At 42.7% G+C, this 144,179-nt stretch overlaps 2 protein-coding genes, 1 non-coding gene and 1 pseudogene across 5 annotated transcripts; 3 read left to right on the forward strand and 1 right to left on the reverse strand.

Moving 5' to 3' along the window:
* The first annotated feature begins 592 nt into the window (after window positions 1–592).
* SNX31 (sorting nexin 31) lies at window positions 593–77,462 on the forward strand. The gene is made up of 12 exons (XM_070477320.1): window positions 593–693; window positions 12,427–12,491; window positions 27,702–27,812; window positions 32,640–32,730; window positions 34,560–34,647; window positions 37,713–37,782; window positions 51,791–51,883; window positions 55,905–56,108; window positions 63,882–63,995; window positions 67,456–67,533; window positions 73,462–73,518; window positions 76,389–77,462. Exons 1-12 carry the CDS (start codon window positions 636–638, stop codon window positions 76,479–76,481), a joined length of 1,122 nt encoding a protein of 373 aa, XP_070333421.1. The 5' UTR covers window positions 593–635; the 3' UTR covers window positions 76,482–77,462.
* A 9,917-nt stretch (window positions 77,463–87,379) lies between these two features.
* On the forward strand, window positions 87,380–119,928 carry ANKRD46 (ankyrin repeat domain 46). Of its 3 annotated transcripts, none has more exons than XM_070477321.1 (6): window positions 87,381–87,487; window positions 100,036–100,161; window positions 107,173–107,268; window positions 109,817–110,154; window positions 111,337–111,522; window positions 117,895–119,928. In XM_070477321.1, exons 2-6 carry the CDS (start codon window positions 100,159–100,161, stop codon window positions 118,109–118,111), a joined length of 840 nt encoding a protein of 279 aa, XP_070333422.1. In that variant the 5' UTR covers window positions 87,381–87,487; window positions 100,036–100,158; the 3' UTR covers window positions 118,112–119,928. The 3 variants fall into 3 exon arrangements, with proteins under 3 accessions (XP_070333424.1, XP_070333422.1, XP_070333423.1); XM_070477322.1 differs by having other exon boundaries at window positions 87,384–87,487; window positions 111,337–111,495; XM_070477323.1 differs by lacking the exon at window positions 100,036–100,161 and having other exon boundaries at window positions 87,380–87,487.
* LOC139038484 (histone-lysine N-methyltransferase SETMAR-like) lies at window positions 88,528–89,561 on the reverse strand (annotated as a pseudogene).
* A 15,160-nt stretch (window positions 119,929–135,088) lies between the features above and the next one.
* TRNAC-GCA (transfer RNA cysteine (anticodon GCA)) lies at window positions 135,089–135,160 on the forward strand. The gene has a single exon. It is a non-coding gene; the product is annotated as a tRNA-Cys (tRNA).
* Window positions 135,161–144,179: the final 9,019 nt, after the last annotated feature.

Genomic DNA, 144,179 nt, shown 5'->3' on the forward strand with positions numbered 1-144,179 from the left:
TACTTAGCATGCACATTCCTAAAAAGTTACTAGCAAAATGTTTTACCTTCTCTTCCCTTTGTACGAAGTCTTCCCTTAAAACTAGAATGTATTTTACACTTACCATCCACCTCAGTTCGGACTAGCTGCGTTGTCAGAGACACTAAATTAGACTGCACAACTCTGAATATCTGCTGTTCTGTTCAAATTGGGTTGGTGTGGGGAGGGGGAATTAAATTCCTAACTCTAACCATTGATGTCACGAATACTATTAGGGAATGAATTAAAGGAATATTGTATGATGTGACTGATGTGTTGTGTAAAAACAAACGAAAGATTAAAATATACCCCAAATCTACCAAACTCAGACTGGAGTTGTCAGTCTGAGATACGTCTAACAGTGTTCTAGGAACCTGTACTAAAATAAAATCCTCTTTAAGAAAATCAAGGTATCACTTTTCCCTCCTTTTGACCATCAGGAAGTGTTAATTTTAAATAAAGTGCTGGAGAGAGACTTGCCCCAAGCGGAGGCTTTGGTGTCTCATCAACCTTGAATGGTAGGCGCTTTGCCTTAACCTTGTGTTTTCTGGATATTTCAGCTGAAGCGCGTGTTTGGAAATTGCCTGCCACCCTTTCCACCAAAGTACTATCTTGCAATGACCACATCTATGGCTGATGAGAGAAGGGACCAGTTAGAACAATATTTGCAAAATGGTATGTATTTGGATTTTTTAAAACAGATCTGTGGAAATGTGAAGGTTTATATCTGTCCTTAATGGCTCCTAGTATATTTACAGAATTGTGTAACCATCACCATCATCTAATCTGAAAGCATTTTTACCACCCCCAAAGAAATTTTATACCTATTATCAGCCACTTCCTATTTCTCCCCCTTACCAGTCCTTGTCTTTATACACTAATTTATGCCTTTATAAATTTGCTGCTCTGGATATTTCATGCAAATGGAATCATACAATATGTGGTCTTTGTATCTGGCATAAGAATGCTTTGTTTAGAGTCACCTCTCCCCCAGGTGCTCTGTGTTGGTTTTGATTGTAGAAATCAAAGGAATGTCATTTGGATTAAGACTGAACAAAAGGATAAAGTGATCTGCTTTTATGTGAAAGCTTTCAGGAGATATCAGAAATGTTTACTGGCAGTGCTGGAGATGGCAGTTTCATCTCTGGCCTCCCTAGGAGCAGAGCTGAGGCACCAGGGATGCTTAGAGGTCTGCTCTGGACCCATGGGGCTAGTGATACAGAGTCTTGGTGTATTTCTGGGCTTCTGAAAAGTCCTATATGCACAGCAAGATGAGCTCTCATAAGAGAGGGCGGTGGGGAGAAATAGAATCATTGGCGTTCAAACAGTTAAAGGTTTAAAAGGGGGAAATGGTATAGACATAAAATGTTTGAAAAATAAAACCTGGCCAAAGAGTTTAAAATGAAAGACACGTTCCCTTCCACCTCAGATTCCCATGCCTTTAAAAGAAAATACTATTATTAATACAAGAGGCTTGTGTATTTCTCAGAAACCATCCTGTGTATTCTAGTGTGTGTGTACATCTTTGTTGGTTAAAGACAAATCGAAGCTTACTCTGTACATTTTTCTGTATCTGAGTTTTGTTTTGAATTAATTAATTAACTTATTTGGGCTGCTCTGGGTCTTCATTGCTGCACGTGGGCTTTCTTTAGTGGGGGCTACTGTGCGCTGCGGTGCATGGGCTTCTCACCCCAAGTGGGTCTCTTGTTGCAGAGCACAGGCTCTAGAACACGTGGGCTCAGGAGCTGTGGCTCTTGGGCTCAGTAGTTGTGGCCCAAGGGCCCAGTCGCTCCACGGCAGGTGGAATGCCCCCAGCCAGGGCCCGAACCCATGTCCCCTGTATTGGCAGGCAGATTTCTATTGGCTGTGCCACCAGGGATGTCCTGAATCTGAGTTTTTAGAACTTTTTAGTCTGAAAGAATTTCTGACTTACAGAGATGTTGCAAAATTAATGCAAAAATTTCTGTATATTCTACCCAGATTTGTCAGATGTTAACACTTTACATTTGCTTTATCCCTCTCTTTCCCAAGTCTGTGTTTGTGTTATGAATGTATGCGTAATATATATTGTATATAATTTTTGAGACCCTTGTTTTGCATATATAAATCACCTTATCATTAAGTACATCTATGTGTATTTCCTGAGATCAAGGACTTTCTCTTCAGTAACTACAGTGTAGTTATAAAAACTGGGCAATTAACACTGATATAGTAATGCTGTCTAGTATAGAGACTTTATTTAAACATCGCCAACTACCCCACTAAAGTCCTTCACTACAAAAGAAAAAAACCTTTCTCTTCTGTATGTTGATTTTGCGCCTCTTAAAACATTAATCTTACAGATCTTTCTTATTGTTGTTCAGTTGCTCAGTAGTGTCCGACTCTTTGTGACCCCATGGACTGCAGCACACCATGCTTCCCTGTCCATCACCATCTCCCAGAGCTTGCTCAAACTCATGTGAATTGAGTTGGTGATGCCATCCAACCATCTTGTCCTCTGTTGTCTCCTTCTCCTCCTGCCTTCAATCTTTCCCAGCATCAGGGTCTTTTTTAATGAGTCAGCTCTTCACATCAGGTAGCCAAAATATTGGAGCTTCATCTTCAGCATCAGTCCTTCCAATGAATAAACAGGACTGATTTCCTTTAAGATTGACTGGTTTGATCTCCTTGTAGTCCAAGGGACTCTCAAGAGTCTTCTCCAACACTGCAGTTCGAAAGCATAAATTCTTCAACACAGCCTTCTTTATGGTCCAGCTCTCACATCCATACATGACTACTGGAAAAACCATAGCTTTGACTAGATGAATCTTTATTGGCAAAGTAATGTCTCTGCTTTCTAATATGCTGCCTAGGTTTCTCAGAGCTTTTCTTCTGAGGAGCAAGCATCTTTTAATTTCATGGCTGCAGTCACAATCTGCAGTGATTTTGGAGCCCAAGAAAATAAAGTCTGTCACTGTTTTCATTGTTTCCCCATCTATTTACCTTGAAGTGATGGGACTGTATGCCTTGATCTTAGTTTTCTGAATGTTAAGTTTTAAGCCAACTTTTTCACTCTCCTCTTTCACCTTCATCAAGAGGCTCTTTAGTTCCTCTTCACTTTCTGCCATAAGGGTGATGTCATCTGAATATCTGAGGTTATTGATATTTCTCCCAGAAATCTTGATTTTAGTTTGTGCTTCATTCAGCCTGGCATTTCATATGATGTACTCTGAATACAAGTTAAACAAGTTAAACAGGCAGGGTGACAATATACAGCCTTGATGTACTCCTTTCCCAATTTGGAACCAGTCTGTTGTTCCATGTCCAGTTCTTACTGTTGCTTCTTGACCTGCATACAAGTTTCTCAGAAGGCAGGTAAGGTGGTCTGGTATTCCCATCTCTTTAAGAATTTTCTACAGTTTGTTATGATACACTAAAGACTTTAGCGTAGTCAATGAAACAGAAATAGGTGTTTTCCTGGAACTCTCTTGCTTTTTCTATGATCCAATGGATGTTGGCAATTTGATCTCTGGTTCCTCTGCCTTTTCTAAATCCAGCTGTACATCTGGAAGTTCTTGATTCACATGCTGTTGAAACTTCACTCAGAGAATTTTGAGCATTACTTTGCTAGCGTGTGAGATGAGTGCAACTGTGTGGTAGTTTGAACATTCTTTGGCTTTGCCTTTCTTTGGAATTGGAATGGAAATTGACCTTTTCCAGTCCTGTGGCCACTGCTGAGTTTTCCAAATTTGCTGGCATATTGAGTGCAGCTCTTTCACAACATCATCTTTCAGGATTTGAAATAGCTCAACTGGAATTCCATCACCTCCACTAGCTTTGTTCGTAGTGATACTCCCTAAGGCCCACTTGACTTCGAATTCGAGGATGTCTGGCTCTAGGTCAGTGATCACACCATCGTGATTATATGGGTGATGATGATCTTTTTTTGTATAGTTCTTCTGTGTATTCTTTTTTTGTCAAAGGCTTTCTCTGCATCTATTGAGATAATCATATGGTTTTTATCTTTCAATTTGTTAATGTGGTGTATTACATTGATTGATTTGCAGATATTAAAGAATCCTTGCATTCCTGGGATAAAGCCCACTTGGTCATAGTGTATGATTTTTTTTGATATGTTGTTGGATTCTGTTTGCTAGAATTTTGTTAAGAATTTTTGCATCTATGTTCATCAGTGATATTGGCCTGTAGTTTTCTTTTTTTGTGGCATCTTTGTCTGGTTTTGGAATTAGGGTGATGATGGCCTCATAGAATGAGTTTGGATGTTTACTTTCTTCTGCAATTTTCTGGAAGAGTTTGAGTAAGATAGGTGTTAGCTCTTCTCTAAATTTTTGGTAGAATTCAGCTGTGAAGCCGTCTGGTCCTGGGCTTTTGTTTCCTGGAAGACTTCTGATTACATTTTCGATTTCCTTGCTTGTGATGGGTTTGTTAAGATCTTCTATTTCTTCCTGGTTCAGTTTTGTAAAGTTATACTTTTCTAAGAATTTGTCCATTTCTTCCAAGTTGTCCATTTTATTGGCATAGAGCTGCTGGTAGTAATCTCTTATGATCCTTTGTATTTCAGTGTTGTCTGTTGTAATCTCTCCATTTGCATTTCTAAATTTGTTAATTTGGTTCTTCTCCCTTTGTTTCTTAATGAGTCTTGCTAATGGTTTGTCAATTTTGTTGGTCCATTTTTTCAAAAAACCAGCTTTTAGCTTTGTTGATTTTTGCTATGGTCTCTTTTGTTTCTTTTGCATTTATTTCAGCCCTAATTTTTAAGATTTCTTTCCTTCTACTAACCCTGGGGTTCTTCATTTCTTCCTTCTCTAGTTGCTTTAGGTGTAGAGTTAGGTTATTTATTTGACTTTTTTCTTGTTTCTTAAGGTAAGCCTGTAATGCTATGAACCTTCCCCTTAGCACTGCTTTTACAGTGTCCCATAGATTTGGGGTTGTTGTGTTTTCATTTTCATTCATTTCTATGCATATTTTGATTTCTTTTTTGATTTCTTCTATGATTTGTTGGTTATTCAGAAGCGTGTTATTTAGCCTCCATATGTTTGAATTTTTAATAGTTTTTTTTTCCTGTAATTGAGATCTAATCTTACTGCACTGTGTTCAGAAAAGATGACTGGAATGATTTCATTTTTTTTTGAATTTACCAAGACTAGATTTATGGCCCAGGATGTGATCTATTCTGGAGAAGGTTCTGTGTGCACTTGAGAAAAAGGTGAAGTTGATTGTTTTGGGGTGAAATGTCCTATAGATATCAATTAGGTCTAACTGGTCCATTGTGTCATTTAAAGTTTGTGTTTCCTTGTTAATTTTCTGTTTAGTTGATCTATCGATAGTTGTGAGTGGGGTATTAAAGTCTCCCACTATTATTGTGTTGCTATTAATTTCCTCTTTCATACTTGTTAATGTTTGCCTTACATATTGCGGTGCTCCTATGTTGGGTGCATATATATTTATAATTGTTATATCTTCTTCTTGGATTGATCCTTTGATCATTATGTAGTGTCCTTCTTTGTCTCTTTTTACAGCCTTTATTTGAAAGTCTATTTTATCTGATATGAGTATTGCGACTCCTGCTTTCTTTTGGTCTCCGTTTGCGTGGAATATTTTTTCCAGCCCTTCACTTTTAGTCTGTATGTGTCCCTTGTTTTGAGGTGGGTCTCTTGTAGACAGCATATATAGCGGTCTTGTTTTTGTATCTATTCAGCCAGTCTTTGTCTTTTGGTTGGGGCATTCAACCCATTTACATTTAAGGTAATTATTGATAGGTATGGTCCCGTTGCCATTTACTTTGTTGTTTTGGGTAGGCGTTTATACCACCTTTCTGTGTTTCCTGTCTAGAGAAGATCCTTTAGCATTTGTTGAAGAGCTGGTTTGGTGGTGCTGAATTCTCTCAGCTTTTGCTTGTCTGTAAAGCTTTTGAATTCTCCTTCATATCTGAAAGAGATCCTTGCTGGGTACAGTTATCTAGGTTGTAGGTTATTCTCTTTCATTACTTTAAGTATGTCCTGCCATTCCCTTCTGGCCTGGAGGGTTTCTATTGATAGATCAGCTGTTATCCTTATGGGAATCCCTTTGTGTGTTATTTGTTGTTTCTCCCTTGCTGCTTTTAATATTTGTTCTTTGTGTTTGATCTTGTTAATTTGATTAATATGTGTCTTGGGGTGTTTTGCCTTGGGTTTATCCTGCTTGGGACTCTCTGGGCTTCTTGGACTTGGGTGGCTATTTCCTTCCCCATTTTAGGGAAGTTTTCAGCTATTATCTCCTCAAGTATTTTCTCATGGCATTTCTTTTTGTCTTCTTCTTCTGGGACTCCTATGATTCAAATGTTGGGGCATTTCACATTGTCCCAGAGGTCCCTGAGGTTGTCCTCATTTCTTTTGATTCTTTTTTCTTTTTTCCTCTCTGCTTCATTTATTTCCATCATTTTATCTTCTACCTCACTTATCCTATCTTCTGTCTCCGTTGTTCTACTCTTGGTTCCCTCCAGAGTGTTTTTGATCTCATTTATTGCATTATTCATTTTTAATTGACTCTTTTTTATTTCTTCTAGGTCTTTATTAAACATTTCTTGCATCTTCTCAATCTTTGTCTCCAGGCTATTTATCTGTAACTCCATTTTGTTTTCAAGATTTTGGATCATTTTTAGTATCATTATTCTAAATTCTTTTTCAGGTAGATTCCCTATCTCCTCCTCTTTTGTTTGACTTGGTGGGCATTTTTCATGTTCCTTTACCTGTTGGGTATTTCTCTGCCTTTTCATCTTGTTTAGATTGCTGTGTCTGGAGTGGGCTTTCTGTATTCTGGAGGTCTGTGGTTCCTTTTTATTGTGGAGGTTTCACCCAGTGGGTGGGGTTGGACGATTGGCTTGTCAAGGTTTCCTGGTTAGGGAAGCTTGTGTCGGTGTTCTGGTGTGTGGAACTGGATTTCTTCTCTCTGGAGTGCAATGGAGTGCCCAGTAATGAGTTTTGAGATGGGTCTATGTGTTAGGTGTGACTATGGCAGCCTGTAAGTTGACTCTCAGGGCTATGTTCCTGCGTTGCTGGAGAATTTGCGTGGTATGTCTTGCTCTGAAACTTACTGGCTCTTGGGTGGTGGTTGGTTTCAGTGTAGGTATGGAGGCTTTTGAATGGTCTCATTACTTAATGTTCCATGTAGTCAGTTTTCTGGTGTTCTCAGGTTTTGGGCTTAAGTCTCCTGCCTCTGGATTTCAGTTTTATTCTTCCAGTAGTCTCAAGACTTCTCCAACTATACAGCACTGATAATAAAACTTCTAGGTTAATGGTGAAAAGATTCTCCACCGTGAGGGACACCCAGAGAGGTTCACAGAGTTCCATGAAAAAGAGGAGAGGGAGGAGGGAGATAGAGATGAGCAGGAGGAGAAAAAGGGGGACTCAAGAGGAGAGAGACAGATCTATGCAGTTGTCTGTTCCCAGAGTGTTCTCTGTAGCCCAGACACCCACAAAGATTCACAGAATTGGACTGGGAAGAGAAGGGGAAAGGAGGAAATAGAGGTGTTCTGAGGTAGAAAACGGATAGTCAAAATTGGGAGAGAGTAATCAACAGCCTCCTGAGTAAAAATGGGAACTGAGTACTGGCTTCTTAAATGACCAAAGTTTGTATCACATACTGAAAAACAAAGATTAAAAATCTAGAGTAGAGGTTAGACTCTTAAAAATACAATGTTAAAAACAAGAACAAAAACACAAAAAATTTTAGAAATATATATGAAGTTCAGTTTAAAAATAGGGCTTCTTTTTTTTTGTGCAAGGTTATAGTGTAATGAAAATGAAACTTAAGGAGTAACAGAGGAGTAATAGGGGACTTTAAAAGAAAATAAGAGAAAAAGAAAAAAACAAGAAAAAAAATTTTTTTCCTAATTAAAAAAATCATAAAAATATATGAAAATGAAAGTTAAGGAGTAATGGGGAGTAATAGGGAATTTTAAAAGAAAATAAAAGAGAAAAAATAAAAAAGAAAAGAAAAAATTTTTCTAATTAAAAAAAAAGTAAAAATATATCTAGGAATTTCTCTGGAGCTGTTGCGGTCAGTGTGGGTTCAGTTCAGTTTCAGATAGCTCCTTGTTCCAGCTTACGCTTCTCGATATCTGTAGGCCCCTTCTGGTGTAGTCAGTGTTACCTACAGGGATTTTAATCTGTTGCACAGGTCCCTTCTGAAGCAGTTCCCTTTGTTTATTTGGCTTCTGTTTGCCGGTCTCTTCAGTGCCTAATTTCCACCCTGACACAGGCGGGCGGAGTTGGTCTCTTGTTCAGGTTCGCTAGTTCCGTCGCGCTGCGGGGAGGGAGGGGCGCTGTTTTCCCTGTCTACGCTGCTCAGGCTCCCGGCTGCTCTATATGAAGCGGGCCCTGCGTTGCGTGACGTTCCCGTTTTCGGGTACTCCATAAAAGCGCGGACTCGATAGCGCTTGCGTTTTGTGCCTTCCCCAGTCCGAGCAGCTCAGGCAGCCAGGAGCTTGACGGGCGCACTCTCCCTGGGTGCAGTGCGCTTTCTCCCCTCCGCGGCCCCAGCCTTAGTTTCCGCCCATGCCGGTCGGGTGCAAGCGCCCTGTGTTTAGCCGCGACCCTCCCGGCGGATGTCGACCATCCAGAATCTCAGGAAGTCTTTGGTTAGAAACTGGAGGCCTGTTTGCAGTTTGGTAGGGGATGCCGCCTTTGGGGCCGAGTTTGCCCTTTCCCCTCCCCCCTGCCTCCTGCCTCCGTCCGGCGGAGCTGGGCCGGTCCCCAGATGGCTAGCTCCTCTGGACTTGCTCAGACCCTTTGTTCTGCGAACGGCCGGCAGTGTGTTCGGGACGGTTAATTTTCTCTCTCTTTTGCTGTCCCACAGTTTAAGTTGGTATCTCACAAAAGCTCCCTCCGATTGCCCTCAGGGCACTCAAGGCCCAGCCCTTACCCTAAACAATGCCGCCCGCTCCTCTGTTACGCCCCCACTTGCTGGTGGCGGATGCGGGCGTCTGGGGTACTTTTCTGCTGGGAGTTGCTTTTAAGCACGTAATCTGTGGGGTTTATTTATTTATTTATTTATTTATTTATTTATTTATTTTCCTCCCAGTTAGGTTGCCCTCCGAGATTCGAAAACTTCCCCCAGACCCGCCAGTGCGAGGGTTTCCTGGTGTTTGGAAACTCCCTCTATTAAGACTCCCTTCCCTGGACGGGTCTCCATCCCTAGCTCTTTTGTCTCTCTTTTTATCTTTTGTATTTTGTCCTACCTCCTTTCGAAGACAATGGGCTGCTTTTCTGGGCGCCTGATGTCCTCAGCTAGTGATCAGAAGTTGTTTTGTGAAGTTTGCTCTGCGCTGAATTGTTCTTTCAATGAATTTGGGGGAGAAAGTGGTCTCCCCATCCTATTCCTCCTCCATCTTGGCTCAATTTTCTCTTCTGTGTATTCTTGCCACCTCTTCTTAATATCTTCTGCTTCTGTTAGGTCCATACCATTTTTGTCCTTTATTGTGCCCATCTATGCATGAAATGTTCCCTTGGTATCTCTAATTTTCTTGAAGAGATCTCTAGTCTTTCCCCTTTTATTGTTTTCCTCTATTTCTTTGCATTGATCTCTGAGGAAGGCTTTCTTATCTCTCCTTGCTATTCTTTGGAACTCTGCATTCAGATGGGTATATCTTTCCTTTTCTCTTTTGCCTTTCACGTCTCTCCTTTTCTCAGACAAACTGAGAAGGCCTATTTGTAAGGCCTCCTCAGACAACCATTTTGCCTTTTTGTATTTCTTTTTCTTGGAGGTAGTTTTGATCACAGCCTCCTGTACCTGTTATGAACCTCTGTCCATAGTTCTTCAGGCACTCTGTCTATCAGATCTAGTCCCTTGAATCTATTTCTCACTTCCACTGCATAATTGTAAGGGATTTGATTTAGGTCACACCTGAATGGTTTAGTGGTTTTCCCTACTTTCTTCAGTTTAAGTCTGAATTTGGCAATAAGGAGTTCATGATCTGAGCCACAGTCAGCTACCAGTCTTGTTTTTGCTGACGGTATAGAGCTTATCCATCTTTGGCTAAAAAGAATATAATCAATCTAATTTCAGTATTGACCATCTGGTGATGTCCATGTGTAGAGTCTTCTTTTGTGTTGTTGCAAGAAGGTGTTTGCTATGACCAGTGCATTCTCTTGGCAAAACTCTTTTAGCCTTTGCTGTGCTTCATTTTGTACTCCAAGGCCAAACTTGCCTGTTACTCCAGGTATCTCTTGACTTTTGCATTCTAGTCCCCTATGATAAAAAGGACATCTTGTTTTGGTGTTAGCTCTAGGTGGTCGTGTAGGTCTTCACAGAACCATTCAACTTCAGCTTCTTTGACATTAGTGATTGGGGCATAGACTTGAATTACTTAGAATTGAATGGTTTGCCTTGGAAACAAACAGAGATCATTCTGTTGTTTTTGAGATTGCCTCCAAGTACCGCCTTTTTTTAGTTGACTATGAGGACTACTCCATTTCTTCTAAGAGATTCGTGCTCCCAGTAGTAGATATAATGGTCATCTGAAGCAATTATAGATTTACCTCATTATTTTTCAGAGTTGCACGTATTTTTTTTAAAACATAGCCAATAGAAATTCTAGAAGTCATCTATTTTCCATTCATCTTTTGTAATGGAGAATGTACCTCTTTTTAGACATATTAAATAAATTTTTTCAAGTTCAAAATGTAATATCTTTTGAAATTTCATTCTTTCTTGGTTTGCTTTCTCAGATCTTCATGAAATACTCCTTTAACAACTGGCCTTTTCACAAATGATTACTGTGCTTAAGGGGTCACTTCTCTAGACCTTGCCTTTATCCATAATCAGGATGCCCCGTGCATCCCCTAGGAAGGTAGAGGAAGGAGATGCTACAGTGCAGTGTAGCATTGTGACTGTGAGCACAGGCTCTGCTCAGACCTAGAGCCAAGCCCCTGGTTTGCACCTCACTGGCTGTGTGACTTGGGGAAAGAGACTTGCCTTCTCTGAGCTTCAGTGTCTTTATCTGTAAAATGGAAATGCACTTTACTTCAGCATTTGTTGTGAAGATTAAGTGAGCTAAAACATGCAAAATGCTTTGCATAGGACTCGGTACTTAACGGTTGTACAGTAAATACTAATTTATTGAACACGTCTTCAACAGCATTCCCCAGCCCAAGGATCCATGGTACTGATAGTCGTGATTAATTTGCATACATGCCACATATAGGCTTCCCAGGTGACACTAGTGGTAAAGGACCTGCTTGCCAATGCAGGAGACATATGCCACGTGGGTTCGATCCCTGGGTCAGAAAGATCCTCTGGAAAAGGGATTGACAACCTACTCCAGTATTCTTGCCTAGAGACTCCCATAACAGTGGAGCCTGGTAGGCTACAGTTGATAGGGTCACAGAGTCAAACATGACTGAAGTGACTTAGCACACATGCCACATATATTCCAGAAAGTAAGACAAGAGCTTGCACCACCCCCCCCCACCCCGTGCTGAAATTACCTCTTTAAAAGAGAGGGGAAAAGTTTTTGCTCTTACAGAGACTCTCTGTCTTAGTTATTTTATTTTGAAAAACCTGGCATCATTTGGGAAACACAACCCAAAATGACCTCAGTCAGTGCTAGTTTGGAATGCTGGTAGAAATGATTTGACAAGATCAGTAAAAGAGCAATGAAAAGAAAGACATTTAATATAGATTTAGAAGGTGGATAAGTTCAGCTCAAGTGCAGAGTGTGGGAGAGGACTCGTGGGGAGGAAGATAAGAACTGAGAAAACTGTAGGGAAGCCCCACGTGTGACTGTGGTCACACATGGAAGCCCCCACGTGTGACTGTGGGGCCCTCGGGGGGCAAGTCCCGGCCCCATGTACTCTGGCCACAGCTCTGGGTGTTGGTATCTGGAGCTTTACATCTAAGGGGGTAAATGTCTTATAAGTACAGAAGAACAAAACTTTAAATCTCTGATAGCCTTATTATTGCTTTTTTTTCTTTTTTTTGGATAACCTCTTGAGAGCGCCCATTGTGAAAAGAAGTCCTCTCCATCCTTGTTTCTTGGCTGATTTAAAATTTTCAAATGACCAAGCATCTCGCTAAAGTGGGAGTCTAGATCCACAGTTTTCGATCTTATTGTTTCTTCGTATCAACTTCATCATCTTTCTAGTAGGGGCAGCAAGATGGCTATTGAGTGATGAATGTGCATGAATGAAAAAGGACTCCTGGAAAGAATCGCCTGGGATTGGTGTGATGGGTTCATGTTGTCAGTCCAGGCTGCCTGGAGGAGAAAGGCTTTGTAGGTTTTCATGGATTTGAGAAGTCAAAGTCTCCGTTGCCTTTAAGGAGGCAGCGGTGTACTGTCAAGGCCTGGAGGGCTCCCTGGAGGACAGAGCAGTTTAACAGAACAGTCAACCAAGCCCCATGCTAACCTGGCTTGCTGTCCCTGTTTTTCAGTAACCGTGGACCCAAACATGTTGAGAAGTGATGTCTTCGTTGATTTTTTAAAACTGGTGCAGCTGGTAAGCTTACTTTTCTTGACTAAGGTCATGATTTCACTACAGAACATGTCTCCATGGGTGTGTTTCTGACCATCAGCCCTATGGAGCCTGGATTCAGATAAAAACATTCATTTGGAGGACACAGGAAGATGGTTCCTATTAATATTTTCTTCTTTTGGAGGCTTAGATTCTAGATGGAACATTAAGTGCATCACTTGGCCTTTTGCCCATTTTAATTAAGTTGATACCTTTTATCTGTTGCATAAGCACTGACATCTCAAAACTAGCCATGGAAAAGAGAACACATTATTATTAAGGGCCCCCATGACAACTCTGGGACCCTGCTTCTGTAACTGGGACTTCCAAGTTTGCTACAGTGGAGACCTCAGGACAGCAGTAATAGCCTTGCCAGATTATATTTGTGTATTCTGTGCTTAGAACTTTACTGTAAATGAATTATGGAGAAAATTCAATCTCCACAGAAGGACAGACAGCAACTCCCTTTCCTTTGTTGGTCTAAAGAACCATTGTCCACTTGCCCCCAGAGGCTGGAGCTTGGCCAAATACATTTGTTTAGCGCAGGATCCATTCGGGTGGTACACCGGGAACATCTTTATGCCTCCTTGTACATTCTTGACTGAATGGAAGAGCTTTGAAAGGACTGAAGTTGTCCAATGATATGATATTACTGAACTGGTTCCTTGGTTCAGGGAGGAGTGATACCTTGATCAGACGTAAAAAACGGGAGCAAAGTGCATTTATTCAGTGGTTCAAGTGTGTTGATAAACTTACTGGTCCACCCAGCTGAGAAATGCCGCTGGAGCCTCCCATTGTATGACTGCCCGTATTTTCATGTATACTTAATGTTAGGTGTGTGTGTGTGTGTGTGTGTGTGTGTGTGTGTGTGTGCGTGCGCGCACGCGTGAGCGTGAGCGTGTATATGCACATGCATGTGTATTTTCCTTTTATTTGAAAAGTTTGTTGTTGCGGTGGTGATGGTGGTAACATTCAAATAGCCCAAAATGGTACAAGATAAAAGTAACCTCAAAGTGGTGGAGAATCTGCCTGCCAATGCAGGAGACGCAAGAGACATGGGTTCAATCCCTGGATTGGGAAGATCTCCTGGAGGAGGAAATGGCAACGCACTCCTGGAAAATTCCATGGACAGAGGAGCCTGGTGGACTACAGTCCAGGGGTCGCGAAGAGTTGGATGCAACTGAACACACACCCATGCAACCTCACTCCCACCATAGATCTCCAGGCTCCCTCCTCAGAGACACTTGCTTACAGTTTAACACGTGTCCCCTGTATGCATTTTTGTGCAGATACAAGCCTTCACGCATATGCATATCCTTTTCTGTCTCATGAATAAGCACTTACTCTATCCACTTTCTGAACCTTGTTTTTCAAAATTTGCATCTTGCAAATCACTCTGTGTGAATGCACAGAGGTACAATCAGCCTTGGTTCTGTCATCTTTGCGTGCACTGTGGTTTTTGTTTTCAATGCTTCCTAAAAGTCATTCACAGGGTGGCAGAGTTTTGGAGCTTTGTTTTGGGTGCCTTTGTTTTGGGTGTTTTAGTGCTCTTAGTATTTTTTTATCTGAATAACTGCGCGGAAGCCTTTTGCCCCACTTTGCAGCGTCTCTTTTTTGCTGCATTTTGCAGCATCTATTCTTTCTTCTTGTGATGGAGTTTTCACTTTTGCAGTGGCTTTATTTTTCTCTTCTGTTGCTTCCGTGAATTTGGCTAGCTTCCTTATATGCTTTTGTTTGCTTATCTCCTTGTTGAGGTCTTTATTTGTTCTTTGAGGTCTGAGTTCAGAGAAGTCTTGTTTTGGTTAACACAGCCATCATGTTCATTTCCTTAGTTTCATCATTTTGCCTTTTTTTCTTTTTTAATTGAGATCTTTCCAGACCAGGGAGCAAACCCGTGTCTCCTGCATTGGAGTCTTTACCACTCAGCCACCAGGGAAGCCCAGTGGCATCATTTTGGGGGCATATATTTTTCACCCACATTTGGTCACATTTCTTTCCTCCTTTCCTGAGGGATTTTTGCCTCTGGCTCTTCCCAAGAGACCCTCAATTTTGGAAGAGTTTATGTTCCCGGAGCCAGTTGTTTGCTGACCCACAATGCTGGGAGTTGCCAGAGCTGAGTTGGTGGAACCCGTCTGCTGGATCTTGCCTCTCATTTCTGGACGCTTTCTCACTAACACTGTGCCCCAGGGTGGAGTGGCGTGTCTGCCGTGAAGCCCAAACCACACAGTTCCTCTTCTCAAGATCATGTCTTCCACCCTCCTGCTGACGAATCGGCCCCAGGACTGACTTAGTAGTTGGGAGTGCAGGCTCAGTGTGAGATGTCCAAGATTCACAGTTTGGCGGCTGCCCTACTTTCAGCTTGCATGGCTTGAAGCCATTTACCTAGTCTCTTTATTTCTTGGTCTTCCCGTCTCTAGAATGAGTGGAGTAGCTCTTCTCTCAGGGTTGTTGGGAGGATGAAGTGAGCCAGTGCTCCTAAGGCACATAAATGTCCCCTGGCCAATGTTGACACCTATGAGGTCCTCCTGCCATTACCAACACCAATCCTTTTGCCTCTTCCCCACCTGCTGAGAGATTGCTTTGGGCAAAGACGGCAGGCCTGCGCATCTCCCCCCAGACACCTGGTGGCATCAGATGGGCCCAGACCTGTGCTCCCAGACCCCCTGGTGCCTCCTGATGAACTGCGTGAGACAGCGTCAACGTGGCTTGAGTCCTGCCTGCTGCCCCTTTGTCCCTCTGCTTCCATCCTCCCCGCACGGGTCCAATGTTCACCAGACTTGGCAGCTCCTCTGCAAACCCAGCGTTTCAGGCCTGGGACCATTTTAAATTTCTTCAAAGAGGATTTTCCTTCCACTTGTTTTCTGTTTGCCTCCGAAACAAAATGAGAACAATTCCTGAAGATGTTTATAAAAGAGGTTACAGTATGATTTTGAAAAGAATACTGAGTTTAAGTCAGGAAGGTGGTTCTTTGTTCATCAGGCCCCTGCCCTGCCTGCCATCTTTTGCTGTTTAGTCCCTAGGTCGCATCTGACTCCGTCGCATCTGACTCTTTGTGAACCTATGGTCTGTAGCCTGCCAGGCTCCTCTGTCCGTGGGATTCTCCAGGCAAGAATACTAGAGTGGGTTGCCATGCCCTCCTCCAGGGGGGTCTTTCCAACTCAGGGATCAAACTCAACGTCTCTTAAGTCTCCTGCATTGGGAGGCAGGTTCTTGACCGCTAGCGCCACCTGGGAAGCCCCGTGACTGTTTATAGTGGAATAAATATGGGTTGAATGGTTGCTGGGACTTGATAATGCTCTAGAAGACAGGGAGACACCAGGAAATCACACCCAGTCCAGATTGTGCAGTTTCCAGTCTTGTTGTGAAGACAGAAAAGTCACCGTGTAAGACCATAGGTGTAATGAGCCCCGTGACACAGGAATGAGACCGTGATACAGGGATCCAGGAGAGGACTAGGGATATGTCGAGATCTCCATCCTCGCAGCCCTGATGAAGCATCTGTGGGCCCAACCACGTCTAGCGGCTCCTTGCCCACTTTCCCTGGGTGCAGTACAAACAGTATTATTTTCTCCGTGTGGCTTGGTGAGAAGAGGGATGGGAGACACTGCCACAGAGTGAATGAGTGTCTGAGGGACATGACAGAGGGCACCTTGGTTAATGACCTGAAGAAGGACCTCTAAGTTAGCGTCGGGTGATTTCTGGGGTAAGCAGGAAGGTAAGATTATACTCTAGCTTTTTCTTCCCATTCAGGGGAAAACTAGCAAATCATGTTAATAACCGGTGGTCTGGGAGACTCAGGACTGATATTGGTAAAAGGGAAGCAGTAGCCACACTTATTACTGGATGTGAGCAGCTCATCCCCTGACCACCTTCCAGGGCCAGAGTTATTGCTCAGCAGTGAACAGATGTGGTTGGTGCAGGGGAGACTTGACCAGCCGAGCCTGCAGTGAGATGGCTCATGGAGGACTGGTGAGTGCCGGGAGGACTGGGATGAGCACAGGGGATGTGTGGGTCTGCCAGACCATCAGAGGAGCCCATGGAGCAAGGGTTGGGAAGTTTCCCCACCTCAATATTACACAGACATCCCCCCCTGCCGAATATTTTCACAGCCTTTAATAAGTGCTTGGCCTGCCGTTTCCCAGGTTATTACCCAATAGTCACACACTTGCAGGCCTGGCTCTCCAGGACTCAGCAGGTACATGCACACCTTCCTGTCTCTGGACAAGGACACAGCGTGTTAAAAATGTGAATGCGTGTGACCGTGTAGGAGCCTTCTGAGGAGCCTCCACCAAGGGCGAGCTGCAGTCATCAGAGGGGGCAGCCTCTGCAGGATATTCGATCTGGGCTGGACCTGACACTTTCTGTGCAGTATCTCATTCACCCTGGTGACCTGTTGAGGGTGGTGCTGTTAGTATCTCTTTTTCAGTTAAGTAATTTGTCCAAGGATACACATCTTAGTAAGTGGAAGCCCGGGGAGCCTGGATCCGCTGATGTCATGAAGTATTTCTAGAGCGGTGGCAGCCCCCTCCAGCCCCATCCCTCACCAGGTCCCCCTTGTTTTGTATCCAGACCCCTCCCGCCCACCCAATTACCCTGCTCCCTGCCTTTGGCCTGCAATTGCCTCTGAGATGAAGGGGTTTTTGAAAGGCAAAACCAGTCTTTAGACTAAGGCCTGTATGTTCCTGGTTCTTAATCTGTATAGCGTGAACAGCATGTTTGAGAAGAAAGAGACTAAGAAGTTATTTGTTGTGGCTATTGTGTACTTGGGGAGTTAGGGGCCATGTATATATTTGGGGAGCGTTGCCCACCACGGGTCTAGGGGCTCTGGGAAGTGACTCTCTCCCCATTTCCTCTTAAGAACGTTTCCTGTTTCCCTTGTAGTGAAATGATTAGGACTGATTAGTAAGTGTGATGGAAATTTAGAGGCTGGCACATCCAAATGTGAATTTTCTGGATAATAAAGATCAGGGTAAGTGCTATGGCTACCAGAGATTCTTTGGCCTCAGAGGAGAATATCAGTAAAGCCCACTGATGGAGCTTCTTTGACATATTAAACAATTTCTCAGAGTATTAAATTTGATTTGAAAAAGTGTTAAAATTAAAACATTTTAAATGTTTTAAAATGTGTTAAGGCAGCCCATGTGTGTTCAGTCACTAAGGTGTGTCCAACTCTTTGAGACCCTGTGTATGGACTGTAGCCTGCCAGGCTTCATGGGATTTCCCAGGCAAGAATATTGGAATGGGTTGCCATTCTCTTCTCCAAAGGCAGCCCATGGTAACAGAGGATTTATAGGTTTCTTAAAGATAAATGCATTTGGTTTACTAGTGTGAATTGTATGTTTTAATTCCTGGTCCCCCCTAAATCAAAATAAGAGCTTAGTTAAGTTTTGTATTTGTACAATCTGAACCCACCATGTTGGCTTTTTTCCTCTAATTGCATTATTATGGCTTTTATATTTTATAAATTATATATATATATATATGTGTGTGTGTATATATATATATATATATATATACACACAAGTAAAATTCAAATATCACAAATAGAGCCAAATTCCTCCTTGATCACAACTCCCAACATAGAATGTTTCATCTGTTGTACATTTGCTTTTATCTCATTAAAGTTTTTCAAAGCTATCATTTCTCCTCTTCACCATATTGTTCTAAAATTTTTCATTTTTTTAAACCAAATAAAATGTGCTGATAATTTTAAAAGTAAAATAGTGTTAAAAAGTATTATAATATAACCATCTCCTGCTTTCCAGAAGCAATGGCTTTCAAATCTTTTAGCTTTTTGTTCAGATATTTAAATATCTGGAGATTAATATTATCCATCTCTTTGTCCTGTTCTCCAGTTTGTAGATATTATCCATTGACTCCCTGGATGAGGGATGAGGGGTTTCCCTGGGGCTCAGATAGTAAAGGATCTGCCCGCAATGAGGGAGACCTGGGTTCAATCCCTGGTTCAGGAACATCCCCTGGAGAAGGGCATGACAACCCACACCAGTATTCTTGCCTGGAGAATCCCATGGACAGAGGAGCCTGGCAAGCCACAGTCCATAGGGTTGTAAAGAGTTGGACACAGCTGAACGACTTTTATACACACACACACACACACACACACACACACATGAGGGATGTGGATTCAGCTTTCTTGTATCACCTTCTTTCATTCCTTTCTTCTCCCCAGTTTTATCTCACCATTAAAAACATTAAGTCCTTAGTATTTTGATCTTTATAACAGGTAAATATTTCTTACTACTGAACAAATAATGTTTATGATTATGATTACCTTAACTTTCATGAACAACTTTTGTTTTCCTTGGAGTTAAAAATGACATCATTTAAAAATGACATCATTGAAAAGGAAAAAAAAAAAAGATGCTTAGTTGTTTTTAAACATATGATTGGAGGGTTGCAACTTTGAGCCCCACCCGCTGGCCTCTGGGTTTGGGAGAGGGGTTGGGGACTGAGCTAATCATTGGTCCTGCCTACATGCTGAAACCTCCATAGAAATCCCTGAACTGTGGGGTTCAGCGAGCTTCTGCGTGGTCGAACATGTAGAGGTAGGAACGTGTAGAGAAGCCTCATCGCTTCTATTTAGCTCTTCCTGAGTTGTATCCTTAGTAATAAATGGGTTATAGTAAGAAAAGAGCTTTCCTGAGTTCTATGAGCTATGCTAGGAAATCATCAAACTCCAGTAAGGGGTCATGGGAATCCCAGATTTATAGCGAGTTGATATGGGAGGCCTGGACTTGCAGTTGGCTTCTGAAGTGGGGGAGGGGCCGTCCTGTGGGACTGGCTCCTTAATCTGTGTGGTCTGTGCTAACTCCAGGTAATTAGTGTCAGAAGTGTTGATGTGAATGGAGTAGAGAAAAACAGTGCTTTTCCTTTTAGTTTTCCATGAACAGTGTAAGGGCATTAGAGAATTTTAAGCCAGAGGAGTACATTTTCGGCTTTGCACGAAAAGAAGCATTCTCTGGCTGCTGTATGGAGAGTGGCTTGCGAGGGGGACAAGAATGGAAGCAAGGTAACCAGTGGGGAGGCCATCACAGGGGTCAAGGAGGGGGGGACGTATCAGGTGGGGCTCAAGGGCAGGTGGTGAGGATGAAAAGAAGCAGATGGATTGAAGAGATTGTCTAAGATGTGAATATATAGGACTCGGCACTTGATTGGATGTGAGTGTGGAAAACATCTTCCTGAATCTTTTCTGGGCCCCTTTATTTCTTACCTGTTGCCACTAAGTCAAATCAAAGGTATGTAATGACCTCCTCATTCCTGTGCTAACAAGAATGAACCAACAAAGCTGCCACTTGAATGTTTGCAGTGGGTGCCCTCCCAGAGCTGCCATCCTTACTTTAGAGCTGAAGGGATGCAGAGCACAGAGGGGAATGGCCTGTCCAGATTTCCGCAGGGCCCCGCGCAGTAAGGGCGGAACTAGGCTTGGAGCCAGGCAGTCTGTTCTGTGGATCACGCATTTCTTAACCCCACAGTCTAGCCCAGTCCCTTGGTACCTGGTGTATGAATGACCGCCCCCCACTTCTCTCAAGTCTCCCACGTCCTTCAGTCTCTCCTCTAGTTCATTTTCACTTACAATGCCAGCCACATCTTTCCCTAACTCCATTTCCACCCTTCCATGTCCCCGATCCAGAACCACCGTGACCTGCTTTTGCCTTTTTAATAAAACCCTCAAGTGTCTGATTTTAGGGCTTTCTATGATCTGACCCACTCTACCAATGCAATCTACTTCCTCACTTTTCTTTTGCAGAAGGCTTTAATATGGGCATGCATCTGTATCATTTTAACTGTTTTTATAACAGATACATTGGTCTGCAGTATAGTTTGAGTCGAGAGTTGCACTGAAGTAACAAATTAATGGTAGGTTTTCCCTTAAATCATATCAAAAGGCAATGGCATCTTTCCATTCATTTTGAGAGTGGTTTTCCTCTGAGGTAAGAGATGTTTGTGAGCCTAGGCCAAATACCTTTAAGAACCCAAGACCTAAGCAGAGGTGTGAACCTGGAAAGGGACAATTTGCAGCAGTTGCTCTGGAGAAGCGCCTGACCCTTGACCACTCAGCTAAACATGGGGTCTCGGGGGCCCTACTGTTATCAGTTATCATAACTGCCAGTTATCATAACTGCAGGGGGACTTGGGAAATCAGTCAGAATTCCCCGGGGAAGTTCGAAGTGAAGACACTATGGCTGAGGTTGTACGCGGGGAGCTCAGAGCATATGCTGGGGAGGAGGGAGTCCAGTAGCCCTGACCTGCTGAGGAAGGGCTTGGAGTGATTCTCAAAGGTTCCCAGGAGGTGGGATGTCTCAGCGCTGGACGCTTAAAGGGAAAACCTGGCAGATGGCTGGGTCAGCATGTGCTGACATGGAGGCCAGTATGGACAGAGGGAAGCCACAGGACTGTTTGAAAAGTGACCAACATGGTGATTGATAAGTGTGCAAATTCACTCAGGCGGATGGACGCTTGTTGTATGTGGAGGGTCAGCAAAACATGGTACTTATGCTGGTATTACGGTGGTAACGTGAAGGTCATACCATTTATCCAAGTCAGGTGAAGTGAAACTTGCTCAGTCGTGTCTGACTCTTCTGTGACTGCATGGACCATACCGTCCATGGAATACTCCAGGCCAGAATACTGAAGTGGGTAGCCTTTCCCTTCTCCAGTGGATCTTCCTGACCCAGGAATCAAACCAGGGTCTCCTGTATTATAGGCAGATTCTTCACCAGCTGAGCTACCAGGGAAGCCCAATTTATCCAAACTTAGACACTAAAAAAAAAAAAAAAAAAAAAAATCTTATGATGATCTTTTATTTTTCAATTTTTACTTATTGTGTATTTTTGGCTGCACTGGGTCTTCGTTGCTGTACATGGGCTTTCGCTAGTTGTGACGAGTGGGGGCTTCTCTCTAGTTGCAGTGTGTGGGCTTCTCATTGCAGCGGTTTCTCCTGTTGCAGAGCCTGGGATCTACGCACGCGGGCTTCAGTAGTTGAGGCTCTCTGGCTCTAGGGCACGGGCTCAGTAGCTGTGCTGCATGGGCTTGCCGTGTGGCATGTGGCATCTTCCCAGACTGGGGATCGAATCCACGTCCCCTGCACTGGCAGGCGGATTCTTAACCACTGGACCACCAGGGAAGTCCCCTTAGACACTTAGAAAGGAGCGCTCTAATTGTTAGGCCTGTATTTGTCTGCTGGGGGTGCTGTAACTGGTAGCTCAAAGAACTGAAATTCCAAAAACTGTGAGAAATAAATTTCTTCTTTGTGCATGTGTGCAGAGAGCAAGCTCTCTGGTGTCTCTTCTTACAGGAACATTAATCCCATCATGAGGACAGGACCTCACTTGACCCTTGTCACTTCCTAAAGGCCCCATCTGTAACACCATCACACTAGAGGTTAGGGCTCCGACATATGAATGGGGGCGTGGGGCACTGGGGACACGGACATGCACTCCAGAGCAATGCAGGAGCAACCTTCCTGGGCCAGCCAGGAGAGAAGTCTGCCCCATTTGAGTTCAGGCCCTGGATCATGCAGAGCTGACCTTGAGTCCTGCCTCCGCTACCAACTGGCAGTATGTCCTGGGGGGAGTCACTTAACCTTTGCAAACTTTTACTTCATCTGAAAAAGGGGGCTTTAAAATTTTTTTATTTTATTGCAGTATAGTTGATTTACAGTGTTGTATTCATTTCTGTTGCATAACAAAGTTCCCGTCTTTGCATGAAATGTTCCCTTGGTATTTCTAATTTTCTTGAAGAGATCTTTAGTCTTTCCCATTCTATTGTTTTCCTCTATTTCTTTGTATTGATCACTGAGGAAGGCTTTCTTATCTCTCCTTGCTATTCTTTGGAACTCTGCATTCAAATGGGTATATCTTTCCTTTCCTCCTTTGCCTTCGGCTTCTCTTCTTTTCCCAGCTATTTGTAAGGCCTTCTCAGACAACCATTTTACCTTTTTGCATTTCTTTTTATTGGAGATGGTCTTAATCACTGCCTCCTGTTCAGTGTCATGAACCTCTATCCATAGTTCTTCAGGCACTCTGTCTATCAGATCTAATCCCTTGAATCAATTTGTCATTTCCACTGTGTAATTGTAAGGGATCTGATTTAGGTCGTACCTGAGGGTCTAGTGGTTTTCCCTACTTTCTTCAATATAAGTCTGAATTTGGCAATAAGGAGTTCATGATCTGAGCCACAGTTAGCTCCCAGTCTTGTTTTTGCTGACTGAATAGAGCTTCTCCATCTTTGGCTAAAAAGAATATAATCAATCTGATTTCAGTATTGACCACCTGGTGATGTCCATGTGTAGAGTCATCTCTTGTATTGTTGGAAGAGGGTGTTTGCTATGACCAGTACATTCTCTTGGCAAAACTCTGTTAGCCTTTGCCCTGCTTCATTCTGTACTCCAAGGCCAAACTTGCCTGTTACTCCAGGTATCTCTTGACTTCCTACTTTTGCATTCCAGTCCCCTTTGATGAAAAGGACATCTTTTGGGGGTGTTAGTTCTAGAAGGTCATGTAGGTCTTCATAGAACCATTAAACTTCAGCTTCTTCTGCATTACTGGTTGGGGCATAGACTTGGATTACTGTAATGTTGAATGGTTTGCCTTGGAAATGAACAGAGATCATTCTGTCGTTTTTGAGATTGCATCCAAGTACTGCATTTTGGATTCTTATTGACTATGAGGGCTACTCCATTTTTTCTAAGGGATTCTTGCCCACAGTAGTAGATATAATGGTCATCTGAATTAAATTCACCCATTGCAGTCCATTTTAGTTAACTGATTCCTAAAATGTCGATGTTCACTCTTGCCATCTCCTGTTTGGTCACTTCTAATTTACGTTGATTCATGGACCTAACATTCCAGGTTCCTATGCAATATTGCTTTTACAGCATCGGACTTTACTTCCATCACCAGTCACATCCACACCTTGGTGCTATTTTCTCTTGGGCTCCATCTCTTCATTCTTTCTGGAGTTATTTCTCCACTGATCTCCAGTAGCATATTGGGCACCTACCGACCTGGGGAGTTCATCTTTCAGTGTCATATCTTTTTGTCTTTTCATACTGTTCATGGGGTTCTCAAGGCAAAAAGGGGAACATTTCATGCAAAGATGGACACAGTAAAGGACAGAAATGGTATGGACCTAATGGAAGTAGAAGATATTAAGAAGAGGTGGCAAGAATACACAGAAGAACTATCTCCATGAAAAAAGATCTTCATGACCCAGATAACCACTATGGTGTGATCACTCACCTAGAGCCTCACCTAGAATGCGAAATCAAGTGGGCCTTAGGAAGCATCAGTATGAACAAAGCTAGTGGAGGTATTGGAATTCCAGTTGAGCTATTTCAAATCCTAAAAGATGATGCTGTGAAAGTGCTGCACTCAATATGCCAGCATATTTGGAAAATACAGCAGTGGCCACAGGACTGGGAAAGGTCAGTTTTCATTCCAATCCCAAAGAAAGGCAATGCCAAAAAATGTTCAGGCTACCACACAATTGCACTCATCTAACACGCTAGTAAAGCAATGCTCAAAATTCTCTAAGCCAGATTTCAACAATATGTGAACTGTGAACTTCCAGATGTTCAAGCTGGATTTAGAAAAGCCAGAGGAACCAGAGATCAAGTTGCCAACATCTGTTGGATCATTAAAAAAGCAAGAGAATTCAAGAAAAACATCTACTTCTGCTTTATTGACTATGCCAAAGCCTTTGACTCTGTGGATCTCAACAAACTGTGGAAAATTCTTCAAGAGATGGGAATACCAGACCACCTTACCTGCCTCTTGAGAAATCTGTATGCAGATCAAAAGGCAACAGTTAGAACCAGATATGGAACAGCAGACTGGTTCCAAATTGGGAAAGGAGTCCATCAAGGCTGTGCATTGTCATCCTACTTATTTAACTTATGTGCAGAGTACATCATGCGAAATGCTGGGCTGGATGAAGTACAAGCTGGAATCAAGATTGCCAAGAGAAATATCAATAACCTCAGATATGCAGATGACACCACCCTTATGGCTGAAAGTGAAGAGGAACTGCAGAGCCTCTTGATGAAAGTGAAAGAGAGTGAAAAAGCTGGCTTAAAACCCAACATTCAGAAAACTAAGATCAAGGCATCTGGTCCCATCACTTCAAGGCAAATAGGTGGGGAAACAATGGGAACAGTGACAGACTTTATTCTCTTAGTCTTCAAAACCACTGCAGATGGTGACTGCAGCTGTGAAAAAAAAGATGCTTGCTCCTTGGAAGAAAAGTTATGACCAACCTAGACAGCCTATTAAAAAGCAGACACATTACTTTCTCAACCAAGGTCCATCTAGTGAAAGCTATGGTTTTTCCAGTAGTCATGTATGGATATGAGAGTTGGACTATAAAGAAAGCTGAGCACCAAAGAATTGATGCTTTTGAACTGTGTTGTTGGAAAAGACTCTTGAGAGTCCCTTGGACTTCAAGGAGATCCAACCAGTCCATCCTAAAGGGAATCAGTCCTGAATATTCACTGGAAGGACTGATGCTGAGGCTGAAACTCCAATTCTTTGGCCACCTGATTCGAAGAACTGACTCAGTGGAAAAGACCCTGATGCTGGGAAAGATTGACGGTGGGTGGAGAAGGGGACAACAGAGGATGAGATGGTTGGATGGCATCACCGACTCGATGGACATGAGTTTGAGCAAGCTCCTGGAGTTGGTGATGGACAGGGTAGCCTGCAGTGCTGCAGTCCATGGGGTCACAAAGAGTTGGACACGACTGAATGACTAAAATAGACTATATAGTAAAGTGACTCAGTTATACACACACACACACACACACACACACACACACACACATATATCTTTTTCATATTCTTCTCCCTTATGGTTTATCACAGAACAACACTGAGTGTAGTTCCTTGTGCTGCGCAGTGGGACCTTGTTGTTTATCCATTCTCCATATACTGCTGGTCCCAAACTCCTGATCCTTCCTTCCCTACCTTCTCCCTTGGCAACCACCTGTCTGTGAGTCTGTTTCTGTTTCACAGATATGTTCATTTGTGTTGTATTTTAGATTCCACATATAAGCGATATCACATAGTATTTGTCTTTCTCTGTCTGATTTATGTCTCTTTTTATCATCTCTAGGTCCTTCTATGTCGCTGCAAATGGCATTATTTATTTCTTTTTATGACTGAGTAGTATTCCATTGTATATATGTGCCATATCCTTATCCATTCATCTGTTTATGAACATTTAATTTACTTCCATGTCTTGGCTATTGTAGGTAGTGCTGCAGTGAATATAAGGGTATAAGTATCTTGAAAAAGGGGGCTTAATAAGTGTATATTCCTCATGGAATTGTATGAAAATTGCATTAACTACTATATGTGAAGCAGCACAGAGCACAGTTGTTGATATTGTCATCTAACAATAGGTTTATATGTAATAAATACACATATTATATTTACTCATAAATGAGATGCTATCTCTGCATGTTGACTGTATATATAACATATTCACAAACATATACTGTTTTGTGGACCAACCCTTTAAAATTGGAAAACAGCAGCCTTTATCTTCTAAAGTACTCAGGTTCAGAATCGTAGCCATTTAGTAATTGTAAGTAGGTGGGCTCAGGGTGGGGGTGGTTAAAATTTAACCATTATTCAAGGCTTTCCCTTGGATAATAAAATTAGGAAAAATAAGCCTGTCACTAAGGTGATGGGCCTTTTGAGCTGGCTGGCAGTGTGACTGGGCTTCCCTGGTGGCTCAGCTGGTGAAGAACCCACCTGCCCGTGCAGGAGACCTAAGAGACGGGTTCAATCCCTGGGTGGGGAAGATCCCCTGGAGAAGGAAATGACAACCCACTCCAGTATTCTTACCTGGGAAATCCCATGGACAGAGGGGCCTGGCAGGCTACGGTACTTGGGGTCACAAGATTCCCCTGTTCCCTACAAAGCCTGGTGCCTAATCCGCTGTGTCTGTGAACTGCAGGGGGTGGTCAGGAGGATGAAGGAAGGGAAGGGGCTGCCTGGTGAGGGGAAGGGGTCTCACTGGTCAGCTGACCTGAGCCCCAACCCCATGATCCCCAATAATCTGCTGATCAGTCATTTGGATCTTCCTTTCCCCAAACTGATTCCAGGGAGGAGGTGACCTGGCTGGAAATTTTCTGGTCACTAAAAAGAGGTACCTCCTCTCCCCTTCCCCCTCCCATCTCCATCCCCACCCACTGTGTTGCTAACTACTAGTATCCCGGCTCATATAGTAGGCTCAGAACACAGAAGATGATTTGAGTGGCTCTTTTCTTAGTTCTCCCACGGATGTCACATCACTAGTGCCATCCTAAATGCCTAGGAGCGAAGTGAACACATTGCACGCAATGGCTGCATGAGTCCATTGTGGAACCTGGGATGAGAAGGGCTGTGACCAGGATCAGCCTCCCAGAGAGGAAGCAGTTCTGTGAACTGACAGGAACCCATTCAGGAGGTGCTGAGAACAGCCACCCCCAGACGCAGCTCCGCTGGGAGTCCCACGTGGTCAGCCACTGACCCTTGTCCCTCCCCTGCCTGGGGTCCCTCTCGCTGAGTGCCAACCTCAGCCTCACACTTCCCCCAGCTCTGATGGGCTTCCCATGTCACTGGCATGTCTCTGACCTTCTAGAACACTCTATCCAAGAGGTTCACAGGTCCCTGGATTCCCAGTTGCCTCTGGCACACACAGGTCCCTTGAAGAAGGCTGGAATGCGAGTGCGCAGACAAGGCTGCACTCAGCGGGCCCTCAGCTGGTGCATTCAACCAGATGGAGACTTGCTTCCCCACATGGGCCTCATGGTTTGCAACTTCAGAGTTTTGTTTAGCAGGAGCATAAATTACCGCCTATCACAAACTTGTAGGGATGCCTGGAAATATTCAAAATGAGAGTTAAAATCTGGGATGACCAAGAGTCACTTGTATGATTTTTATCAAAAGTTTTTTTCTAAAACAGATGCCTTGTTTATCTGGAAATTATTCAAGTCGCATGTCATTGCTTTGCCTGAACTCCTCTCCAACCGCTCCTCACTCCCACCTCACCCCCTTAAACCGACCCCCTAAGTCTCTGCACTCGGCTTTCATGTGCTTTGGACACTGTGTGCCCCGAGGGCCTGGATAGGGAGACGACTGCCCCCCACAGAAGGGTGCTGAAGCTAATTGTGCTTCCTTCTGCTTACAGGACACATTCAGCATCACCACCAAGAAAGCATCTCTGGATATATTTCTGCCCGATGGAAGGAATATTAAAGTCGAAATTCTAACATCAGATACTGCCGAAAGAGTCCTAGAGGTAAATTCAATCTAAGTTCCAGCCCCAGACCTGAATTTAGGAATCATTCTGTTTGAAGGCAGGGACTAGGATACGGTTACCTTCTGGAAGCTTCCTACCTGTCATTTTGTTCTGGATGACTCATCTGTAGAGATAAGAGACTGATGGAGAAATAATCTGAGTGACTGATGGAGGAGTCTCAGCTACAGCCAATCTCCGGGGTCTCTTCGGTTTTCCCCACCGCCTGTGGGCTGGTGTTGGTTCCCTGGAACTCAGCCAGGGATGTGCCTCCTGCAAAAACTCAAGGTCCTTTATTATGGGATGTCCATGGTTGGGAGCAGGATGGAGGATGGAGCCCAGATGAATCTATCCAGGGGGACTGATGTCAGGTTCTGGCAGAGAATGACAGGTTGTTAAAGCCAGAAAGGTGCTCCCTTCTCTGACACAGGGAAACCCCTGAAACCAGTGCCCAACGCTTCTAATTATGGGTCCACAAGGCCTATCCTGTGTTCCAGTCAGTTCTCTAAGGACCCAGAGGATGGGACCCAGAAAGCCTTCTTCCTTCTCCAGATGCAGCCGTAACCAGCCTGGCCCCTGTGGCCTCTCCTCCCTCGACTGGGCTGTGGAGAGGGCTCGCGGGCTGGCTCCCAGGTCCCTCTGCTATGGAGGGTTTTAGTTTGTCAACTTAAATAGGAAGGTAAAATCAGGCATCTCAAAATGGTCAAGAAGATGCATGTAAAGGGGAATAGCAGAGGAATTGGCAATTGGGGACATGCAAACTGGAGAGGTTGCTGGCGTGTCTGCTGAGGGCTTGGAAGAGACTGTATTTCCAGGCTGGGAAGGTAAAGAGGGGAGAGTTCAGTTAAAGTCTGCTGAAACCAAGACAAACAGAGACCGGATTTGAAAATTCCCTGAGCAGACAAAACCAGTCCAGTCACACAAACAAAGCTCCATTCCACTTATTTCATGAGACCAGCCTGACCTGGGTCATATCTTGTTTGGGTCTCTGGAAACCATGAGCAAAATTTCCCAAGGTTGATGTGAGGCAACCCTGGACCAGCTCCCTAGCATTAAAAAAAAAAAAAAAAAAAAATTCCAATATAATCAGTTTTCTGTGAATTGGGCATTTATGAGAAATCAGCCTCTTAGTCCTAAGGATTTGTCTTCTTGAGGGCACACTTGGGGGTTTTCCATTTTATCCTCCAGTTGCATTTTAGATTGCAATGCTTTCACAAATTCTAACCTTCCAGAGAAATATTCAATGGAGAATAAGAAGCTAGGAACAGGAGGGGGTCAGAAAGCTTCTAGGACCTTTCCAAAGATGGGAAATCCCTGTGCTGGGGTCCTGGTATGGGCTGGCTTCTGAGCTGGTGACCAGAAGTGCTCCTTGCTGGGCTCCCATCCCTTGAGCCTGCCTCACCCTGAGACCCTGGGCACTTCCTGTTGCATCCTGGCTCCCCTTCCCAGCCTGGAGATTTGAGCTCACCTGCCCCTTTTGTTTGCACCCCAGATTAGGAAGTACCCCTTCTCTAGATTTTGCTCTGCTCAAGAATGATAATTTTATAACTTTCTTCCTAACTGAAGTCACCACATACAGCCTTTTCTTGGCTGCCGTATTGTGACCCATTTGCATGGTATCAGCAGCCACCTAGCTGCTGAAGCCATTCTTTGAGAAGTTACTACGCTTCCTCCTCTTCCTTCTTTTTCACCCCCCAAATCCTACTTCCACTACATCCCAAGTCTCTCTCCTATTCATTCACCCTCCCTGTTTCCTCCTCTCCATCCCCATGCCCTTGTAGCCCCCCAAACTAGTTTCCCTGCTTCCAGCCTTGCTAATCTGTACTGATTTCTAGAATGATCTTTCTAAAATGCATCAAGGGCTCTTGAAGGGTTTTATACTGAGAGACCCCAAAACACAAATCACAGTTCCCTAAATTGCCCTCCCAGGACTAACAAAGTGGGAGACAGTCAAATAACAGAAGAAGACAGTAATAGTTAGTGTAGGGACCACAAACTCAGAGACTTTGGGGGCCAGGCACATAAGACAGGGATGCAGCTGCAGGGCGTAAGCTAATTGGGAAATGGTTGGACCTGTACAGACCTGGAGAGCAGCCGCCCTGCCTGAAGACAGCATTATTGACATGTTTTTCACGTACTGGGCTCACTGGCCAAATTAGGCATAACTGTAGCTGAAGTTGGCTGCTGCTGGGAATATGGGGTCTCTTATCTTCTGGGGTTAGGACAAGTCCCAGGTTCAAATTACAGAGCTGCTCCATCCTAGCTGTTTGAGTCTGGGTAAGTTATTTAATTTTTTGAGTTGATGTCTAAGTAATTATAGGAATAGCTCGTGATCTGTCAGAAGTAGTGGTTATTGTTCTTCATCAATATTGGTATTGGTATTGATATTAGAGGGAGTGCTGAATAAATATTGAGTAGGGCAGTAAGTCTGGAGGGCTTCCCTTGTAGCTCAGATGGTAGAGTCTGGCTGCAATGCTAGAGACCCGGGTTCAATTCCTGGGTCGGGAAGATCCCCTGGAGAAGGAAATGGCTACCCACTCCAGTATTCTTGCCTGGAAAACCCCACGGACACAGGAACCTAGCGGGCTACAGTCCATGAGGTTGCCAGAGTCGGACACGACTGAGCGGCCAAGCACACACACAGGGCAGGGAGTTTACGGTTCCATGGTGCCGCCTGTTTGGGCCAGTTTCCCTTTGTAACTAATAGCAGAAGTTGAAGGAGGTACTTCACCCTCAGAAAAATGAGCTTCCCCTCTTCCAGCACATTGGCACGTGAGAAAGTCAAACCCACGGCATGGACATCCTTGGCACTGGCAGTAAAACAAAGTAAAGGAGTTCCCCAAAAGGTAAATTGAACACTCATGCTGTGTTGTGCTCAGTCACCCGGTCATACCCAACTCTTTGCGACCCCATGGACAGTAGCCAGCCAGGCTCCTCTGGCCATGGCGATTCTCCAGGTAAGAATACTGGAGTGGTTTGCCACGCCCTACTCCAGGGGATCTTCCCAACCCAGGGATCGAACCCAGGTCTCCTACATTGCAAGCAGATTCTTTACCGTCTGAACCACCAGGGAAGTCCAAAAACAAACACTTGGCCAGGCACTGGTGTGCATTCTCTTCCAGGGAAATTCAATAGCTGAAATAAAATGTAATTTGCATTTTGTAAGTAAAAAGTATTGTCCATATCTTTTCAAGCATACTTGTTACCACTCTCACTTCACCACTCTCATCACTTCTCCAGCTATCCTACTGGGTTCTTTTAAGGACCAGCAGCAAAGTAAAATCTCTCTTGTATTTTGTATGCATCTGTGCTAATGTAGTTGTACTAGTGGTATTTGAGTTTTGAAGCATCATTAACCTTTGCTAAGAAGGAAATACTATTGTGTCTCTTTTTGTGCTGATTTCTCCTCTGAAAGAAAGTGTTTGTATCTATGTCTTTATAAATTGTAGAAAGTATCTCTGTTCTCTTTCTTCTCACTCCACTATCTTCCTTGGCGTGTAAACTTGGTGTTTTCACTGAATGAGTCAGAGAAGAGAGGAATCTAATTTGAGTGGATATGGGTCATATTTACTTTAGGAAAGGATGACTTTGCAATCTATTACTACCTGTGCACACTCAGTCCCACACAGAGAGGTGCCCTGTGGTTTGGTTTGGACTCTTGTTTGCTTATTTTTGCAAGGGCCTAGGGAAGAGAGTAAGGTAGAAGAAAGGAAAATGAGGATAAACATTGAGTAAAAGCTGTGAAAAGTTCCCAAGCTCATCTTTATTTTCAGAGCTATATTAAGAACACCCACTCATACCATCCACCTCTTTAGCTTGTCTCTTAAGGCAATTTACAGCCCTCAGACAGGAAAAGTACCCCTTTGAGCCTCGCACTTATACAACTGCCACCTTGAGAACTTGGAGCTCTGGTTAAAAGGTCAGCTCATGAACAGAGCTGTACAGGTGAACCCTGATATGTTGCAGAGGTGGTCCAGTGAATTCAGACTAGGTGTGCAAAGAAATCACCCAGGAACCCCACCTTAAAGAGGGGTGGGCTGGCTAAATGGAGAGGGAAAGGGCCAATGGAACAGGAGCTTCCTGCTAAGGGAGGGTGAATGGACGTGAAATGTTACAAGGTTACAGCCTTATGCGGCTGCTGCTGCTGAGTCACTTCAGTGGTGACCATTGGATAAAAATGAAATCATCTGTGTTGAAATGAAAACTGTTTGAGGTAAAGGTCAAAGAGAAATATGAAATGAAGGCAGCCTGTGCCTTCATTTACTTTAGGAAAGGACGACTTTGCAATCTGTTACAACTTGTGCACACTCAGCCCCACACACAGAGGTGCTGAGGTTTCACTGAGCAAAAATCACATGAACTAGACTTGACCATCACAGCAGACAGCAGAGAGAAGAAGACTTGGGATATCACAAGTGGACATTATCCTGTATACTTTTATATGCCAGCCAAGTGGTGGGGAACATCCCCTTTCCCAGGATCTGGTAATCCAGCCCCTGGGGCAGGCAAGTTGGACCAATGATCATGGCGAACGGCTACTGCCCCCAGGGGACAATGAAGAGCAAAACCATCTGGGAAGACACTCCCACATGTGAAATGGGACAAACCAGTCTCAGCTGGGACCAGTTCATGTCCATTGCAGGGGGACCAATTTTTATTTTCTTTACTGTATTTTTTTTTTAATTTCTAAATTTTCTAAAATGAATTTGTACCATTTTTAGATTCGGGAAAGAGTTCTCTTAGTGTCCACTGCCCCCTTAAAGCTCTTTTTTATTGGCATTTACAGGTGGCCACTCCTAACTTTTCCCTTTTTCTTGTCTTTGGTTAAAGGCGGTGTCACACAACATTGGACTGTGTCAGGAGCTGCTGGACTGCTTCGGCCTATTTCTCATTCAGTTTTGCAAAGAGGGCAGGCTGTCTGGTAAGAAGGACAGAAGGAGGTGCAGGCAGCCTGAGTTGGTGGGCTGGTATGGGCAGACGCTCAGCCAGGAGATGATGGATTGCAGCTGAGGGGCCGGTTACACTCCCCGCAAGGAGAGCTCCCCAGTGTGTGTCCCTATTATGGCTCTTGGCTCCTGGACAGGACATTTGGTGGCGGGGGGACACGGGGTGAGGGTTGTGCATTTAGGCTTGCCTGGTGGCTCAGACGGTAAAGACTCTGCCTCCAATGCAGGAGACCTGGGTTCGATTCCTGGGTCGGGAAGATCCCCTGGAGAAGGCAATGGCAACCCACTCCAGTATTCTTGCGTGGAGAATCCCATGGACAGAGGAGTCTGATGGGCTCCAGTCCATGGGGTCGCAGAGAGTTGGACATGACTAAGGGACTAACATTTTCGCTTTCACTGTGCCTTTGAGCTGGGGGTGCGCTGGGGGTGAGCAGCTCCGGAGAGGTAGTGCAGTCAGGAGCAAGACATCAGTTCATTCCAGTAACTACACTTCCTCTGGTGGCTCTTGAGCCCCAGTCCATCTGTCTAGGTCCACCTTCATCTCTGCCCTGGCTGCTGGCCACCGGCCATGCCGCAGCCCCCCCTTGCGCTGGAGTGCTGGACTCTGGGCATCAGCAGATCCCATCAGACCATCATGTCTCCTTGTTACGGAATATTTGCTTTAAAGTGTGGATGGTATAACTCAGTTCTTAGATTCTTTTAAAAAATATACTTGCAGTGAGATAATGACCGATGACATTATGTTTCATATCAGTCAGTTCAGTCAATTCAGGTGCTCAGTCTTGTCAGACTCATTGTGACCCCATGGACTGCAGCACACCAGGCTTCCCTGTCCATCAACAACTCCCAGAGTTTACTCAAACTCATGTCCATCGCGTCGGTGATGCCATCCAACCCTCTCATCCTCTGTCATCCCCTCCTCCCATCTTCAATCTTTCCTAGCATCAGGGTCTTTTCCCATACGTTTTGCTTTTCTCTGCAGTGCGTTTTTAGATATTACAAGTTTTTGTTGTTGTTGTGAAACAGTATGTTACCTCTGAGTAGTTTACATATGTTCTCAGGTGCTTTGGGGAGGTGATTTGGAGGTGGAAGTTAGGAAAATCTCTTAACTTGGCCACCAGGAACTGTGGTTTGCTGGTAAAGGCATTGGATCTCTCTGGACCTCAGTTTTTTCATCGATATCACAGTGAAAATGTCCCCTACTCAAACACTGGTCCCTTTTTTTTTTTTAATGCCTGTGAAGTTTAAAAAAAATTTTTTTTTTATTAGCTGCACTGAATCTTTGTTGCTGCACAGACTTTCCTTTAGTTGCAGTGAGTGCAGGCTATCCTGTAGTTGTGATGCATGGACTCCCATTGCGGCGGCTTCTCTTGTTGCCGAGCACAGGCTCCAGGGCTTGGGGCTCAGTAGCTGTGGCGGGAGGGCTCAATGGTTGCGGTTCCCAGGCTCTCGAGCACAGGCTCAATAGTTGTAGCACACAGGCTTAGTTGCTTTGCTTGCAGCATGTGGGATCTTCCTGGACCTGGATTAGAACCTGTGTGTCCTGCACTGGCAGGCAGATTCTCAACCACTGAGCCCCCAGGGAAGCCCAAGGCACGGGTCTTTCATGAGGATCAAAGGCTACTCATTTTTTGAATGAACTTTAGAAAGTTAAAAATGCCATACAAACGCAAGAGAATATTATATGTGATTTTATTCCTTCCAATATTAATGCTCTATTTTATTACTTTAAAGCCCTGTATGTGGACATTGCATGTAAATATGTATGTATTTCAACCAGTAAGATTCTTTCTTCTTTCTCTAGTCGTGAAAAAATTGGCAGACTTTGAACTCCCATATGTTAGCCTTCGAAGTTCTGAAGTGGAAAACTGCAAGGTTGGACTCAGGAAGTGGTGAGTAAGCATTTATTATGACAGAAAGTGCTTCAGGATATCTCAGCTTTGCTAACAAGAACTTGTCTGAATCTCACCACATCCGGCTTTCAGTCTAACAGCTGGACAGAGCGCAGAGGCTTGGGGAAGGTCAAGAGGAAAGCTTTGAAGGAGGGTGGTGGGAGGAAATGAACAAGAACATTTGTCCTAAAGAATAGAATGTTGAGGATGACTTTCACTGAGCTCAGATTAAAAACTTGAGGGATATTATCATAAAGATGGCAACCATGAAGATAAGGCTGGGGGTAGGGGGACTGGGGATTGAAGCAGGTAATGGCAAGGAATTGCAGGGTTTGCTTTGGAATATATGACTATTTAATTGAAGGACTTTATTGATGATTACAAGCAAGTCTGATTTATCTGTTGAACTGTGATATTTTCTAAAGGCAAAGAGTGGACTTAGCCAACTTGCAGTGAATTTGAACTCTGTATATTTGGCTTACCTTCCTAATGGATTCCAATTATACATGCTTATTTACCAGAGCTAGACATATTTTCCTAGATTGACAAGATGAAATTTAAGGGGAAAAATCTGCTGTATTTTTTCAGAAAACACTTTTATTTCCCCCAGACACAAGGCACCCTATGCAGAACAAGCGAACAAAATAATGAGAAGCAGGATACTCTCCTTTGGCATGGGGGCGGGATTTGTCTCTATTTCCCAGTGTATATTGCTGTGGCTATATTGGATAGCTTCTTTGGTTTACTCTCTCCTGGCCCAGTTATTCTGTAATCTGAACACAGAGGCTCTGAAGAAAGGCATTTGAAATCAAGGAATAGTAATAATCTTGACCTTGTGGTGCCTTGTTAGAGTTCCAGGCTGTGGCTTCAAATTTTGGAAAAGGATTCCCAGCAAGGCTAGAAGTTCATGTACTGCTATTCGAAAGTATGCTGAGAAATAGTTGAAATATGTGGCAGAGAGCCCCGAGAAGGCAAAAAGGATGCAGTTTTGTCTGAGATTTTAGAGAGTAAAAGGTGGCTAAGCACAGTTGTTCCTGAGATCTGAATATGTGTGTCTCAGGGTTTAGTTCAATAACTCTAGCCAAGTTATTGAAGCTTTCTAATCCTCAATTTCTTTATCTGTAAACTAAGAATATTAATGATAGAATCTGTCTCAGGATTATAGTCAGAGTTAAATGAAGTAATCCTATGTGCTCAATAAATTTTGGTCATGTTTTTTTATTGTTATAGTGATAATAATCATGATGAAAATCGTAATTAAAAAACAAACCCTCTGGATTAGACTGTTTTGTCCACAAACTCCCTAAGAGATGAGGATTCTGTCCCTCATCTTAAGCTTGAATTGGAAATTGGGCTTTGCCTGTGTCTACATTAAATAGGTAAATTCTAGATCGTAAGTACAAGATAAAATGTCTACCCCATCACCAGCCTGCATTTCAGATCCAGGCAGATTGCCTTTGCTCATGCGGACCGAGAGGAAAGGAGGTCCTACTTCAGCTCTTAGAGCTGAGGACGAGTTTACTGGAAGGGGAGAGTCTAGGGGCAGGATCCTGTAGGTCCTGGTCCTCTGTCCTGAGGGAGCCCTCACTAGGTGGGAGCAGAGAGGCTAGGTCAACTACCACTAGCTGTGGAATCCCCAGCAGGTGAGGCATGGCGGTGAGACCAGGTCGAGTTTTAGGGATTTTTCTGTCAATTCCCTGATGCTCCTTGCCAAAGATGGTATAGTTCCTTCCAGACCAGAGGGTGGCCTGCCCTGGCCTCTCAGAGCTCCGGTCTGGGGTGAGTCGGGACTGTTCATCTCTGGTGTAACAGTTGTTATCTCTGCCACACAAGGTGCCTGGGGTGCAGGGGTGAAATAGCTCAATGGAATACACGTAGGAACGCTTCAGTTGTTTCTCCCCAGCCGCTAGAATGAAGTTGATCTTCAAGCATCTGTATTTTCATCCTTTTCCTGGTCAATTACAATCCCATCATCTCCTCCGCCTCCCCTGCTGAGCTCCGTGATTCTGCTCACTCTGCCTTCAGACTGGTGATAGACCAACCCTAGCGTACCCTCTCCTGATGGTTTCAGTCCGGTCTTGGCTGGCTACTGCGCTCACATAGTACCTGTAACTTCACTTCACCCTGGCAATCCTGGATCTGCTAGACAAACACGAAGTCCTGCTATTTGCAAGTCCCTTCACCAAGGTCCAGAGGGGCAAGGGGTCTGAGTAGGACCCAGCCCCTGGACTCAGGGATCTTCATACCTTGTGTAATATCAGCTTGTTCAGAGCAGAGATCAGGGTAAATTCAGGGAGCTGAGGAAGCCCAGGGGATAGGTTGCTAACACAGCCTTGGGGAGTAGAGACCAGAGGAGGAGACAGGAGGGTGAGGCTTGTGGGAGAGGCCGATAAGTCCAGGAAGGAGGCAGGTGAGGGGAGTGGTCTTTTGAATGGAGGGAGAAGAGAGAAGACAAGGCTGGAATGTATAGAGTGGGGGCCAGGGGAGAGGTCAGAGATAGAACTGGAAATGGAAGTGGGATCTCCAACGAAGGGCCTTGGGAGTCAACAGGATAAATGCTCTAACCCCTGGGACTATGAGCATATGAAAGGTTCCTTGGGAAAGACTATTCCAGTTCGAATGTGGAGCATGGGACGGAGGGACACAACTGAGGCGGAATGTCTGGTGAGGAGTTCACCGGAGCAGCTCAGGCAAGAGATGAGGTGGCCTGGGCACAGCATGGTGATGTGGATGTGGGTACAGGGCAGATGGCTATGCTGGGAATTGCAAGTGGGGAGGGGGCATGAAGACTTGGGGCTTGATGTGAATGGCATGTGGACCATTTTCTTAAAGCCTTGTTTTTTGCATCTCTACTATTGGAGGGCACTAAATAGTCTTACAATATAAAGACAATGGGAAACAGAAAAGGTCAGTCACTTGAAGACTAGGCAAGCAGAGGACTGTGGCTGTGCTGGAAAAGGGGCCTTGGTTCAAGGCATCAAGGGCCACCAGTTGAGAGAGCATGCCCACCCAGGTATGCCCGTCAACTGTGTCATAAATTAACTGAACACTCCTGAATCATGCAGGTACCTGGACCCATCCCTTGACGCCAGGCTGATGGACTGCAGAGCAGCTGTAGATCTGATCTACATGCAGGTGAGGGGCACCAAGGGCTATCAGGACACCGGATATTATAGGCCTTTTGGGTTTGAAACAGAGAGCGTGTGTGTGGCAGTTCAGAATTCTATGGTGACACCTAGAAGAGGCAAATTCTTGTAAACTGAAACTAGAACAGAGGTTACCAGGGGCTGAGGGGTGGGGAGGAGTTATTGTTTAATGGAGATAGATGTTTTGCTCAGGATAATGAAAAAGCTTTAGGTATAAAAAGAGATGATAGTATATAACACTGCTAGTGTTTTTAGTGCCAGTGAATTGTACACCTCTAGATGGTTAAAATGTTATGCATATTTTAATTGCAATAAATAAACAAATATTTTAAGAGAAGTAGAGTTTGAGGGAAAAGAATTCTACCTCCATTCTAACCATCTCTCCACACTGGCAGCTGACACTCCATCATCTAGGCTAATTTAATAGCCAGGAAAGGACATCCCTGCTAATCTAAAGTCACAGAGAAACTGAAAGTGAAAGTCACTCAGTCGTGTCTGACTCTTTGCGACCCATGGACTGTAGCCCATCGGGCTCCTCTGTCTATGGAATTCTCCAGGCAAGAATAATGGAGTGGGTAGCCATTCTCTTCTCCATGGGATCTTCCCAACTCAAGGATCAAACCCAGGTCTCCTACATTGCAGGTGGATTCTTTACTATTTGAACCACTGGGGAAGCCGATTTAAAGTCACACATGGTCCCTAAATCTCACTTTAGCACAATCTTTCTTTCCTAAGCCAACAAGTAGCGTACCTGTCGCCAGGGCCCTCTTCATAGGCAAGTGGCCTGTGAGGCTGCACTACCCCTTCCCTCCGCGCTCAGAAGGGTCCCAGGCTTGTCCACTCTCTGCTGTCACATCTTGAAATTCTTAAAGTTTTATAAAAGGACCCCACATTTTCATTTTGTACTAAGTCCTGCAAATGATGTAGTTGGTCTTGCCTTACCCCTCCCCTCAACCCACAGAAAAGCACATTTAGAGACTGGCCTCCTTTCTTTTACCAACTCATGTGGTGAAGGTTCTGCTCATATGTCTGGAGGTCAGCAGATGCTGCCCCTGTGATGTATTGCCGGCCACCCCCCACCTCAGCCCCCTCACCTCAGCTCCCACCTCAGCCCCCTACCTCAGCTCCCCCCACGTCAGCCCCCTCACCTCAGCCCCCTCACCTCAGCTCCCACCTCAGCTCCCTTCACCTCAGGCCCCCCAACGTCAGCCCCCTCACCTCAGCTCCCACCTCAGCCCCCCACCTCAGCTCCCCCTACGTCAGCCCCCTCACCTCAGCCCCCTCACCTCAGCTCCCACCTCAGCTCCCTTCACCTCAGCCCCCCCAACGTCAGCCCCCTCACCTCAGCCCCCTACCTCAGCCCCCCACCTCAGCCCCCTCACCTCAGACCCCCCACCTCAGCTCCCACCTCAGCCCCCCACCTCAGCTCTCTTCACCTCAGCCCCCCCAACGTCAGCCCCCTCACCTCAGCCCCCTCAACTCAGCCCCCTACCTCAGTTCCCCTCATGTCAGCCCCCTCATCTCAGCCCCCTCACCTCCGCCCCCTCACCTCAGCTCCCACCTCTGCCCCCCACCTCAGCTCCCTCACCTCAGCTCCCACCTCAGCCCCATACGTCAGCTCCCTTCACCTCAGCCCCTCCAACGTCAGCCCCCTCACCTCAGCCCCCTCAACTCAGCCCCCTACCTCAGCTCCCCACACGTCAGCCCCCTCACCTCAGCCCCCTCACCTCAGCCCCCACCTCAGCCCCCTACCTCAGCTCCCTTCACCTCAGCCCCCCCAACGTCAGCCCCCTCACCTCAGCCCCCTACCTCAGCTCCCCTCATGTCAGCCCCCCCACCTCAGCCCCCTCACCTCAGCTCCCACCTCAGCCCCCTACCTCAGCTCCCTTCACCTCAGCCCCCCCAACGTCAGCCCCCTCACCTCAGCCCCCTCACCTCAGCTCCCACCTCAGCCCGCCACCTCAGCTCCCCCCACGTCAGCCCCCTCACCTCAGCCCCCTCACCTCAGCCCCCTACCTCAGCTCCCTTCACCTCAGCCCCCCCAACGTCAGCCCCCTCACCTCAGCCCCCTCAACTCAGCCCCCTACCTCAGCTCCCCTCATGTCAGCCCCCTCACCTCAGCCCCCTCACCTCAGCTCCCACCTCAGCCCCCCACCTCAGCTCCCCACACGTCAGCCCACTCAACTGAGCCCCCACCTCAGCCCCGTACGTCAGCTCCCTTCACCTCAGCCCCCCCAACGTCAGCCCCCTCACCTCAGCCCCCTCAACTCAGCCCCCTACCTCAGCTCCCCTCATGTCAGCCCCCTCATGTCAGCCCCCTCACCTCAGCTCTCACCTCAGCCCCCCACCTCAGCTCCCCCCACGTCAGCCCCCTCATCTCAGCCCCCTCACCTCAGCTCCCACCTCAGCCCCGTACGTCAGCTCCCTTCACCTCAGCCCCCCCAACGTCAGCCCCCTCACCTCAGCCCCCTCAACTCAGCCCCCTACCTCAGCTCCCCTCATGTCAGCCCCCCCACCTCAGCCCCCTACCTCAGCTCCCTTCACCTCAGCCCCCCCAACGTCAGCCCCCTCACCTCAGCCCCCTCACCTCAGCTCCCACCTCAGCCCCCCACCTCAGCTCCCCCCACGTCAGCCCCCTCACCTCAGCCCCCTCAACTCAGCCCCCTACCTCAGCTCCCCTCATGTCAGCCCCCCCACCTCAGCCCCCTACCTCAGCTCCCTTCACCTCAGCCCCCCCAACGTCAGCCCCCTCACCTCAGCCCCCTCACCTCAGCTCCCACCTCAGCCCCCCACCTCAGCTCCCCCCACGTCAGCCCCCTCACCTCAGCCCCCTCACCTCAGCTCCAACCTCAGCCCCCTACCTCAGCTCCCTTCACCTCAGCCCCCTCACCTCAGCCCCCTCAACTCAGCCCCCTCACCTCAGCTCCCCCCACGTCAGCCCCCTCACCTCAGCCCCCTCACCTCAGCTCCCACCTCAGCCCCCCACCTCAGCTCCCCACACGTCAGCCCCCTCACCTCAGCCCCCTCACCTCAGCTCCCACCTCAGCCCCCTACCTCAGCTCCCTTCACCTCAGCCCCCCCCAACGTCAGCCCCCTCACCTCAGCCCCCTCACCTCAGCTCCCACCTCAGCCCCCCACCTCAGCTCCCCCCACGTCAGCCCCCTCACCTCAGCCTCCTCACCTCAGCCCCCTACCTCAGCCCCCCACGTCAGCCCCCTCACCTCAGCCCCCTCACCTCAGCTCCCACCTCAGCCCCCTACCTCAGCTCCCTTCACCTCAGCCCCCCCAACGTCAGCCCCCTCACCTCAGCCCCCTCACCTCAGCTCCCACCTCAGCCCCCCACCTCAGCTCCCCCCACGTCAGCCCCCTCACCTCAGCCCCCTCAACTCAGCCCCCTACCTCAGCTCCCCTCATGTCAGCCCCCCCACCTCAGCCCCCTACCTCAGCTCCCTTCACCTCAGCCCCCCCAACGTCAGCCCCCTCACCTCAGCCCCCTCACCTCAGCTCCCACCTCAGCCCCCCACCTCAGCTCCCCCCACGTCAGCCCCCTCACCTCAGCCCCCTCACCTCAGCTCCAACCTCAGCCCCCTACCTCAGCTCCCTTCACCTCAGCCCCCTCACCTCAGCCCCCTCAACTCAGCCCCCTCACCTCAGCTCCCCCCACGTCAGCCCCCTCACCTCAGCCCCCTCACCTCAGCTCCCACCTCAGCCCCCCACCTCAGCTCCCCCCACGTCAGCCCCCTCACCTCAGCCCCCTCACCTCAGCTCCCACCTCAGCCCCCTACCTCAGCTCCCTTCACCTCAGCCCCCCCAACGTCAGCCCCCTCACCTCAGCCCCCTCACCTCAGCTCCCACCTCAGCCCCCCACCTCAGCTCCCCCCACGTCAGCCCCCTCACCTCAGCCTCCTCACCTCAGCCCCCTACCTCAGCCCCCCACGTCAGCCCCCTCACCTCAGCCCCCTCACCTCAGCTCCCACCTCAGCCCCCTACCTCAGCTCCCTTCACCTCAGCCCCCCCAACGTCAGCCCCCTCACCTCAGCCCCCTCACCTCAGCTCCCACCTCAGCCCCCCACCTCAGCTCCCCCCACGTCAGCCCCCTCACCTCAGCCCCCTCACCTCAGCCCCCTACCTCAGCCCCCCACGTCAGCCCCCTCACCTCAGCCCCCCCACCTCAGCTCCCACCTCAGCCCCCTACCTCAGCTCCCTTCACCTCAGCCCCCCCAACGTCAGCCCCCTCACCTCAGCCCCCTACCTCAGCTCCCCTCATGTCAGCCCCCTCACCTCAGCCCCCTCACCTCAGCTCCCACTTCTTCCCCAGCTCCCTGCCACTGTTCACCCTCACGGGGTAGCATCTTTGGAGGCCCATCCTTTCCCAGGCCTGACTTGACAGTTCTGGAGGGAAGTTTGGAAGCTTCTTTTAAGGACTTCCTTGAAATTACCCAACAGTTTGTTCTCAAGCCCAGAACAGTGGGTCGAATTCCTGGCCTATTCAAATGCTCCCAAGGTTTCCCACTCCCTCAGAATAAATCCCACATCCTGATGTAAATACTTGTTTTATTTTCTCCTTAGCATTCCTACCATTTCACTATATAAAAATTTTGAGTTACTCTGTCTCTCCCTGCTAGAATGATTTCTCCATGAAATTGGGGATTTACTGCTATTATCTCCAGAAACTAGAACTATTCCTGAGGTGACTTAGCTTTAAGCCTTTTGGGGGATCCTACATTGTACCAAGTGTTTGAAATACATTGTTTCATTTAAGCTTCATAGTAACTCTGTCAGGCAGTTGGTGCTATCTACATTTTTAAAATAAAATTTATTTATTTGTTTTAATTGGAGGTTAATTACCTTACAGTATTGTGATGGTTTTTGTCATACATCAGCGTGAATCGGCCATAGGTATATATGTGTCCCCTCCATCCTGGCCCTCTTTGTTTTTAAGAAGAAGAAATAAAGTTTGCTGACAAAGAATTGAGTAGGCTTAGATATGGAAGATTAGGAAAAGGGATTTAAAAACACATTTGCAGGTGGTTCTTATGTAGCGTGGTTCTAAACTGCTGTAGTCTGTAGCTTTTCATAAGTTAAGGCAGAATTGAAGAGAGGGAGAAGTTTCAGATGTTACTTTAAAAAAACAAACAGGTATAACTCTTTTTTTAACTTGATTTATTTAGTCTTGGCTGTGCTGAGTCTTCACTGCTGTGTGCAGGCTTTCTCTTAATTGCAGCGAGCAGGGCTCCTCTAGTTGCAGAGCTCGGGCTTATTGCAGTGGCTTCTCTTGTCGCAGAGCATGGGCTCTAGGCGCCAGGGCTTCAGGAGTTACAGCTCGCGGGCTCAGCAGTTTCAGATCGCAGGCTCTAGAGCGTGGGCTCAGTAGTTGTGATGCACGGGCTTAGCTGCCTCTCGGCATTTGGAATCTTCCCGGATCAGAGACCGAATCCATGTCCCCTGCATTGGTAGGCGGATTGTTAACCACTGGACCACTAGGGAAGTCCCAGACATTGCTTTTAAAGAGCTTTGCTAGGAGACAAGGAGGGCTTCCCAGGCGGGTAGAGAACCCGCCTGCCAGTGCAGGAGACATAAGAGACGAGGGTTCGATCCCTGGGCCAGGAAGGTCCCCTGGAGGAGGGAATGGCAGCCCTCTCCAGTGTTCTTGCCTGGAGAATCCGTGGACGGAAGAGCCCGAAGGGTTACACAGTCCATGGGGTCGCAAAAAGTCAGACACAACTGAGTGACTGACACTTTCACTTTCTTTCAAGAGACAAGAAAACATTAATAGAACCTCCTGCAGTAGTTTGGTTATAGCAAAAAAAGGTAAAAGGATGGATTTTGATGCTCAGGTTTACTAAAGAACATCAGTTCAGTTCAGTTCAGTCGCTCAGTCATGTCCGACTCTTTGAATCCCCATGAACCACAGCACACCAGGCCTCCCTGTCCATCACCAACTCCCCGGAGTCCACCCAAACCCATGTCCATTGAGTCGGTGATGCCATCCAACCATCTCATCCTCTGTCGTCCCCTTCTCCTCCTGCCCTCAATCTTTCCTAGCACCAGGGTCTTTTCAAATGAGACAGCTCTTCGCATCAGGTGGCCAAAGTATTGGAGTTTCAGCTTCTGCATCAGTCCTTCCAGTGAACACCCAGGACTGACCTCCTTTAAGAGGAAAAACACGTACTTCGTTAGGTGACTTTTGGTCTTGTTTTCAGCAATTCCATTGCTTTAATTAGATTATTTTTAGCAAGTCTTCATTTTTGGAGTGGTTTGTTATGCAGCAACTGATAAATAGCCGTTCCCTTTAGTTGGATTAGGTGTGTTGTTGATAGATGTGTTGAGTCTAATTGTCATTTAAAATCACTTCAGAAAGTATGATTCTGGATGGAAAGGGAGTTATTGCTTATGCAGAGAGGCAAAGACAGAGTGCAGGGTTCCCTTTTGTGCCGGGAAAGCAAATGTTCGTCTTTGAAGACATGGCCACAGTTCCATGTTTCACATTTTCTTGCAAAGGGACAACCAAGTGCTTTATGTTCACACAGAGAGGAAACTGCTCTGTTTTATAAGATTAAGCAAAAGGACTGCCTAGCACAGGCTGAGCAGTGCCTCTGTAGGCGAGAGAAATCGCCAGATGCCTCAGAAGAAATGAAAGCAATTACCAGCCGGGAGGGATACGCTGCATAGTATTGCTTCGTGGTCTGTGTCGTGATTTATTTGGCAGTTTTTTTTCTTAGTGTCACACAATATCATGGCATCATAAAATCAGTGGAGTTTTCAGTTTGACAAAATAGAGCCTCATTTGTGTAGAGATCTCCCCCAGTAGACCACCGGCCCCACGCAGGGACCTTGGCTTTTTCGGCACAGGGCAGAGAAGCTGGGTGTCTGACTGAGCGGTCACAGCGGACCCAGCAGCCAGAATGTCAATGGAGGAGTCACAACCTTCACACCCTTTTCTCCTTAGGTGACTTTTTAAGAGACCAAGACCATCTAGTAAACGATTTCCATGAAACTCTAAGAAGGCAAATCAAAATATCACTTCTTAAATGTTTAATGTTCACTATTGTGCTTTTATGGCTAGAATATAGTTTTCAGCTCACTTCACGTCCTGCTTTGATCCATGCATAATCATGTTCAAAGTACTTTTACCCCTGTTACATGAGTTGGAATGTAATTCACCACGTTAAATGTTTCCCTGAGGCTCAGCACCATGGTATCCTTGCTGTTACAATACCTTGTTAGTTGTGTCTGGTGTATTTGCCAGTGCATCCTTGGTTGACAGTGCATCACCTAATTCTAATATTGTTTCTGTGGGATGGTTTCCAGGGATACAGAGTAACAAGAATTAGCAACTACTAGCATCATATGTTTATTGATCTTCATTAAAGAGTTGTAAACCAGGGAGAAACTGATGGTGTTTCCCCCTCTTGCGGCTTGGGAAAATATGGTTTCTGAATGGTAGTTTTAAAAATGCCTTCTGTCCCCTGCTGTGTCAGTGGCTGTCTCCTTTGGATGACCTTAGACTGGTCACTTCTTCCTTCTGCAACTGGAACTGCAATGTCTCCCTGTGAAACTGAACTAACAATCTCTAAGTGTTCTTCCAGCTTTAACAGACTGATATTCAAACCTTAGCTCTTTGCCTGGAAAAGTTTGCAAGAAACTATATAGCTGATGTCATAACAACCTCTGCCTTTATCATTTCTCAAGTTCGAGTGAAGCTCCTGAGAAATGGACAGGGGGCCCAAGGCCAGCAGGAGGGATGGAACCACAACTGCTGCCTCCTTTGGGAAGTCCTCTCTGTCCCCTCCCTCTCTGCCCCCTTGGCATTTTGTTCTGCCCTCCATCGTGGCAGTCCCACCCAGTGTTGTGAATGCGGGTTCACGTCTGTATCTCGCTAATTAGACTCTGAATGGCCAAGGGCACAGACTGTGTCCTGGGCGCTTAGGAGATATGAGTGAGCGAGAAGCAATCATCCTTTTAAAAAGTCAATGGAAGAAGTCTGGGGAGTTCCTCTGATAAATCACGGTGCCATCCTAATTAACCGTTAGGAAATACTCTCAATTTTTTAAAGCTAGTGTGTCTAGTGATGTCCCAGGAGCCAACACCACAAGGTGTTTCCTTCCTTCTTCTTTTCAAAAATTTGAATGACATTAAACAAAGTGGGGGCTTCCCTTGTAGCTCAGTTGGTAAAGAATCTGCCTGTAATGCAGGAGACCTGGGTTCAATTCCTGAGTCAGGAAGATCCCCTGGAGAAGGAAATGGCAACCCACTCCGGTATTCTTGCCTGGTGAATCCCATGGACAGAGGAGCCAGGCAGGCTACAGTCCATGGGGTCGCAAGAGCCGGATATGACTTAGCAACTAAACCACAAACAAAGTGGAAGATTGCCTATAAAAATAGAAGTTTCTGGATTTTCTAAAAAATACCGAAGGCTCTGTCCGGTTTGGGCCTACATTTCAGCAGGGCCCCTGCTGGCCTGGTTACAATTTGTGCAAATTAGAAAAAGGTGCCCCTTCCCCCAGGCAGGTCAAGCCGTGCATGCGGGCGTGTGGTATGGTGAGGGGAGTGTGGGCTGACCACTGCCCCCCTAATCCCCCCGTGGCCTGGTGCCCTTGTACTGCCCCAACGTGCTCCCTAGCCTTAATCTGTTCTGCCTCAACCACCCGGAGCCAAGTGGCTGCTGCCTTGTTTAAAAAGGCACATGCTCTCCATGTCTCACTACTGTAGACTGCAGAGAGCACTAGAGTGTGTGTGATTGAAGCTCATGAAAACCGTGACTTATGTGATTTCATGCAATTTTATAAATTAGGTTCCACATGAGTCTCAGTCAGCCAGTCTTCGGGGAACCATATAACTGAGTAAAGACATTTATCTAAACTTAACTCTCACTGTCTGGAGTGAGGCACTGTATATAATATATTTGAGTGATGACTTGTGAAATCATAATCAGGGTCAAAGGTTTTCAAGGGTAGTAAAACAAAAACATTTATCTTACCTCTCCTGTAGAGTATTTAAAGCTCTACATTTGAGAGTCCCAGATCCTCTAATGATGAATGATGTATCTTTAGTTAGTACTTACCTACTTACCACCATGAATGCTGTTTACCTTGTGTATTTAGTCAGGTTTCTCTCTGACATCATTGCCAGGTTCTAACAGTCTTTACAGGGCTCTAAGATCAAGTGAATTCATGAAAGAAAAGGTGTTCCATTCTTCACACCCATGCTAATTGCATTCTTAGTTTAGGTATGGTATCTAAGTTCAGTTTTGAGAACAGTTGACAATAAGGAGAAAATCTGGGGGTGTGTAGCTGCCTATGTGGTCAAAATTCAATGTCTTGGGCAGTAGGAGGAGGGCTTGGTAGAGTAGTCAGATCCGGGTTTTAATCCAACCATTGCCGCTTACTTACTGGATTGTCTTGAAAGTTATAACATCTCTGGACCTTGATTTTACCCATCTCTAAAATGGGCGTAAATGTTCCTAACCCACAGAACCATTTGAAAAAAGTCAATGAGAAAACTTATCTAAAAAAGGTTCTCAACAAATAGTAGTTATTTTTCTTCTCCTCTTTAAATCCATCTCCTTTTCCCCAACTTCAATAGTAATGTCAAAGTGTATTCAGCTTTTCTTTCTCTTCTTGGAGCTGAGGCATACCCTGTCCCTCGGTGATATGAGGGACATAACACATAGACTTACATTCAGACTAAGGTATATACTATCATATACTATATTATATTCATATACTGTATTCAGTATATTCATATACTATATTCAGACTATCATATACTAAGGTATAAAGTACCAGATAGCAAAGAATTGTTTGTGGGTTTGATGTATGTAAGAAGTTGAACAAGATACACTCGGGTAAAGGACTCTGGTTCTTCTCTAGAAGGGTTAGCAGTTTGAGGACCAGTGGAAAACTCCATTAAATAAAGCATGATGTCAGCTAGTGATAAAGAACCCACCTGCTGATGCAGGAGACAGAAGAGATGCAGATTTGATCCCTGGCTCAGGAAGATCCCCTGGATGAGACATGGCAACCCACTCCAGTATTCTTGCCTGGAGAAGCCCATGGACAGAGGAGACTGGGGGGCTATAGACCGCAGGGTTGCAAAGAGTTGGATACGACTAAAGCGACTTAGCGCAGCACACGCTGTCGGCATAGTGCAGGGTAAGTGTATGCTGCTGATGAGATGGAAAGCTGATCTCAGAGCCTGTCCTGGGGCCAGGAAGCACAAAGGGGACGAGAGGCTGCGTGCCAGGAGAAGAGGGGAAGAGCACAGGAAAAGTTGCTGAGGGTTCAGGAAATCCAGGGGGCATCTGTCTTCAGTGATTTCTGGCTTTGAGACCAGTGTTGTTCGGCTTGAACCCGCGGTGCAGACTAGGACAGAAGACTGAGCAGCCCATCAGGGAGTCAGAATTTGGGAACATTTGCTGGTGGCCGTTGCCCAAAGCCCAGCCAACGGGGCCTGATAATGTATTCACTTCTCATTGTTTTTCACTTATAAAATTTGTTTTCATCTTATAAAAACGTGCAGATATGGAAGGACTCAAAAACAAAAGTAAACATCATCCCAAATCTTACATCAACCATACATATAAACTCTTAACTTTTTCAGTGTTTTTATTTTATTTACTATTAATTCATTTTACTTATGTGCCCATCCATTTTTCTTGACTCCTAAGTGTAACATACAAGGTCGTTGGGGCTTGGTTTATATTTATTGTTTTGTTTTATAAAACTCAGGACCTGATTACTATGCCCTTATTTTGTAACTTGACATGTTTTCATGTGCCAATGTCTCATAGACTTTTCCCATGTTGTTAAATATTTTACATAATTTTAAATAGTAGCATAACCTATTACTTGGTTGTGCCTAAACTCTATCACCTATTTTGGGGCATTTATGAATAGTACCTACTTCATAAGGTGCTGTGAGGATTGACTTTTTCTTTATGGGAGGAGGAGCTCTAAAATAATGAAAATTTATTTTCTCACAGTTCCATAAGTCAGAAGTCTGAAATCAAGGTATTGGCAGGGCCATGTTCCCTCTGAAGGTGATAGGGCATTTTCTATTCCTTGTCTCTTTCATCTACTGGTGGCTTCAAGCATTCCTTGGGTGGAATACTACTCAGTCATAAAAAAGATGAAATTGTGCCATTTGTGACAACACATATGGACCTTGAGTGTATTTTGCTAAAATAAGTTAGATGTAGAAAGATAAATGATGTATGATTTCATCAAAATATAAATTAAATAATAAATAAATAGTATAATAAAATTAATGAACAAACCAAAGCAAACAAAAGCAACTAAGTAGATACCGAGAACAAATTAGTAGTTACCAGAGAGGGGAGGGGCTGGGGTTGATTTTGTTTTAGAGCAATTAGAACATTGCCTGACACACAGTAAGCATTATACATATGTTTGCCACAATTTATAGTTGAAAAATTTTCAATATTAAAAATGGTAGGAGTAATAGCCTTATTAATACATTTTCTTACATCTATGTTTATCATTCCTGTAGAGGGTTTTAGATTTAAATGCCAAACTATCTCCATAAAGTTGTACCTGTTTAAATTGTGTCAGATCTATATGAACTTCCTATTTCTTCAAACCCTTGCCAATTCTGAATATTATATATATATTTGTCTTCACATTTCCATTCTTTGGAATTGCCTTTCTTTGGGATTGGAATGAAAACTGACATTTTCCAGTCCTGTAGCCATTGCTGGGTTTTCCAAATTTGTTGGCATATTGAGTGCAACACTTTCACAGCATCATCTTTTAGGATTTGAAATAGATCAACTGGAATTCCATCACCTCCACTAGCTTTGTTGTAGTGATGCTTCCCAAGAGCCACTTGACTCCACATTCCAGGATGTCTGGTTCTAGGTGAGAGATCACACCATCGTGGTTATCTGATCACACCATTCTTTGAGCCAAAGAATGCTCTAACTATCACACAATTGCACTCATTTCACACACTAGCAAAGTAATGCTCAAAATTCTCCAAGCCAGGCATCAACAGTATGTGAACCATGAACTTCCAGATGTTCAAGCTGTATTTAGAAGAGGCAGAGGAACCAGAGATCAAATTGCCAACATCCGTTGGATCATAGAAAAAGCAAGAGAGTTCCAGAAAAACATCTAATTCTGCTTTATTGATTATACCAAAGCCTTTGACTGAGTGGATCACAACAAACTGTGGAAAATTCTTAAAGAGATGGGAATAGCAGGCCACCTGACCTGCCTCCTGAGAAACCTGTATGCAGGTCAGGAAGCAACAATTAGAACATGACATGGAACAACAGACTGATTCCAAATAAAGAAAGGAGTACATCAAGGCTGTATATTGTCACCCTGCTTATTTAACTACATGCAGAGTACATCATGTGAAATGCTGGACTGGATGAAGCACAAGCTGGAATCAAGATTGCCGGGAGAAATATCAATAACCTCAGATATGCAGATGACACCACCTTTACGGCAGAAAGTGAAGAACTAAAGAGCCTCTTGATGAAAGTGAAAGAGGAGAGTGAAAAAGTTGGCTTAAAACTCAACATTCAGAAAACTAAGATCATGGCATCTGGGCCCATCACTTCATGGCAAATAGATGGGGAAACAATGGAAACAGTGAGAGACTTTATTTTCTTGGGCTCCAAAATCACTGTAGATGGTGACTGCAGCCATGAAATCAAAAGATGCTTACTCTTTGGAAGAAAAGTTATGACCAACCTAGATAGCATATTAAAAAGCAGAGACATTACTTTGCCAACAAAGGTCCATCTAGTCAAAGCTATGGTTTTTCCAGTTGCCATGTATGGATGTGAGATTTGGACTGTAAAGAAAGTTGTTGCTGCTGCTGCTAAGTCGCTTCAGTCGTGTCCGACTCTGTGCAACCCCATAGCAGCCCACCAAGCTCCCCCATCCCTGGGATTCTCCAGGCAAGAACACTGGAGTGGGTTGCCATTTCCTTCTCCACAAAGAAAGTTGAGTGCCAAAGAATTGATACTTTTGAACTGTGGTGTTGGAAAAGACTCTTGAGAGTCCGTTGGACTTCAAGGAGATCCAACCAGTCCATCCTAAAGGAAATCAGTCCTGAATATTCACGGGAAGAACTGATGCTGGAGCTGAAATTCTAATACTTTGGTCACCTGATGTGAAGAACTGACTCTTTTGAAAAGACCCTGATGCTGGGAAAGATTGAAGGTGGGAGAAGAAGGGGATGACAGAGGATGAGATGGTTGGATGGCATCACCGACTCAAAGGACATGAGTTTGAGCAAGCTCAGGGAGTTGGTGATGGACAGGGAAGCCTAGTGTGCTGCAGTCCATGGGGTCACAAAGAGTTGGACACAACTGAGCGACTGAACTGAACTGATGGGTCTTCGCCAAGTTGAGAGGAAAACAGATTCTTTGATTACTAGTGAGGTTCAACCTGTATTTGTCATTTGGAATTCCTTTTTGTTAACTGCTGATATATAGCATTTCTTCATTTTCCTATTAGAGGTATTTATATTTTTACTATTGCTTTACATAAATAAGATTAACTCTTTGCCACATATGATGCAATTTTGCCTTGGTTTGCCATTTTCTTCTTAGTTTTATTCTTGGTAGCTTTAATATTTTTATGTAATTACATATTCATTTGTATGTTATTTGTCTTTGTATCTTATAAAGGTATTTCCTATTGATCAGATAAGAATACTCACTCTTACTTTCTTCTGATTCTTTTATGGTTTTTACTTTCAAATCTTTAACCTATCTGTGTTTATTTGATTGGGTGGTGTGGGGAAAGAGAGAATTTTCTTTTCTTTTCCAAGTGCCACCAGTTGTACCCAAACCATTGTACCCACACCCAGTTAATTTTAAATGCAACCTTTATAACCTGCTAAATCCTATATATGCCCACTCGGTTCTGTTTTTATAGCCTTTCATACACGAGTATATTTTTGTTAGGCTAATTCATTTCTGTTAAGTTTGCTAATTTTACAACTTATATTGTTTTAAGGCAATACAGGACATTGAAAAAGAATGGGCCAAACCCACGGAGGTGCAGAGGCAGAAATTAGAGGCTCTCCAGAAAGAAGACAACCAAACAGAGGTGAATGAAATGTTGCACCAAGAGAAATCTCTTGAAAGGGAGTTAGAGAAACATATTGGAATTGAGCTGTTTCTGTAATTTATAAACCCATCAAACACTAAAAATGGGGCTCTTTTTAAAAATGAGAATACCTTCATTGATTTTTCTTTTTATAAAATTAATAAAGTCTTATTGTTTAAAGATTCTAAAAAATACAATATAGTGTGCGTCCTTTGCCAAGTTAATTAATATAGACCCTTAACATTATTTTTAATGATGCAGAGTATTCCATTTTATGATTATGTTATCACTTAGCTAACCAATTTCCTATTATTGGAAGTCAGGTTGTTTCCAGGATTTGCTTCTATAAATCATTGTGGCAGTGAGCACCCTGAGGCCCAGGACTGAGTTTATCTAATTTATATAATACATACTCTGTTCCTAACACCTGGTATGGTTCCTGGCTGAAGGTCTCTGAACACAGCAGCCAACATCGTCTGTCTTGAATACATGTTCTATTATTCTTTACATTATTTCTTAATATTCATTTTTAAAACTTCCATAAAGATGGACATACCAATGAACATACCCCCAAGAAGTATATGAGTCTGAAAAGTCATATTTTAACAGAAGAAATGGTCTTTGCTTCATTGTATTATCTTTTTGTAAAATCCTTTATACTTTACCAGTGCTCATCACCAAAGCACTGATTTTGAAGAAAATGCAAATAAAATTTAGATGACTCATTTATACTTAGGTTGATATAGAAAGCCATCCTTCAAAGTCACCGTATTTTGAGAATTTTATTGATGAGTTGCAAAAAAAAAAAAGAGGGAAAAAGCATATATGCCATGATTTAGTATTTTCCCCCTTGGTATACTGAGAGTTTGGAGAAGGAAATGGCAACCCACTCCAGTGTTCTTGCCTGGAGAATCCCACGGACAAAGGAGCCTGGTGGGCTGCCGTCTATGGGGTCGCACAGAGTCGGACACGTCTGAAGCGACTTAGCAGCAGCAGCAGCATACTGAGAAATCTTCCCAGGTGGCTCAGATGGTAAAGAATCTTCCCTGGGTTGGGAAGATCCCCTCGAGAAAGGAATGGAAACCCACCCCAGTATTCTTGTCTGGAGATTCCCATGGACAGAGAAGCCTGGAGGGCTACAGTCCATAGGGTCGCAAAGAGTCTGACACGTCTGAGCGACTAACTTTCCCACTTTCCCATTGGTATTCCATTACAGCTTTGTTTCAGAAATTTTGGAGTTCAATTTCTCTGCGTGTATGCAAATTTTTATACTTACAGCTTTTATTTTGATGAATATTATGTTGCTATTGCTTTGGACACAGTTACCAATTCTAAGGACATTTCTGGTCTATAAACTTCTTAGTTAGTAAGACTGTTGTTTTTAACCATGCTGCTATGCTCTAACAAAATTTCTGTTTTTGCCATAAAACAAAGTTTATTTTCTATGGTTGAATGTTTTATATCATTTTACCATACTATTTTAATAGTGATCTTTAAAAACTCTCATTTTGAGTGCATGAATTTAGTCCTCTAAATTTTCTTTGCATTTTGTTTGAAGTCAATGCTTTAGTAGTTGGCTAAATATAAAGAATAAAAAAGGTAACACAATGAAGGAGAGGCCATTTCTCTTGTTAAAATATGTCTTATTTTGTCAGACTCACATGTACTGCTTCAGGATAGAGTATGTGTTCTTATTTTGTCAGACTCACATGTACTGCTTCAGGATAGAGTAGGTGTGGGGGTTTTTTTTTCACTTGGAAAAAACTGAACCATTATTCAAGTTAACAAATGATTTTTCTCTTGAAGCATCTAAGAATACTGTTATTAAAACCAATGTTATTTAAGTGTTTGTAAAAGTTCTTCTGCTAATGGAGTCAGCACATTAACAACTATTGCTTTACTTTATGTACATGTACAAGAAAACTTGGAATTGAAAATGAGTGAAATTAACTTAAAGGAGCAGTCATTTGATCTAAATCAGAGAGAGACTGAACTATGGTCCCTGGGCCACTGTTTGTGTCAATAAAGCTTTATTGGCACATAGCCACACTCACTCACGTATGTGTTAGCAAATGGTGATTTTGCGCTAGAGCAGTAGAGGTGGGTAGTGGCAACAGTGCTCATATGCCCACAGAATCGAAGATATTTACTACATGGCTCTGCAGGTAAGTTTGCCAAATGCTAATCTATCTTTTGCAGTTCTACATGTTAAATTACCTTTTTCAGGTGCTTCTTAAAAGAACAAATTTTCAGAAATTCCATGGTTGTCCAGTGGTTAGGACTTGGTGCTTTCACTGTCATGGCATGGGTTCAACCCCTGGTTGGGGAACTTAGATCCTGCAAGCTGTGTGGTGTGTCCAATAACAAAACAAAACTCATTCAAGTAGATAATCCTTTTAGCTTTCTGTCCTCTGCTTTTCACACAGGCAGTATTATCAGTGCTCCCCACCCCCTCACTTTGAATGGCAGGTGCCAGCTAGCATTTTGAACAAGTTACTTATTCATAACCAACTTCTTAGAGAAATGGAGCTTAACTTTTAGTTAAACAAACACTTTCACCTCTTTTAGAGCACTGCAACCAAAACTGTATTACAGTTTATTACAAATTTTTTGTGTTACCAAAGAGTAAAATAAACAATTAAGGATTTATACCATATAATAAAAAAGTTTTGTAGCAAGAGCCATGAAACTACTCTGTGGTGGGATTACTCAGGCCCTGTCCCTACCACACAGGTAACATCTACTCACCACCTGTCATTTCTGATGTCTCCCACTGACCCAGAGGGAGGTCTGGCAGCTGAACGCATCTCCTAAGTTGAGTGCATGGGCCTCAGTGCAATGAGCTGGTCAGACACGTGGCCGGGAGGGACAGGGGCCTGGAATACTTCCACCACTTGGCACCAAGAGTCACCCGTCCCTCATGGCACATGTCTCAGCCTGTTTCCCTTTAGCAGAGAGCACTCACGTAGCCCTCAAAAGGGAGGTGTGGGTGGGAGGGGGGACTGGGATGGGGAATACATGTAAATCCACGGCTAATTCATTTCAATGTATGACAAAAACCACTGCAATGATGTAAAGTAATTAGCATCCAGCTAATGAAAATAAGTGGAAAAAAAAAAAAAGGGAGGTGTAAGTTGCCTTGCTTCAGGACAGGATTGGGAAAGGGCCAGGTTGTCGCTGATTGGTCTTCTTTCTGATTTAACCATGTGGTAAGGTGAGAACTACCTTCTCTGAACACACATCTTCCACCCCATCAGGTAGGACCATGGTGAAGGCTGGAAGAACAAAGTGGAGGTCACTAAACTGATGGCAGGTTAGCTGAAGGCAGTCGCCAATGATCACTTTGTTGAAAGGTCCTCAATAGACATTAGCAGGACAGGATGCCAGGACCACAGGTGTGACCTGCAGCTGTCCTCTGTTCTTCAGTAACAACACAAGCAGAGGGAAAAGCTAAACCTTAAACATCACCAACATTCAACATTCCGCTGGCACTTTGGGGCCGTGAAACTCGACTTAGAGATCAGATTCACTCTCGCCCTCACTTCATTGCCGTTTCCACCACTGTCTCTGACAGTGAATGCCACCAGCATATAAAGCAGCCTGTAAAAATTTGATCTCAGCTTAGTTGTTTTTTTTTTAAACACAGCATCTTAAATATTCACTTTTTGTTTATTCTGCTGCTCTAATCTGCTGAGATAGAATCATAACTACTCGTTCGATTACATCCTACTCTTTTCTTCCTTCATTGTTCACACACTGAATATTTTATTTCCACTAAGTCTGAGCACTGTACAAAGGGCAGGGACATGATGGTCAATGAGGAAGCACACACCGGGAACTTGGGCAGCCCTGTCAGCATGTGGGGCATTGTCTTCATCTGCGTCACCCGGAAGAAAAAGGTGCTTTCACTGTGACTCCATTCCTGGTGTTGTGTTAGAATGGCAGTAGCTTCTGACTTGAGATTTTTCATCCGCTTCAAGCAGTCTTTTGCTTCCTCCATCCCCACCCCATTTTGGAGCAGTTTTTGGAGCTCGCCCGGGAGGTCCGGCACTATGGATATGTACAGCTGGAACCCTGCACCTGTGACCACCCAGAACCGGGCTGCCAGGCCCTTCTTTCCGTTGGCAATAATGAGATCAGCTGCTGCATAACCCTGCCTGATAACCAGACCCTGGACGTCATTTTCCAGATGGACAGAGTGAAGTGCTGGCAGGTCACTTTCCTTGTGAGTATCTTGGCACCTTGCCTTTCTCATCATTTAAAGCCTTCATCCATGATTTTAAAAATCCTAGTGTTCTTGGATGACAGTGTTGGTATGGGGGAGACAGGTTTGCCATTTGAATCAGTACCTTGAATGGACTGGCATCTAAGCCACAGTAAGCATCATAAAATCCCATGGACAGAGAAGCCTGGTGGGCTACAGTCCATGGGGTTGCAAAGGGTCGGACAGGACTGAGCATGCACAAAGCATCACCTAGTAGTAAAACCTACCTATTATCCGCTACAAGTTCCTCACTCTTGCTGTAGAGACACTCATCTTCTCACCTTCCAACAGCAGACTTCTCTACTGCTTGAAGGATATCTAAAGTAATAACAAAACATGTAGAGATAACAGCTACCATTTACTGAACACTTAATATGTGCTCAGTACCAAGATCTCTATGCTTGGAAACTGGATGCTGCCCAGCAGAGCTATTCTTTTTTTAATTTTTAAAAAATTAATTTATTTTAATTGGAGGATAATTACTTTACAATATTGTGATGGCTCTTGCCATACATCAACACGAATCAGCCACAGATATACATGTGTCCCCCCATCCTGACCCCCCCCCCTCCCACCTCCCTCCCCACCCTATCCCTCTAGGTTGTCCCAGAGCAGTAGCTTTGGGTGCCCGGCTTCATGCTTCAAGCTTGCACTGGTGGTGTAATTTACATATGGTAACATACATGTTTCAGTGCTACTCTTTCAGATCATCCCACCCTCGCCTTCTCCCACAGAGTCCAAAGTTCTGTCCTTCACACCTGTGTCTCTTTTGCTCCCCTGCCTGTAGGATCATTGTTACCATCTTTCTAAATTCCACATGTATGCATTAATATACAGTATTTGTCTTTCTCTTGCTGACCTACTTCACTGTGTATAATAAGCTCTGGTTTCATCCACCTCATTAGAACTGACTCAAATGTGTTCTTTTTTTTTTTTTAAAGCTGAGTAATATTTCATTGTGTGTATGTAACACAACTTTCCTATCTATTCATCTGCCAATGGACATCTAGGTTGCTTCCATGTCCTAGCTATTGTAAATAGTCCAGCAGAGCTATTCGTAAGGATCTCTGGCGTCACACCTGCATTGCCATGTCCTTCCAAGAGAGAGCTTTCTGACTAGACTTACTGAGTGCTGACTTTGTACCAGGTGCTATGCTAGGCCATGACACATACGCTATTTAATTAAGTTCTTTTTTTTTCATTAAGAGGAAAACAAAGGTCAATATTTATAAGAAGTAATTAGCATTTCTTAATTACGTTCTTAAATATAACCCAGTGAGCTAAGAGGCATTATCCCATTTACACAGGAAATGGAGATTAATGATAGAGGACAAACGCTACTAAAGCAACCGTGACAGCCAACTACTAAATCCATGAAGCCCATGGGGATTTTTTTAGCTGGCTCAGTACTAGGCCTGTCTGCAGCATTTGATATGTCAACCATGTCTTCCTTTTCACAGCTCCCCCTGCTTCCTCCTTTAATTTTTGTGGGCTGCCTCTCCATCTGACCACTCCTGAAATGCTGGTGTTTCCTGGGGTTCCATTTCTAGACTCTCTCCTCTACTTATCTCCTGAAGTCAGTTTCCCAGATGACTGTCAACAGGTCCAGTATTTCCTACCGCATTCTTGACATCTTCACCAAGTGATTCACAGATACCTCAAACTCAGCCTTTTTCCAAACTGGACCTATCCTTTCCCATATGCCCAACCTAGGGTTCTTCCTCCTATGTTCCCTATCTTGGTAAATGGGACTTCCACCACCACCCCTGGTTGCCAAACCAGCAATCTTGAAATTATCCCTAACTTTTCTCTTATCTTACATTTTTAATTGCTGATGTAGACCTATCTGTTCTACGACACTGATGGTGGTGGTGGTGTTCAGCTGCTAAGTCATGTCCGACTCTTTGCAACCCCATGGACTGCAGCATGCCAGGCTTCCCTGTCCTTCACTGTCTTCTGGAGTTTGCTCACATTCATGTCCACTGAGTTGATGATGCTATCTAACCATCTCATCCTCTGCTGGCCCTTTCTCCTTTTGCCTTCTGTCTTTCCCAGCATCAGGGTCTTCTCCAGTGAGTCGGCTCTTCACATCATCCTATGGCACTGCTGACCTTCAAGATCCTCCTTTTCTCTCTGCCCTCACGTCTTGATCTCAACATTTGCTGCCTAGATGAAATCCCATGGCCTCCTAACCCTTCTCACTGCCCCACTCTTTCCCTCTTGGGGTCAGAAGAAAAAATCATATGATTTCAGTCCCTTTATGGGAACTTGTTTTGTGGCCAATGTTTGGTATATCTTGAAATGTTCAGCATGCACTTGAGAAGACTGTAGATGCTGCCACTCTTAAGAATGCATATGTTGCCCTAACTCTAACTCTAGAAATATCGATTAAGTCAAGTGGTTAATGACGTTCAAGTCTCCTCTATCCTTACACATTTCTCTCTACTTGTTCTATCAGCTATTGTAAGGAGTGTTAAAATCTTCAAATATAATTGTAGATTTGTCCATTTCTTTAAATTTTGTCAGTTTTTTCCTTCTTGTCTTCTATAGATTATTTTATTATTTAGACATTCATTTGTTCCATTGTTTTTTTAGCCACACCTTTTAAATTTATGGTTACTTAAGAGTATTTAATATACATCTTTTTAACTTATTACAGTCTACTTTTGAATATTACATCATTTCACAAGAAGTTTAAAAACCTTACAACAGTGTACCTCTGCCCCTTCTGTCCTTTGTGGTATTTGTTGCCATACATTATTTCTGCATATATTATAAACCTCATACTGTTATAATTATTTTTGCTTTCAACAGTTAATTACTTTTTAATAATTTTGATATAATTATAGATTCATATGTAGTTGAAAGAAATGGTACAGAGATTTTGCATATACTTTACACACTTTTCTTCAATTATTACATCTTTCAAAACCAGAGTACAGTATCACCACTTAGGCTATTAACATTGATTACAATGAAGAATCAAGACATTTCCATCATCTCAAGGATCCTTCATGTTGGCTTCTTATAGCTGCATCCACTTACTCCCACTCTCATCCTTCCTGAACCCTTGGCAACACTAATCTGTTTGCTATTTTCATATTGTATCATTTCAAGAATATTATATAAAACTTTTGGAAGTAATGGATATATTTATGACTTGATTGTGGTGATCATTTCATGGATGTGCATATGTCCAAACTCTTCAATTGTGTACATTAAATATATGCAGTTTTTTTGCACACCAATTATAACCTCAGTTAGAAAAAACAAACACACACACATAAAACAAGGTTATGCATCGGTCAGTTGATGAAGATATTGTGACCAGAGGTTCACAAGAGCCTAAACCTCTATTTCCCCTTGGACTCTGTGTCAGAACTCAACAATGCAGTGTTTATGGTAACTATAGGTCATAGCTAGTGTAAACAACAAGAATTGACTGTGTTTAGGAGGTAAACATAAATAAAAACAAGGAATTTGTTACCTTAAAAAATAAAAGAAAGTTACACGAATATAATCACACAGTATGTAGTCTGGGATTTTTTTACTCAGCATAATTCTTTGGAAATTCATTCAGCTTGGTGTGTATATAGCAATAGTTTGTTGCTTTTTGCAGCTGAACAGTATTCCATGATATAGAATAGCCACGTTTTTTAAACATTCACCCAAAGAAAAATATCTGGTTGTTTCCAGTTATTAGCTATTATGAATAAAGTGTCTATAAATATTCATTTATAGGTTTTTGTCTGAGCACAAGTTTTCATTTCTCTGGAATAAATGCCTAGGAGTGCAATTGCTGGAAGTTTAATTTTTTAAGAAACTGCCAAATTGTTTTCAAGGGAGCTGTGCCAATTTATTATATGTTCCCACCAGTGATGTGTGAGCAACCAGTCTCTCCACTTTCTCAGCAGCATTTGGTACTGTCATTATTTTTTATTTAGTCATCCTGATAAGTGTGTATTGGTATTCAATTGTGATTTTAATTTGCCTTTCCCTCATGGCTAACGATACTGAACATCTTTTCATGTGCTTATTTACCATCTGGGTATCTTCTTAGGTGATATGTCTTCATAATTTCTCCCATTTTCCAATTGGATTTTTTGTTTACTATTGAGTTTTGAGAGCACTTACATTCTAGATATTAGTCCTTTTTTGGATATGTGGCTTGCTAGTATTTTCCCTCACTTTGTAGTTTTTCATTCTCTTCACAGGGTCTTTTGCAGAGCAAAAGACTTTTAATTTCGATGAAGCTGTTTTTCTTTATTGTGTTTTTGGTGTCAAGTCTAAATTCTTTGCCAAACCCTAAATCCTGAAGAATTTTTCCCAAGGTGTTTTGTTTTGTTTTTTCCTAAAGGTTTCATAGGTATAGGTTATACATTTAAATCCATGAGCTGTTTTGAGTAAATTTTCACGTAAGGTGTGAAATTTAGAGCAAAGTTCCCTTTTTTGCCTATGGAAGTCCAATTGCTCCAGGACCATTAGTTGCAAAGGCTATCTTTCTTCAATTGAATTGCTGTCGTATCTTTGTAAAAAATCAGTTGGGCACATTTGTGTGGGTCTAGTTCTGTTCCATTGATCTTTGTGTAGACACACAGAGGGAGGCCTAGATCCCTCTACCAATACCACATCATCATTCTCTTCTTCTGTAACAGCTTTATCAAGATATTATTCACATTCCACACAATATAAAGTGTACAACTCAGTAGTATTCAGTATATTCAGAGTTGTGTAACCATCACCACAATCAATTTTAGAATACCTCAAAAAGAAGCTCCATACCCTTTATTTGTTACTTCTTTGCCACCAGGCCTCGGAAACCACTAATTTACTTTCTCCCTCTATAGATTTGCCTGTTCTGAATAGCATATTAATGGAATCATACATGGTGTTTGTGACTGTTTTTTGGGGAGGGAAACCCAAACAGAGACCAGAGGTCTTGAGAAGTTGAGAAGAAAGAGATAAAAATTTGTGAAGTGATGGATAGAATTTATGGGATAAAAGAGTAAAGACAAGGGTTTTACATAGAGCAATAGCTCTAGAGAGCACCTTTCAAATCCTTTGGCTAAATAATGATTTGTGCATGTGTGGGTGATGCACAAATTTGCATCTGGGAAGTCTGGGGAAAAAAACCACTGAAAAGCAGCCAGTTGAACAAGTCCAAAAGCAGGTTGAACAATTAAAAAAAGACATACTGATAGTTTTACTTAACATAATGTTTCCAGGGTTCATCCTTGTTTTAGGATATATCTGTACTTTATTCCTTTTTATGGTCAAATAATATTCCATTGTATGGATATATCTACTTATCCATCAATGGTTGTTTCTACCTTTTGACTGCTATGAATTATGCTACTATAAACATTTGTGCATATGTTTTTTTTTTTTTATGTGGACATAGGTTTTCATTTCTCTTGGGTATATACCGAAGAGTGGAATTGCTGGTAATTCTACCATAGTGATTAACTTTTATGGTTAACTTTTTGAGGAAAGTCCAGACTGTCATTCACTGTGTCTTCTCCATTTTACATCCCCACCAGCAGCATAAGAGGATTCCACTTTCCCCATATCCTTGCCAGTACTTGTTATTATCTGATTTTTTTTCTTTTTTAAATATGGCCATTCTAATGGATGTAAAGTGGTATCTCGCTGTGGTTTTGTTTCAGTCTTTTTTTCTCTCTGTGCTTAATTTTGGGTAGTTTCTGTTGTCATGATTTCAAGGTCATCAATCCTCTGTAGCAAGTAATGTGTGTCTTTCCATCCATTATATTTTTATTTCTACTATTATACATTATTTGTCATCTCTAGAAAGTCCATTAAGGTCGTTTTTATATCTCCCATTTCTCTCCTTATCATGCTATTTTTTCTAAATTTTTGATTTTATGGAGCATATTTAAAATAACTGTTTTTATATTGTGGTCTACTAATTCCATCAGCTCTGACATTTCTATTGATTGATTTTTCTCCTGTTTGCAAAGTACACTTATCTCATACTTTGCACACCAGGTAATTTATTATGGTATGCCAAACACTGTGAATTTTACATTGTTGAATGCTGGATTTTATTGTATTCCTTTAAAGAAAATTGGATTTTGTTCTGTCACACAATTTAATTACTTGGAATTAGTTTTATTTTTTGAGACTTTGCTTTTAAGCTTTCTTAAGGCAAGTCAAGAGCAGTCTGGAGGACTAATTTAGTACTTTGCTTAATAGCTGCCATAGTTAGAACTCTGAGTCTTGTTTATTATGTTATCTCTACTCTGGTTGATAGAAACCATTTCCAGGCTGGTTTAAGAGCTTTGGAATTGTTCAACCTGCTGCTTTTCAGTGGTTCTTTCTGCAGACTTCCCAGATGCAAATTTGTGCATCTCCCACACATGCACAAATCATTATTTAGCCAAAAGATTTGAAAGGTGCTCTCTGGAGCTCTTGCTCTGTATAAAACCTTTGTCTTTAGTCTTCTATCCCATTCTAACCACCACTTCACAGAGTTTTGTCTCTTTCTCACCAACTTAGCAAGACCTCTGGACTCTGGGTTTCCCTCCCTGTATTGAATCTTGGAAACTCCTCCAGGCAGTAAACTGGGTGACTACAGGGCTCACCTTTCTTGTTTTCTGCTTCTCAGGGTTGACAGTTCTGCATTCTCTGCTGTTCTATGTCTGAAAACAGCTGTTTCTCAGTTCATTTTTTTACATTGATGTTACCAGACTCATAGTTCTAAAATACAAATTTGTGTTATTATTCAGCTTTTAAAATCTTTTGACAAATGGCCTGTTGCCCTTAAGATAAAGTTCAGACTCCTTCACTTAGCTTGTAAAACTTGTAACAGCCACTGCTCTTTTCCTAGCAAATAGTAGAAACCAATACTTCTGGCTCTAGTGGGGGAGGGGTGGGGGGAAGGAGTTATTAGAAGGATATGAGATAATACACTGATTTAAAGGAAAGGGTGAAAAAAAAAAAAAAGACTGAAATAGAGGCTCAGGATAACCAGGAACCAGAGGAACTCAAGATTTCTAGAAATCAGGGATTCTTTATCAGGATCTGCTCTTTGGATCCTTCTGCCCTGGAATCGAATGAGAGACCCAGAGTATTTATCCAGTTGGCTTGAGCTTGGGTCACCTGCCACCCTCCAAGAGGGCAGCATTTCCTGACTGTCCTAGCTTGAGACCCACAGTGAAAGGTTTTTCCCAAGGGAATTTGAAACCTAGTACCAGAAGAAAAACGATCGATGCTGTAAAGCAAAAATCACAGGTGCTTCCTACCAGGCTTCCGGGCTCTGGCCCTGCCCTTCCTCTCTCAGCCCCCATCCATCACAGCGAATGGTTCAGCCACACTCCAGTGCACCAGGCTTCCTCATGAATCTGCACTTATTTTGTCTTCTTCCAGAAACCACTGGTTACCGCCATACCCCCTCCCCTCAAAAAAACACCCAACAAACTTGGATAATTTCTTCTTCTGCTCAGATAACACCCTCCCTCCACTCTCGCTCCCCCCAGAACTTCCTTTAACTCCTAGTCTAGATTAAATGTCCATCCTGTTCACTTCCATAGACCTGTTTGCTTCCCTTATAATACTTATATAGAACTATGATGATTTATTGTACTTTCATGGCTCCCCAAAAGACTGATAGTGTCTTGGGAATAGGGACATTCTCACTTGTTTTGACATTTTGTGCAGCATATAAGAGCCATTTAAATGCCTGCTGAATGTCAAGTAATATCTTTTCCTTTGTAGGGGACTCTGCTGGATACAGATGGGCCACAACAAACTCTCAGCCAGAACTTAGAGCTCAGATTTCAGTACTGCGAGGATAGTCACTGGCGGTGGTTTGTTATTTACACCAAACAGGTAAGTTCTCACGGCAGAGCAGGAAGACCTTCAGTGCTAAATGCTCTCTTGCATGCTGGTGTGGACAAAGCACCTTGCCCTAACCCAAGTGGAGCAGAATAGTAGAGTATGCCACACATGCGCTTTTAGGCCTGTAATACCATTTATTTGTTTTGGTTTTGTTTTATTTTGTGGTTGTTCAGTTGCTAAGTCAGGTCCTACTCTTTGCGGCCCCGCAGACTGCAGCACGCCAGTCTTCCCTGTCCTTCACTGTCTCCCAGAGTTTGCTCAGACTTGTGTCCATTGAGTCGGTGATGCCATCTAACCAACTCATCCTCCACTGCCCTCTTCTCCTTTTGTCTTCAGTCTTTCCCAGCATCGGGGTATTTTCCAGTGGGCCAGCTCTCAGACTTGTTTTATTTTACTCGTCACCAAAGCTTTACTATAAATTAGAAATAAATTTATTTACCAAGTAACAGAAGGCTCAACTATCAGTGACTTAGACCGTGGATTAGTTAACTTCTCGAGGAATCAACAATGGTAAACATTTTAGGTTTTCAGGCTCATATGGTCTCTGTTGCAACTACTTAACTCTATTGTTGTAGCCAAAAGAAGCCACAGATAATATGTAAACAAATGGGTATAGTTGTGTTCCAATAAAACCTTATTTATAAACACAAGTGGATGGGGCGAGATTTGTTTGCCAGCCTCTGGCTTATACAATACAAATTTTTATCATCTCACTTAGTAAGAATACTAGAGGGAGATGTTGGCATCCCTATAATTCTTTTGGCGTTTTCCAAGTAGATAAAAGCAGAAGTCATACCTCAGAACCACCCCCCTCAACCCCCCAGTAGACTTTCCATTTTGTCTTACTGGCCAGAACTGGGTCACATGAGCACTCCTAGCTTCAAGGGAGTCTGGCTTCAAGGGAATCTGGGAAGCAAGCATTTATCATAGAGGAACAGGATTCATAACCAACTTAGGATAAGCATGAGTCATTGCCTAGAGCTGGGTACTTTGTCATTCTCAAATCAGGGTTCTGTTACTAGGGAAGGAGGAACAATGGCTTTTGGGTAGCAATAGTTAAATCCGAAGTAAATGTGAAATACTTTAAATAAAAAATCCATTAAAAATTAATTTTCTATATGCCAGATCCAATTGGAAATTCTTTTTTACTTAGCTAACTTAAACTATTTCAATTTGGAGTCAAAGCTGCAAGTGTTCTAAAACAAAACCAAAATATCAAAGTAATCTTTGCATCAACATTATATTCAACTTGAGTACCTGGTGTGCATGCTCAGGCTCACTTGCTCAGACTCCTCTGTCCATGGGATTTTCCAGGCAAAAATACTGGAGCAGGTTGCCATGCCCTCCTCCAGGGGATCTTCCTGACCCAGGGATCGAACCCACGTCTCCTGCAGTGGCAGGCGAATTCTTTACCACTGCGCCTGGTGATCACATTCAGTTCTGTGTTCCATGCAGCATTCCAGTTTTAGGCAACCAAAGCTCAGTTTTAACTCTCCACTAGTACAGTTCTGATCAAGAGATAATAGATATCCAAGTCCTCTGAAAAACAAAGTACAAAATCAAAATCCCAGGTTGAAGAAATGGTCCCCCAGGTTCACCTTAAATATAAAACATCCTTAGGGAAGTGATAGGATGGTTTGCTGAGGCAAGATCTGCAGTCACGTGGAAACACACAGAGAGATTTTGGCAGCAAAACCACCCCCTTCCCTCCGAATGCTAAGTGCGGTAGTTAAATTTTATTATGGTCTTTTAATCTAGTCTGTACAAATGAGTTTAAGCCACTAAGGAGAGGTGCAATAAACACCCTTTGAAAAGAGTCCTAGTGAGGTCTTACTTTCTTTGGAGTGTGGATTTATCGATGTGCACCCAAGGGCTACTTCTGCAAAAGGCAGAAATGTGGTTTGTGTGCCTTGCAAATACAAAAAGCAGGCTTGGCCCGACTTTTTCCTGGACCCTTTAAATGGATGCTTAGTCCCTTTATATACATACAGTAAGACTTACTGATTTACTCATTTTATTTTTTGGCTGTGGTGGGTCTCTGTTGCTGCACGTGGGCTTTCTCTTGTTGCAGGGAGCAGTGCTCTGGCTTCTCGCTGCGGCAGCTTCTCTTGTTGCCGAGCACAGACTCTAGGCACATGGGCTTCAGTACGTTGTATAGGCGTGTGGAATCAGTCTGCACCTTGTGGGACACCATTAAACACCCCTCCTAGCTGCATCGGCTCAGGGTTTGCTGTCATTTATCTATTTCGTCCCCTGATGTCGCATAGGTGACATATATGCACAGATAATAGGGCTCGTTCTTCGCTAAAGCAGGAAGGAAGCTTTGTTTCTGTGCATAAATTCTCACATCCGTGACTCTTTTCCTTATTGGTGGCAGCCGTTTCTTTCCCCTCTTTTCTCTCTGCTTAAAATGCAACCCAGCTCTGTAAAACTTTGAAACGCCCCCTCTGTGTAGCCCCTTCGCCCTCTAGCTCTGCTTTCTGTATCCCATCCTCCAAAAGCTCTCTACATCAGCTGCCGCTGGAACCTGAACTTTCCCTCCCTCTCCCCTCTCCTCCTCCCTGTCAACCCCTCACCCCAAGTTCAGGGGCCATCCTTGAGCACAAGTTTATGCTAAAGTTCTCTAGCCTCAAGCTTTGAGCTCGTGTTGTCTGAAACCTCAGTGGGGCTGAATGAGAAATGAACAGTCCAAGAGTTGAGAGAAGAAAAAAGAGGGGGGAAAACATCTGTGGGAAAGGAGCAAAAGGAAATCACAGGGGAAACTTAAGTTTGGCACATGGGATAAAGTTCCTAGAGAAAGGAAAACCCCAGCTGTTGTGCACCAAGATGTGTATGACGTGTGTCTTGCCACTAGCAGTGATGAGCCAATGATAAGCCACAGGTGGTGTTAGGGGCAATGGTCAATCTTAACAGAATGACTAAAAATACCAGGAAAATTAAAAAAGGGAGAAAAACGACTGATTTTGTCTTCAGTTCAGTAAGAGCCATAAAGTGCTAATATATCCTTTCAAACAGATTAATATGTATGCCTACTAATAGATCTCCGAATCATTATGTATACAGTTAAATAGAAGATTGACCATCATCATTTGATTTGATTGTGATTAGAAGTGGTTTTTATTATTCTTTGCTCGTAAGACATGAGCTGTTCACAAAGTAATAGAAAAAGAAGGGGGATGTAAGGGAACACTTTTGAAAAAGATTAGTAATGAGATCCTAGTCATTTTTAATCTATCTTTTAAAAAATTTACTGCAAGTATCTCCCTGTAATTGAGAAAATTTATGGTTACTTGCTGGTTACAGCTTATGAAATTAATGAAAGTGAAAGAACTCTAAATTCTTAAAAGCATACTTTTGGAGGACAGGGCACAAACCTGCTTCTCAGTGTGAAGAGGGAAGGAAGAGAATGAAGTCTTTAACTGAGAGAGTTCTTCATTTCTGGGTTTCTTAGGCTTTTTTGCTGAGTAGCTGCTTGAAAAAGATGATCTCAGAAAAGACAGTAAAGCAAGCTGCAGAGAACCCAGAAATGGTGAGTGCTTTTATCTGTGTCTGTGTTTGTTTCCACCATCAGCTGACACTAAATTCCACTGATGAATTTCCCTGGGCCAGCAGCGAGTCTGGCCTTCCAGTTCAGTTCAGTTCAGTTGCTCAGTCGTGTCTGACTCTTTGCGACCCCATGGACTGCAGCACGCCAGGCTTCCCAGTCCTTCACCAACTCCCAGAGCTTGCTTAATCTCACGTCCATCGAGTTGGTGATGCCATGCAACCATCTCATCCTCTGTCGTCCCCTTCTCCTCCCACCTTCAATCTTTCCCAGCATCAGGGTCTTTCAAATCCAGGGACAAACCCAACTGCCCAGAAGTGAGCTTCTCAGCTCTCTGGGAGCTCAGTCTTCAGAATCCAAGCCAATTTCCCAGGGAGAAGCCAGTTGTCCTCGGATTGCTGAGAACTTGCTAACACTCTACTCTGTATCCTTGTATTTCTGCCTTCTCCCAAATGGAAGATTCCAGATTTACCATAAAAGCAATAACATAGACAGAATCAGCATGGCAGGTATGAGCTTAAATAAGCTCTGAAATTTTGTCTCTAGATAGAACTCACAGCTTCTTGATACTTCCACTGTACCAAATTAAAATGCCTTAAGCAGTTTGGAGAAGCCATCGAATAAAAGAAGCTCTCGAGCCTATAATTTTTTCTCAGTGTAAAATTTATTTTTCTTGTCTCCAAATCTTCAATAAAGGCCTAGTTATTCATTGAAAGTGTCCATGCTGGGGCTGTAAAGAGAGTTCCTGAGATTCTAAACTTTCTACTTGCCTTGTCACCACCAGGATACAAGCTTGTCCCAAGTAAGACAGTACAGTTTGATTTTTAAAAATGACATTTATCAACAAAATTCTCTTGTAGGATAACACACTGGGCTTTAAAAATACAACAGAAAATAGTTAAAAACTTTTCCTAATGTTTTTAATTTTGGTGTATTATAAGAAGGCGGATAATACCTTTAGATTAACACTGATCTTTACTTGACTTTGCAGCTTTTTTCCTCAGAAAAATGTTGCATTTTACGCTTACTTTTCTTTCTTCTAGAACTCAAAATATTTTCCCAGGGAGGATAAAATTCACTACCCCTTGGTGTTGGAACACTTCAAAATGTACTAGAGAATAGCAAATCATACCAATAAAACAATCAAGGGTGCTTTTTTCTTTAAAGCATAATAAAATCTAACTTCCTATGGAGGATGGACCCCCTTAGGCCTCAATTTAAATATATGTATATGATAAATATGTATAAACTTAAATATATCATATATCATTTTATATATGTATGTGTATAGAGAGAGAGACAGAGAGAGACAAAAGCAATTAATAAAGCCCCATTAAAGGGGAGAAGTGCTCTCAAATGTGGTTCGATAAAGTGTAAGCTACTTGATGCAGGAAATACTTGTACAATGACTATCTAAAACAGTTTTCTCTACAATAGGAGGAGGTAGTAATCTATTTAAATTTTTCAAGAAAAACAACCACACCATCATATTCCATAGATTTGCATGCAAATTAAAATCTATAATTTATCCTGGTGACTGATAGCAAAATCAGCATGGTAGTCAATAAAACTTGTATTGCCTTATCCAAATACTCATCAAGTTTTATTTTCACAAACTCTTTATTTCTTTCCTTATGTTGGTTCTTAGAAAGGAGTTAAGATTTTTCCTCTGAAAATTGGATGCTGTTGGAATAGTTCACATTTCAAGAGAATGTTGTAGGAAGAGTCCACATTTTAGTCTGGAATTTCATCTATTAATGCAAACCCCTGGGTAGAATGGGACCCTGGAAAGGAGATAGAAAAGACAGATCATCTCTTTGAACTTTGTGGAACTCCTTGCAAAGCACAGTTGATAAGAACAAGTCATTTTATAGAGCTTAAAGTAACCATATAAATGTTACACTGTGACATTTACTTATTTTCTAGGCAAAACATATAAAGCCTGAATTGACACCTATCACTTATAGAAGTCTCATAGACCAAAATGCAGAGGTCTCTAATTTACAAGGCAGAATAAATTCTAAGATTTTATAATTGTGAAGAATCTGGGGAGGGAAAGAAAAACTGAGAAAACTGTAACTAACTGAACCCTATAAATAAAGCAGATGGTCCCTTGAGAGATTAAACAGTACTGTTTTATCCTGGTAAGAAGGAAGAAGTGAAAGAAGAAATTTAGTGCTCACTTAGAGTTAATTAGCTTAGTTAGCTTTAGGCAATGGTTTAAAAAGTTAAGGCTTGAACCACTTATGAAGAGATGATTAAGATCTGAAGTCAAATGAATGTACGAAAGAAAAATGTAGACATGCAGCAAAAAAAAAGTGTTAAATTCTTAAGACAGTGTTAATTGAAAAACCAGAAAGGAGAAAAATGAGTAACATTATTCTTAGAGCTGTGCTCTTATACAAAAACCTAAATTGATTTTTAAAAATATTTTCTACTTTTAACTGGAACAAAAATTAAAGGATTATTTTATTTGAAAATAAAATATATTATTAGGAGTAGTTTTGACTGCCAATAACAAAAGACAAAACAAGACAAAATAAGTGTTTTGGACGAGATAAAAGCTGTTTCTATCGCATCTAAAAGCCCAGAAGCAGGCAGAATGAGGCTGTGATAGTGATTTCATGGTGTCACCAGAGATCTTTCTGCTCTGCCAGCTTCACTGTGTGGCTTTTACCTCATGCCCAAGATGACTGCAGGAGATCCAGCCATTTCATGCACACTCTAGACAACAAGTAAAAGGAAAGTATGCAGATGCACTCACCTTTTTTCTTTAATGAGTAGTCTCAGAAGTCCCACAGAGAATTTCTGCTTATAGCTCATTTTCCAAGAGTTAGTCACATCGCAGGTCCCCACCCAGCTGTAAGGAAGTCTGGCAAATGTAGTCTTTTTGCAGAGTATGTTGTCTTTCCAAATAAATGTGGGTGTTACTACTAAGAAAGAACAGAATGAATAATGGAGTAGGCTAACAGCAATCTCTGCTATGTAAAGAAATCTAAAAGACACCAAGAAAAGAAAGCAGGTGGATTTTATGTAGTATGTGTATTCCCTGCATACAGGATATAAGGGCGCGTCCCTGATAGCTCAGTTGGTAAAGAATTGCCTGTGATGCAGGAGACCCTGGTTTGATTCCTGGATTAGGAATATCCCATGGAGAAGGGAAAGACTACCCACTCCAGTATTCTGGCCTGAAGAATTTCATGGACTGTATAGTCCATGGGATCGCAAAGAGTTGGACAGGACTGAATGACTTTCACTTTCATTCCTAAGGAGCTTCTGAAAGTGTATTATCATCATTATAATTATCATTATTTATATATTGAACCATAATATGAATACATGAGAGTTATCAGAAATATGCTAGTAAATATTTTCTGAATTGGAAAACTATTTTTAAAATAGTCTATACCTACTTTGCTTTTATTATTTTGTATAATTTTTCCTTAGGTTTACATAACAGTGGGTCTGAATCTCTACATTGGTTTCCTGAAAAATGGCAAAGAACAAGGTGGACTTCTGATTCCAACTTGCCTCATACCTCCTATCCCCTCCCCAGTTACCATAACTATATATATTTCTCTCTCCACTCCTCTTTCATTTGGGGCGAGATCAGACAGTGTAAAAGGCCACTGGGTGCTTTGAAGTGTCTTCCTGTTATGTGATGAGAAGGGGAAACACCAAGGGCAGTGCCGTCTGATGTCCCGGGATCAGCAGCCTCTGCATAGCTTGTCCAGTTCAGAAAACAGAAAAGGTACTGACATTATAGCCATCACAAGAATGGTCCGAGCATAGCGGGAGGACAGTTTCAGAGAGCGAGAGGGGAAGGAATGAAGGATTATGCTATCAGCAGAAACTCTCTATTGAGAGAGAGAGTGCAGGAATCCTGCATTATGAAAAAAGGATTAACTCTGCCCCCCCCAACTTTATCACCCTGGTATATAAAATATAAAAAGCTTACTGAAATAAGTCAAGGAAACAAACTATATCAGAAATTGCTGAACAATTCTAGTGTGTTTTATTTTTACATAGGGAGAAGGAAGGGAAGGAGACTAGGAGAGAGAAAAATTCCAAGAAGTTTCCCCCAACTTCTGTATTTCATTGCACAAGACTACTTGCTATCATGTAATGCTGTAAAATGATAAAATAACAAGAAACAAGGCATCAGAACATTACTTTCTCATTTATCAAGGCCTAATAATGATTTTTTAAAACTATTGAGATAGGCTGCAAATATATGAACATCTCTATTGAGAATACTAACCTAAAGGAAGTCCTATGTATCCTTCAAAGCAATATATTTTACAGAAAAATTAAGTTAATCATAGTTTAAAAATAATCCTCTTTTGCAGTACCATGTTATTTATCCCATTTATTTTGTAATGTCCTGCTCTATACAGGGGGACATGATCTCATGAATAATAAGCAACTTAGTTAATTCACCCCCTCATTCTATCATTTACTGATGCCTATATTTACCATATACGGAGAAGGCAATGGCACCCCACTCAAGTACTCTTGCCTGGAAAATCCCATGGATGGAGGAGCCTGGTAGACTGCAGTTCATGGGGTCACTAAGAGTCAGACACAACTGAGCGACTTCACTTTCAGTTTTCACTTTCATGCACTGGAGAAGGAAGTGGCAACCCACTCCAGTGTTCTTGCCTGGAGAATCCCAGGGACGGGGGAGCCTGGTGGGCTGCCGTCTATGGGGTCGCACAGAGTCAGACACGACTGAGGTGACTTAGCAGCAGCAGCATATTTACCATATATGGTAAATAGTGGCTAGAAGCTGAGAATCCAGAGTCAAGGAGTTTATTCGTTGGAAAAGAAAAGCAGTTAGGAAAGAGACATTTAGGATGATAGAGTGATAAGCTGAGATATGCACTGAATGCATAGTTCTTTAATAGTAGTTCTTTTCTTTTTCTGTTGGACTGGCTAAAAAAGTTCTTACAGGTTTTTCAGTATGCTTGGAAAAACCTGAATGACCTTTTTTGGCCAACCCAATATAAGAAAAGTCTAAGAGTCCTTTACCCTAAACCCTGGCTAGGAGACTGACCTTGGTGTGCTATGACCTTACCCTCTGACCTCCAGCTTCCAACCGGGGTCACCCCTGGGAAACCCAGTGAGGTGGGAGGAAATGGAGACCAGGGTATTTATTTCTCCAACTCTGTCCCTGCCGGGTCTGTGCGGTTGGCCCAGTCCTTGGCTCAGGGCCACAGCTCCTGAAGCGACTTCTATCTGCTGCTTCGGACACTCCGGTTCCAATACCAGCTGCTCCCCTCACCCCTTCACACCCAGAAGTGGTGAGAACCGACACCCACCCCAGCTCCTCTTCACTCACTACACCCTTTCACTGGTGCACTTCAATCCTTCCCGCACCTCCATTAAGCAGTTCATTGTAGAAAACTCCCTCAGTTACCCTGGGAGTAAGCCATCTGCTTTCTGCTGGGCCCCTGACTGTTATATTAGGTTTACCTTATGTGCATGAGGTATGTTGAAGTGCCTTAAACTTCAGTTTGATTCTTCTCTTGATTAATGATGCCTTTTGATTAATCAGAGCCCCATTTGGCCTTGGTTCAGCATATGGATTGGAGCTCTGTGGATTATTTCTGGATTTAGGAGTTCATTTTGTGTGAAGTCCTTTTAAAAGCTGTGTTAAATCACAGAATCCATAGGCAGCCACCAACATTAAACATTAAGCTTCACTTCACTTTCGGGGACTCAATTTCTGAAATGCTGAGATACTCGCAAACGAAGGGGGACTGTGCAGATGACGAGCAGGTGTCCTGCTGACTGGCAGCCTTCGGGACCATTAAGAGGATTATTGTGGAAGGAGAAATGTGCTGGTTAAATAGATTATTTGTGTGCTCGCTTCTCTGGCTGTGCTGACTGACATTTCACTAATCTATTTAGCAGATTGAAGTTCCAGAACAAGGCAAAAGTAAAAAATACCACATTCAACAAAACCAGGTCTGTGAGTAAAATTATGTAATGGGTATATTATAATTTTGATAAATCTGCCTGTTTTCCCCCTTTTAAGTACCCAAAGTCATTCTACTTTTAAGATTAAGCCAGAATTCTCTTTCTCAGAAGCTCCTCCATGCAGACTGGTCCAATTGGATGACCATCACAGAAACATAGTGTTTTTGCTGTAGAACCCAGTTGGGCTAGGAGAAATGCTTTCCTGAATTTATATATACAAAAGTTCCAAGAAGAACACAAAACTCAAGTGATTTTCTTCTCCACTCCATGCAGTTTTTTTTTCAAATGTTCTTTCTAGTTTGTATGTTTTGGTTTCATAGACTTTCTGCAGTGTATTCTGTATAAAACAGCCTTTAAGTTGATAAACTGCTTCTTCAAGCATTTAGGTCTGCTATGCAGATAACAGTAGCAGTAAATATCATAATAGAAAGCATTAATAAACACTCATGGCCAGACCCCATTCAAAGTACTTCTCTGTGGATTAACACAGTTCTCCTCACCATGATCCTGTATCATTGGTACTGTATCACCATTCCTCAAATCAGCTGGGGAAACTGGGACACAGAGAGGTTAGGTGACTTGCTGCAGGTTGCACAGTTATCAGTGGTAGAAGGAAGCAAGCAGTCTGATTCCACAGCTGTGTCCTTAACTAACTTTTCCTTTAGAGGTTCAGATCTTAGTGGGGGTGAATGAAATAAAGGTGGCCTCTAAGTAGCATTGAATGGGATTCATTATCGGTTCAGCTCCTGTCACAGAGCCTGCTGTGTATATAAAGGTAGTTAGTATATAAGTACAGCATTTATAAATATATAAGGTCCTTCCTTGAGTAGATAAGCTCAGAGAAAAATTTTAAACACAGACTAAGAGCAGACCTGTCCCTCTTACATAATAACAGCACTTCTGGCGGCTTACATCAGAGACAGGCAGTGAGAACTCCACCAGTTACTGGCTATGTGTCTTCAGGGAGATCAAAAAAACTGAATGTGTAAAAGGGATGCTTGGGGTGCTTATTAAAATGCAAATTCCCACCCCAAAAGATGGATCCAGTAGTTCAGCATTTATAGCAAGAATGCCAATGGGAAACACTGCACCAGACTTCAATGTCTTTATCTTTAAGATAACTTCATCACTTAAATTCATCCATGTCAGCAGCATAGTATGGCATAGAGCTGTGGTTCTCAAACTTGGCTGTATACTGGTATCACCTGAAGAGCTCAAAAAACATGATGGCTGAGCCCTACTCTCAAAGACTCTGATTTATTAATAAATTTTTCTGAGGGGCCTGGCAGTGGGATTTTCTAGCTGCCCAGGTGATCTAAAGTACAGCCAGGATTGAAACCATTACTCTAAAAGAGTGGTTCTCAGAGTGGGGTCCCTAGACCATCAGGGTCAGCATCCCTTGGGAACTTACTAGAAATTCAAATTCTCAGGCCCCAACTATATTGGACCAGAAGCTCTGGGGCTGGGGCCCAGCAATCATATTGGGCAAGCCCTCCAAATGAGTCTGATGCATGTTTGAGTTCAAGAGCCACTGTCCTAGAATGGCAGAGATGCCAGTCAGCACAGATAAACAGCAATGCTGAAGCAGGTGAACCTCTGTCACGCTCTGAGCAGGGCCAGCATGTTGGAAGGGAGCCTGGTGCCCAACTATATGGAATTCCAACTTACTCTAGCCCACTGTTGTAGAGAGCTTATCCTGAGCTAGGCACTGTTATAATTGCTTTCCACATAGAACTCACAGCAACCCAGATATTATTATTATCCTTGGTTTGTAGCCAAGGGAACTGAAAACAGAAGAAAGGTTAAGTAACTTGCCCAAGGTCACCCAGCTGGTAAATGATGGAGTTAGTATCCATTCCCAAACACTCCTTGTTTGTTAACAAATAAAATTTTGTTGCTGTTGTTCCTTTCATTACTCTGCCATGAGGCCTCTATCAAGACAAATTCCTCATAGGGGGAAAAAATTTTTTAGCTGCTCTGTCTGGTGAGCTGCCACGCATTTATGTCACCAGGGCCAAAACCCAGTCTGTGACTCTGTCTTAGAGGTTTTATAAACACTGAAAGTCGACTATTCACTCACTGAAGGTCTGCAGCAACTGTAACTTCTTAAAGTATGTTAAAATGTCTATAATACTTTTAAAAAAAACTTTGTGAGGGATGTGCACTAAAGATTTTGGTGAAGGTAAAAACAGAAAGTTGTATGTCTTTTAAGAGATGAGGAAAAGACAAGAGAGGCAGGTTTCAGGTGTTACCTGGAGACACCCCAGCGCCTGCAAAGGTGCTCTGGACATGCCTCTTCATACCAGTAGGGGGCACCCTCAGCAGTAACAAATGTATACCTGCTCCTGAAACACAGCTGCTCCAGGGTAAAACCTTTTTTTAAAATTATTTATTTACTTGGTTGCGCTGTGTCTTCATTGATGCGCGGGGGCTTTCTCTGGCTGTGCTGAGGGGGGCTGCTCTTCGTTGCGGTGCCGGGGCTTCTCAGGGTGGGGGCTTCTCTTGTGGCGGAGCACAGGCTCTAGGCGCTTGGGCTTCAGTCGTTTCCGCCAGGCGCCAGCTCGAGAACAAAAGCTCGGCAGCTGTGCAAGAGCTTAGATGCTCTGCGACACGGTGGAATCTTCCTGGACCAGGGGTCGAACTGGTATCCGCTGCATGGGCAAATGGATTCCTCTCCACTCTACCACCAGGGAAGTCCAGGGTAAAACCATTTGAAACAATCATTGCTTAATAGATATTACCTTTCTGTTGCTTTTTAAAAATACTATTTTAATCTTTGGCTTTTTAACTATTATTGTTGTTATGGAAATTATTTCATCTCATATATATTTCTGACCTCTCTGTTTACTTTGTAACAGAAAGACTATTCTAGTTTTCAGCCAAGAAAAAGCAAGATTAAGATAGCTGAAGTTGACTGTGGTTTGGGGACCATAAAGGAAGAAGATCTTTGAAGACAAAGTCTAACTTTTTAAAATGGTCTTAAAGGTGATCTTGACCATGAAAGGGCTTGGAAGTTGAGAGTGGGCTTCCTACCACCAATGGAAGAAATGTGAGCCTTCCCATTTTTTTTCCTGGATGGACCATATTCATCAAGACTACTTCAGAACTCTCTTTATCTCAAGATTAAAAGAAAATGCAAACCAAAGTTATACAGTTTGTTTTTAATGACTTATAAATGACAAATGGTGAATCTGAAACAATTAGTACAAACCCCGTGCTTTTTTCTTCCCCTAAAATATATATTGACCTGGTTTCATGAAGCCTTTTATATGTTCTGATATTGCATGAATGAAAGACCTAATCTAAAACACTACAAATGCACTTGGGGTTAAGATCTGAAGACATGACTCATCAGCTGTGGCTCTAAGAAATGGAATCACTGAAAAAGAAATCTGCACTTCACTGATCCGTCCACAGCATCAGAACAAGAAGGTGATGAAACACCAATTTGTTTTCTTATATAACTCTGAGCCTACCAATAAGGATGTACTCAAAGTAATAGGCTCCCCTGTTCTCTGTTTCTCCACAGTTGTAGTTGCATTCTGTCTTTAGTATACTGAGTTCAGTTCAACAGTCATGACGCTATTTTGGATATTTTTATTTTGGAAACCAAGGGGACCCTTCACTCAATATCAAATATCTTAGCTTTAAAACTATGTATACTTTTTCACTAGACTTTTCCTTATCCAGTTTCAGTTCATCATGATAACTAATAGAACTATACACAGAATTAATATTGCAATAAGGGAGAGGGACAGAGGAATCAATGTAATCAGATAAAGTATGATATTCTAATGTTCTTTTCTAACTGTGTTGTGTAACCAGTTATATAATAAATATGAATATATTCTAGTGAGTGTAGAATTTATTGGTGAAAGAATTCTGTGAATGATTTTTTTGAAGTGTAGAATCTATTAAAGCCTATTATATTTATAAAGTGTCTCTAACCATAACTCCTAGAGTCATGAAGTTTCATTTTTACATTTTAGGCAATAGTGAGACATTTTTGCAAGGTGGAATCATCCCAGATCACCCCTGGTGAGTGTATTAATGGGCTAAGATACATTTTCCAATTAAAATAGAAGCTTATTCTCTATTTTGCCAATTTAAGAATAGTCAAGTCTATTTCTTTTTAATAGCAAATGCCTACACTGTGTAAGGATTTATTGAAGACCTTAGAAATGCAAAGAGAATTTGCATTTGGGGTGAGAAAATGCATATATTAGATGGAACCATATTTAACTGCTGTGTTGTAAGTCAAAAATAGTTGAATATTAAACCTTTAATGTGTTACAACTTGATACACAGTTGCAAATAACCCAAGACAGCATGGGAGTAGGTGTCCAATGTGTAGTGTGGTCCTGTGTGTCATAGGAAGTTGTGGGGGGTGGTCAAGAAGGCCTCAGGTGAAGAGGGACTTTGAAGAAAGAGTAGAGTCAAGCAGAGGCAGAGATAGGGGCACACATGTAGAAAGAAAGGATCAACTCTGGTGGGAGAGCAAGTGCAGTGTCCAGGGAAGGATAAGCAAACCTGCTCTGGGCTAGCAAAGTCTGAGGTTAGGGGAGTGATTAGGAGATAAGAGGGACCAGCACCTATGCCTACAGGACTGCAGCATCCCTGTATTATAAGTAGAGCAGTTTACCCCTGTTTGATGATGGCAAAAACAGAAGCATTGAATTTAATAGTTTTTTCCCCCAAGACATTGAGATCACCATCAATATCAAAATAGGAGAAGAAAAATACAAGTGATGAAGTGCATTCCACAGTACATACTGTGAAGAATAAATGAACTGAGGCAGTGGGAAACAAAATTCCTCAGCAGTTACGCAAGAGAAGAAGGGGCTATTAATTAGCCCCTGTGGGGGTTACTGGGCCTACCTGTATCTGGAAGGAATAGGGGGATTGTATCACTTCTGGATCAAAGCTACTTCATTATTGGGTAAAAAGCCTGACTTCCAACTGCCAGAGTGACCTTCCCAGCGGCAGGCTCCGAGAGAAGATGGCCAGTGAGACCCCATCACTGCTCAGGTGAGGTCTTCACTCTCCAGGTGTGATGCTGGGGCGGGACCTTCCCAACAGCAGGGCCATCCACCCAGCAAGAAGACGTCCTCAGGGGCGTGAGTTATGCAGGTAGGCGACTGCTGAATTCCTTCGAGTAACTCCTAAGAGGTGTGGTGCAGCTTTGGAAATCAGCGTATGCTTCAATCTGTGGATTTACTCCTCATACATTTACAGTCGTCAGCATCACTTCTCTCCATGTCGAGACGTACGTATATGTTTCCACCCCTATTCGGACTCCTAAAATAACTGGCACTTTGCCCACAGGCAGACACTTGAGTCTGAAAATTTCACAAAAATAATTATGGGGAGAAAGGTCAGAGCTGATTCAATGGTGGTTGGGCCCTGAAATCTGAGCCCCTTTGGGACCCACGGAGGGAAGCACATGTGGGCTTTGTCTGAAGAGCTGATGGACTCGCCAAAGCCACTGGTGAGCGTCCGGCTTGCACACATCCCCATGTGGACAATTGGGAAGCAAATTTTGTGTGAAATATGTACATTAGAAATTACCTTAAGCTCCCCCTCAGGGTGAATTTAAGAAGAGCTAAGGGATCTTAATTTGTGGAAAACTAAATAGGTTACTAAGCCTCAGTGGGGAAATAATGGCCAAAATAATCCTAAAACACAGAACGAAAGCAAACCACGCCGTGGCGGCAGCGACTTCTCCGGATGCCTTCTGGTCATCTCTCCTCCTGCTGTGTGTGGATTGTGGTCCACCAGGCAGGCTGAGGGAGGGGCCGTGTGGACTCAGGTGGGAGATGGAGTAGAAAGCGCTTCTCTCCTTCATGGGGAAGCTCTTGACCCTGCCAGCTGTGATCCCAGGAAAAAAGTCAAGAGACAGTTAGGCACTTTTTTCTGGCTCACATCACCCCAAAATAAGACATGCTGAGTTAACTTTCAAAATGTGTGGCAAACTAATAATCCCTCATAAGATGGCCTGAAAAGAAAGTGAGGGTTGCTCAGTCGTGTCCGACTTTTTGTGACCCTGTGGACTGTATAGTCCGTTGAATTCTCCCGGCCAGAATACTGGAGCGGGTAGCCTTTCCCTTGTCCAGTGGATCTTCCAACCCAGGGATGGAACCTAGGTCTCCCACACTACAGGTGGATTCTTTACCAGCTGAGCCACAGGGGAAAGCCAAGAATACTGGAGTGGGTAGCCTACTCCTTTTCCAGAGGATCTTCCCGCCCCAGGAATCGAACTGGGGTCTCCTGCATTGCAGGTGGATTCTTTACCTACTGAATTATTGGGGAAGCCCTCAAGACAGCTTAAGCCTTATAATTGTACTTGCCCCTGCCACCTTATTCACCTATAATTGTTCTTATAAGTTGCTTTGTAATATCTATTTGTTACTATTTTTAAAAAGCAAGTCATTTGTATAACAATTTTCCAGATAAGAAAAATTAGTTAGAGCTATAGAAAAAAAATACATAGTGGGCTTGGGTCTTTAGTCTAGCCCTAGCCCATGTACTTTCCTGTAGGGCAGAGCCTTTGGCTAACCATATGGGCTTTGCTTGTGTAATATCTTGGAAGAGATGAGATGTTCAGTTGATTTAAAAGGCACTGACCCTAGTGATTTTGCAGGGCTCCTGCACCGAATGTGGTTTCTCTCCCGGAAATGTGGGAACACAGAGTTGGCTGTACTTCCTAATGGGTTTTCCATCTGTCCACGAGAGCACATATTTGATGGGGTCTGCGGCACAGCACTTGCCTGGGGTGGAGGCGCTCAGAGCAGCAGGCTGAAAAGTGTGAGCTGGCTTTGCTCTACACATGTGTGCTTTTGTTTGCACTAGAAACTGGTCCCCGCAGAATTTCTGAAGTGCTCCAGTCCTTTGGAATGGGGTCTGGTGAGCAGAGGAAGAGATGATGGAAATCTACTGCTCCTGGATCCTAATCAAGAGAAGGTCAGAACAAAGATGATGAGTGAGACAAGTGACACGGCTGTTATTAAACATATAGGTTGCAAAAGCCAACAACATGAAGATGTGTTCTGTTCAAAAATCAATTAATCACAGAGTTGATTCCTGGATTTTGCTTCACACAAGCTGGTGGAGCTTCACGCTTTCCAGGAGCACTAGGCCAACACCTCTTTATGCTCAGAGAGAAAGCAGGTCTACTCCCATCACTTTTATAACACCGCGTGAAGGAAGAAAACAGGAAGACTATACATAAGAGTTTATTTTCACGTGTTGACTGAATATGCACCACAATGGTTAAACCTAAGATGTTTACTTGTAACTGAATTTATATCCATCATGTATCTAAGTATTAGCTGAAAGTGAAAGTCGCTCAGTCATGTCCGCCTCTTTGTGACTATACAGTCCATGGAATTCTCCAGGCCAGAATACCAGAATGGGTAGTCTTTCCCTTCTCCAGGGGAATCTTCCCAACCCAGGGATCGAACCCAGGTCTCCTTCATTTCAGGCAGACTCTTTACCATCTGAGCCACAAGTGAAGCCCAAGAATACGAGAGTGCGTATCCCTTCTCCTGTGGATCTACCCGACTCAGGAATCCAACCAAGGTCTCCTGCATTGCAAGCGGATTCTTTACCAACTGAGCTATCAGGGAAGCCCAAGTATTAGTTAGTCTTTTGCAATTAACCACAAGTTGTTTATGTTATGAAAGCAAAAGTGTTAGTCAATCAGTCTTGTCAGACTCTTTGTAACCCCATGTACCGTAGCCCACCAGGCTCCTCTGTCCATGGAATTCTCCAGGCAAGAACACTAGAGTGGGTTGCCATTCCCCTCTCCAGGGGATCCTCCCAACCCCAGGATCAAACCTGGGTCGCCTGCATTGCAGGCAGATTCTTTACCATCTGAACCACCAGGGAAGCCCTGTTTATGCCATGCATGCAAGCATGCAAGCATGCTAAGTCGCTTCAGTCTTGTCTGATTCTCTGCGACCCTGTGGACTGTAGCCCTCCAGACTCCTCTGTTTATATCATAGATGTTCTTTTTTCCCTTTCATTCTGACCTCATCTTTTCCCTTTTTATGTGTCAAAATTAAAATAGGTAACATGCAGTCTGGTGATTACAATGAAGATAGACTGAGATCTTAGGCAGTGAATTCACTAAAGAAAAATCCTAAAACCTTTCTGCCCTATTGTCCTTACCTGCAACTTTAAAATAAAATCCAGCTAGATGATGAACAAACAAAAACAAACACAAGAAGTAACTTACTCCATTTGTTTTTTTTAATGGGCCTTGTGAGTTTGGAAGATAGACATATGAAATATATTTCTCAGATTAAAAAAAAATAAAATCGTTTGAAAGTCTTTTCTCATTCTGCTTCCCTTAAAACAAATGCACAGGCTAGAAGCAATTTGTATGATTTATCCACCCTTTTTTTCCCTATAAAAATGTCACAAGTCTCCTTTCTTGTTAGTCAAAGTGTTAAGGTCAAAAGAAGCTTTAGTCCAGTCATATTTGCAGAAAATAATTGTCAGAGTAGAATCGCCTCCGACTTTACCCTAACTTTGGCATCACAGTTTTGTGAAGGGGAAAATTAAACCATGGGATCAGTGTTTTGAAGGAGAGTGAAATTGAGGCCAGTTCTGATAAAGGTCACTTCCTGGAGTATATTTCAAGACTGAGAAGGAGATGTGCCTTGCTTCTGTTTGAATGATTATCATTTCTTTCTGACACTAAGATGAGAGTTAATTTCACTCTTCCTTGCCAGTTTCTAAGAAAATTTACAAACCTATTATGAGTTTCTGGTGCTTGTTTTGAAGTATAAAAAAATTGATCAAATATGTGGACATCATAATTTCTTAGGCAGTTTGGAGAGTATTTATTGATGTTTTCTATGATAAACAACAGTGCTCTTTGGGCAAGTTCTCACATAATCCTACACCCCAAATAAGACGATCCATCACATGCCTAATAGCTCATATCTCATTACTTAATGATTTTGAGGTCTGGTGGTCACAGGCATAACTTCTTATCAAAGAGCCCCAGGTGACCAGAGACAGTCTGGGCAAGATAGAGTGATTTAGGCCTACTGATGGTACACAGGCTACTCAGAGACTCTTAGCCTAGGGAAGGAACTCAGAAGTGATGCATGAAATTTTTCTCTTTTCTTGAAACCCTTTAGAGTGTTTAAGTACCACAAAGGATGAGAGACATGATAGTGGAGTAGAAGATGACCCCTCTGACTTGAATTCTGAGCTTGCCCTCTGCTTCCAGGTAGTAATGTGAGTGTAGGCAATTTACCTACATGGCCCTTAGTTTCTTCATCTGTAAAATTAATTGTAAGAACTTACACGTGTGCTAGGTCAGCTTGGTTAAGGTGGGAGCTTAACCAAGTGTCCCGGTTCCTGTGTGGTTCCAGTTTAAAATGAGCAGAGAGGACTTTCCAGGAGACCCGGGAGACAGAGCGAGGCAGCGGCCGTTACCTTCTGACAGATACAGCGACATGCAAGGGAAACTTTTGTCTAGAAGTTTCTGTCCCCCTCCACTCTGTACCAGCTCTTCTTCTTGGCCAACAGAGCCCGGGCCCACCACCAATTGCTTGGTGGGGGGGCTCACAAAGCAGCAGCTGGCTTCACAGAAACAGCAAGTCCTGAAGACCTCCTTCATGGTCCCACTTGCAGTGGGCTCCAAGCCCTACTTGGCTTCTAAAATTCTCAGAGAGACTAGTTTGTGACCTTTTATCTAAGCCTCCAACACCTCCTTCCAGACCTTCACTTCCTGGACTCCTGCCCCAGCTGTGTGAGACAGAATGCCTGTAATAAATCCATTATCCCCTCACACAGCCTTTCTTCCTCTCTGACCAAACCCATGTCTCCCCAGTGGCATTTAAAGGCTTGCAAAGCAATGCATTTGCTTAAATCTCTGCAAAAGGTATTCCCTGGCTTACAATCGGTTACTTTACTTTTGGAAGAGAAGGATAATCGGGGTTAGGCCCTATATACATTCCCACCGCATATATTATTCAATCTAATGTACATGTGAAAACCTGTGTGGTTCTGCCACGTGCAGGTTAAGTGCAAAGAAAAATAACAAATTGGGTTTTCAACAAGCAGCCAAGCTCTTTTCTTCTTCCCAGGGGTGTTGCTGTTGTTGTCTTAGTAACTCCGGATATTCAAGGAGACCTAAGATGTTTACTTTTCAATTAACGAAAGAAGAGAGATCCCTTTTCTAAAGATTTGCTTGCTGCTTCATTTCTAATTGCGTTGGCTGCTGAAGGAAAATATCTTCCTAGGTTTCAATTTTTTCCCTTAATTTTTATAATGCCTGGCACACATATGCTATTTATTTATTTTTCCAGTGGTTTAAATGTCTAAACTGTTGGAGAACTGAAATGAACGGAACCCTGGCGTAGATAAATTTATGCTGCCTGCTGCTGCTGCCAAGTCGCTTCAGTCGTGTCCGACTCTGTGCGACCCCATAGACAGCAGCCCACCAGGCTCTGCCGTCCCTGGGATTCTCCAGGCAAGAACACTGGAGTGGGTTGCCATTGCTTCTCCAAAATATATGCTACTTAAGTCTAATTCTGTGACTTGCTCACTCGATGATTGTGCCTTGAGAACTCTGTTGTTTTAACACCTGATTCTTGTTAGCCCGGGTGAGAGACTGGAGACAGGGGAAGTCATGCTTTCTGGGAGCATGTCTCCCCCTGATGGTCATTCATTAGTACTACAAAAAACTGGAATGCCTTTTGGGAAACAGAACTCAAAACCAAAAAACACCCTTTCCTTTGTAGATATGGTGTGTTTTTAAAACACCTGTCCATTCCAACACATCTCTTTTCTACAGAGACAACTGGTTACACTGGGATGGTTGCTGGTTCACTTGAGTGTCTTCTGATAAGCATTCTATCACAAAGTGGTCTTTTCTTAAAAAATTTGAGATATAGTTGATATACAATATTATGTAAGCTACAGATATACAACATAGTGATCCACAAACTTTAAAGGTTATACTACATTTATATTGTAAATGTCAGTTAAAAAATATTGGCTATATACCCTGGATTGTACAATATAAACTTGTAGTTTATTTAGCAATGTTTTTGAAAGCTTTTTCTGCATTTTCTAAGACTGAAGAGGAATGTACACTCAAGATGACCAACACCCTTCTTTTCTTTAAACAGAGAAAACCTCTTAAGAGAAAATCCTACCCCAAGCAAATATTTTTTTGTCATTCTTTTATTCTTACTCCTGTGGTTGTATCTAACTGAGTGGGTTCTCAGCCCTGTCTACATATGAGTATTCTCTGAGCAGCTTTAAAAACTATGGATATTGGGCCATACTTCCAAATAATTCTGACTCGGTCTTGGCCAGGGTGTTGGTGTTTTTAAGGCCATGCAGTGACTGCAATGTGCTGCCAGGGCTAAGAACTGCTATGTGTCACTCACTGTGGTGGTGCTAAGGATTTGATGGCAGGGACACAACTCTGTCTCCTTCTAACATCACCATTCCCAGGCCACACATACTGTTCTCTGTGTCTGAAACACTCCCCTTGTTCATTGTATAATTAATTCCTCCTCCTTTGCATCTCAGTTAAATATCACTTATTCAAAAGCATTACTGCTCTTCCATCTAAATTAGGTCCTGTACTGTTTGCCCTCATATAACATCTCCCTTCTTTTCCTTCGTTAACACTTACCCTAGTTATAATTACAGGTGTTCTTCCTGTTGGAACTCTCATAATCAGAACTCAGGACCAAACAGATTTTGCTAATGAGGAAGAAAAGGTAGATTTCCCTAAAGGAAACAGAGTTTAAGCATCAGGGCCTTTGTGTCGGCTGAATAACATTTCCTTCAAAGGTGTCCCTGTCCTAATCCCCAGAATCTGTGACTGCATTAACTTGTACGGTAAAAAGAACTTTTCAGATGGGGCTAAAATTAAAGATCTTGAAATGGAGGGACTGGTCTGGATTATTCAGATGTACCCAACATGATCCAAAGGCAGGAGCAGTATCAAAGTCAGGATACACGGTTGGAAGCAGAGGTGAGAGAGGAGAAAAGATGCTACACTGCTGATTTTAAACATGGAATGGGCCATGAGCCAAGGACTGTACTGACCTCTAGAAGCTGGGGAAACAAGGAAATGGGTTCTCAGAGCCTCCAGGAGGAATGCAGCACTTCTTACACTTAGCAGTTTCTACACTTTTTCAGATCAAACAAAAGCAGATCATGAAGATGGAAAGATTCATTTGAACAGAAGTAATGAATAAGCTGTTGGATTGTTTGTTAACCAATTAACAAAAAAGAGGAAATTGTAAGAACACACTGGAGAAGGTTGAAATTCTTTGCTGATTTGACATAATTTACTGGCATCAATGAAGATATTATAAACTCAACACACAACCTCAAGGAGAATATCAATGACAAATTGGTTAATAAATGTCATCAACTCAAAGAATATTTAATATTTATGATAGTCACTGCACAAGAAAATGTGAAATGTCTGAAATCTTATTCTTATGTGAAAGAGATTTGATAGAGGCTTTCTCAAATTTGACAAAAATCCCAAACATTTACATGACATTTCCAGGAACACACTGTTAGTAATAGCCCTTGAATGGATGGACATTCCCCTAGAAGGGAAGGCGGACTGGCTGGGTGACTATGCTAAAATTCAAGGGGAAAGAGGATCGCTGTGCAGGGCAAGTCTTCTTGGCTACAGGACTGGAGTTTTTGGTAAACTTAGGAAAAAAAGTTACAGTAAATGTACTTCTCACCACCCACCATCTTTATAGTTTTGGCTAGACATGTTGCATTTCCTTTAGGAACTGTAAAAAGTGGGATGTGAGTATTCAAACCTTTTTTGAAAAAACTTAGGTTTGTATTTGAAAATTAGAGCAGCTAGTTGCTATTACTAATACATTCTTACCTGAAGGCCAGCAACTATTAATTGATACTTACAACTCTTGGTAGATCATGGCATCTAATTCCATCACTTCATGGCAAATAGATGGGGAAAAAGTGGAAACAGTGGCAGATTTTATTTTCTTGGGCTCCCAAATCACTGCAGATAGTGACTGCAGCCACGAAGTTAAAAGACTCTTGCTCCTTGGAAGGAAAGCTATGACAAATCTAGACACTGTATTAAAAAACAGAGACATCACTTTGCTGACAAAGGTCCATATAGTCAAAGCTATGTTTTTTCCAGTTGTCATGAACAGATGTGAGAGTTGGACCATAAAGAAGGCTGAGCACCAAAGAATTGATGCTTTTGAATTGTGGTGCTGGAAAAGACTCTTGAGAGTCCCTTGGACTGCAAAGAGATCAAACCAGTCAATCCTAAAGGAAATCAGTCCTGAATAGTCGTTGGAAGGACTGATGCTGAAGCTGAAGCTCCAATATTTTGGCCACCTGATGCGAAGAACTGACTCATTGGAAAAGACCCTGATGCTGGGAAAGACTGAAGGCGGGAGGAGAAGGGGACGACAGAGGATGAGATGGTTAGACATCATCACCAGCTCAAAAGACATGAACTTGAGCAAACGCTGGGAGACAGTGGAGGACAGGGGAGCTTGGTCTGCTGCAGCCCACGGGGTCACAAAGAGTCACAACACCACAGCTCTTGGTAAGACTCTCCTTGCCTGTGAAGCCTTCATTTAGTTGAGGGGTGGGATATTTGTTTAGAAAAAGACTTGAAAAGTACAACATGCTCCTGGACTCAGACCTACGGAATCTTTTTCAAGTTTTCTCTTCTCCCCCGCAGCAGTTTTCCTACTTTGCTTAATGATTCAGAGCTGGTCGAGCCGCCAGTGCGACTTCCAGCCTCAAGGGGGCGCCCCAGCCGCGGCGCAGTGAGGCCGCTCTGGCCAGCAAGGGCCCGCTAGTCTCAGTGGCCAGCCCGTCCCCTCCTCTCCGTCTGCTGCCGTCGCCTCTGCCGCGGTCGCCGGGAGGAAGGTGGTGCTGCTGCCGCCGTTCCTCGACTGACTGGCAGGTACTTGGGCCTCGGCCCGCGGGCAGCCCCGGGATGAAATCCACTGACACCTCCCCACGATGGCCCCGAAGCACCGGAGGGCCCGACTTGGGGCCTGGCCTAGGGACCGGAGAGGCGAGGCTGCCCGGGGACAACCAGACCCGTGGTGGCCGGTCTCGAGTCTGTGCTGCCCGGGGGAGCTGGGAGGGCCGGCGCGGGCTCTGGGGGCTGGTTTGAGGGTAACGGTCGCGCGGCGGGCGTGGCCAGGGCGGGCGGCCTGGCGGGGGCTCGCGAGGTCGACGGTCCGAGCCGGAGCCCCCCGGGCCGGCGTCCCGTCACTCCGCCAGAAAAGGTGCGCTGTCTCGGCCTCGGCACGGACAGTATGCGGCCAGTTACTCGGAACCCGCAGCCCAGGCGTGAAGAGAAGCTGCTGAGATGTGAGCGAACTGGCCCGATATGACACGGCCCCGGGTACCCGAGTTCAAAGACAGGACTGCTCCTAATTAAACGTGCAATGCAGGAGGCAGATCATATTGCAATACAGGGCTCTGCCTCGAGAAAATGACATTTATTCTTTAAAACGGCCCACGGTGCTTAGAATTGGCTACCAAATATAACGAAGGGGGGAAAATACATCATTTAATAGCATCACTTCTCATTCTAAAGAATGGTACCTAGGAGCGTAAAGAGCTCGGATAGTGGGGTGGGAATTATAGTAAGAGCAGGCTTCAATGCTTACTATATGTTACTGTGCTGGATGCTTTAAGTCGTATTGTGTCTATATTTAATCCTTGTAGCAACAGCAGTGGGTACCATTTCCATATTACAGATAAGGAAACCGAGGCACAGAGTCTAAATTAACTTGTCCAAGGTCAAACAGCTAGTAAAGGATTTGAACCTCATCTCCTTACTCCAGTGTTCCTGCTTGTTACCTATACAAACCTATTCCATAAGACTTTTGTTTACTTATCAATTTGACTTGTAATAGGTTGGTACAAAAATAATTGCAATTTTGGACCATGAATTTTAAATCATTGTAACTAGGCGCCAGCACATCGTTATTAATCAAAATAGAAACCATTACAATCAACATATTTTTGCCAATGAGATATAAGTTTGTTTATTCCTATAGCGTAAAAGTACGTACTTTGGGATTCCATGAACTCTTGGGAAGCATTTTCTGCCTCCTGCTGGTTGTGGATGCGTTTTGCCTGCAAAAAGTTGTCAAGATGCTTAAAGAAGGGGTAGTCACTTGGCGAGAGGTCATGTGAATACGGCAGATGAGGCAAAACTTCACAGCCCAATTTGTTCAACTTTTGAAGTGTTGGTTGTGTGACATGTGGTGGGGCGTTGTCATGGAGAAGAACCGGGCCCTTTCTGTTGACCAGTGGCAGCTTCAGGTGTAGTTTTTGGTGCATCTCATCGGTTTGTTGAGCATGCTTCTCAGATGTCATGGTTTCGCCGGGATTCAGAAAGCTGTAGTGAATCAGACCTGCAGCAGACCACCGGACAGTGGCCATGACCTTTTTTTGGTGCAGGTTTGGTTTTGGGAAGTGCTTTGGAGCTGCTTCTCAGTCCAGCCACAGAGCTGGTTGTCACTGGTTGTCATATACAGTTGACTTTTCATTGCATGTCACAAGCCAATTGAGAAATAGTTCATTGTTGTTGAATAAGAGCAGATGACACTTCAGAATGATGATTTTTTTGATCTGTGGTCAGCTTGTGAGGCACCCACTTACTGAGCTTTTTCACCTTTCCAATTTGCTTCAAATGCCAAACAACTGTAAAATGGTCAACGTTGAGTCCTTTGACAACTTCTCGTGTGCTGGTAAGAAGATCAGCTTTGATAATGACTCTCAGTTGGTCGTTGGCCACTTCCGATGGCCACCCATTATGCCCCTCATCTTTAAGGCTCTCATCTCCCTTTGCAAAATTTCTTGAACAGCCACTGCACATACGTAGTTATTAGAAGTTCCTGGTCTAAATACCTTGTTGATGTTGCGAGTTGTCTCCCTGCTTCTTTATGACCCATTTTGAACTTGAATAAAAAAAGAAAAATCGCTCAAATTTGCATTTTGGCTAATGTCATTTCCATAGTTTAAAATAAATGTAAAATAAACAAGTAATAAGTCATTAGCAAAAAACATAAAGCAAGAAATGCATGTTAAAATGATGTATAACATAACCACATTTATTTAAAAATGTATTCCAGTATCATATAGCCAATTTCAACAGTGTAAAATTGCAGTTACTTTCACACCAACCTAATAGCTTGAACTGATTTCCCCAAGGTTTAATTTTCATGGCTGAATGTAAGTATCCTGTACCAACTCCTTTTTAGCTTTAAAGGGAGTTTAATTAGAAAAATGTTTGCTTATTAAGGAGTATGGTGATAATAAAGTTAAGCATGGACTGGGGCTCTCACACTCTGATACAGTTTGATTTGAAGTAGGGTTTATTTGGTTGTTAATAAGCTTCATTACTTTTCATCATTGTTTGCATTTTGATACCATCTTTAGTGAATTCACTTTGTCTTTGTAATATTATGACAGTAGTGCTAAAGGGGAATGAAAGATTTGTCCATGTGATGAAGAACCCACCTGCCAATGCAGGAGACATAAGAGACGCGAGTTCAACCCCTGGGTCGGGAAGAGCCCCTGGAGTAGGCCATGGCAACCCACTCCAGTATTTTTGCCTGAAGAATCCCATGGACAGAGGAGCCTGGCAGGCTCCATAGGGTCCATAGGGTTGCAAAGAGTCAGACATGACTGAAATGACTTAGCACGCAAATTAATATTTTAGAGGATGTAGGGAAGACATTTGAAAGACTGTAGTAAAGAGGAATTAAGGAATTTGGGATGTGTTATTTAGAGCAAATTGTATTACTTACTACATGGAAGAGAAAGGCATTTCCAGTTCCTGTAAAGTGGTATTTCCCATTGTGGAAAGAAGCTGGATACTATAGTGTGCTAAATCACTTAGCCTTATCAGGATTTAAGAGTTTGCATATTCAGCACTCCTGTAGCATGTGTATCCGGAGTGCCTCCCAGAGCCAGGCGTGGTTCTGATCCCTGGAGATGCAAGAGGAACTATACAAAACACAATTCTTGCCCTCCTGGGGCTAACATTACACTGGGGAAAGGTGGGGCTGGGGATGATAAATAAAATACTTTTTAAAAATTAAAATCTATCCAGTCAGGTGGTCATAATTGCTTAGAAGAAAAATGAAGCAGTGAAGGTGGATAGGGAGATCCAGGGAAGGAGCAGAAGCAGTTTTGAAATAAGGAACAGCCTCATAGAGAAGGCTCTTGAGTAAAACCTGAAGGGGTCGGAGACAGCCTTGCAGCTTATAGGGGTCCGGTGCACCAGGCAAGGGCACAGGCCCCGAAACCGCCAGGCTTGTTGGGGGACCAGCGGGTTCGGGCAGAGGAAGGGAGAGCTAGGTAAGGTCTCGAGCTCGTCCATCCCGGTGAAGACCGTGGCCTTTCCCCTGAGTGAGCAGGGCGGTGGTTGAAAGAGGAGTGGGGGGGCCTGACTTAACAGAGGTCAAGGATCACTCTGGCACCTGTGTTCAGAACGGATAGTGGGAGCAAGGATGGAAGCAGGGAGCCCAGTTAGGTTGGGTCAGTATCCAAATGAGAGATGATGGAGTTTAGACCCAAGTGGTAGCAATAGTATAGTAAGAAGCTGTCGTTCTCTAGGTATGGCTGACGGGATTTGCCGATGGATTGGATGTGGAGTATGAGAGTAGAAGAGGGAAGGATGATGCAAGGCCTTTGGCCTAAGCTAGTGGAGGGATGAAGTTGCCCTTTACTGCCATGGGGGAGACATGAGGATGAGAGAGATGGGGAGGTTGGTGGAGCAGGAATCAAGTTCAGTTTTAGACTTGTCAGGTTTGAGATGCCTGCTGAGGTGATGTTTTATGAGACTGGAGTTGAATGGAAAGGTCCCAACTCAAAATAGAAATTTAGGAATCATTAGCAAATAGGTAGTATTTCAGGCCTTGAGATTATATGGGATCTCATCTAAAGAAGTGAGGATTGAGCTCTGGGACTTTCTTTGCATGTTCAGAGTTTGGAACCACAAAGGAGACTGAGAAGAAGCTTTTGATTTGACACATCACAAGATGAGGACTATGAAATGAACATTGGACTTAGCAATGGGACGATCACTGGTGTTGATGCAAGATTACTCTAAGAAGAGTGGGAGAGAAAATCTGATTGGTGTGGTTTGAAGAGAGAATCGAGGGAAAGGGATTGGAGTTGGCAAGTATGGACAGCTTTTTAGAGGCGGTTAGCTGTAAACTCTTATTTGAAAGCACTGCAGTTGTCCTCACAGTAAATAATTTTATTTCTAGCTCCACCTATTTAGCAGTCAGACTTGGATCACTTTATCAATGATTGGTGGAAGTAAAGTAGCTATACTACTATACTGAAGATGATAATGTATTATTAACCTCCAAAACCCACACGCACAAGAGCTTGTCCTTTTTACATAATTCATTTCAGAGCTCATAAAAGCCCTTTGGTGAAAGATATTCCTTTCACCAAATAAGATGTCACTTATTTTTGTTCTTACCTCAGATTAAAATAAACTTAAAGGTGCTACAAACTGCATCAAAACAAAATACATGCTCAAGAAAGTTGAAAACCAAGATTTATTTTGAAATATGCTTTTTATCTCAACATGTGTTTAGGTTCTTGTTTGTGCCCTCAGTAAATTAATGCCCAAATACAAAATAATCTGCAAGGTATACAGTATATACCAGATTTACACCATCTTTTCTGTGGATATAAACTCTTTCCATGGTCTTGTGTTGTGCCTTTTCCATAGCAAGTTCAGCTGACAGTTGCATAGTAAAGGTTTAAGGTGATTAAATTATTTTGAAGTTTAGGATTATATCTACTGATTTTTTTAACCCATTAGTTTTATCTGGAAGACGATGTGTCCTTCAGTCTACAGATGGAAATCTTTTTTTAATTTGAGGGAAGTACTTTCTTAAGTTTGTCTTTTTTTGTTTTCTCATTTTCCCCCCTCTGGCAGTTTTTCATGGGTTGGCTCTGTTCTCTAGTTGTCATAATCATTTCACATGTCCTTGTACACTTTTCTTTTGCAGAGTTTCTTAAGTTAGGCCTTTCCATCACCGGTTTGATTTTTTGTAACATTTGTTATGTTCTTTACTGCTCACAGGGGCATCCCTGGTGGCTCAACGGTAAAGAATCTGCCTGCTATGTGGGAGACTGGGGTTCATTCCCTGGGTTGGGAAGTTTCCCCTGGAGAAGGGAATGGAAACCCACTCCTATATTCTTGCCTGGAGAAACCCACGGACAGAGGAGCCTAGCAGACCGCAGTCCATGGGGTTGCAAAGAGTCATACACAACTGAGTGACTAACACTTTCTCTGCTTACAATTTGAATTTAAAATTTTCTTTTATGTTTTTATCTAATTCATAGTCTTTTTTTAATCCCAGTTTCCATATGGTGCTTTTTTCCCCCCATAACCTGAGTTCTTAATTTTTTTTTATATTCCTAAGCCAGATTTTTTTTCTTTTTTTTTCATTTCTTGTAAATATTTTTCTCTGTGTAGAGCTAATGAACCTCTTCTCTTAAGCTGCAGGTTTTTTTTATTAACTATTCATCCTTTAAAAATGGAAGAACTTTTGAGATTGTCACTATAGAAATGTCATACCAAATTTGTTCCATACCGTTCTACTAAAGACTTTTTCTAGATTTCTTACAAGGAAAATTAATGAGAATTAGATTTTGTAAAGGATTGTATTGTGGTGTTTGAAAAAGATTTACCTATTTAAAATTATTTTCAGTATTATTAGAACTTAAATTTATGGTTTATATCTTTGTAATAAAATCCCATTTTCCAAACCAGCCTACAGACATAAGAATGATCAACTTACATCTTATGCATAAAGTATATTTAATATATAAGTAAAATCAGTGACAAAGGAATAGCTAATTTCCAAATTAAATAGATGCTTGTTCCTTTTTCCAGCTTCATTGAAATATTATTGACAAATAAAAATTGTATGTAGTGTTTATGCAGTCTGATTTTTTTTAAAGGCGTACGGTGTTATGATTTAATATTTTCATAAATTTGAAATGATTGCCCCAGTCAAGTTACAATTAATACATCCATCACCTCACATAGTTACCTTTGTGTGCATATGTAATGAGAACACAAGATCTGCTCAGCAAATTTCAAGTACACAATACATATACTATTGTGTATAATCATCCTGCTGAACATTAGCTCCATGTCATGAGTGAAAGTTTGTACCCTTTGACCAACACCTTCCCATTTCCCTCTCCCTCAGCCCCTGGCAGCCTCCCTTCTGCTCTCTGGTTCTGTTAGTTTGACTTTTTTAGATTCCACATCACATGTAAGTGAGATCATTCAGTATTTGTCTTTCTCTTTCTAACTTATTTCTCTTTGTGTGGTGTCATCCAGGTTCATTCATGTTGTCACAAATGGCAGGATTTCCTCCTTTTTGTGGCTGAATAATATTTCATCGTGTAATATATATACCACATCTTTCTCGTCCATTCCTCTCTCAGTGGACATGTAGGCTGTTTCCATATCTTGGTTATTGTGAATAATGCTGCAGTGGACATGCCGGTATCTCTTGGAGATAGGATTTCATTTCCTTTGTATATATACCCAGAATTCTAGAACTTGAAGGAGTGTAGGACTTGGAGAAGAACTTGTTCTTTTTTAAGTGCTGTTCAGTTTTTCTAGACCTCTTTGTTCACTGCAGTATTTAGTAACCTTATATAATTTAGCTTTTGATTTGCCAATAACTATTAGAGAAAGAAAACAGTTCTAGACTAAAATATGTTCAATAAAGATAGGCATACACCCATTTGATTAAAAAAAAAATTTGATGATTTTTTTGTTCCCAGCTCTTGGTCACGTAGCCGTAAACACACATATGCCAGAGAAATACTGATGCTTCTGTGTATTCACAGAACTATCCAATAAGCAGTACTTTTGACAGATTTATGCAATTGAATACGATCAATTAAAAGATATGTGCACATTGTTTTTAGGGATGGTGCCAAGTCATTCAGAAGCAAATGCAAGAACACACATGATTTATTTAGCTATTTTTTCAACATTAGGTCTTCATTAAATTCCTCTGCTATATTTTACTTTAAAAAAGTCTTGGTTGTGGCATGCAGGATCTTTAGTTGTGGCATGTAGCATCTAGCTTCCCAAGCAGGGATCGAACCCAGGCCTCCCAAATTGGGAGCACAGAGTCCTAACCTCTGGACTACGGGGGAAGTCCCTGTTTTACTTTTTAACCTAAGTGTAGTAAAACTAGCTAAGAAACCTGTATTTTCGCTTATGGTATCTTTTTTTCTTTAGTCTAAGTTAAAAAAATTTTTTTTAATGTCCTGGGTGTGGCATTGTCAGAACGGTTTATGCATTCTAACTTTGGTGGCATTTTTAGCCCTAGTATGTTTTTTTCCAAGAGCCAGATGGCACTGATTCTTTCATTTAAATCTCTTCCTGCCACTTCCCCATTTGGGGCTGTGTTTGCCTCTTGGTTGTTTTTCTTAAAAACAGAACAAAAACTGGTATTGTCTGTGTTTTCCCCACAGTGAGCTTATTTTTATCTCATCTATTCAGATTATCTGTTCAACTTGTGCTTCAAGTTATCTCCTTGGTGAGCGCCTAGAATTTACCCAGCTTCAGTCTGCTTCCTGCCTGCTGTGCTATTTATTCTATTTTAAAATGGTATTTCTTAGACCTTAGTTAATTCAGCTTCTTGAAGAGAGTTAGATGTCATTGCTCCCACCCTTCATTTGATCTTTGTCTTTTGCTGAAACATGTAAGACAAGCAGCGTTTTTCCCTTCGTAGAAAGCAGTGGCAGAAGCACACAGCAATAGGAATCAAGTGGTGATGACTACTTTAGGTTCAAGGAAGGTGTAGAGGACGTGTTAGTCGCTCAGTCGTGTCTGACTCTTTGTGATCCCCCAGACTGTAGCCTGCCAGGCTCCTCTGTCCATGGAGTTCTCCAGGCAAGAATACCGGAGTAGGTTGCCATTCCCTTCTCCAGGGGATCTTCCCGACCCCGGGATTGAACCCTGGTCTCCTACATTGCAGGCAGATTCTTTTCCCTCTGATCTACCAAGGAAGTAAGACTTTAGGTTCTGTATCATTTAAATATTTGGTTGTAACGGAAAACCTAATTTAAACTGTCAATAGAAAAGGGAATTTACTGATGCCTGTATTTGAAAAGTCCGTAGTTAGTATGAGCTTCGTGTGAGGTTTAGTCAAGGTCTGGCTCTGTTTCCCCGTGTGCTTCCATCCCCAGCACCCCACCTTTCCTTTTATCTGTTTCTCCCTCTGTCCCTTCTGAAATCCGTGTCAAAATGACTAAAGCAGTTTTAGATGTTCAGTTTACACCTTATTATCAGAAAAAAAGAATATATCACTTTAATATATATCACAGTAAGTAAAGGGTCTTACTGGACTGAAGTATGTCTGCTTCTAAAGAAAACCGCTGCATAAGAACCTGGGGTAGAGGACAGGGGACTCTGCTTAATGCTCTGCAGTGACCTGTATGGGGAAAGAGTCTAAAACAGAGTGATATATGAACAGCTGATCACTGTGCTGTAACATTGTATTAATAAATCAACTACACTTCAATACAAATTAATTAAAAAACAATAAACCACCACGGCTAGAAGAATGTACCGTGTTACGTGTTGCATGGCTTGGAGTCAGAGCTTATTTCCTCAGAACACACTCTCGGACAGCCAGGAGTGATAGTGCTGGGACCATGGGACAGTTTTTCTGACCTTTTCATACCTCTTTGGTATGAACGGTAGGCAGCCACTTGTGTTCACCACAGTGGCACTGGGCCTCCAAGGGGATGAAAGGCACAGTTAGCTTTGGCCAGTTTGTAAGATCGTCAACCTTTATGAGACCTGGTTCTGAACTCATTGTCGGTGGCAAGTTGGAGGCAGCTGTGTGGAGGAGTAAGCATGTGGGAGGAGGAATGGAGAACAAAAACAAACCCTTCTCCCAAAATAAGCTTAGAGCAAAAATTCCAAAATGAATGAGAAAAGATCCAGTGTCAAGAAAAATCCATCCAGCAATGTTGCATTGGAACACAAACTCAGCCCTAGTGTAAGTAACTAGGAAACTATCCAACAAAGTTATTTTTCCTTTTTCATTGAAGTATGATTGTTTTAAATGTTTTGATTTAAGAGGTACAGCGTAGCAGTTCAGTATTTTTGCAAATTATATTCCATTACAGGTTATTACAGGATAATGGCTATAGTTCCCTCTTCATACAGTATATGCTTGTTGCTCCACCAAAGACTTTCAATTGTCCTTATGCTCAAGTAGAGAAAGCACTTGCATTTATTAAAAATGTTAAATTATGAAACAAAAAATAACAAGAGCAGATGGAGATGACAAAATTAGAACTCTTAGAAGTGAAAAAGTACAGTAGTTAAGGGTTTTTTTTGTTTTTGATGTATGATAAACTTAGACTCAATCCAGCCAGAGATGATAAATCAATTAGAAGATAGTGCTGAGAACTGTACCTAGAAGCTACAGCCTAGAAAAGTTTTTTTTTTTTTTTAAAGAAAAGCATAAATTGAGTTTCCAACATATATCTAGTAGGAAGATATGATCGAAAAGCAGTAGTTGAAGAGGTAAGTGAGAATTCCCCAGAATTCAAGAGGCTGTGGTCCTTAGATTATAAATGATAAAAACTCAGAATTCCAAGCAGGATAAATAAATCCTCCTAAATAAATCCCAGTGAAACTGTTAACATTAAGGATAAAGTGAAAGTTTTTAAACCAAAGAAAAAAAAAGACTTACGCAACAATTAGGCTAAAGCAGATGTCTTCTTGCAATAATAGATGCCAAGAAGCAGTGGAATGATAGCCTCAAAATGCTGAGGAAAAGTAACTGGCAGCTACAGCCTTGTAATCACATGAACTAGTATTCAAGAATAAAGTAAAAATAAAGCCACTGTCAGAAGACTGAAAGAATGTACTACTTATAGATCCTCACTAAAACAATTGAAGGATGAACTTCAACCAGCAGAGTGAGGCATGGAATTTTTTTTAAAAAGAGTGGTCTGATTGATAAAATGTTGATAATTTAGTTAACCATTCTTTAAAAAAATTTTTTTAAGATAAAATCTATAGACAACAATCATGAAATGGAATGGTCTTGAGACCTTAGTCACTGACCACTCTTTCCCGTGTTGGTCACAATGACCTGGTAGGTCTTTGGGCAGTCTATAAAAATAGTTCCACAGGAAAGTGGTACAGAGTTTTGCCAGCCTCTATTCCTGTTTCTGAAAGATGCCATAGGCTCTGAGTACGCAGATGTAATCTGAGCCAACTCCCAGCTCTGCCGTTTCGCTAGGAGAGGCTGCGTGGGGGCCGGTCTCGGTCAGAAAGAGGATTGCTGTGACTCATTGTCCACTTGGAATTACTGTTCCACTACAGAAGCTACCAGGACTGTTGACTCCATCCTGCTTTATAGTCCTGGCATTTCCTACCTCCTGCTCCACGGCTTAGGTTCCTAAGTGGCAGCACAAGGCAAGCTCCAGCCAGAAAATAAAACTTCTGCTTGTAATCCTGTACTTAATTTATCCTCCTAAGCTGGGTTAAAAAAAAAAAACCTAGTGGGAAAAAATTCCATATTCCTCTTTCGAAACTAGAGCCATTTCTAAGCATGTAACTCGCTACTTTCTTGGGGTATCAAAGATGTGTCCCCAGAGTAGATTACCCACAGTCCGAAGGAGAGACAGCAGGGAAAGAACCAAAGGCTCCCTTTAAAGCCTTAGACACTCAACTCTCTTACTAAAACTCTGCACTTTCTTCCTACGTATTAGTCACAGAGATGGGGTGGGGGAGATTCACCGCTCCTCAAGGCCTGGGCCATGGCTAGTGGAGGGCCTTGGTGAGGGCTCTGGAGCCCTCAGGGTGTAGCTCCCAGTCTGTTCCCTGAGCCCTCCAGCTCACCTGCTGGGTGAGCTCTGGGGCCTCCAGCAGAAGGCCTGAATCTGCCTCTTACCTCACTCTCCACCTGACGACCACCACACCATCGACCCTGGGCTGAATTGCTTCCCTCATGGTGCCTCATTGACAGCTACTTGTGAGCAGGGTCCACTGTGGTGCTGACCAGACCTCTCTTGGGTTGTGTAGCTTAGGGAGTGTCCTACTCTGCCCTTTGTCACTAGAATGGGTGTTTTATATTAAGGATGCCACATACACTAGCTTCCATCTAGCACATAATTCAGAGCATAAATGGGAGCAGGTTATAGGAGAACTGTGAAAACCTGTTACACTGAAGATGTACCTTGTATTTCTCCCATAGATCATGGATAAGGCTAGAACCCTAGAGGTGAGGGTTGACATGCAAAGTTACAGCCTCTCTGGTTCTCAGTATCGTCTATAAACCTGGGAGCTTGGGTTAGATAATCTGTTAGGTCATCCTAGATCATCCTTCAGCTATAAACGTTTCACAGGAATACTCCTAAGAACTCAGTCTTTTGCTCTCAGATGATTTGAGGTGAAGTCTGGTTAAATTTTGTGTACTATTTAGAAAATAAACAATAATTTACAAAAAGTTATAATTCCTATATTTTAAAATAACACCAAATAAATAAGAATGTCATTTTTGTAGCACTTTAACAATTCTATGTATATGAAGTCTGATATCAGAGGGGGGCTTAATGAGGTTTAGGTTTTTTAAAAGGCCTGGAATCATATTTATGCTGTTTATTTGCCTAGTAAGCTCTTCTCCCCTCTCCTACCCTGGCTGCTTTGCCTGGCTTATGGGATCTTAGTTCCTCCACAGGACCAGGGACAGAACCAGGCCCTTGGCAGTGAAAACACCAAGATCCAACCACTGGACCGCCAGGGGATTCCCCTTCCTGCCTCCCTCCTCCCTTTCTTTTCCTTCCTTCCCTTTCTTTCTTTTCTTTCTTCTTTGAGGTGTAATTGACACACATTATATCAGGTAAGCTTTTCTTTTCTAAGGAAAATTGAAGTTCATCCCAATTCTGAACAGTTTCAAAATTAGTAAGAATGACAATAAGTGACTGAAATGAGACAAAGGTAAACCAGAGGCCCTCATTCTGGCTATATACCAGTCCTGCTGCTGCTGCTACCAGATGCTCACGTTGCTTTTTGAAGCCCAGGTGGGCCACAAGGTGGCACCATTAGGTCATATAAGTAAAATACGGCGGTAGCTAGGAAAAAACTTTTTTTAAAAAATCAAATAACCTTATTGCAAAAGTAATATAATACACTTCACATTGATCTCCCAGTACTAATTTCATGTCTTTATTTTATTATTACACATTGAAAATTGGAAATTTCAGTGGGAAGAAGTCCCTTGCTAAGAATTTTTAACATGGTAAACACAGTAAAAATTTTTAGAAAATACTAAAATGCATCAGAATAAAATATCTAAGATAATATTCTCTTTGTGAAAAATTTAATTTTTATCTACATTAAGTCAATATTTTTCTGAAATTTGAATTGTAACTAAAAAACATTTTTTTTGGCTGTACCAGGCAGCATGTGAGCTCTCAGTTCTGGAACCAGGGATTAAACCCACATCCCCTGCATTGGGAGCATAGAGTCTCAACCACTGAGCTGCCAGGGAAGTCCCACTGAATTTTAATAATTTAAAAATAATGGTAAGTAATATAAATATTTCAGGATATTTATTTTAGAAATTCTTGTTTGGTTTCTTGTGATTTTCTGATGGAGAAATAAAAGGCGAGTATTTTCTCACTATCCCATTGAGTCCAGGAACATAGTTACTTCCTGTAAGTGGAAAACACTTCCAAATATTTTAATTTTTCTTACTCTTAAAAAAATTTAGTGTGAGATGATTGCAAAGAGTTTATCAGAATGATATGTGCTAGATTGACACTTCTTGTCAAGTAAGAAACATTTCCAGATATTTATTGTTTTGCCACAGTTTAAAAAGTTTGCTTTTAGTGAAATGATTCTAAAAGTTACTTCAGAGTGTGTGGGCTAGACAAATGTTTCCTTTTATATAAACTTTGATGAAAAGATTTGCTAAAAACTAATTCATTATATTTGTTTTCTTATGAAAACAAACTTAGGGACTTAGTTTTTTCACCTATAAAAGTGAGAATAATGATATCGGTAGTACTTACCATATAGGTCTTTTTTCATGAGGACTCAGTTATTACTAGAAAAATACTTAAACAGTGCCTGGAGTATAATACTTGATAAATGTTAAACATGTTGCTAAGCAGTTGTTTGCAGAGTAATAGCAAACATACAAATAATTTTGCCCTTTCTATTATAAATAATAATCATAACATAATAAATATTTATAAACCTAAATTCTTTGTTCCCTAAGAATATCACCTAAGTAATACCTGATTAGCCCACTTTTAATTATTATCAATATATGAGCTTATGCACAATGTACTGGCCTTTCTTAAAGTAGCATTCTCTAATTCACACATTTGAAATTAACCTCTCCTTTACTGCAGTAAAAGATTTTTAATAATGTAGTAATTGATAACTTGGCATTGAAGAAATCACAAAATTAAAAAATTTTAGACAGCTAAATTCAACTTGGGAATACCATAAAATGTGTGTGTATGCTCCACAAATTTAAATATAAACTAAAATTATATCTGTGGTGAGTCCAGCTCTATCTAAAAAGTACTTTTTTGAACTTCTATTAATCATTTTGAGCCTTGGAAGTAAAATTCAGAAGGCTCTACTTTTAAACTTCCTCCTTTAAGTATTCTTCATGGCTCTGAAATAGCCTGAAATGATGTGTGCATGCTAAGTTGCTTCATTTTGACTGTTTGTGACTCTATGAACTGGAGCCTGCCAGGCTCCTCTGTCCATGGGATTCTCCAGTCAAGAATACTGGAGTTTGTTGCCATGCCCTCCTCCAGGGGATCTTCCCAACCCAGGGCAGGGATCAAACCGGAGTCTCGTGCATTGCAGGCAGACTAAAAAGCAGAGATCTCACTTTGCCAACAAAGGTCTGCATAGTCACAGCTGTGGTTTTTCCAGTACTCGTGTACAGATGTGAGTTGGACCATAAAGAAGGCTGTGCACCAAAGGATTGATGCTTTTGATCCATGCTGTTGAAGACTCTTCAGAGTCCCTTGGACTGCAAGGAGATTAAACCAGTCAATCCTAAAAGGAAATCAACCTTGAATATTCTTTGGGAGGACTGATGCTGAGGCTGAAGCTCCAATACTGTGGCCATCTGATGGAAAGAGCTGACTCATTGGAAAAGAGTCAGCTGATGCTGGGAAAGATTGAGGGCAGGAGAAGGGGGCGGCAGAGGATGAGATGGTTAGAAAGCATCACTGACTAAATGGACATGAATTTGAACAGACTCCAGGAGAGAGTGAAGGACAGAGGGGCCTGGCAGGCTATGACTTCCATGTGACTTCCATGCTGTCACAAGGAAGTGTATCCGACTTAGCGACTGAACAGCAGCAGCAAAAGGACCCTAAGTCTAACTTGGTTTAAGGTGAACTGTAAATAAGAATCTTGGAAGTTTTATAATGAGCAAAGCAAGCCTTGCATTAAGATTGCTATCACAGTAAAACCATTTGCCAGTAAGAAATGAAGCTGGTTCCATAGCCTTTCATTATAGTGAGGTTCATCTGTGTCACATTTTTTAAATACATTGCCTAAAAACTTATTGTGATAGTCAAATTTTGTCCAAAAGTATTATTTAAAAGTTCTCTTAGACTATCTTCATTTTGACTGATTTACAGTGTCAGTGAATTTGAATCTGTGTAATAATTGGAAGACTGTAGGGCGGATTCTTTTTTAGTATGCTAGGAAATTCAATAATAAAATTATGGTACATCCAAACAATAGAATATAACTATTAAAAATAATGTAGAAGACTGATAGCATGAAAGCATGTTCACAATATAATAAATTTAAAAGTTTAACATTAGTATGTATAGTATGAATTAAACATTCATTCATATAGAGAAAAAAGCTGTGAGACTGTAACATCAAAATATCAATGATAGTTACTTCTAGTTGTTAGGATTATGGTAACTTACTTTCTTCTCTTTGTTCATGTTTATTTTCTTAAGAATTTAACAATGAACTATAGAACTAGTCATAAGAAAAAATGTTACTTCAAAATCCTGTTATAGTGAACTTAATTGAGTGTACATTCAGCAAAGAATTACTGGATTCCCGCATGTCTGGGTTTCAAGAAACCATGTGCCAGGCACTGTGTAATATGCCAGGATACACAGACAGGTCAGACCCGGTTTTGTCTTCTTAGAGGCATGGTCAGTCGGGAATTTTAAAAACAATTGTAAACAAGCAACAAAGCTTTGTATAAACCATTTTCTCCTGATTATCTTGATAATTGTATAGAAGCTGCATGGCATTTTGTAAATCTTATAGACTAAATTTGAAATCCACTCTGACACTTAATAATAAACTTAGACACGTTAAATTTTCTAAGTCTTGGAAATTATCAAGACCACTCTATTAGAGAAATATGGAGTTTCCAAGGGGAACTCAGTGGTAAAGGATGCCTCTGCAATGCAGGTTTAATCCCTGAATCAGGAAGAACCCCTGGTGAAGGAAATGGCAACACACTCCAGTATTCTTGCCTGGGAAATCCCACGGACAGAGGAGCCTGCTGGGCTGTAGTCCATGGGGTCACAAAAGAGTCGGACGTGACTTAGCGACTAAACAACAACATTAGAGAAATATAGCTGCTGAAGATAAACAGACGGAGAAATATATTCCTTGTGTTTTAGGAAAGAGTTTAAAGGACTGCTCACAGCTCACTTTCTTTACACGGGGCTTGTTATCCCCTCGTCTAATGTCTGCGGATCCGTGCATTGCTTAGGTTCTAAGAAAGGTAATTTTAAAGTGCAAGCAGTTAGGATTTAGTAAATTCATTGGGCATTCTTGTTTTATGGTTCTTTGAGATCATTTTATGTTTTAAAAACAACAGTATCCTTCTAAAAGGGTAAGAATAACCAGGTGTGGTATAGTGAATCCAGATTTGGGGGTTCCATTTACTGAATGTCATTCCCAGTTTTAGTACTTGCCCTTGACATTAGAAAATGCAGGCAATAAGATCTGATAGCACATCTCTTCTGCTATTTTTCCTTGAATTTTGTTGAGTGTTTGGTACTTTGATCTCTGATCAAAGTTGCTTGTGTAGGCATAAGGCTGTCAGTCCATTTGAACCAAGAATGTAGCATTTGGTCTTGCCTTTCCCAGTGACTTTTCAAAATGAAAAATAAATCAATACATTATGTATGGTTGGTGATATTGGATATAGAAGACCAATTTAAGGTTGTGGTATAGTAAATATATGTTAAAATAGAGCATGTTTTCTTCACTATTTATTAACCATCAAGAATACTTAAAGCTGTTGAGACTGACCTAAAATTAATGTAAAATAAAACTATAAAATATAAAAGAAAAAGAGTATTAACTAGAACTTTATTATCAAGTTGGCGACTCACAAGCTTTCACTGAAACCTCCTTACTGTTTGTTATGTGGGTTTATACAAGTGCTGTTTGGCTTTAGAAGCTGTTGTTACTGAGATCTGGGTGACTGCCTTGTCCTAGAGAATGAGTGACTCCATCTTCATGAAGTTTCCTGGGCAGTACCACAGAGCGTGGAGTTGGAAGTTTTAAAGCTAAGCTATACCAGTCCTCCAAGACCTGACCCCCAGAGTCCTGCTTCTAACAGTCCCAGGGAGTCGGCCTCTGAACCAGTCGTTGAACATTGTCCCTTAGGAATCAAAACTGGGCCATGGTGAACAACCTGAAGACTTCCTGGGGCTTGACTATTCCCACTATTGGCTGTTTTTGTCATTTTTCCTCTGTGAGGAGGAACCAGTTCTCTTTTTCTTTCTTTGAGGTCTTTATTCCCCACTAGAGGTCACCCACTTGTTAGAAACTGCTGTGTTAACGGGATCAGTGCTCCATGCAAGCCAGAGTACAGTTGAGGACTGGTCTCAGAGCTGTGCCCAGCCTTGGGAGGGTGGTAATTTACATTTTGGGTACTTGAGTCATATAGCTATTGCGTAGCTGAAGTGAGGCTCAAACCTAGGTGTTCCAGTTCCAGATACATTCTGGGTGGAGCAGCCAAGCCCTCTGAACCTCTGACTGTAGGGAAGCTGCCCTCTAGAGTCCTGTATGCTCCTGAAAGCAGCCCCTGGCAGCAGTCTGACTGCATCGTGTCTCTCTCCCTCCTGCGTTGCCCACCTCTAAGGCCGCCTCCAGTATGCCCACATCCTTTCACAAGGTGACAGACTTAGCCTTCCGTGAGTCTTGAAAGATATCACACATTAATGCCTCTAACTCTGCTTGTGAAATGGTTCATATGACACTTTCCCTTTGGTAGATACAGGGCTTCCAGCTGAGCCCTTCCACATGGTGAGTTCTACAAATTCTTTCATAAATAACCTCTTACTCTTCTAGCACCCAGAGAAATGACCTCAAAGAAGACCTTTCTTTCTTCCTTTTTTTTTCCTTACATGGGGAAAATGAATACCTTCAGTCCCTAGTCCTGTGGAGGAACTCAGATCCCATGAGCCAGGCAAAGCGGCCAGGGTAGGGGAGGGGAGAGCTTACTAGGCAAATAAACAGCAGGAATATGACTCCAGGCCTTTAAAAATCTAAACCTCATTAAGCCCACCTTTGATATCAGACTTCAGATACACAGAATTGTTAAAGTGCTACACAAATGACATTCTTACTTATTCATTTATTCGGTGTTATTTTAAAATAAGGAATTACAACTTCTTGTTGTACTACAATTTTACTCTTATGTTATCATGAGGGAGACTGACTGAATGGCACACGGGATCTCACTGTATTATTTCTTACAGCTGAAGCTGAATGTACAATTATCTCAAAAAATTTAACTGAAAAAATATTTAGTCCTCTTCACCCTTTGGAAGACAGTTAATATATATCCTGATTTTTATTCATTTCTATTATTTTGAGGGGAAGCTATTAATAGCTTTCTAGTGATTTATTTAGGATCTTTGACATTTTCTTGGCAGGTTTCTAGTAAGTAAGTCTAATGCATTTATATAATATTTAGTTTGAAATCGTAAATTTATAATTTGATCAAGTTTTATTTTCTTATTGGTCCTTGTCATATCAAAAGAAACTGGCAGAAAATAGTCTTTCTTGTGAATTTAAGGAAACATTTGATTGCTTAGGGGTGCATAACTATATAATCTATAATTCTGTCTCCAATCACAAAGCAGCAATTGTCCTTTTCATAATGTCTGGTTGACCAAAAAGTTCATTCAGGTTTTCTCGTTAAGATTGTATGGAAAAACCTGAGCGAACTTTTTGGCTAACCCAATATAAATGTTAAAAACGTCAAAATAACCCCTGTACCATTTTAACATTGAAAAAGGCAGATTTTATGTTAATAGAGGCTTTGGTCATGAACACTCAGCTCCAGTGGGCAGGACAAGAGACTCAGAAAATAGTAAGCTTTGGGTGAACACAGATTATTTGCTCAAGGAAATCAATTGAGTGGCTCAGTGATAAATGAACTTTGTCTAAACTGGTATTACAGACTCAGAAAACTAGGGAACAGTCGAGAAGGGTGGATGTTTTGAGTATTACTGTGTCATCATGGTATTTGCTGAACTATTACAGGACTGGTTCTCACATGCAGTTTGTCAGCCCTTGTCTTCACTTCCAGCCTCAAACTAATAGCCTTTATGATACAACCTAACTTAATGTTGGTAAAGGGAGCTTCCTAAAATGCCACTGATTACTTTCCTATATAAGTTTACTTACGGGGACTGATAACAGCCTGAATGACTAGTAAAAGTCATGAATTTCAGCTGGAGCTATAAATTTGGAATTTAGACTTTACTTTCCAACTCTACAACTTTGCATGGTGTCTAGAACATTTTTGGCACACAGAAATGTTTGCGTAGCAAATTACTATTGAGTTTTTGTGGTCCATACTTCCTGTCCATAACCTCCCTCCCTTCCATGTTCCTTCAAGAGGAGAGAATGGTCAAAAAGAAGACTCTGGAAATGTCTCTCAGTGCCCTGAGGGGAAACCTGAGGGGGTCCCGGTGAAAGCACAGAGATAGAGCACCACCCAGGTGCGAGAGGGGTGAGGTCAGGCAGGTGGAAAAGACTGCAGTTAGATCTGAGCCAGTTTGCTTCCACATTGAAAAGAAAAGATGGGGGAACGGTCTCAGAGGAGATTTAAGTGTACCAGCATTCAAGACAAATTAGAAATTTTTCTTTTCTTACATGTACCTATTTGGTTTAACAGAAATATTGGATTGTTTTTACTTTTTCCCCCCACTGCAAATAGCATTTTATTTCTGAAATTGCTTTGGTGGGCTAACCTGAGATGCAGCCACCATTTCTAATGTGAAAAATATGCATTTCAAATTCTAGTAAGTTTGAGCGAGTTTTCACAGTCCAGTGAGTTTTCTTCACTGCTGGTGGCACATTATCAGACTCTTTCGTCTTTCTGACCGTGTTTGTGGGCTCCTTTTGCCACTTTATTACTCCTCAGTGGCTTTGCCAACTTCATAAGTTGATGCCTTACCCATAGATTTTCTAGAAAGTATTTACAGGTCCCTCTACATTGTCTAGGTTTAGTAGAACAGCAGGTCCTTTGTTTTAACTGAATTTTCTCTTTACTGTAGATCCTTGCTGGCACCTTTCTGGATATTCTGGTGAACCTTGTTAAGAATTCAGAGAAACTGTCACGTGACAAAGACAGATCCAGTCTTAAGGCTTACGTGAGTATTTTCTACTGTGGACTTCTTCATAATATGCGAAAACTTCAGTGAACTGTGGTCTTGATTTTGGGTATATTCAGTTCTGTGACCAAGATGAAAAATGTGATCTATCGTTGGACTTTAGGCTTATTAAATTTAGAGGTTAGTAGTTTCTTAAGGACACAGAGAAATTCACAAAATATACCATGCTTATTCTCACACAAAAAATAGACAAGAAAGTCTTGCCCTTTTTACTGAGCCAATATTCAAAAGAATCCCAGTCTGAAAACCACAAGAATTCTTACTGTGTTTGAACCAAAAAAACATAGTGTTTTTTTGGTTCAAAAACACCAAGTAGATTGCTTTTCATTATCTATTCTTAGAGAATTTAACCAAAGCACATTACCTCTTGAAAAATCCTTGATACATGGTATTTTAATTTTTTAAGACGTTTGTGATACCTCTGTCTTTTTTTATGATCCAGTTAATGAATACTGTAGGGGAAAATAGGGAGATTACCCTTGAAAGAGAATTTTGGACTGTTTTTTGAGTAACATCTTCCCATTGGGTTAGTTTCTTTTAAAAGTATTATATAGTATCATAATCTGAAGTTTATGTTATCTTGATTTCTGTAATTCTTAATCATAATCAGATTTCCCCCTTATTTAGAATTACCCTTAACAGCTCCTTCTCACCCTTCATATCTGTGTTATTTATATCTAGGATATCTCCTCCAGTATGCCCCCTTCTCTCTGCCACTGTATTAGATCAGGTTATCTTCATTTCTTGCTTGGATTTCTACAGTAACTTATTGATTGATCTCCTTGTCTCCAGTCTTGAGCCCCTCTGATCCAACCTCTTTATATTGCCAACAAAATCATCTTTCTGAAAGAATGATATACTAAGACTATGCCATTTCCTTGACTTAGAATGCTTCAGTGACTCCTACTAAAATCAAGTATAGTAAATCTTCCCATGGACTTAGTAAGAAGATTAAATAAAATTCATTAGAAGCCTTTAATGCAGTGCCTGGCTCAGAACAGGCCCTCAGTCTGTGTTACTGCCTCCCCTTTGCCCCCATGGCAGCAGCAGAGCTTAACATGGCCCAGGACCAGAGGGGCAGTGGCTCTGTGGGAAACCAGGCTAAAAGGGGTACCGGCCAAGAATCTCACCGGACTCCAGAGCCAGGCTTTCCTGAATCCCTGTGAGGTTAGGCACAATAGATTGATCTAGCATCCAGTTCCATCTGTGTTCCAGAAAGACTTTGCCTGGTAAATTACAAGCCAGCTCATCTGTGACTAAGCTTTTGTAACCTTGGGAGCCATCTTTACAAACATAGCAGTCTCTGCCTTTGTTTTCTTCTTTTGGTTTGTTTTCTCTTTAACTCCTTAGTAAAGTTTCTTTTGTCAGGCTTTAGCTTTTTCTTAAATGAATCAAGGAAGAGATGGTTGCAGGTGGGGTGGAGATGCACACGCCTGCATGCACACTGAGAGACCCAAGAGATTGCTGGGGGCAGGGAGTGTCAGTGAAAGAGGTGTGGACAGACCTGTTGGTGAAGTGAGTCTCCTCAGATGGGTGCAGTATTAGCGTGGACACAGCTACTTCCATGGAGACCTCATCTCTCCCTCTTCAGACAGTGGGAGTTTGGCAAAATCAGTAGCTGGATAACCATAGAACAAAGCAGAATAGGATCAATACTGTAAAGAAGATGGACATTCTCAATTTCATGATAGGCCTGGTTTTTAAAATTTAGTTTGCTGCTTTCCTTAGCTTTTCTCTTTCTATTAAAATTTGACCTTTGTGCTCTAAACACCATTTGAAAGTGAAAGTGATAGTCGCTCAGTCGTGTCCAGCTCTTTGCAAGCCCGACTGTAGCCGGCCAGGCTCCTCTGTCCATGGGATTTCCCAGGCAAGAATCCTGGAGTCGGTTGCCCTGCTTTCCACCAGGGGACCTTCCCAGCCCAAGGATCGAACCCACATCTACTGCCATCTCCTGCAGTGGCAGGCCGTTTTTTTTACCCGCTGAGCCTGTCGGGGAAGCCCCAAACAGCATCAAGCAGGTCCTTATTGAGTGTGAATTAAGTTAATCTTTTTTTTTCATGCTGATTGAGTTAAACTTTTGAGTACGTGATTCTGTTTTACCGTATAGAATATCTCAAGTACAATAAGAAATATATGAAAGAGAACTGCTGTGTGTGTATGTGTGTGTGTGTAGGTAGTTCTTTGAAGTTTAAGGAACTTACCTTCTGACAATGTAATAAAGCTAAATCTAAGCACTTATGTCTTGCTTTACTTTAAAAATATCTCAGTCTTTTTATATGATGAAAAGTGAAATAGGGCTTTATGATAATTTAATTGCAATTTTGATCCAGCAGATATGGGAAAAATTAGACATTTTAATGGAAAATAAAATATAATTGATAACTCTGATGTTTTTTCTGTTTGGTGAAGTAATTTATTAGAGGCAGGAGACCAGGAAGGATAAGAAATAGTACTTTTCTAAATGACTTCACTGTCTTGATTTAGTTCGGCTTCTCTGAAACTCAACTCACCTTATGTTTCTTTACAGGCACATTCCATCCACCACATCCGAACAATGTCCTACGTTTTTGTAAATGATTCTTCTCAGACTAATGTACCCTTGCTACAGGCCTGTATTGATGGAGACTTTAACTACTCCAAGAGGCTTTTGGAAAGTGGCTTTGACCCAAATATTCGTGACAGCAGGGGCAGAACAGGCCTTCACCTTGCAGCGGCCCGAGGGAATGTAGACATCTGCCAGTTGTTACATAAATTTGGTGCTGATCTCCTGGCCACTGATTATCAGGGAAACACAGCTCTTCATCTCTGTGGCCATGTGGATACTATTCAATTCTTGGTTTCCAATGGACTCAAAATTGATATTTGGTAAGTTCTGGTTTTTGAAGTCTCGTCACTTCTTCCTATTAGCCTCTCAACCGGTAATCTAATCTTGGAATCTGTTGATTTTGTTTCCTCATTGATCAACTGTAGTGACAAGTTCAGAAAGGTATTGAGGACAATGAGTGAGGGAACAGGAGCCTGACTTCTAGATTTGTGCTGAAGCAGTGTAAATTTTTCTATGAAAATAGTGGCTAGGTTCTGCTACTAATTAATTATGTATTACAAGACAAGGGAAAAAGAAGAACTAACATTTGTTGAAAATCTATTATGACCTGGGCACTGCGTTTACTGTGTTAGCTCATTGAATCTTCAGAATGAATAGCTCTTAAGTATTCGTTTTATAGACGAAATAGTTGAGACAAGAATTCTGGGTTAAATGACTTAACGCAGTTGGAATTTAAAACTAGTTCTGCCTGGTTCCAAAGCTTGTTTGCCTTCTATCGTGCAGTATACCATGCTAGCTTCATTATCTCTCTAGACTCAGAGTTCTTCTTACACTGAACAATTTGAAGAAGTAGTGTTTTTTGTTTTGTTTTAGTGTGATACCTTGTCTCTTGAGTGGGAATGATATCAGGTCACTTTAAAAAGAAACCTTGACCTTTAAGCTACATTTTTAATACCTAATTTATTGGTGCTATAATGTCCCTAAATCTGAATAAGACAGTAAATGGTTCTGCTACTATAGGACAAAATGTGGTAGGAATTAACTATAGGATTCAGTGTTGGTCGGGCTTTCTCCTGTTGTTAAATGGTTAGGTGAACCAAAGTAGATTATTTGATTGCTTTTGAGCTTGAATTTTTCTTTTTCTTTTAGTTCTTAGACATTTTAAAAAATAGATACTGTTCTCATGAAGTACATAAATGTCAGATAAGAATGAATCTAGAAAAAAAAATGAATCTAGAATTTAGACTTTGCAATTAATTTCTAGGAAGATGCCCTGTTTTCTTTATTCTCATTTATCTACTCTTGATTATGTATGTATTTTTCCTTTTTCCTAAAAGAAAAAAAAAAAGGTTAACTCAAAATTCAGGCTCCATCTCAACCAGTAGTTCTGCTGTGGTTTTAATTTTGAGTTAATGGGACCCATGCCTTCCTCACTGAGATCTCCACAACTGGCTACTAACAGTATAGTGTAACAGCTATTTTTATTTTTATGAACTTCCTAGCAACCATCAAGGTGCTACACCCCTAGTTCTGGCAAAGCGCAGGGGAGTGAATAAAGATGTCATCCGATTGCTGGAATCATTGGAAGAACAGGAGGTAAAAGGATTTAACAGAGGAACTCACTCAAAACTAGAGACCATGCAGACAGCTGAGAGTGAAAGGTACTTAAGATTTCATTTTTTTAAAAGGCAAGTCACTTCAAGTGAATCTTTTTTTGTGGTTTGTTTCTTTTGTCCTTTTTGGTTTATTTATTTGTGATTGGAGGATAATTGCTTCACGGTATTGTGCTGGTTTCTGCCAAACATCAACAGGAATCAGCCACAGGTACACGCATGCCCCTCCGTCCTGAGCCTCCCCCCACTACCACCCGCACCGTCCCACCCCCGTCGGTTGTCAGAGCGCGACTCGAGCTCCCTGAGACGAGTAGCAAATTCCCGCTGGCGATCTGTTTACGTGTGGCGATGCATTTCAGTGCTCCTCTCTCAGTCTGTCCCGCCTTCTCCTTCCCCCGCTATGTCCACGAGTCTGTTCTCTGTGTCTGCGTCTCCACTGCTGCCCTGCAGATAGGCTCGTCAGCGCCATCCTTTTAGATTCCATTTACATGTGTTAATACACACAGTGTTTTTCACTTTCTGACTTACTGCACTCTGTTTAATAGGCTCTAGGTTCATCTGCCTCATTAGAATTGACTCAAATGTGTTCCTTTTTATAGCTGAGTAATATTCCATTTTGTATATGTTCTATAGCTTCTTTATCCGCTCATCTGTCCATGGACATCTCGATCGCGTCCGTGACCTGCTGTTATAAATAATGCTGCAGTGAACATTGGCTGCATGTATGTTTTTAAATTACGGTTTTCTCAGAGCGCGTGTCCATTAGTGGGATTGTTGGGTTATGTGGTAGTTTTATTTCTAGTTTGTTTTTTTTTTTTTAAGGAATCTGCACACTGTTCTCTATAGTGGATGCATCAATTTACGTTCCCACCAGCAGTGCAAGAGGGCTCCCTTCTCTCCACACCGTCTCCAACATTCATTGTTTATGGATGTTTTGATGATGGCCATTCTAACCAGTGTGAGGTGATACCTCACTGTAGTTTTGATTTGCATTTCTCTAATAATGAGAGATGTTGAACATTTTTTCATGTGTTTATTTAGCCATCTGCATGTCTTCTTTGGAGAAATGTCAGTTTAGGTCTTCTGCCCACTTTTTGATTGAGGTATTTGTTTTTCTGACATTGAGCTCCATGAGCTGCTAATATATTTTGAAGATTAATCCCTTGTCAGTTGTTTCATTTGCTATTATTTTCTCCCTTTCTGAGAGTTGTCTTTTCACCTTATTAATATTAATAGTTTCCTTTGCTGTGCAAAAGCTTTTAAGTTTAATCAGGTCCCACTTGTTTACTTTTGTTTTTATTTCCATTGCTCTAGAAGGTGGTCATAGAGGATCTTGCTGTGATTTATGCCAAAGAGTGTTCTGCCTATGTTTTCCTCTAAGAGTTTTATAGTTTCTGGTCTTAGATTAAGTGAATCTTTTATGACAACTTTTTGTCAGCTTTATATTTATTTGCTTTTAAGTAAAGTGCTTGATACTGTCTTTGAACTCTCTGCTGGTCCTTAGGGCTCAGATTACGACTGAAAAGCCATTAACAGAAAGCACCGTGTGCCCGCATGCACAGAATGTTCTGTTAGCCGCTGTGCAGGGCAGCCTGCAGTGCTGGCAGTACACGGGAGGAGAGCCGAACAGGGGAGAAGGAAACAGAGGTTTGAGAATTTAAGTGCAGGTTACAAGAAGAATGGGATTTCAGAAAAGGCAGAGGAAGATAGAAGGACTTGCACAATATTAGGAAAGGTAGTTTCAGAGATTTTAATTCAGGGAATTAAAGTGCTAAGGGAAAAGTAAAACAGGAGAGTAAGACAAGATTTAACACATACACAATTCAGTGATGTGAAAGTGACTTTAACGTGAGCTGGAACAAATGAAATTTGGGTTCCTATATGTAACTGAAGCTAAGGTGGAGTGACTGACAGGGTCTCAAATATCTCATCATTCCTCATCTAAAAGCAGTTTAGAACATAGTTCAGGAAGCTCTGACAAGGTTATCAGTCATCTTTTCTGTTGGCATCACGGGTTCAACAGGTGAAGCCTCTAGGCCAGATTTAGTTGTACCAGCTTGTAGTTTGGTTGACCACCGTGGAATTTCAGCCTTCCAGACATTGCAAGCGGTAAGAAGTATAATGAACTTAGATAATCTCCCAGATTTTTCAGGGGACTGGGGCCCTCATTAGCTACTGACTCAGCAGCAGATTGACCAGGACTTAGAATTAGGAGCATATGGTCCACTTAGACTGTTGGGGTCATTGTTTCTGTGAGTTCCAGGTGAAATCCTCTTTGGCTTTCATACTTCACCCTGAATTTGATTCCTCTGTGCCCATGATTCCTTTCCTCCCTCTTCACAGACTTGCTCGTGTACTTCTTTGGGACCACTGATTCCACTCTCAAGTTTAGGATTATTTTGTTTCTGGCAAACACTTATTATTGTCCAAAGAAATTAAAGTGTTTTACTTCTGAAACGGTGCATGCTCCTCATGACTTATCACTGAAGGCTGGCAAGTACATAAAATAAGAAGTCAGAGGTGCACTGCAAGCCCTTCTCTCACCTGCATGTTCTGGATTGGCTGGCAGAATGCTGTAAGAAATTTAATAACATTGAGTTGTTTTTTGTTAAAGATCATATGCTTCCAAAATAACTTGAAACTTATTTTCATAATGACTTTGGCCTTCTTTACCATGAAAAATGTTCTAGATGTGCTCTTTCCTGGTATATTTTCAGGACCTTGCTTGGTATATTTTGTTACTAGCCAGTTTCTTGGCATCTCTGTATTAGAAATATGTTTTATTTTGCCTCAGTTGTAATTCCTTACTAACTCAGAAGTGATTAGTCATTTGAGCAGTGCAGTGTGAAATATTTATTCCTGCTTCTTTCACATACCTGCCATTGCACTTTAGTATGAGGATTCGTATTATTTACAGCATTAGGTAAAGCTTGTTCTTTAAAAATTGAATTATTAATACTTATACTACCTAATTGCCCTGTCGTACTCCTGCCCTTTAGTGTCATGATAGGAAGGTGTGGTTGAAGCTTAAACTAAAAAGCTTAAAAGCAGCATCATTGGTCATTAGGGAAAATGCAGATTGAAACCAGAGTGAAATACCACTTCATACCCAACAGAATGGCTGCAATCAAAAAGATGGACAATAACAAGTACTGGCAATGATGTGGGAAAATTTGAACCATCCTACATTGCTGGTGGGAATGTAAAATAGCTGCTGTGGAAGACAGTCTGGCAACTCCTCAAAAAGTTACACAGAGTCACCATATGACCCAACAATTTCACTTTTAGGTATATAACCAAGAAAATTGAAAAAAACATGTTTACACAAAAGCTTGTATGCAAATTTTATAGAAGCTTAATTTATAATAGCCAAAAGGTAGAAACCACCCAAAAGTCCATCGTTGATGAATGGGTAAGCAAAATGTCATCTCTCCATTCAGGGAAATATTATCCCACTATAAAAAGTAATGAAATACTGATAGTGCCACAACACCGATGAGCTTTGAAAACACGCTCCATGAGAGAAGCCAGGGGCAAAAGGCAGTAGTGGTTGCCAGGAGCAGGGGAGGGGCAAGGGGTGGCGGCTGCTGAAGGGCGCAGAGCTCATTACAGAGGTGACCAAGATGGGACTAGACAGTGGAGGTGGTTCTGCAGCTTTGTGAATTTTCTAAAGAACACTAAACCGTGTACTTTAGAAAGATGAATTTTATGGTACATGAATTATATCAATTTAAAAAAAGTGAGGGGGGGAAGCTTAAAGGTGTTGGCTAGCACATGGCATTGTGGCATAGCTGTGTGATGATTAGCCTTTTCTAGAATAGGAGAGAAAGCAAGATTTTGAATGCATTTAGTATTTTCCTGTTCCCTTATAATTCCCTGAAACATAGCATAACTTCTTAAGGGCCTAGAAATCAAGTTGATGAAAAATACTTCCCTACACCATTTAACCTACGTTTAATTTAGTTCCTTTTTATTTAGGTATGGGCTGACAGAGACAGTGTAGATGACACTGTACACAAAAAATTACACATTGTACACACAGACCATCATGCTAGAATCACATATTTCCTAGATAGTAGAAAAATATTTCATTGGACCAAGTCACCATAGACAGTTCTGACTGTCAGAACTTCATGAGCTCTTAGAGAAGGTGCGACTGAAGTCTCATTTTATAGGTCCCCACCCACCCCCACTGTCCAAAAGTAGAATGTTCCTAGGAACCTTCTCCTTAAGTCGAGGTGGCATAAAGTGAAGAAGCAGTTTACCTTAGGACTCATCTTACTAACAGATGCACAGAACAAATTGAGATGAAACACAGGTGCCCACAAACACCGCTCAGGGCTGGGGCCACTGGACACTGAGATGCAGTGAGGTTCCTGGGGAAGGAGCCTGGTGGTGCCAGTCTTGCTGCAAGACAAACACTGAACACTGTTTTTGTTTTACGCCTTTCTTCATAGAAAAGCAAAAATCCTCTTGGGATTTCTTTTAATTAGCAAATACAGGTAGTATAGTAGGTGTTTCTTAAAAGTGAGGTGGCATAAAGTGAACTTTCAAAAAGTGGGGGATACCTGTATATCTAACACCTTTAAGTATGAGAGCATTCTGAATCAGACGTAGTCAATAAATTTCTTGTAAGTCAAAATGATGACATTATTAGAGCAGGAAGTACAAGCATTTAAAAATATGGAGTTCAGGGTCCTTGTGTATCAAGCTAACTCAGATGTTTTGAAAGCCTTTTCTTTAAACAGAGTAAGTGAAATATCTGTGGCTCAGAAGTTTGGGGTTTGTGATAACTTTGTAGTCATAGAAAACTTAAGTGCTTTCTGCCTCTCCACATGTGGTTATTCTAATAAATAGAGAAGTGAGCCAAAAAAAAAAAAAAAAAAAAAAATTTAACCTCTCCTGAACTTCTCAGAGTTCTAGTCTAATCTTTGAACTTGCTAGAGTTTTCTTTAAATTTTTGTATTGTCATAGATTCCCATTGAAAATGACTTCTCCTATTCAGAAGATAAACATTTTTTAACATATTAAAAAAGTTTGGATGTCACACAGACTGGCCCTTTACGAAGTCATTTTCCCAGGATTAGAAAAGACACTAATGCCAAGAAAGGCTGAAAGGGCTGTGGTTAACAGTGTCAGTGAATAAAGTTGTCACTTACCAAAAAAAAAAAAAAAACCTGTCACTTGTGCCTGATGAACCAGACTCTTAAGACCTTGTTTTGTGCTGTTTCCATTGCTCCAAAATGGTCAGAAGAATATGAAAAGAAGTTTAGGAAGAATCATAACAGCAATCAGTAGTTGATACCTGTGATTGTGGTCATTGTGGCTTTAATCTAAATGACACCCTGTTATTGGTCCTGCGTGTTGCGACATAATTGTGGGTGCTAATCTCTTGGAGCTTCGAACTCATCACAGCGCAGCCTCTCGAATACCAGTGTCAGATACACTCTATTTGTAGCAGTCATGTTCTCACTTATATAGTTTTTATGGTACTTGTACTACCTTATTTTCAACTAGACTCAGCCTTTATACAGAAGAGAAGTAAACTTATTTTGTGTTGTTGTACAAGATAGAGCTAAAACCAGTGGGAGGAAGCTAGTAAGAGGAATCCCTAATGTCTAGCCCTGTCCAAGTGTACAAGACTGAAGAGTAAGCATCCATTATTAAAGTATTTCAGTTTAAAGAAGGAATTCCTTCACTGGTCAGATTGTTAAACTAAATTGATAAAAATCCACCTTTGAGATTCACACACTGTATAAAACAAGTTTTTAGATTTTCCCATCTTTGCTTATTTTCCTTAACATGAATTCTCAAATTTTGAATCCTTGTGTTGAACTCTGCAAATAACCAGAATGTATTTTGCTACAGTATCTGATGACTCACTAAGTGACTCACTTGACCTTTTTCAAGACTTCTGCTTCACGGTTGGGATGTTTTTATTGTTGTTGTTCAGTTGTGTCAAACTCTTTGCAACCCCATGTACGGTAGCATGCCAGCCTCCCTGTTCTTAGCCATCTCCTGGAGTTTGCTCAGACTCATGTCCATTGAGTTGATGATGCCATCTAACCATCTCATCCTCTGTTGCCCCCTTTTCCTCCTGCCCTCAATCTTACTAGCATAAGGGTCTTTTCCAATGTATCGGCTCTTCGTATCAGATAGCCTAAGTTTTGGAGCTTCTAACTTTGACTCTTCTAGATACTAAACCAAGGAACATAATCATTATTGTTTAGCAATTTATGGTTCAAGGTAAATTGTCCAAATACTTGCAGATATTTAAATCGGTACATAAATGGGTATTTAAATCGGTACATAAATGGGTTAGAATATATATGTCAGTTTTTATTTTAAGGTTGGTCTTCTTAAACCATGCAGTTTCTGTGGATTTTTGTTTTTGCAATGGGTGATGTGTTGTTTCATGTCCTTTCTTTCCCCTTGCTTCTCCCACAGCGCCATGGAAAGCCATTCCCTCCTCAATCCCAACCTGCAGCAGGGTGAGGGGGTCCTGTCCAGCTTCCGCACCACGTGGCAGGAGTTTGTAGAGGATCTGGGCTTCTGGAGGGTGCTGCTCTTGATCTTTGTCATCGCTCTGCTGTCTCTTGGCATCGCCTACTATGTGAGTGGGGTGCTGCCCTTCGTGGAAAACCAGCCTGAACTGGTGCATTAAAGGAGCTCCCAGGAGAGGAGACGGATGCCAGTGTCCTGGCTTCCAGTGTTTGTTCTCAGTTTCTTAAAATCTCTTAGTGCAAAGCAGTGAGGGCTGTACTTTTGTTTCTTTTTGCATTTTTACACATTGTAATCCTTTTAGAAGAACAACCTGTCTGTTGGAACTAACTACATACTGTAGTCAAGGATACTGTCCTAAAGCTGCCTCCAACTCAGCCTGACTTCTTAGGAAAGGCTCTGCAAAGCCTTGTTTGACAAAGATGTGGCATTGGCTAAGGAATGAGAGATAGAGGATGAGACTAGGAAATCCTTGCTACAGAAACCTTACCCTAATATAAGACCAACTAGGGTGAAATGTTTAAAGTTCGTCTTATATGATTAGTTGTGGTTGGTAGTTTCATTTTGTTTTTGTTTATTTTTTCAAGAGCTGCTTTTCACTCTTTACTTTCTCTGGGGAATAGTAGGGTAGGGGGAAATGAAACCTTCAGCTTAAAACTTGAAGTGCTTTTTTCAGATTTTGTAGTGCAAATCAGTATTGTTGGGACCTGTTTGGTTTATTTTAACATTTTCAAGTCTAGTCACAAACCAAACAGAACTTTTGAAAAGGAACTGTATTTTCCTCAAAAATGATTGATTTAATCTTATATTTATTTGTTTTTAAGATAAGTTTGATTTTCTTTTGTAAGCTGCTTTGCTTGTTGTTAGTGTCTATGAAAAATGAACTTGAGAATTTTCAACTGAGAAACTTTTCATTTCACCCTAGTGTTTATTTCAAAGATATTCTATTCATCAAAAATACAGTTGGAAAACTCTTTCTACTCAGTAGTTAGTCGGAATAAATATTTCTGATGTTTAATGTCACTGTAATTCTGTAGTACCATTATGTGAAAAATTCAGTTCGATAAGCTAGCTGTGTTGTCAGGATTATATCATAGTTCATAATTTTTTCATTTTATGTGCAATCCTCTTTAGAGGCCCTGTTAGAATTGTCCTAACAATCCCATCCATGTCAGTTGTTCTCTGATGGAAAGAATGGATGGAGCATTTCTGAGTTAACAGTGCTGAGCAGTATTGTACCAGGTGTCATAAACTCTTTATGAATAGTAATATTATGTAAATTGAAATCTGGCCCCCAAACCATATTGCAGCTTTCTGCAGTGTGTTTGAAGGCCTCTTGTTAATGATTCTGCTATGTTTATATCATATTATTGGGTTATTAAAAAAAAGGATATGAAGACTTGATAATTATTCATTAGGTATAGTCAGAAAATTGTGGTGAAAGAACTAATGGTTTTATTTTTTAGAACATAGTCATCTAAGCTACTGCTAATTGAATTGTTGCTAGAATTAGAAATTGTAATTTAGAATAGAATTGGTATTTCTGTGATTCTTTTTGCTTCTTAATATTTTCTCTTTTGCATTTTTATATCTAGGATTGAGGCATTGTCTTTCATGTGACTTTATCCTGTCTTAAAGAGCTGTTCTGGAATTTCTGATTTACCTGACTGCCTCAGAGTCAGCTCATAGCATCTTGCTTTTAGATTAGCTGCAAACAAAATTAATCATACTTGATGTAAATACAGCAAAAAACAGTGGACATTAGAATGGAGAACACTTCAGATTAAAAGCTTTGGAATTAGCTTTATATTTGTTTGTAACTCTAAACAGATGTGTAAAATTGGTTAACATATATGTAAATATATTGCATTTTTAAAGATTAATGTTTCCTTTTAAGTGATGATTTCTTTGTATTCTGTTCTCTGCACTCAGTACTCAATAATATTACCAATAAATATATTTATAATCTGTTAATCACAATTTATTTTCTTATTTATCATTGTTTTTCTTTTAATTTAGGATTTTTAAAAAATAGATTCCAGTTGGCTGTTTAAAAAAGCAAAGAGCTTTTTTTGAAACCCCATGTAATAGGTGTATCAAGTTTCATTTGTGTTTGCCTTATAAATGTTCTGACACTAATTTGGGTGAATTGCTTATGGATTTAAGAGTAATAATGCTGCTGTTGCTAAGTTACTTCAGTCAAGTCCAACTCTGCCACCCCATGGACTGTAGCCCACCAGGCTCCTCTGTCAGTGGGATTCTGCAGGCAAGAATACTGGAATGGGTTGCCATGTCCTTCTCCAAGGGGTCTTCCTGACCCAGGGAGCGAACCCACATCTCTTTTGTCTCCTGCATTGACAGGTGGGTTCTTTACCACTAGCGCCACCTGGGAAGCCCAAGACTGATAATACCTACCATGATTTAGCACCTCCCAATTGTACAGATCACTTCAAAGCCTCATCTCATTTAATCCTTATGATCATCCTTATGTTCCCTGTAAAATGAGGAAACTGACACTATGAGGGTTAAGTAACTAACTGGTCAGGTACTTAAGGTCCAGCAGGCCATAGTGGAATAGCGATTCCACATACAGACTCTATACCCAATTTTATGTTTGTTCTTTCCTTTTACCCTGCTGTCTGGCCTCAGTCTGGCAGTGGAAACATCTGGAATCGTACCTACTGCCATCTCAGCAGCACATGCTACTAAAATTTTCAATCCTGTTTCTAAATATACCTTTTCCTCCTCCTATATGCCCCATGTTTCTGTAACCTCCCAGGGTTTCTAACCCATAATATTGAAGCTCAGATCCTGGCACATTCAGAAAACCTAACAGTTAATTGTATCTGACTGCCCACTTCTCTACCTCTGATTTCCTCATCACATACCATACTTAGTAAATGTGTTTGTTGACTCTTGAACAGTGTGGGGGTTAGGGACTCAGGGTGTTGACCAATGCATAGTTGAAAATCAGGGAGTAACTTTATAGTGAGCCCTGTGTACTCAGGTACCAAGGTACCTGGTACACATCCTGGTACCCAGGTACACATCCTGGAATGTGAAGTCAAGAGGACCTTAGGAAGCATCACTAGGAACAAAGCTAGTGGAGGTGATGGAATTCCAGTTGAGCTATTCCTGAAAGATGATGCTTTGAAAGTGCTGCACTCAATATGCCAGCAAATTTGGAAAACTCAGCAGTGGCCATAGGACTGGAAAAGGTCAGTTTTCATCCCAATCCCAAAGAAAGGTAATGCCAAAGAATGCTCGAATTGCACTACCACACAATTGCACTCATCTCACACACTAGTAAAGTAATGCTCAAAATTCTCCAACCCAGGCTTCAGCAATACGTGAACCATGAACTTCCAGATGTTCAAGCTGGTTTTAGAAAAGGCAGAGGAACCAGAGATCAAATTGCCAACATCCGCTGGATCATTGAAAAAACAACAGAGTTCCAGAAAAACATGTATTTCTGCTTTCTTGACCAGGCCAAAGCCTTTGACTGTGGATCACAATAAACTGTAGAAAATTCTGAAAGAGATGAGAATACCAGACCATCTGACCTGTCTCTTGAGAAACCTGCAGGTCAGGAAGCAACAGTTAGAACTGGACATGGAACAACAGACTGGTTCCAAATAGGAAAAGGAGTACATCAAGGCTGTATATTGTCACCCTGCTTATTTAACTTATATGCAGAGTACATCATGAGAAACGCTGGGCTGGAAGAAGCACAAGCTGGAATCAAGATTGCCAGGAGAAATATCAATAATCTCAGATATGCAGATGACACCACATTATGGCAGAAAGTAAGAGGAACTAAAAAGCCTCTTCATGAAGTGAAGGAGACTGAAGAAGTTGGCTTAAAGCTCAACATTCAGAAAACTAAGATCATGGCATGTGGTCCTATCACCTCAAGGGAAATAGATGGGGAAACAGTGGAAACAGTGGCAGACTATTTTTGGGGGCTCCAGAATCACTGCAGATGGTGATTGCATCCATGAAATTAAAAGACACTTACTCCTTGGAAGGAAAATTATGACCAACCTAGATAGCATATTAAAAAGCAGAGACATTACTTTGCCAACAAAGGTCCATCTAGTCAAGGCTATGGTTTTCCAGTGGTCATGTATGGATGTGAGAGTTGGACAGTGAAGAAAACCGAGCACCAAAGAATTGATGCTTTTGAACTGTGGTGTTGGAGAAGACTTGAGAGTCCCTTGGACTATAAGAAGATCCAACCAGTCCATCCTAAAGGAGATCAGCTCTGGGTGTTCATTGGAAGGACTGATGTTGAAGCTGAAACTCCAGTGCTTTGGCCACCTCATGCAAAGAGCTGACTCATTTGAAAAGACCCTGATGCTGGAAAAGATTGAAGGCAGGAGGAGAAGGGGACGACAGAGGATGAGATGGCTGGATGGCATCACCAACTCGGTGGACATGGGTTTGGGTAGACTCCAGGAGTTGGTGATGGACAGGGAGGCCTGGCATGCTGTGATTCATGGGGTCACAAGGAGTCGGCCACGACTGAGCAACTAAACTGAACTGAACTGAACTTGGTACCCAGGGTTCTACACCTGCAGATTCCACCAACAGTAGATGATATTGTAGAACTGTACATATTTAATGAAAAAATAAAAATAAAAACCCATGTATAAGTGGACCTATGCAGTTCAACCCTTGTTCAAGGGTCAACTGAATTTTTCTTTTTTTTTTTTTTTTTGGTCTTTTTGATGATAGGTTTCATGAGAGCAGGAACTCAGACTATTTTTTTCTCTCCTGTTTGTTCACAGTGCACCCTGTAGAACTCTTTGAACACAAAGACTTTTTTTTCTAATTGTAAGTGCATTTTTTCTTTGCAGATTAAGCATGTGCTTTTCACATGTTTCCTCCAGCAGGCTGCATGTATGTGAATGTGCTGGCCATTTTTCCGCCATATGTCTGCCGCTGGATGGAAGGACTGGAGTCTTATACTGCAGGCTCCTTGACATAAGAGCATGCAGGCTTTGCACCAGCACAACGCGCCTAACGTATACCATAGGTTTAAAAAAAAAGCATAGTTGCTTTCTTTTTTACCACTTGGTATAGAAATGCACAACAGTATTCTCTTTTTATTGTTGTTATTTTAACCAGGCCTCAGTCTTTGACTTGTGAAGTTGTTTATGAATGTATCAAAGTGCTTTCAGCTGCAAGAAGTCAAATCCAAATTCAAAGCGGCTTAAACCATAAGAAAGTAATTGATTTATGTAACCGGAAGCCCAGAGGTAGAATAGACCTCAAGGGTGACATAATCCAAATTTAGCTCAGTTCCTCCATGCTTTTCACTCTGTCCTCCTATTTGTTGGTTTCATTTTCCACGTGGTTCCGAGATGAGTCCAGGATTTTCAGTTCTCACGTCCATTTGTAAGCATGTAGAGAATAAGACGGTTTCTTCCCGTCTTCCCTTAGGCGTGGGCTTCCTGGTGGCTCAGATGGTAAAGAATCCGCCTGCAGTGAGGGGCTCCTGGGTTCGAGCCCTGGGTTAGGAAAATCCCCTGGAGGAGGGCGTGGCATCCCACTGCAGGATTCTTTCCTGGAGAATCCCCATGGAAAGAGGAGCCTGGCGGTCTACAGACCATGGGGTCACAAAGAGTTGGACACGACTGAGTGACGAACACTTCCTGAGGTGTTCTCCTAGGAAGCTTTCCTGCAAAATACCCAGAAAACTTCCTCCTGGTATCTTTGGCCAACATTACATCATGTACCCTATTCTCAGACGAGCCAGTGCCATGCGCCGGTTGACAAGGCCTGTGTTGAAGTATCAGTCATGGGGAGCATGAGATTGGTGGAATTATGTGATGGGCTTGGACCAGCGGTTTTAGAAATAAGTGGAGGTGCTCCTGTCAGTCAGCGGGCAGGGCCCGTTTATGTCCTGTGGCACCTGGGACAGTTTAGCACAACAAAGAACCATTCCACGTGCCATATGATTCTTGAATGTTCTGCTGGCCATCCATTCATATGGATCTTTTTCTTTTAAGTTTGTTATCTGAGCCTAAAACCTAACACTACTTTACATTTCAAAGTATTTTTTCATACGGTTTTCATGTGCCCTGAATTCTCTAAGAATACAACTGCAACATAATTGAAGGGAGATTCTACTCCCTTGTGGCTCAGGTGGTGAAGAATCCATCTGCAATGTGGGAGACCTGGGTTTGATCCCGGGGTTGGGAAGATCCCCTGGAGGAGGGCATGGCAACCCACTCTAGTGTTCTTGCCTGGAGAATCCCCATGGACCAAGGAGCCTGGTGGGCTGCAGTCCATAGGGTCACAAAGAGTCGGACATGACTGAGCGACTAAGCACAGCACTCTATTTTGTTCAAAACTTGACCAGGATCTTGACCTCTTCCTAAAAATCTTATTCTTGGCAGCAGTGCTAGTGATGACAGTTGAGTCACCCACATAACCCTGTGAGTGGGCACTGCTGACTTCTTGTTTCTTCTAGTGTGGCTGTGCCTGGGCACTCACGTATTGAGATGCACACTTTGTTATCAATTACTTCCCTTTATTTTTCCTTTATATTACATAATTTATACTAAGTCATTCTATTAATTTCAGCAATTGTTACTCACTTTTATCTGAGACGCCTACTACAGCTTCTTTTATCATCTCGGTATACCTTTTCCTAGTAGTTTATTTTGGAGGGTATACCAGGAAGTAGCATTTCTCAAAGTTAATGAAACAGTGGGGAGAAGAAAGGAGGCCAGCACTGAGACAGTCCCAGCCGTGCTAGATGGAGTAGAACTGAATCAAGCCCACTCCTCTGGGCTCTGAAGTCGATTGAAAACAGTTTTCTAGGGAGGACCTCAGCCTTGCTGTGGATACCTCCTTGGCATCCCTCCAAGTGCTGCTGGCTGGCGTTCCGTCCAGTCCTTCACGCGTTCATTCTCTTCACTTCACATCATGAACAGACAGCTCCACGTCAGGCATTAGGGGTCTCCACTCACTGGGCAACAGAGGTTTGGTCATTCTCTAGTTAGATGTCAGGGAATACAGTCTGGAGTTTCCTGTTGCCTAACAGTCATCAAGAAACTTAGCAGATAACCACATTCACGGTGTTGCTTGGAACCTGTTTTAGATCGTCACTGTCCAAACTTTCTACAACAATGGAGATTTTCTGTATCTATATCTGTCTAGTGTCGTAGCCACTCATCATTGTGACTGCTCATTCATTTAAATTAAATTAGAAGTTCAGTCCTTCATTAGCACAGTTATCCAAGCCTGAAACTCAACTGCACTCACTGTATGTTTAAAAACAAACCCAGCCACCTTTCTAGTGCTCATTAGAGGCTAGCCTCACAAGAGGCTGTTTCATTGGACGGTATTTTTTTCGGCTATGCCAGGTCTTGGTCGTGGCACACGAGATCTTTAGTTTCGGCCTGTGGGACCTAGTTCCCTGACCAGGGCTCGACCTGGGTCCCCTGCACTGGGAGTGCAGAGTCTTAGCCCCTGGACCACCAAGGAAGTCCTTGGGTGGCAGTTTTTGCAGAAACTTCTCTTGGACAGCAGTATTCTCAAATCTCCCTTGGGCTCGTGGGGTTGGATAGAACTAGCTGTGAACGGTATGAAGGGGGTTTCCCCCACAACTGCTTTTACTGAGCTCTTTGTTAACAAGTAGTAACACAGTGCAGTGCCTTAATTCTCGGCGGGTTGCTCTTGTATCCCCACCTCACGGTTAGGGCAACTGAGTCACCTGAGGCAGGCTGGAATAATGTCCCAGGTCACACAGCTGTTAAGTGGCAGAGCTGGGGTTTGAGGTCGGGCAGTATAGGACCTGGGATCTCTTCTAACCGTTACGCTGTGATGCTGCCCTCTCCTCAGTCCTGGTGCCATCGCCTTGGAGTTTCAGTTGTCTCAAGGACCAGCCCAGTGTACTAACCACTGCATCTGTTCCAAAGAGAGTGATTGAGGATGCTGTTGGCACAGTTCTTCTGTATGAAGATCCATAAGTGCTTTTTACAACCACAAAAAACTACATTTCTGCTGAGCTTTGCTTCCATCTTATGTTCTCTATGAATTATGGAGTTTATCAAGTAGAACTCCTCTTCCACATTGGACGTTGTCAGGTTTAATGCCAGATGGGAGTTCCATCAGAAACGATTACAATGTTAGTCATTATGGTGATTTATTAGGACCACATTCCTGATTCATTTTATATATCCTCATCTTTAGTTTTATTTCCTATTCTAAATGTTCATTTTAAATTTATGCTATTCTGTATTATTTAAGCCCCTCGTCACTTTTGGATCATAATAGGGGAGGGGTTGTCAAATAGGCAGTTATTAGTTTGGATTGATAGAACTACCACAAAACTATCTGTCATTCTCCGGAAACTAATGACATAAAATGTATTGACCTTTTGCAACTGGAAAAATAGTTTGTTGCCTCTTATTCAGAATGCAGTTACGGTTTTTGGCATTGCTGCAATTGTGTTTACCTTCCTTACGTGTCTCTCTTTGTTCCAAAAAGTATTTGAGTTCCCCTGAATAAGCAGGTAGTAGTCTAAACCCTGGAAGTCCAGTGTCCTGGTTCTATTCTAGCATTTTAATGACTCATTTGAATGAAGCTTGAAAAATAAACATTAATAAATACTAAGAATTTTAGAGATAGTGTGCCATCAGAAGCCATCTAGGGAGGGTAAAAGACCAGGAAGGACTCAATGACTGTGGTCCCTCAGGTGAGAAGGGCAGAACTGTAGTGCGAATCCACTTTACCACTCAGCTCAAGTACACCATCCCTTACTCTTGCGATCTCCATCCCCACACCATCCACAGACCATTCTAATGTTATTTAAAAATACAAGTTAGAGCGTTCTCTGTCACCACACACAAAAATAACCTCAAAATGGATTAAAGACCTAAATGTGAGACCCGACACTGTGGAACTCTTAAAAGAGAGGCAAAATGCTCTGAAATAGATCACAGCAAGATCTTTTTTGATCCACCTCCTAGAGTAATGAAAATAAAAACAAAAATAAACAAATGGGACCTAATTAAACTTAAACTTTGCACAGTGAAGGAAATCATAAGTAAAACGAAAAGACAACCCACTGAGTGGGAGAAGATATTTGCGAATGAAGTGATTGACAAGGGATTAATCTCCAAAAGATATGAACAACTCATGCATCTCACTATTAAACAACCCAGTCAAAAAATGAGCAGATCTAAACAGACATTTCTCCAAAGAAGACATACAAATGGCCAAGAGGCACATGAAAAGATGCTCAACATCAGTAAAATAAATGCAAATCAAAATTACAATGAGGTATCAACTCACACTGCTCAGAAAGGCCATCATCAAAAAATCTACAAACGATAAATGCTGGAGAGAGTATGGGGGAAAGGGAACCCACCTACACTGTTGGTGGGAATGGAAATTGGTACAGCCACTGTGGAGAATAGTATGGAGGTTCTTTAAAGAACTAGAAACAGGCCTATCATATGATCCAGCAATCCCACTCCTGAATATTGATCCGGAGAAAACCATAATTCAAAAAGACACATGTACCCCAATGTTCATTGCAGTGCTATTTACGATAGCCAGGATGTGGAAGCAACTTAAATGTCCACGGACAGAGGAGTGGATAAAAAAGATGACGTGTGTATATGTGTGTGCTCAGTCACGTCCGACTCTTTGTGACCCCACGGACTGTGGCCGGCCAGGCCCCTCTGCCCATGGAATTCTCTCAGCAAGAACACTGGAGTTGGTTACCATTTCCTTCTCCAGGGGGTCTTCCTGACCCATGGATTGAACCCATATCTTCTGTGTCTCCTGCGTTGGTAAGCGGATTCTTTACCTCTGTGCCAGCCATACACATATATACACATATACAGGCATACACACAATGGAATAGTACTCAACCATAAAAAGAATGAAATAATGCCATTTGCAGCAATGTGTGGGTGGACCCAGAGATTGTCATACTGAGTAAAATAAGTTGGACAGAGAAAGACATATAAGGTATTGATTACATGTAGAATCTTTTTTAAAAAATGATATGAATGAAGCTATTTATAAAACAGAAATAAAGTCACAGATGTAGAAGCAACCTTATTGTTAACTACGGGAGAGGTTGAAGGGAGGGATAAACTGGGAGACTGTGATTGACGTGTGCACACTACTCTATGCATTAATGACATAGATAGCTAATAAGAACCGACTGTACAGCACATGGGGTGAGACTCAGTACTCTGTAATGACCTATGACCTAAATTCCATTCTATTTAGAATCTAAAAAAGAGTGGATGCATATATGTATAACATTCATTTTGCCATACAGCAGCAACTAACGCATCATAAATCAACTATACTTCAATAAAAATTGACTTAAAAAAAGAGTATTTGATGCTAGATGCATGAAGATAAGCTTCATATTGTGTTCCGAGTATTTTACTATTTAACCAAAACACTAATAACCAAAATATTGACCTGCTTTTGTAGGCTGATACTGTCATAGGCCCAGCATATTATTTTTATTTCTGGCTGCAGATGGGCTTTCTCTAGTTGCAGCGAGTGGGGGGAGGGCTACTCTAGTTGCAGTGCAGACTTCTCGTTGCAGTGGCTTCTCTTGGGGTAGAACATGGGCTCTAGCGTGCAGGCTCAGTATTTGTGGCACACGGGCTTAGCTGCCCCATAGGATGTGAAATCTTCCCAGACCAGGGATCAAACCCACGTCCTCTGCACTGGCAGGCAGATTCTTTTTTTTTTTTTAATTGGAGGATACTCGCTGTGTGGATTCTTAACTACTGGACAACCAGGGAAGTCCAACAATCATCTTCCCCTGACAAACATTTTAAGTGAGAAATATTTTTACTTCTAAAAACAAACCAAGAAAAAGATCGACATCAAATGATAGACCTTCTCTATAAAGTGTCCTGTGTGTGTGCTAAGTCACTGCAGTTGTGTCTGACTCTTTGCTCCCCTATGGACTGTAGCCTGCCAGGCTCCTCTGCCCATGGGATCCTCTAGGCAAGAATACTGGAGTAGGTTGCTGCGCCCTTCTCCAGAGGATCTTCCTGACCCAGGGATCAAACTGGCATCTCTTACATATCCTGCATCGGCAGGCAGGTTCTTTACCACTCGCACCACCTGGGAAGCCCATGAAGTGTCTTACACTGTAGAGATGCTGTGAGAAAGGTAAACAGAAGGTTCCAAAATACCACTTTATCACTGGTAAGTCCCACTACTTATTAGACCAACTATGTCTTTAACACTGCTGCCTGGTGCATGCTTTTTGTTCAGGTTAGATCAGTGGTTACAGGACCATTTGTAAACTCAAGCCCTGGAGTTATAAAATGCCCCGCCTGATGGTTTAACAAGGCTCTTCACTACCTGGTCCCCTGGTGTGTCAGGGATGTCTTGCAGGTGTTAATTGAGCTCTTCAAAATGTGTTCCTGTGTGTCCTTTCCCCCATCTTTGGAAGCATTTCTAAAATGAAAAAGGTGTGAAGATAGGAGAATAACTCAAACCAGGACCATGCTATCACTGTATCTGCTTAGGAATCACTTTTTTTTTTAGGGATATTGCCTAGATTCTTCTCCGCTTTTCTTTTCCCTAAAGGTTTGGTTTGGTTTTGTGAAAGTGTTAGTCGCTCAGTTGTGTCCGACTCTTTGTGACACCATGGACTGTAGCCCACCAGTCTCCTCCGTTTATGGAATTCTCCAGGCAAGAATACTGGAGTGAAAGCCATTTCCTTCTCCAGGGGATCTTCCCAACTCCGGAATCAAACTCTCCCACACTGAAGGCAGATTCTTTACCACCTGAGTCACTAAGGAAGCCCTTTGTTTTGTTTTAATTCTGAGTCATTTTTTCATGTCCAATTAGTCTAATGATCAATTTAATAGGAAGCACTGACCAAGGATAATTCCAGTTTGAAATGTGCAATAGTAAGTCTACTCCTGAGACTTAAAAAACATAAATGAGTAATTTTTTTATTTGCCAGAATCATTACAAATTAATGTATACATTCATTTATATTATGAATAAATATACTTCAGTAAATTGCAACTGTTTTCTTTTTCTCTTTTTAAAGTTGTATCCCTTTTAAAATGATATGGTATGCAATATTAGTGTTGCAGAATGCTTACTCTGTATGTGTGTCCATAAGCCAAATTCCTTTTTGGAGGTTCAAGGATAATTTCTAGCCTAATTCTCTTGCATCTTCATGCTATAAATTGCAAGTATTTAAAAGTGTGGCATTGCACAGTTAATTGTTTCTTCTTATAGTTGGGCTATCAGAAGGTTATTCTTTGTCACAATAAAAATTAATATTCCCTTTCTTTGGAGATTAACTTCTAAATTTGAAGACTCTGGGTCACAGTTGGCTGGACTGTTTTACTGAAATTTCAGCCCCTAAGAAACAAAAATAGGTTTTGAAATAGTTTCTAGGTCACTGGCACAGAAAGCTGTCCAAAAGCTGTAACTTACTGTAGATAGTCCTAGTTAGTACAATTCCATCAGCACATGCTGTTCTTTTAGACTCTGACTCAAATTTAGAAGAAAATAAAATGTAAGGATCCCTAAATTCTGACTCTGTAAGTTCAGGCCTGGATGACTCTCTCTTCTTTTAGTAGAGCCCCTGATCTGGGGAGGGGAGACATTTAATCAGATTGTCAGTTCTGCATTTCACCTAACTTCATTCGTTAGTTTAGTCTAAGTTCCAGTTTGGATCAGATGGCACAGGCTATGGTTATATTGGAAAGCATGTAGACTTGAAGGTACAAATCCTAGCTCTACCTAGGGCTCCCCCGGTGGTTCAGACAGTAAAGAATCCACCTGCAATGCCCGAGAACCCAGATTTGATCCCTGGGTGGGGACAATCCCTTGGAGAAGGGGATGGCAACCCACTCCAGTGTTCTCGCCTGGAGAATTTCTTGGACAAAACTGCTTAATATGGACTGAACTTGCTCAAATAATTTAGTTTTTCTGCGTCTCTGTGTTTCTTTATCTGTAAGACAGAAATAATACCCTCCCCAAGATACTTACAATTAAAGGGATAATAAAACTGTCTTATTTGAGTACTGTGTGTTTGCATGTATGCTAGACCCTATAAGTGTTGATACTGTTGTTATCCCCATAAAGATAACAAGGCTTAATAAAAAGTGAAGTATGTCTCCTAAGGTTATAGTGCAAACCAAAACAAGAATCTAATTCCAGTGATTTTGCATGTAGCCATTAGAACATTTTGCTTCTCCTATTGAGTTACCACATCTGAAAGTACCTAGTACTTTATAGGGACTCAATACAAGTTACTTCTTCTTTTCTCTCAGCAGAATAAATGATGTGATTTATTGACTGACTTTTTATGAGGAAATGATCTATATAGTATGCAATTTCTGACTTGGTGAGGCAGCTTTAACAACTGCTTTATTAATTGCAACCCCCATCCATTATTTTTCATATCAGTGGCCTTATAGAACCATCCATGCATCATCTCATTAGCTCTGGTAGCTCCTCCTTGGTAAAAGAGCCTTTCAGCTGTCAGTTGAATCCAGAGACCTCTCCACTGAGAGGGAGAAGGGAAATGTCTCAGCTCATAACCTCTGAACTGTCCCATCTCAAGTATACACTGCGAAAGGAAGTACCTTTATAACAAACTGACATTTTAAAATTCCAAATGCACACCCTGTAAGACTCAAGAGGGTGATTTCCACTGAGTTCCATGAGAAAAGATCCAGATGTTGGTGACCACATTTGCTAAATTCTTTTAGAAGGGATTCCTCTGTTAGAAGTACTCTTGATTGTAACTTGGAAATGAGAATTGTGGAAGCTTATGTTTTCATTCTAATTGAGCTTGGTTTCTGTTTAGGAAGCAGAAAACTTTTCTCTCCTGGTTTTTGTATCTGTGATGACATTGGTGCTGTCAAGACATCATCTTGCCTAATTACAAAAATGTTTTAATGGCTGAGCCTAGAAACAGACTATACTTCTTAGGATCTTCAAAATACATGTGTTAGTCTGAAATGGGAACATTTCAGATGCTTCATCAACAAAACTTCAGCCTTTCTGGAATTCCCATTCTAGAAAGTAGCAACTTCAGCCTCCAATGCAAGGAAGGAATGCTCTTTTATTTCCCTTCTGAGAAACCTTAGACTTTGCTAAGGACTGCCCTGCCCACGTCTTGAGCTGTAGTTGGAAGAGAGACTAAGACTCGGAAGGCAAGTAATGATCTTGTTCTCTGGCCCTCACTCAAAGAAAGCTATGAGTAGAAGGGACCTCCCACTCTCCAAAATCACGATTCTCTTGCTGCAAGCTAAACATCTGATCCTGCTCAAAACGCAGCTTTATTTATTTATTTTTTTCTCCAGCTGTGCCACATGGCACACAGTATCTTATTTCCCTGACGAGGGATCAAGCCCATGTCCCTTGCATCAGAAGGTGGAGCCTTAACCACTGGACTGCCATGGAAGTCCCCAGAATACAACTTCTGTTAAATCAAGAGGATTATTCTTTTTAGAAAGAAACTATTCCAATCCTAAAATTATGTGGCTGAGCCCTTTTTCTCCTGCTAATTGAAATTCTTTATTGTCTTTAATGGAGTCTAATGACTCAGACAGTGGCCTGACTTTGGTTCACTGACTTTGTTGTTGTTCAGTCGCTAAGTCATGTTCAATTCTTTGCGACCCCGTGAACTGCAGCACACCAGGCTCCCCCGTCCTTCACTGTCTCCCTGAGTTTGCTCAAACTCATGTCTATTCAGTCGGTGAGGCCATCTAACCGTCTCATCCTGTTGCCCCCTTCTCCTCCTGCCTTCAATCTTTCCCAGCATCAGGGTTTTTTCAATGAGTCGGCTCTTTATATCAGGTGGTCAAAGTATTGGAGCTTCAGCTTCAGCATCCATTCTTCCAATGAATATTCAGGTTGATTTCCTTTAGGACTGACTGACTTCCAACTGCTCACACATTCTCAGCTGTGGGATAAATATGGACTGTCAACTTATTTTTAAAGTCAGACTTTTAGAGTGTGTTCAGACATTTCTTGATTTCTGGATAAATTAAGTTGTTATAGAAGGTCAGCATGGTGCTTCTGAGTGGCAACGATGGATATGAAAGGAGGAGGTGAGGTGCCCCCACCCTCACCACCCAAGGGAAACACACACACCCAGCTTGGTCTCCCAGCCTTACCACTTACCATCTTCACATGAAAACGAAATAAACAAAGCAGACCTTTTCACAGACAGCTTCTGTGTGTGACCAGGAGGCAGAATGGCGTGGTGGTTAAACACCTGGGCCTTGAAGTCAGACAGCCCTGGTTTGGATCCTAAGCCCACAGTTAGCTTGGATTGGCCTCGGGCAGGTTACCCTCCCCCTCTCCCCGCCCCATTCATCATCTGTTAGCTGAGAATAGTAACCATAACCAGAAGCTGCAGGAGACAATGCCTGTGAGAGGCTCTGGCCAGGGCCTGGTGGGCAATAACTCTTCAATTATTAGCATACTTATGTGATTGCTTCCCTTTTAGGCCAACTGCTACCTAAAACGGTGGCAGCCCCGAGCCACACTTCAAAAAGCTTTCACTTGCCGAGAGACAGGACAACCTCTGTTCCCTGGTGATCAGTCAGGCCCTCAGGCGATGAGTGACCAGGTTCCCAAGGGACCGAACGGCTTCCCCCTCTTCTTTGAGCTTTCATTAGATAATACTTCATTATTAGCTCCAGAGGACGTGGATCCCTGCCCCTGCCAATCCCCCCAGAACCTCCCAGGAGGAAGCCCAGGGTTTTGTAGCCGAGGAGCTACTGCACCCCTCCCTGTGAGTGTTGAGAGATCTGAGGGCCAGAATAGGGCAATACGCCTCGTGCATTCCAGATCCGTCCTCCCTCGATTGGTCCAAGAGCATCTCCGTAAGGGTAGCAGAACGGGGATTTTTTTTTTTTTTTTTTACTCTCCCCACCTTTTCAGAGAGGGAAATAGGCTCAGAAACTCTGCAAGGCTGAATCCAGGTCAGTGTTCTCTGCACCCAGTTGCTGTCCCCTGAGCATTGGACGCTGAGAGGAGGGACACAAGCTGGTGTCCTGGGCAGGCGGGGCGAATCCCATGGTGACTTCTGGAGCAGCATCCCTGCAGTTAGAGAGGAAACAGGCAATCTCCCCGCCAGGCCCTGCCTGTCCAGGCCCGCCCTGCGGCCTGCCTAGTGCACCTGCCCCCCTCCTCCCTCCCAGCTCCTCAAGGCAAGCTCAGGGGACCGTCTCTTCCTCTGCCCGGGCAGGATGCGAAGACCTCCCCAAGGCAAGTCACATCTATCTGATATTGAATAAAAAGCTGCTACTGCGTCTGAAGTGACAACTCCCTAGTGGGTGACGTCATGCTGTTTTGTTTGTCTCCATGGACTGTGGAGATCCGATTTCAGTTGCGAAGAAAATGGTCTGGAGAAAATAGTTACTTCATTCGGAAAATTCCAAGAAACCATAAATACAGTTTGCAGCGGATGAAAGTGCATTCACGAGCGGACGATGATCTGGGGATGGAAGAAGAGCTCCCAAGATGGGGGGCCCCTTCACCCCGGCCAGGCCACTGGCAGCCCCTGCTTCTCTGGGCTTTGGGCAAGACCCCCAGCAACCCCCCCTCCCCTGAGGAGACCTGGTAACCCAGCGGGGGGTTGGCTGGAGACATGGTTTCCCTGGTCCCACCCTAAATCGCCTCCTGCCAGTCCATCCCTGGAGTATCTCACACAAAGCAGCCCTCTTCCCTCTCGTAAGTAGTTGGCCTGTATTTCTGAGTTGCTGTTAAAGCAAATTATAAATAACATCTCATCATCTTGTTTTCCTTTCTTACACACTTTCCAGCCTTACAATCTCTTGTGAATCCTTTTCTGCTCTTCATGTCCTTTTCTCTTTTTGTCCCTACTGTTGGCATAGTGAGAAAGAGGGAATAAATAGAGGGTGAAATCCTATTTTGCTTTTCATGAGAAACTGAAGAGTATAATTCCCAGTCCAGATCCCCAGCCCTGGGTCAGGGGGAATGACCACAGCCAGGCAAGGCTGGGGGCAGATTGCTTATATCCAAGGGCAAGTTTTCAAGAAATGTTGCCTTCCCTTGACCATCTTTCCTTTCTCCTCTCTCTCTCCAATTATATAAAAACAATTTGGCAAGATTACGGGGTCGGTGGGGGGCTTCCCAGGTGGCTCAGATGGTAAAGTGTCTGCCTGCAATGCAGGAGACCCGGGTTCGATCCCTGGGTCGGGAAGATCCCCTGGAGAAGGAAATGGCAACATGCTCCAGTATTCTTGCCTGGAGGATTCCATGGACGGAGGAGCCTGGTAGGCTCCAGTCTATGGGATGGCAAAGAGTCGGATATGACTGAGCGTCTTTACTTTGTTTCACTTTCACAGATTTTTGGAAGACATGAGAAAGTCTCCCTAACCCAACCACTCCTTCCATCCTTGCATCCACCTGGCATCAGGTCCCCAGGACACTGAGCCCCTCATTCCATCTTTCTTGTCCCCCTGATCCCATTTTGGGGCACCCCCCTTACTGGGGCCTGGCCTCCACAATGTTTCCAGGCTGCGGGAGCTGGTCTTTCCTAACCCTCGCTCACAGCCTCATATTTCCATCTCAGACTCAATTCCCAGCAGCACCAGGCCCCTTGTATTCATGCTGATTACACAGAGCCCTTTCCTTTGGCCTAAGACCTGGGCCGCAAGTACCCCCTGGACTGGGTGTCCAAGCAGGTCAGCCCCTAGTGCCCACTGCCGCCATCCTGCAAGTCTGAGCGGGGCCACTTTGGCCTTGACACTGCCCCGGGCACAGCAGTTTCCCGCCAAGCCACCTGGTCAGGGCAGGGGCTCTGGGACAGGACAGGGAGCCCCCTTCTATCTCCCAATGCCCTCCCATTCTGCCTGATTCCTGGACGCAGGAATTCAATATGGGAATTCAATAACCACCCAAGGAACCAAGGGGGAGGCCAGGTGTATCCCTGGGAGGGCTTTCGGCCCCTCTGGCAAAGCATTGCCAGATAATGGAAGAATAAAAACCAAGCCAAGCTTCTTTAAAAGTCCCCGTTAACCCAAGTAGTCAAATCCTGAAGGGGCCTTTGTGTTAATGGGATCCTGCTGTATCTATTGATGACTTGAAATAAAGGGACCATCAGCTTGCATTTAGGAAGTGTGGATTTTCATGCTCATGGGATTTGACTTCTAGACATCAGTAGTTTTTCCTCACAGATCAGCGTCTCCCATAGAAACCCAGTGCAAGACACTGAAGGAATTTTAAATCTTCTAGTAATCACACTTTTGATAAGTAATAAGAAAGAGGTGAACTTAATTTTTATAGTCTTTTATTTAATGCAGTATATCTCAAAAAGTAAGATGGAATCAATATTACAAAATATTAATGAGCCCTGTCACATTCTGTTTTGCCCTAAGTCTTTGAAATTTTACCCTTTCAACACCCATCAATCTGGACTGGCCACATTTCAACTGCTCAGTATCCACACTGGGCTACAGTGCTGGACAGCTCAGTTCAGTTCAGTCGCTCAGTTGTGTCCGACTCTTTGCGACCCCATGCACTGCAGCATGCCAGGCTTCCCTGTCCATCACCAACTCCCAGAGCTTGCTCAAACTCATGTCCATTGAGTCAGTGATGCCATCCAACCATCCCATCTTCTGTCGTCCCCTTCTTCTCCAGCACTATGCTGGACTGTGCTATTATAGACAAATGTCTCTGATCCTGGGAAGGTTCCCAGGAGATACGGTCCTAGGAAGTGGGCATTGGCTCTGAGAACTCAGCAGCAGCCCCAACAAGGCGCTACTTGAACTGAGACCTTAGGGCACAACCGAGAACAGGACTCCAGAGCCCGCCTCAGTTTTCTCAGTCCTGACGTGGCCTGGGATCCCCCAGACCCATCTTTTCCTTGCAGTCTCTTGTTTCAGCCTGGTCAGATCTGGGCGGATAAGTCAGGGGGAGGAGGTTTGCTTCCTCTGGAGAAACGTCATTAATTTACCCAACGAGCCCTTACGGGGCAGCTTCTATATGGCAGGCCCTGTTCCAGGACTCTGGGATACAGCAGTGAACAAAACAGATCCCTGCCCTTGAGTAGACAGACAATAAGGAAACAAAACAGGTAAACGGATCGAAGAGTGTATTAGAAAGTCGTAAGTGCTGTGGAAACAAAGGAAAAAATAGAGCAAAGTAAGGAAATAAGTGCTGTGGATGAGGCGGGTTGCAGTATCAAATGTCATGGTCAGAGCAGGTCTCCTTGAGAAGGTGAGGTCTGAGTAAGTGTGTATGCAAAGGTTTGAAAGAGACGAGGATGTTGGCCGCTAGAGCATCCAGACAGCACAGCTAGAGCAAAGACCTTCAGGTGGGCAGGGCGTGTGCAGGAAATAGCAAAACACACCAACAATGTGTCTGGAGAGGAATGGGCAAGAGGGAGCATATTAGGAGATGAAATCACAGGATAAGGTGATGAGGGCAGATCAGGCAAGGCCTTGCAGGTCATTTGCAAGGACGTTGGCTTTTATTCTGAGACAATCATGATAGAATTTTGAATAACATTAAGTTAAGTGAAAGTCACTCAGTCGTGTCAGACTCTTTGCAACCCCGTGGACTATACAGTCCATGGAATTCTCCAGGCCAGAATACTGGAGTGGGTAGCCTTTCCCTTCTCCAGGGGATCTTCCCAACCCAGGGATCAAACCCAGGTCTACCGCATCATGGGTGGATTCTTTATCAGCTGAGCCCTGAGGGAAGCCCAAGAATACTGGAATGGGTAGCCTATCCCTTCTCCAGGGGATCTTCCCAACCCAGGAATTGAACCGGAGTCTCCTGCATTGCAGGCAGATTCTTTACCAACTGAGCCATCAGCGCAGGCTTGAATAACGTTGCTCTGACTTAAATTTCAACAGAGTCACTCTGGTTGCTGCGCTGAGAAGAGAGTGGAGGAAGCCAAGAGTGGTGGCAGGAGGGTTAGGAGTCTGTTTCAGCATTCCAAGTGAAAGGTGATGGGGCTTGGACCAGGGTAGTAGCAACAAAGATGATGAAGAACAGACAGATTATGTTTTCAAGGTAGAGTCAATGGGAGAAGGAAGAATCAAGGGTGACGCCTGGGTTTTTCATTCGAGCAAAAGATTAGATATCAAGGCCATCCACACAGGTAGGAAAGGCGACACATGGGCAGTTTTATGGGAGAAGACCCGGAGTTTAGTGTTGAAGATGTTGAATTTGACATGTCTTTTCAGCATCCAAATAGAAATATCAAGTAGGCAGTTAGAGTGATGAGTCTAGAATTTGGAGAAACGTCAGGACTGGCAACACAGATTTGGAGTTCGCAGCATATGGGTGGAGTTTAAAGCCTTGAGACTCAAGGAGACCATCTGAAGAGTGAATACAGAGGAGAGTATCCCAGGACACCTCAACGTTAAGAGGCTGAGAAGACAAGAACCAGCAAAGGAGACTGAGGAGGAGTGAGGTAGGAGGAAAACTGAGAGACCGGCAGGTCCTGGAATCCAGAGGGAAAAAAGTGCTTCAAGGAGAAAGGTGTGAACTGTGTAGAATGCTCCTGACAGTCACGTAAAATGTGGCTGAGAAATGAGATCTGACCGTTGGGTTTAGCAACATGGAGGTCGATGCGTTCTTCATGAGAGCAGTTCCCAGGGCGCAAAAGCGTGTCGGTGTAGACTTAAGAGAGACCATGTGGGACAGAATTGGAAACACTGAGTACAAACACCTCCTTCGGAAGTCTTGCAGAAGGGTAGCTGGAAGGGTAAATGAGGTCAAGAGAAAGCTCCTTTTAAAAATCAACTTTTCGGAAATTGCTAACAGTCCAGTCGTTAGGATTTAGTGCCTTCAAAACCAGGGTAGGGCTCTGTCCCTGGTCAGGGAACTGAGATCCAGTAAGATGTGTGGTGCAGCCAAAAAGCTCAATGAGTTTTGACAAATATATATATCCGTGTGACCACCGCAACAAAGACGTCTAACACTTCCGTCACCCCCTCAAAATTCCCTTGTGCCCCTTTATAATCCCTCTCACCATCACTACCCCAATCCCCAGCACCACTGGTCTTTTTAGTAACTTTATTTGTTTATTTTGGGCTGTGCTGGGTCTATCTTGCTGCCTGGACTCTCCCCCAGTTTCATAAGCGGAGGTGACTCTCCAGCTGTGGTGCAGGCTTCTCATTGCAGTGGCTTCTTGTTGCAGAGCACAGGCTCTAGGGCTCACAGGCTCAACAGCTGCAGCGCAGGGCTCAGTAGTTGCGGCTCCTGGGCTCTCGAGCGCAGGCGCAATCGTGGTGCACAGCCTTAGTTGTTCCACGGCATCTGAGATTTTCCCAGGTCAGAAGTCGAACCTGTGTCTCCTGCACTGGCAGGTGGGTCTTTACCACTGAGCCACCAGGGAAGCCACCACTGATCTGCCTTTTGTTACTGAGATTAGTTTTGCCCTTTCTAGAATTTCATATAAGTTAAATCATCCAGGCTGTACTCCTGAGTCTAGCTTCTTTTGTTCAGCATCTTTTTGAGATATAACGTCTCTTATAGCGTTAAGTGGCATTCCATTGTATGGCTATATCAACCTTGACTTTCCTTTCACTTGCTGTTGGACATTTGAATTGTTTCAGTTTTTGGCTATTGTGATTAAAGATACCATGAATATTTGCATGTAAGTCTTGGTTTGGACATGAATTTCACTTTTCTTGGATACAAATCTAGGAATAGAATTGCTGGGTCATATCATAATGTCTGTTTAATTTTATTAAAAAATTACCAAAATGTTTTCCAAAATGACTATTTAATTTTACATTCTAATCAGCAGTGTGTAATCTCCAGTTGCTCCACACAGTTACCAAACACTTGATACTGCCAGGAAGGTTTGTTTGTTTGTTTACAGAATGCTCTGGTATACCGCTGGCCCAGCTTTCTCTAATCTTATGAAGCCATGGTATACTTGTCAAAACTAAGAAATTAACTTTGGTATGGCACGAACAAGGTTTCCCAGGTGGCTCAGTGATAAAGAATCTGCCTGCCGATGCAGGAGACACAGGAGACACGAGTTCGATCCCTGGGTCAGGAAGATCCCCTGGAGGAGGACATGGCAACCCCCTCCTGTATTCTTGCCTGGAGAATCCCATGGACAGAAGAGCCTGGCAGGCTACAGTCCATGGGGTCGCAAGGAGTTAGACACGACTGAGGCTAAGCACAGCAGAGCAAGGCTTTCTTATGATTCAGCTGGGGTTATGGGTTCTAAGGAAGAACACTCCAGGGGTGAAGTGCCCTTTTGATTAGATCGTATGGGGGGGGTACATGATAGCAATGTGACTTATCACATTGGCTTAGCAAGTGATGTGACCGTCATCACTTGGTGGAAATGGTATCCAACGCGTTTCTTTCCTATAAAGTTACTCTTTTATAAAGTTACAGCTATAAAGTTATAGCTTTTATAGAGAAAGCTTTCTCTACTAAAGATGGAGAAAAGAACAGTCTATCTGTATGTTGATACAAATGAACCTATAGAGAGTGAAATATCAGGAGAATGTCTTTGGCTTCTTCTGTAAGTGTTGAAAATCTTTTTCACTCTCAGAGACTCCACCTTGTCTCATCAAAATTTCACTTACCCATAATGTAACGTCCTTAGGCTCTGTTGGAGGTCCAACGGCCTGTTGACAAGATCAGGGCAATTTTCCCCGGTGACCCTATGCTGGCTAAGAACTCCAGGGAACCAGGTGTCAGGTCTGGTCAACCCGCAGAAGCCCTTGGTTCCGGGAGAAGGGCTGGCCTTTCTGCCTCCTGCTCAGCTGCTCAGCACACAGGTGCTCGATGTGGATGTGGACTTCTGGGAACCGGTGTTTGCGCAGAAAAGAGCCCAACATCTATCATGGGGAGCTATAGCAGCTGGAGCCTTCTGGGGGTGACTGTGGGGCCTGATAACTGTGGGGGAGAAATCTCAGAGAAGGAAGCAGCACACGGAGCCCCGTGACTCCCACTCAGAACCCAGAACAGTGACACCCATGTGGCTTCCATCCGCTCACTGGGAGGATGGGGCTCTGGGAACAGTGACCGGGGCTCCAAGCTCTGGCTAGGGGCTCAGGGGAAAGAGGAATCTGAGTACCCCAGGGCACAAAATGAGATAGGCATGACCTTGGAGGCTCAGGTTAGAACCCAGTGATGGAAGAGACAGCCCAGGAGAGACAGCCCAGGGCCAGGCCCTTGGCCGCGGCCAGACAACTTATCACCCTCTCCCTCCCCCAGCCCACCTCTGCAATCCCTGGGCTCAGAGATCTCTCATCTGGTTCCAGCTGGGGAACTCCAGGCCCACGGGGTGCAGGGGTGGGGGGAGAGGGTGGTTATGACAAAGGTGACATATCCTGGCTGGCAGAAATGATCTCCAGGCATGTATTTTGCAGAGGCCAGCAGTATGGTGTCTACAGAGATATATACATCTGCAGATGAATCAATCCACACCCAGCCCTGTCACCATCGAGAGGAAGGTGGTAAATTCCCTCTCGTTCAGAGAAGACCTCTCTTCTCAACCAGCGGCCCACGGGTTTCTCACCAAGATAGCAATTCATTGTACAGGGAAGGGAACTTACCATTGGAAATTCCCACTTCCTCCAGAGAACAGTGCTCGCAGGGTTAACCTCGGTGAGTAAGAACCCACCCTACCGCCCCCATGCCTCTGAGGACAGCTTTGCTCTCTGGATGACTGCAGCCACCCCAGGTCTTATCCAAACTCTCGGCCCAAGTCTGAAAAATGCCCGGGACCTACCTAGGAGCCAGTCTCCAAGCACCAATACTGATGGACTGAAGCAGCTATCCAAGACTGTTCCTGCCCTGCATCTTGTCCTTCTGACAGCAGCCTTTCGGCTTTCCTTAGGGGAATGCTTTCCCACCCTCTCTGTTCATGTGCTTCTGTAGGGGCACCTGGCCCAGGCCCTACGAGTGGACCCAGAACCCAGGCTGGGGACTTGCCTGGTGGTCCAGTGGTCAAGCGTCCGTCTGCCAATGCAGGGGACGTGGGTGAGATCCCTGCTCTGGGAAGATCCCACGTGCCTGGGGGCAACTGAGCCACTGTGCCTTCACTATTGAAGCCCCCACACTCTAGAATCCATGCTCTGCAATAAGAGAAGCCACTGTGATGAGAAACCCTCAAACCTCAAGAAACCCCACTCACCGCAACTAGAAAAAAGTCTGCGCACAGCTCTGAAGACCCAGAGCAGCCAAAAATAAATAAATAAATTTTTAAAAAAGAAAAAAGGACCCAGGCTGGGCCAGTCAGAGACAACTTGCGCAGACACTGCTAGTCTGGGAGTGGAGCTGATGCTGAGGAAAACAGGGGCTAAGAGGTGAACAGAATCCTGAGAGCATCCTGGCTCCAGCTGGTATTTTAACTTACAGCATCAGGCAAATTCCTCTCCATCTTTCCCCTTCTCTCCTTCTTTCCTTCCCTCCCTCTGTCTCTTTCCTCCCTCCCTCCCTCCCTTCCAGCCTTCCTCCTGCTCCTCATTCTTCTTCTCTCTCTCTTACTTATTTCAGTACAGTCCAGTTTGAGTTTGGCTTTCGTCTCTTGCACTAAAATTGGTCCCCCAAAATACCCTGATGGCATTTCTACTTCATGTGCCTGCCCATCCCCCCTCCCACCTTCGACCCTAAGAAAGGCTGATGCTGTGGTGCTGTGGAGGCTACCAGACCATCCCAACCTCCAGCCCCTTCTGTCCCCGATAGTGTGGAATAAGAACAGAATTTTCAGTTGAATGCACATATCATTCTGTTATTGGCTTCCCTGATGGCCCGTATGGTAAAGAATCCACCTGCAATGCGGGAGACCCGGATTCGCTCCCTGGGTTGGGAAGATCCCCTGGAGGAGGGCACGGCAACCCACTCCAGTATTCTGGTCTGGAGAATCCCATGGACAGAGGATTGGCAGGCTACAGTCCATGTGGTCGCAAAGTCAGACAGGACTGAGGCCACTTAGCACACTTGCTTGCATCTTTCTATTATATAAATAATACAAAAATTAATTTTGTTAACTTAGAGAAGAGGGGGAGAATTACTCTTAAACCAGCTACGGTGAGCATTTTAGCTTATTTCCTTACAAAGGTTTCCCCAGGCACAGTCATATAGTTACAGACCCCAGCGCACAGAGTGTATACCACTGTTGCCATTGTCACCATCACTACACAGGTATTATCATTAGCATTTCTCTTTCTGTGGTTTTTAAAAGTCTATTTTCAACAGCTTCCCTTCAGCTGTTGTAAGATTGGAAAATAAGGAATGTACAGCGTAAGCCCACTTGCTTAGGTGGGAGCTATTACTATAACTAACCATTCTTTTGTTGTGCCTGGGAGCCTGAGTTTGATCACCTGGAGATTTATACTGATGCCTGGATCGCACCCCTAGAGATTCTGATTCAGTAGGATCCATGGGGGGTTCCAAGAATTCGTATTTACAAGCAGCTGCCAGGTGATGCCAGCGCTCAGGTCTCCGCATGTGGAACTCACCCTGGGGCTAAAATGCATTTGCTATTCAGCTGACTTATAAACATATTCAAGCACAAGAAGCCCAGATATAGACGAATCCCAACTTTCAGTTTAAGAGTTATTTACTAAACACTAATTCATGCACCTGTGGTTTCTCAGAAGCCTACGTTTTTCTTGGGGGCCAAGTTTCCAGGGTGAAGTATGACCTAGAGCTTGACATCTACAGCCTGTGGGGTGCCCCGATTTCACACCTAAACCCCCTGGAGTCCCCCGATTTCACACAGGCTGAAAAGGAGAAACATTGTGAAGTGAAGAAGGTTTCTTTCACTATTCTTTTCTAACCTTCGTCCAGCTGGATAGGGGTTAAGGGGCAAGCCGTGGGGGACTGGAGCCTTGAGTTTAGTTTTGTAATTACTGAGTGTTGCGGACTATTCAGGGGAGGTGACGATGAGCAGAACAGGGTTCCAGGCCTGTAGGCACTGACGACCAATGGAAAGAGAGAGGAACACGAAATAAAGAAATGTGAGGTGTCTGCCTGACTTCAGACTCTACTACAAAGCCACAGTCATTAAGACAGTATGGTACTGGCACAAAGACAGAAATATAGATCAATGGAACAGAATAGAAAGTCCAGAGATAAATCCATGAACCTATGGTCACCTTATCTTCGACAAAGGAGGCAAGGATATACAATGGAAAAAAGACAACCTCTTTAACAAGTGGTGCTGGGAAAACTGGTCAACCACCTGTAAAAGAATGAAACTAGAACACTTTCTAACACCATACACAAAAATA

The sequence above is a fragment of the Odocoileus virginianus genome, chromosome 15 (genome assembly GCF_023699985.2).
Source record: "Odocoileus virginianus isolate 20LAN1187 ecotype Illinois chromosome 15, Ovbor_1.2, whole genome shotgun sequence".
In the NCBI taxonomy this organism is placed as follows: domain Eukaryota; kingdom Metazoa; phylum Chordata; class Mammalia; order Artiodactyla; family Cervidae; genus Odocoileus; species Odocoileus virginianus.

Bases quoted from the DNA above. Each gene is read 5' to 3' on its own strand.
- SNX31 (XM_070477320.1), top strand. From the start codon at position 636: ATGACCACATCTATGGCTGATGAGAGAAGGGACCAGTTAGAACAATAT. The intron at 12,492-27,701 runs GTAAGCTTACTT...TTCTGCTTACAG, and splicing joins TTTTAAAACTGGTGCAGCTG to GACACATTCAGCATCACCAC. The intron at 27,813-32,639 runs GTAAATTCAATC...CTTTGGTTAAAG, and splicing joins CTGCCGAAAGAGTCCTAGAG to GCGGTGTCACACAACATTGG.
- ANKRD46 (XM_070477321.1), top strand. The intron at 107,269-109,816 runs GTGAGTATTTTC...GTTTCTTTACAG, and splicing joins GATCCAGTCTTAAGGCTTAC to GCACATTCCATCCACCACAT. The intron at 111,523-117,894 runs GCAAGTCACTTC...CTTCTCCCACAG, and splicing joins AGATTTCATTTTTTTAAAAG to CGCCATGGAAAGCCATTCCC.